The 144179-nt window shown below is 36.0% G+C and overlaps 5 protein-coding genes and 1 long non-coding RNA gene across 11 annotated transcripts in view; 2 read left to right on the top strand and 4 right to left on the bottom strand.

The window, feature by feature from the left end:
- Positions 1-1053: 1053 nt before the first annotated feature.
- On the bottom strand, positions 1054-18749 carry LOC126815505 (uncharacterized). Of its 4 annotated transcripts, none has more exons than XM_050541182.2 (11): positions 17669-17824; positions 12796-12973; positions 11977-12132; positions 10975-11111; positions 9222-9370; positions 8240-8428; positions 7158-7247; positions 6454-6672; positions 5719-5850; positions 4776-4892; positions 1054-3123 (listed from the first exon to the last, which is right to left on the bottom strand). In XM_050541182.2, the coding sequence occupies exons 1-11, from the start codon at positions 17814-17816 to the stop codon at positions 3007-3009; spliced, it is 1632 nt and encodes a 543-aa protein (XP_050397139.2). In that variant the 5' UTR covers positions 17817-17824; the 3' UTR covers positions 1054-3006. The 4 variants fall into 4 exon arrangements, with proteins under 4 accessions (XP_050397139.2, XP_050397141.2, XP_050397142.1 ...); XM_050541184.2 differs by lacking the exon at positions 17669-17824 and adding an exon at positions 18518-18749 and having other exon boundaries at positions 1055-3123; XM_050541185.2 differs by lacking the exon at positions 17669-17824 and adding an exon at positions 13840-13937 and having other exon boundaries at positions 1055-3123.
- A 13971-nt stretch (positions 18750-32720) lies between these two features.
- LOC126814882 (MMS19 nucleotide excision repair protein homolog) lies at positions 32721-58726 on the bottom strand. 2 transcript variants are annotated; one of them, XM_050540317.2, is made up of 26 exons: positions 58637-58726; positions 53856-53904; positions 53193-53296; positions 52884-52969; positions 51931-52075; positions 49824-49949; positions 49426-49487; positions 48606-48767; positions 48396-48473; positions 47915-48004; positions 47587-47635; positions 46007-46161; positions 45530-45605; positions 44242-44449; positions 43902-43999; positions 41125-41259; positions 40495-40705; positions 39601-39670; positions 39258-39326; positions 38561-38687; positions 38056-38222; positions 37544-37730; positions 37032-37117; positions 36226-36399; positions 35129-35289; positions 32721-33270 (listed from the first exon to the last, which is right to left on the bottom strand). In XM_050540317.2, the coding sequence occupies exons 1-26, from the start codon at positions 58716-58718 to the stop codon at positions 33243-33245; spliced, it is 2985 nt and encodes a 994-aa protein (XP_050396274.2). In that variant the 5' UTR covers positions 58719-58726; the 3' UTR covers positions 32721-33242. The 2 variants fall into 2 exon arrangements, with proteins under 2 accessions (XP_050396274.2, XP_050396275.2); XM_050540318.2 differs by lacking the exon at positions 58637-58726 and adding an exon at positions 54999-55360.
- Positions 58727-59154: 428 nt separating this feature from the next.
- On the top strand, positions 59155-69184 carry LOC126814881 (ubiquitin domain-containing protein 2). The gene is made up of 3 exons (XM_050540316.2): positions 59155-59330; positions 62094-62330; positions 62659-69184. The coding sequence occupies exons 1-3, from the start codon at positions 59264-59266 to the stop codon at positions 63042-63044; spliced, it is 690 nt and encodes a 229-aa protein (XP_050396273.2). The 5' UTR covers positions 59155-59263; the 3' UTR covers positions 63045-69184.
- A 6859-nt stretch (positions 69185-76043) lies between these two features.
- On the top strand, positions 76044-97428 carry LOC126815726 (uncharacterized). Its single transcript, XR_007678044.2, has 4 exons — positions 76044-76217; positions 92022-92160; positions 96177-96354; positions 96652-97428. It is a non-coding gene; the product is annotated as an uncharacterized LOC126815726 (long non-coding RNA).
- Positions 97429-98323: 895 nt separating this feature from the next.
- On the bottom strand, positions 98324-118158 carry LOC126814956 (lysosomal alpha-glucosidase). The gene is made up of 20 exons (XM_050540430.2): positions 117956-118158; positions 115900-116297; positions 115140-115288; positions 114508-114676; positions 112366-112462; positions 111632-111876; positions 111101-111232; positions 108495-108599; positions 107904-108017; positions 107187-107271; positions 105350-105467; positions 105104-105237; positions 104647-104798; positions 103407-103561; positions 102070-102154; positions 101523-101704; positions 100838-100926; positions 100095-100144; positions 99449-99595; positions 98324-98433 (listed from the first exon to the last, which is right to left on the bottom strand). The coding sequence occupies exons 1-20, from the start codon at positions 118125-118127 to the stop codon at positions 98371-98373; spliced, it is 2841 nt and encodes a 946-aa protein (XP_050396387.1). The 5' UTR covers positions 118128-118158; the 3' UTR covers positions 98324-98370.
- A 4069-nt stretch (positions 118159-122227) lies between these two features.
- LOC126815190 (sialin) overlaps positions 122228-144179 on the bottom strand; it is a 24302-nt gene continuing 2350 nt past the window's right edge. The window contains exons 2-10 of one of the 2 annotated variants that reach the window (XM_050540747.2): positions 142977-143191; positions 138070-138303; positions 136424-136511; positions 131438-131533; positions 130559-130692; positions 129876-130025; positions 127348-127480; positions 126896-127137; positions 122228-125685 (exon numbers count right to left, since the gene is read on the bottom strand). In XM_050540747.2, coding sequence (XP_050396704.1) covers positions 125494-125685; positions 126896-127137; positions 127348-127480; positions 129876-130025; positions 130559-130692; positions 131438-131533; positions 136424-136511; positions 138070-138303; positions 142977-143191 — 1484 coding nt within the window. In that variant the 3' untranslated portion in view covers positions 122228-125493. The remainder of the gene's footprint in view (positions 125686-126895; positions 127138-127347; positions 127481-129875; positions 130026-130558; positions 130693-131437; positions 131534-136423; positions 136512-138069; positions 138304-142976; positions 143192-144179) is intronic. The other variant, XM_050540748.2, reaches the window with a different exon arrangement.

A 144179-nucleotide genomic window follows, 5' to 3' on the forward strand; every position in this document is an offset into this window, starting at 1 on the left:
ATATCTAAACGGTTTTTAAAATCAGAAAAAAAATTGTGACCTCTAGAGAATACACAAGCTAAAAATGTGATTTTTCGACCAATCAGGGGCCATAATTTAGGAAGTTACGATCTGATATGCGCAAATATCGAAAGGTTCCAAGATCTTTGTGTAATAAACATGCATATCAAGTTTCATCAAAATCAGATGAAAGTTGTGACCTCTAGAGTATCCACAAGCTACTCAATGACAGACTTTATGGTACAGCGCGCACGTGCTAACCATTCAGCCACCCCCCCCCCCCCCCCCCCCCGATTTTTCGTACAATCAGGGGCCATAATCCATGAAGTTATGGTCCGATACATATATCAAGTTTCATCAAAATCGGATAAAAATTGTGACCTGAAGAGTGTCCACAAACAAATTGTGAACAGAAGGACAGGAGTGATGGCATAATACTATGTATTATGAAAATGTGAGTGTATAAAATAAATTTGATCAAGAACTAGTCCTGTATTGTTTTCAATAGTCCAAATGTATATGGAGAGATAACTCCAAAAATTCCAATCACAAGATTTGAAATTTTGGTTGTTGTTTTTCCTAATGCCAGAATAAGCAATATATAATGAATTTGAAAATGTGAAGAAACCAACTGCCAGACGACAACATACAAGCATTATAATATGGGTGTATAAAAATCTGACAAGAACTAAAGTGTATAATGCTTCACAAGAAATATTGGACAGATGGACGAACACATTAAATATAGAAATTACATCTATGGCTGGAAGTACTATGTTCATCTTCATCAACCTGAATCGCATGCAGATCTATTTAATTAGATGCTTCACAGACAATACAAAGATTTGTTAATTGACAATAAGCCTACTGTAGATTGCAAAATGATAGAAAGTTCAATGCAGAAATATTGATGGTGTTGTTGACAGATTATTTTAAGAAAAAGAAAAGAGAGCAATAGGAAAATTAAAAGTATACCATTTACAAAGGGGGCAGCATAAGTCTTTGTATGTAGTATAAAAAAAAAACTTTGTAATTTACCATATGGTGATAATTTTATTCATAGTATAAAATTACTGTAACATAACAAAAATATTACTTTTTTCCCCCTGGAATTCACAATTCAACAAAATAACAATACTGTATTGTAACATTTGTATTTATAATTTACAATATGGTAATAATTCTATTCATAGTTTAAAATCAATATAAAAAAACATATCCCTTTTTTCCTGGAATTCACAATTTAACAAACATCTGTATTTATAACAACAAGTATATTGTTAAGTAAAATATGTAATTTAAATCTAGATAGATTTATATACGACATTTTTGATAACACGATTTTTAAAAAACTTTTTATTCCAAATAAAAACCATAGATAAATCGATGAATATTTGTTTTAACAGAGTATATCGAGTATTATATGAGGTATCACATGTTCTGCCTTGTTAACATTTTCTAACTGCAGGCAGCATCCAACTGTAAGAAAGGGGGATATGCTTGTTTACAATCATCTTCCCTTTTTCTGCTTCATTTATATTCTGTATATTTTTAAATTCTCTTTCAAATGACCTAACCAATTTATTTATCTTTCCTCTGTTGTCAAAGTAGGCCTATTGGAAAACGGCAAGTTTGGCGAGATTACGAGTAGTTCTATGATTAAAAGGTATTTCCTTTTGAATTTGGAGTGTGCAGTCTGTAAATCAAGTATATATTGTTGTAATATTTGTGGATGTTGCATGAAATGACACTGTGTTCAAAATATATGATTTAATTTTCTGAAGGGCAAAAAACCTTTAGGAAGCAAATTAAATAGGATATAATATTTTGTACTATGAAATTATTTTTCTGCAAATAGAATTTGAAAGAACAACTATTCAGTTTGAAATATTAGCAGATACATATTATATATCTGTTGTAGGCCTTATCATTTAAATATTAATCTACAAAAATAATAATACATCTTCAAAAACAATAAACCGTCATTGTCATGATATAAGATAATACAATCAACCATCATTCTCCTTCATATAACATAATACAATTTGACAGAATATCAATACATCTCAGTGTAATGACAGTTTTCTGTGCAACTATTTTATGTCTATAACTCTGGTTGATAAAAGAGTTTCAATACTAACTATAAGATGTCTTTACCAACACATCAAAATATGATAAAGGCAAACTGCATCTTTGCTGTTACACTTTAAGCATTTTTACAAATAATTGTCAACAAAAACACAATTTGAAGTGTTAACTGGTGTACATCAGTAGTGAGGCAATACACAAGCACATTCAAATATTGTTTTACTAAGCTTCCTGGTCTCTTAGCTATTTTTCTTTCTTAAAAATAATAAAATTTCTTATTCTGGTAAATCCATTCTTCAATTATAAGAGGAAATTTTACAGTAAGTATGAGATCATTAAATTTCTCAAAAATATTTTCCAGCGATATTCAATTTCACAAAGATACAAAGAAAGCAAAATTAAGCCAAATACAAGAAAGCATAAGTAATTTAGCTTGGTAGCTTAATTATTGTTGATTAATTACAGGTTTATACACAAAAACAAGAATACCCATACACTGTAAATGACTTCATCTTCATTTTGATTGATTAAAAGTTAGTCAATTAGCACTTCTGCATTTTCTACAACCACGCTTTAAATTAATGAATAATGCCAAATTCATTTATCATAATTGAAATACTGGAACTAAAACATTGATCAGGATAAATAAACAATATAGCCAATGATTTCAATATATTTTAGGAATAAATCATTGTACAGCTATATTATAGAATTTAGCAGAGAATGTTTAAGAATAATTCTATATATATTAGGCCAAAATGGTTTGGTTAAAGAAGACCTAATGATGCATATGAATTTATCTCAACATTCTTACAATAAATTTTGCATGAAAGACACTGGCTAAAGAAATAAAACATACAACGCAGTTATTGGTTAAAATATAAGAATTAAAGACATTGCACCATGATTTGACTGGTTTTATAAGGCTGGTTTTTCAGCATAGAATAAGCCCCATCTTTGATCACCTTGTCTAACTCTTACTAACTTATCTTTCCAACCATTAACAATATAATCATAATCCTCTTCTGAAAATTCCTAAAAAAAATACATAGTCCAATTGATTCATGCTCGAAAGGAATACTTTTGGGGAATGGAATTCTTATACACCCACATATTATTGTACTTCTGTCTATTCACTATACAGGTTAGAGTTTTTGATGGGGTTTTTTCTTCAAAATTTAACTGGACTGTTCAGTTAAGTCATTATTAATTTTATGTGGAGTAATTGTTACTAAAAGCATGTAAATGCTCAAGTCAGAGTATATATTAGATATCCAAACTTACTGGGATTGTTTGGCTAGTCATATGGAATTTTTTTTATTAAAGTTCAGTTTATTAGCTACAGATCAATTTTATACAGAGTTACCTCCCCTACCACAAAACCGTGTAAATGCTCTTATACTGCAATTTTCAGGTTTTTCTTTTTATAAAAACTTGTTGGGATTGTTTGGCATGTCATTTGCAAAGAATCTATCGAAATTTAGACTTGTGCAACAATTATATATTATTGATGGGGCAGATCTACTATAAAAATTAAGCATCAGGAAGACCTCTTAACCCCACAGAGCTCAAATGCAGTAGGATAGTATAAAAAAATGAAGTAGAAACCATGATTTGGCAGTAGATTTCCAAAAACAGTAAATTCGCACTTCCAAGGGTACACTGAACTGCAGGTCAAACAATACAAAAATTGCATTAAATGGGTAATAAATAAAATATACACAAACAATGGTAACCATATCTAAAATTGAATATGTAGCCTACAGAAAGAAATAATTAGTAACGTAAAAAATAATTAAAATTACCAGTCCAGTAGTACTGGCAGTATCACTTTTTTTTTGTTTTAACTTAGCATGATTTTAAAAATATCCTTGTGACATGTGTTCCCCATTCCGAGAGTTTTTGTCAATACTGTTTCATGTAAGATAATTGGTGTGCTTATGGTGTGATTCTATAGTATTTTTACATTAGGAATAGAGAGGGGGGGGGCATAAAAAAATTAGTTTTGCATAACGACTAGTAAATATTGGTATCGATTTAATCATGGCGATTATCCTATCAATGTACGGGATTTTTTTCTCCTGTGATTCTATAAATCTGCTTTTACATTTATCCAAGAGTGTTCCATGTAAGTCAGAATCGGCGAGGCGTATTCCCATCTTGAAATGAAAGTTCCAGGTTGTGTTGCATTCAAAGTATTGTATTAGATGCTGTACATACGTGCACAAACGAAAATGTCAGCCATTGCTGCCTTAAATTAGACGCTATTTGTTTAGTTTATCCATAATGGTTTATTTATTGCTACACATTTTAAGAGTATTTGGAACATGTGCCAATAATTATATCCACTTTATTAACTCTAAAATAGATTAAAAAGAATTTGAGAATAAATCTCTTAGCTAAATTACACCTTACAATATCCCAAATCGATGTTGATAACCAAAAATCGCGATCTTTATTGTTTACATGCAAAGAGTTGCTTCCCTTAGTTCCATAGTTTGGGCGAGAAAATTAAAAAAACTCTTTGTTTGAAAATGCGGTAGAAATCTATTACTGCGCAGTAGAGCGGTACATGAGGCGTTTTCGTGGCAGTTTACCGTGTGATGCGGTAGAGTTGACAGGTCTGCCATCAGGGCACAAAATCAGTTATGGGCACCAAAAGTGACTTTAGCTAGTGAAGAGCTAACCTTAATGAATTCTTCTCTCATCTTCTCTGTTTTTTGCAGTTCTCCCTCTAAAACTTGTGTAAATAATTCTGATTTATCTTCAGCTCTTACATTTACCAGACCAGCTTCTTTTAATACCTGATAAAAATCAAATAATTTAACAATTAAAATAAGACATCTTCCAGCATTGAATTAACAAATAGAGCAATGTATAAATAGATTGATCTATCAACAATATGTTAAAGATACATTATGGGAGACTAGATAAAGAGCTGGCAGTTCTCACTATAATAGTTAAAAACTAGATAATGTAAAGGGAATTTGATGAAAATTTCAGTCAAATTGATCCACTCTGAACCAAGATTTTAAAGATTGAATTTCAGCCTGGCCTTGATCATCATTACTAAAGTCGGTACAATAAAAAACATAGTCTCGATTATCCATTTCATGATTAAATCATGAATGGAAGTCGAGCAGCAAATCCAATCCTAATTCAATAAATATCGCAGGCTAGCGATAGTTGATTATGGTCTGGATAAGTTAATTAATGTCTAATTAATAATCTAGATAACATTTCAGGCCTAAAGAAAGACCTGCAATAGGCAGATGTAGTTCTTGCATAATGTATGTTTAAGAATACGCCTCATAAAATACCCTGACTGGGAACATGCATATCTGATTCTGAATTCATCCTTTGACAGTTATTCTTTCTGATCAATAGCTCAACCCAACTAATCAATGGAATAGAATGCAATTCAACATCACATCAACACAATAATTCAGTTATTTTGAGATTAACATACAGTGATTTAACTGTAACCTGTGAAATGAAAAGGGGGGAATTTTGGACTAGAACCTTCCACACAACATTCACAACTAATGAGCCATCCTGTCATAGAAGCAGAGTTATTGTATCCCAAAACATGTTAAAAAGTCAGACTGATGGATGAATCCCCTATATTACCTCTCCATATTGTTGTGGACTAAGTAAGTTGTATCCACGTTGTTTAACGTATAATTTAAATGCGTCAGAATGTTCACCAGCTTTACAACAATAGTCAGTAATCAAAACCTTTCCTCCTGGTTTCAACCATTTCTGTTACAATACAAAATTATAAGATTTTATGTGAATGAAATAAATATTGTTTGTCATTCTTTACAACATTTTAGGATTATAAATAATATTAATTAAAAGATGATAACACAAAAAGAAAAATTAGGTTGCCAGCCAACGAAAGATACACTCACATTGTATAATATCATTGGAATAATCATGGCCAATGATTTTATAAGTAGGCTAATTATCTGAAACTGTTGCGAAGTTATCTATCACAATAATCAAAACAAAGACCAGAACTCTAAAGTAGTTAAATGTATTGAAGTTCAACTTGAATAATGAACATAATTTTCAAACAGACTGGATGATAACTTTGGTCATCATTGTAAAAAGTGAAACTAGTACCATAACTCTAGTAGAAATGACCGAAATAGGCTTCTTGGTTTCACTAATTTGAATAATCCATATAAATTTCATACAGATCAGTGAAATTTACCTGTGGCAGGTAACATTGACATTCGGGATCGTGTTATACTTATGGAATTGACATAATTCCTTGCATTATTTTAAAAATTTATGAAGCTTTTCCTGTGACCTTTAATTTATTGATTTTTTCATATGTATCTATTGTAATGTACTTACAAAGAATCTCTTGAAGAGACTTAATTTATCATTAATGTGCAAGATTGTATCACGACTATAAATAACATCAAAACTTTCTGCAGCATAATCTCTCTTTGTTGCGTCTGCTATTTCAAACACCACCTGGTCAGGTGTTATGCCTTCTTCTTGCGCACGATCTAATCCAATTGACACCATGTTAGAAGACAAGTCATTAGCAATGACCCTCACATTGAAATTCTAAAGAAAAAAAGGCATTAAAATAGTTTTAACCAAGAATATCTTATATAATTAGCAAGATAGAAAAGAAAAAATATGTCACTCTCAAAAATGCCTAGCCAAAATAAAATATTTCGCATTGATTTTGTTGCATTTTGACTTTATGTAACTATTAATAATTCCAATATTTTAATGTTCAATATTAATGTGCGCATATAAAAAATAAATGTTGTTTCCTGAAAACAAACAGACATCACAAAGTCACGACAGACATGCCATAACTTCTACTCCATACCTGTCATGTATGTTACCTAGTAGCTTGTCACATGGCTTAACAATTCATTCGTTACTTGCCGAACTGATAAAAGAAAGAAAAATCTAAAAATACATTTTGGTGTGTACCAAATTATTAATATTAGGTAGAAATTTATCAAATCTTATTCAGCTAATTTTTGGAAAAAGTTTACTACTGTTTTTACTTTACATAACTGTATGCATACAATTACCTTAGCCATATAGAAAGCACTACCACCAATACCAGCACCAACATCTAGAACTTGTTGACCAGCTTGTAAATTTAACATATCAACAAACTCCTGTAATATAAATATCATATTGCAATAACTCCACAAAAGTCAACAAGGGGTGTCTTTATGACCAATTGAACAGTTATGGCAAGTTTTGTTTTTTTTAAATCTAAAACAATATGACCTGTAGGTTTTAATGATGGTGATAGTAATAGCACAGAACTAATACAGATGTACCTGAGATGAGGTTTTACATCCACTTGACACAAACTAGGTCATTGCGGGACAAAAATATGGTTCAATCTTATTTCAATAATTCGCTAGCACTTTGGAGTCTTTAGATGTGTGTGGGTGGAAACTGGAGGCTGGACCGGGAGAAAACCCACAAGGTTGGATAGGTGACCCTACTCCTTGTCACATACAAGCGGGGTATCGAAACCACGCCACTTGACTCAATGACATAACTTACGATCAAACGTGCATATGTTAAACCATTCGCCCCCGCCCAAAATAAAGAGAAAGATCTCTAAAAACAATTTTCTTTCCATATTCACAATAGACCAAATTCTTCAGACATACATTTGACCATTTAGTACTACTTTTCTGGTTCTATATGCATCTTAACATTCATGTTAAAATACCTATTTAATACAGACATACCTGAATAGTGCTTCGTTTCATGAATTTTATCTAAACCTTAATTATGGTCTTCTGTATATTTCATTATCTTTACATTTTAATGTATGTACATGTATAACTGTGTGACAATTTCAATATCAATAGGTATTTTTACACTTCTGTCTGTTGACCATTTTATTAGACTGCATGCAGACAGAATAGGCATCAATAATTTGGTTCATTTTATGTGAAAACTTTAAATTTATTGATATCCATTTCAGAGATAATGACAATCATTAATTGAAATGAATAAGCAAAAATTGAAACTTTGAAAATAAATTGCTATTCAATGATCTTATCATCTTATCTAAATTCAACCCTGCAGGCACCATTAAATTTTGTGCACACTAAAAGAAGATCTACCTGTAGAAATATGAACATACTTTTGTGGTTTCATAACCTCCAGTACTGACATAAGTACGACCAAACACTTTCTCATAACGTAGAATACCATTTTTAGAATACTGTTGATTGTCCAAGAAATCTTGGAAGTTTTTATATCCAAAGTTAGATGTATTTGAACGTTTTACTTTCTGTAAGAGCCACACCATTTGATCTTTGTTACTCTTGTGCTGAAAAATTTTAATTAATTATAAATTGAAGCAGGCAACAAAACAGGTGTCTAAAGCAGCTAAGTAATCTAAGCAGTTTTTAAATGTTAAAGGCTCAATACCACTCTTGTTGTAACTGAATAATATGTCCCAATCTTTATTCTGGTCAACAAATTGAACTATTTTACAATAATCCAGTTAATTGATGATACAAATTTCATCTTAACACACCTAATTTAAAAAATTTGGAAAAATTCAACTAAATGATTTAAAAAGCCTGACGTAAAGCTTTTCAAATGTGACTTAGATTTCAAAATATTTTTGAACCCTCTGGACAAGTAAAATAGGATTTGATGGATAATTCACACAACAGGTAGGACACTAACACATCTAGTACTTAGAATAAGGCTATTTTTTTATTTTCTGGGGCTGTCAAGCCAGCAAGAGTGTTATTGTCCCTTTAATAAGAAGCTAAATCTCTATACCGGTACTATAAAATATGATTGGTGCTATTCAAACATGATATTTATGCATAACTGAATCTAGATATATAAAATTGATTAGTTAGTCTGAATTTCAATTGGGTTCCTCTTTAGAATTAGTCTGACAATCCCATTAAGTTAGATAAAATAAAATTACCTATACAGCCATTACAAGGTTCGGTGCCAGTGTCAAAAACTCAACTAAAAAACAGTGGGTGACTCTGAGTTTCGTAAGGATTTAAACAAGTTTAAAAAAATCAACATCTCACAAAAACTTTTATAGCTCTGACAACAGAAAAAGGACAAAATAAATTAGTAATCTTATAATATACCTTAATATAAGCATCAACAGCTTTAGAAAGAACCAAATCAAAACCATAAGAATGATTTTCATCACATGGGATACTAACAGAAGAATAAAAAGCTTCATACATATCTGTATCTCTATAATTTGTAGGATTAGATTTTCTGGGTATGTTCCCTAAAATAAATCAGAAAGCAGTCTATTGCATTTCAATGTGTATTATTATTGATAAAAAGATTTATAACAATGCACATCATGTCATGGTGTAACAGCTGAGGTGATATCCTAGAAAAACGTTATGAAACTTCAATGTATGTAACAATCAAAAAAATAAACCAGCGGCTGCCAGGCAGGATATGCCCACATTTTCGATAGATGGATAGAGAACAAGCTAAGAAGAAAGTGATTTTTCCTACAATCAAGGGCCATAATTCAGGAAATTACAATTCGATATGCGCAAATATCGAAAGGAACCAAGATCTTTGTGTTATAAACTTACATTTCAAGTTTCAACAAAATCGGATAAAAATTGTGACTTCTATAGGGTCCACAACTTTGATATACCCTATTTTTAATACAATCAGGGGCCATAATTCAGGAAGTAACGGTCCGATAGGCGCGAATATCGAAAGGAACCAAGATCTTTGGGTTATAAACTTACATTTCAAGTTTCAACAAAATCGGATTAAAATTGTGACCTCCATAGGGTCCGCAACCTTGACATACCATATTTTTACGCTATTTGAGAACGAACGGCGGCCATTTTGTCTGTCAATTTTGGGCCGATTTTCACGAAATTCGAACTCAACCTTCCTTAGGGTGTAACGGTGATATAATAATAAGTTTTTTTAAATCGGATAAAAATTATGACCTCTATAGGGTCCACAAGCTAAAAACACGATTTTTCGTACAATCAGGGGCCATAATTCAGGAAGTTACGGTCCGATATGCGCAAATATCGAAAGGAACCAAGATCTTTGGGTTATAAATTTACATTTCAAGTTTCAACAAAATCGGATAAAAATTGTGACCTCTATAGGGTCCACAACCTTGATATACCATATTTTTACGCTATTTGAGAACGAACAGTGGCCATTTTGTCTGTCAATTTTGGGCCGATTTTCACGAAATTCGAACTCAGCCGTCCTTAGGGTGTAACGGTGATATAATAAAAGGGTTTTTAAATCGGATAAAAATTATGACCTCTATAGGGTCCACAAGCTAAAAACACGATTTTTGGTACAATCAGGGGCCAAAATTCAGGAAGTTACGGTTCGATATGCGTTAATATCGAAAGGAACCGAGATCTTTGGATTATCAACTCAGATATCAAGTTTCAACAAAATCGGATAAAAATTGTGAGCTCTATAGTGTCCACAAGCTAAAAACGTGATTTTTCGTACAAACAGGGGCCATAATCCATGAAGTTTCGATCCAATACATGCCAATATCGAAAGGAACCGAGATATTTTGGAGATAAACCTATATTTCAAGTTTCGTCAAAATCAGATAAGAATTGTGACCTGTAGAGTGTCCACAAACAAATTGTGGACAGACGGACAGGGGCGACGGCATAATATGTCCACATGAAAATGTGGGCGTATAAAAAAACAAGACCCAACAAAGCATTCAAATTCAACAGGAGCACCCTATCCTAATTCAAGCAAGATCAGAATGGTTCATAAAGAACAGTGACTTCCATAGCATTCAAGAGCAATTAGTCTAACTAAAAAAAAAACTTTCTTCAATATCGAATGTAGTTCAGGAGAATTATGACTCACCGGAGGGACGATTACATGATTCCCGAATAAACAAATATCCTCCTTCTTTCAACCACCCCAACATTTTATAAAAGACCTTTTGAACTTCAGCATCTTCTAAATACATAAACAACCAGTTAGAAAAAACTAAATCACTCCTGAAACAGTAGAAACAATAATTAAGGTAGCAGTTAAGAGCTATATGTAAATCTGACTACTGCAGATCTTTAATTTGGCTTCAAATATTATATAAATTATTACCTAGACATTTATTCACATGGCAAGCCTATAATCAACTCTTTTAGACCATTGGATGGTGGAGATTCAAATGGATTAGAACTTCTGATTTAGAAGTAATTAAAACACCCGCAAGATTTAAAAATTTAATTATAAAATGAAATTCCAGACTTAGCTTGTGCATAGGGGTCTTTAGCAGTGGGAAGAAACCGGAGGAGCCGCAGAAAACCCACGAGGATGGACAGGCGACCCTACTCCTTGTCACGTACAACCGGGGAATCGAAACATCGCCAGTTGACTAAATGGCAGACCTTATGATACAACACACATGTGCTAACCATTCGGCCATCCAACCCGCCCTCGAGACTTAAGATTCATTTGTCATTTTGCTATGGTCTTTGATGATTTGAACGCAAAACTCTGATTTTCTAAAATGCAAACAGTTCAATATTTTTAGCTGAAATTTTCAGACTACTTCTTTAAATTACATCTTGGCAAACAGTACCAAATAGTCGCATTTACCAGGTAAGTTGATAAAATAGACAAGCGCTTTAAAATAGTTATGTAACCCATATAAACTGTTTTTGATCATCCGTATTTTTATCTGAAATTTCCACATTTTTCCATTTGATTTGCAGATTTAAAGAGACATTTTCGATTGGACTTCCCCTTAAAATTTATCAGTTATTCAACTACCTAATAAATAGTGTAAAAGAATTCTAAACTGTTTTATCAGTGCTTGATACAGTACACTTTATTGAGGTCCAGTGTAAATATGATACATACTGAGCTTCAGGCTGTTCCATCTTTGTTACATCCTCAACCATGTAATCTATATTTTTAAGATGAGCATTAGCTATTTTATTCTTCTCAATAAACTCGGCCATAAAATCAACTGCAATAACATGTTTTGCCTTTTCTGCCAAAATTGTTGTAAATCGCCTGAAAAACAATGTAGAGATATAGGCTCCTAATTGGTGTATGAAAATATACCTGGTGTAAGAAATTGGTGTCTGAAATATGACTTTTGCTGGGCATTCGATACGATCATATTCACATTAAAATTGTTATTCACAAATCTCATATGGAGAGAGAGAGAGAGAGAGAGAAATGGGGTTTAACGTCCGCTCGACACAAACTAGGTCATTTCGGGACTAACATATGGTTTAATTTTATTTCAATAATTTGCTTGCGCGAGGGGTCATTAGCAGTTGGAGTAAACCGGAGAACCTGGAGAAAACCCACGAGGTTGGTCAGGCGACCCTACTCCTTGTCACGTACAACCGGGGATTCGAAACCACACCAGTTGACTCAATGACAGGCCTTATGATACAGCACGCACGTTCTAACCATTCGACCATCAAACCCCCACCAAATTTCATGGAAGTCCAACCCCTGTGTTGTTCAATGCCATAACATCCAGTTGTCTGCCAGTTGCAGTGTTGGTACACACACATAGATACAAGGGATGCGGGCTGGAACTCTTCCGATAAAGCCTATATATTCAGTATTCACTGCATTTTATGGGTAGGGGTGGTGTGGGCCCTGGGACCTGTGTCAATCAGGAACAATGCAATTTACTAGTAATATGGAAATCATACCTACCCAATTCCTGCACCAAGTTCTATAACAGTTTTGCCTGAAATATCAGGCAAGTAAGACAGAATCTCTGGTTTTTCATCTTTTGATAATTCTTCAGCATTTGAATCCAACATCATTGTTTGTATGGATGAAGATTTCTGTGCATGATCTTTCCAATATTCTGACATGATTTCACGAACATCTGAAGAAGAAAAGTACACATTTTAATGGCTAATGTACACTGATAACTTATCAACATTTTGACCTGCAGATTTAAGGGAAACATAGATAGTCCTACAAGGAAAATTTTATAGGCTATCGACAGGCTTGTTTAATACTTTAGTAACATAGCAGAGCCGATACAATATAGGCCTACGTTACTTAAAGGGACAATAACACTCTTGCTGGCTAAACAGCTCCAGAAAATAAAAAATAGCCTTATTCTAAGTACTAGATGTGTTAGTGTCCTACCTGTTGTGTAAATTATCCATTAAATCCTATTTTACTTGTCCAAAGGGTTCAAAAATATTTTTAAATCCAAGTCACATTTGAAAAGCTTTATGTCAGGCTTTTCAAATCATTTAGTTGAATTTTTCCAAATTTTTAAATTAGGTGTGTTAAGATGAAATTTGTATCATCAACTGGAATATTGTAAAATAGTAGGCCTACAATTTTTTGACCAGAATGAAGATTGGGACCATATTATTCAGTTACAACAAGAGTGGTTTGAGCCTTTAAGTAACCACAGAAATCTGACCTTTTATCCGTATATATTATAGGCCCCCTATGCAGGCCTACATACACCATACTCATTAACTAGACATTATCACTATATTATTGTCTTGTTTATGTTTGTGTTGAGTGGACGTTAAACACCATTTCTCTCTCTCTCTCTCTCTCTGTTCGGTATATGACTGGTGTATGCATATAATACGGATAGAAGGCCAGATTCCTGTGAAGTAACTATATATCGGCAGGCCTATACTCAATGATTAATTTCTTTTCAAATCTACAGTACAGGTCAAATTTATAAATGCCGTTATTCAAATTTTCTATGAACTTGCTTACTCATTCACTATCAGTAACGCACACCGGTATGACAAATTATAACCGCTCGCCTGCTAACCCCACTCGGCAAACATCGGCAGAGTCCGTTACTACTGGAATCTACTGAGGTTTGCCGAGTGCTACTAACTCGTATTTCAGGGCTCCAAATCGAGATGAAGTTAGCCAACACATTCGTAGGGCGTTTTATAGATAATTTCACAGAATCAATAATGACGTCATTTGTGGCGCCTTTTCGGGTTTGGCATCAGTAACGCAGCTAGTGGAGCGTTGAATCTGGGGAGAATGAGTGTTAGAAAATGAATCCGAATTAGGAGTTGCCATCTCATGTTTTTCCACATTATTGTTACAAAGTGTATAAATTTCAAAATTGTAGGCTACCAGTGTAGCGGTTTGGTCGGTAACGTTTATTTTTGTAAGGTAGAAGACAACGACTTTAGCCCTGACATTTTTGCGGGGTTCTACATACAAAAGACCTATCTAGTATAATTATATATAATAAAGTAAAAAATAGCTTCCATGCGAAAACCGTGGACCAAACGTCCCACCATGGTCCCACGCACAAGGAACCTAGACAAATGGGATACGGAAGTCAAATTGCGACACCTGTACTTTAAAGGAAAATCAGATAACAGGATAAAAGTAAATGTTGTAATTAAAACTGATATGTCGATAGATGAACAATGCATAATTAAACAATATAACAAATCAACAAAAACAATAGATGGGATTAACAATAACATCGTTACCCAATGACGTCTTGAAAAGTGATGACAGGTTCACGACTTATACAAGCCATTTGATCTTAAAGTGGTTAATTTAAAGTAGCTAAGTCTCTAACTCAATATCATCCAAAGTCTTTGACATTGAAAACACGAATTATTTGTCACTTTAAAACAACATTGATGTTGTGATCTTACCGGGAAAAGATGGGCTTCTGATATATCCAATATTTAAGACAAAATAAACAATTTACCATTGGTACACGAATCGTGTACCATAATGCGTTTCAGCGTCATTTGTAACAAGGGACCCGAAGAACTAGGCTAGACACATTCCACACGTCATGTCAAACGGTGACGGCATAATCTTAGCTGGAGAGCATGCGCAATAAATACTATTAGTGTAGACTGGAATACACAGACGCTAGAGATTGCCAGTGGATTGAGACTGCTGGTGTATTACGCCGAACATAAAATTACAGTAAAAACAGACACGATTGAATGTAAATCAGATTATATACATTCATACTAAATTATTATATACTTGCGACCCATTTGTGTCAATATCTAGGTCTCAAATATTAGCGATTTAGCTCCTTTAAGAATGTGTTAGTTAGTTGTATTTTACGTCCGTTTCAACCGAGGTGATATCGCAGACAAAAATTTAAGAAATGTTAATTAACTTATATATAAGCGATTGGCAGATTATCACACCATTATACTATCACATAAACACGATTGAAAAGCGTGAGATTTCTCAATCTCATATGTTCAATTTTTAGTTGTAAAACAGAATCCCCCTACCCACAATTTTTGTGTGTTAATTATACATTCACTGTGAACACGATACAGACTTGAGTTTGAAATGGAATAATTTAAAGGAGCTAAATCGCTAACATTTGGGACCTAGAAATTGACAAAAGTGGGTCGCAACACATATAATACTGTAGTATGAATGTATATAAACTGATTTACATTCAATGGTTTCCGTTTTTACTCCAATTTCAAATCAGTTATGTTCGGCAAAATAAGCCAGCAGTCTCAAGCGAGTGCAAATTTCTAGCGTCTGGTTATTCCAGTCCACATACGCCGTTTGATTTGGTGCAATGTGTCTAGCCTCGTCCATCCAGTCTCTTCATACAACTAGGACTGAAGCGCATTATGGTACACGATTCGTGTACCAATGGTAAAATGTTTATTTTGTCTTAAATATTGGATATCAAAAGCCCATCTTTTTCCGGTAAGATCACAACATGAATGTTGATTTAATTTGACAAATAAATCGTGTTTTCAATGTTGAAGATTTTGGATGATATTGAGTTAGAGACTTAGCTACTTTAAAAATTCGGTGGGATTGTTCATACAATTTAAATTCAAAATAATTTTGCTGTTGTCGCCCACTTACTGTGAAATTAATGAAATCTTGATACAGGACCTATAGTTATCAATGGATTTGTTTTTAAAACTAGGTGGGATTTTGCATTGATCTATATGAAAGAAACATATACCGGTCCATAAATTTCAAATGTGTTACGCGAAATTATATTTCCGTTCACATTTTTATTCATAAAGCTCAGTATTAAACATACATTATGCAAGAGCTAAATTTGCCAACAGCAGGTCTTTCCTTGGGCCTGGAATGTTATCTAAATTATTAATTAACTTATCCAGACCATAATCAACTCTCGGTGTCAACGCTAGCCCGCGATATTTTTCTGGATTAGAATCATATCTGCTGCTTAACACTCATTGATAATTAAATAAAAAAATGAATATTCAAGACTATGTTTTTTATTGTACCGACTTTAGTAATGATGATCGAGGCTAGACCCAAAATTCAATCGCTAAAATATCGGTTAATTCTTAATTCTTGGTTCATAGTGGATCAAATTGACTGAAATTTTCAGCAAATTGCCTTTACCTTATAGATTAAACCTACAGTTTGGGCCATGTCTGTTATTCATATGTGTAAATTGGTCTATTATATCTCCAAAATAAACACTCACATAGCTAGCTACGAGAATGTAACTAAAAACGCTGAGATATACTAATGTGTTGTTTTTAGCTACAATTGGATGCCTTTAGTTCCATGTGGCAAACTCAATTTCTTTATTAATGTATGTACCATCTTAAAAATAAGTTAATTTTATACTATTAGTACTTATTACACATACGCAGTCCAATCTACTGAAACAACATTCATTTATCAGCAAATATTGACAATAAAGTAAATCAAGCGTTGTTTTTATCATAATTGATTCAGACGTTCATAATTACGCCGTAATACCTACTGCGCAACTCTGATCAGATGGGTACTTTGATTGGCTATTGCACACGAGGCCCCGCCTTTATGTGTGTACAGACGTAAATTTAAAATGTCGGGGAAAGCGATCTACTGTCGCTTTGATTTAAAAAAGAGGGGATTTGTACCCATTTCAGGTAAGATTATATGCTTAATTGTAGTTGGGCGTGGTAGAAATATTATAAATAACAATAACCAATCGTTGTTTTGATTAAAAATATTGTCAATTTTGTTTACAAATGCCGGGTGCAATGGCCTCATCTCTTATCGCGAAACACGGAGGGTTGAGAGATTAAGGTTTGTTATCTATCACATAGCGTGTTCGTGGAAATTTCGGCCCAAGAAGAACGTAATAACAAAATTAATTGAAGTGAGCGAATCCAATATTTCGCATCTCGACCATTCCGTCATGTCGGTATAGACTGGGATCTCTTACAGGAATAATTACCGCGGTTTATGAATAAATATTAAGTACGCATACCGTCGTTTGTGTATTAATTACCTCTGCATTGTCTTGTAGCATATTATGTTTTTCTGTTTTCATTGCAAATGGCACCCGTACGCATTGTACAATGTCCATTGTGTCTTAAATATTTGATACTTAGATCCCATATTTTCACGGCAAGATAATAACACCAATACTGATTGAAATGGAACAGTATTGAATTCTAATCCGTGTTTATAATGTCGAATATTATGGAAAATATTGAGTTAGAGGTTTAGCTCCTTAAATATATCTCCAAGACCCAATTAATCCACTGGCGGCACCACCGTGCTTCCATACTTTTATGTTTATCAAGAAACTAACCTTCAGACGAAATTTCTGTATCTGGATCCTTATCACGAAGCGTGTTTTTACTGTCTAGATCATTATCAGTATTCGTATTATTGACATACAAGAAAATAGCCAAAACTACAATGAAAGTTGGAGTTAGAAAAAATACTATCGTCTTCATATTGCGTCTTACTGTGTAAACATTTGAAGAGTTTGCCTATACAGGATATGAATAGGCTGACATTTTATTCCAATCAATTAATAACACGTCTATATTACTTATATAGGCCCTACGTCATATCAAATAATGGAAGTCCAGTTATCAGCTGTCAGACCTAGGATATTATAGTTTGGGGCTGAAGAGGGTCTGAGAAATCTAGACCTGAATAAAACAATCAATTTTATCAGCTGCGACCGCGCTTACTGCTGTGTGTTTTGTTGAATTGAGTTTGTGGGTATGATGCAATTCGAAAGGCTATATTTGGACTTGATCAACGGAGCTTGACATTGACGTGGGAGAATCCTTTTTTTTATTAATGGTTTAGCTAAATCATTTAACATTTCGTCATAGGCGTAGGAGCCGTAAGATGGGGGGGGGGGGCTGCATCTGTTTATAGTAATATGTGATAATTAAAAGCGCTCTTTCAAAGAAAAAATATAAATAAATAAATAAATAAAAATAACAAATGGAGAGGAACTTTTTAAAGTTTTTTAAGTTAATCCGATCTATATTCTAAATGCATATTCACTCATCTGAAAAACTGGTCAAATCCCGGTGACTTATCACCAACTTTCTAATGAATGAATGAATGAATGAATGAATGAATTGAATGAATGAATGAATGAATGAATGAATAAATAAATAAATAAATAAATACGAACCGCTTCTATCACTCATGATGTTTTTAAAAATTTATTCTAATGAGTTTATCGTCTACTCTTGGTATGCCGTTTATTGGGCCTAAAATTCACAGGCTTATCGAAGAAGTGTCAATCGTATACTAAATCAATTTCAGATAATATGAACTGAATCTTCGACCAGTGAGTAAAGAGTTCAACACTAAATAGCCTTTAACTGCCAGCCTGTACAACGCGTGTTGGCTTGATAAACCATATGGTGTGATTTTCCAATACTAAAGCAAAGATGATGTAACTGATTTAAAAAGCAGTGGGTCATTCCAGGTCAACATAGGCGTTCGCGCCAGGGGGCAGGGGGGCGGAGAGCAGCTGCCCCCCAACTTTCGGGCAATCTGACTTTTCGGGTAGAGTGAAAACAAAAATTATTTCATCTGGCAACATAAAGTGTCCGAAATCGAATAAAACACTAATTTTACTCTTTTTTTTAATTGAATACCACGAATTTGTACTGAATTGACTCTGGAACCACTCTGCTTTGTGCTACATTTTTCGGGCATCGATTATTATTTGTGAATGCTGCTGCAACAGTCCGATTGGATGGTTGGAATTCAGGTCGGTTGCAAAACGATTGAAAACTTTGAAATTACTTCAACATGCATTATGCAAGAGCTAAATCTGCCTATTGCAGGTCTTTCTTTAGGCCTGAAATGTTATCTAAATTATTAATTAAACATTAATTAACTTTTCCAGACCATAATCAACTCTCGATGTCAACGCTGGCCTGCGATATTTACTGGATTAGGATCCCATTTGCTGCTCAACTTTCATTCATGATTTAATCATGAAATGGATAATCGAGACTGTTTTTTATCGTACCGACTTTAATTAATAATGATGAACGAGGCTAGGCCGAAAATTCAATCGCTGAAATTTCGGTTCAGAGTGGAGCAATTGGACTGAAATTTTTCAGAAAATTCCCTTTACATTATCTAGTTTTTCACGGGCTAGAATAGCAGATAAACGCATTGGCGGCGGTTAAACTTTTAAAATTCTCTCGGGGGAATTGCTTGGTTGTTTGGGATTCAGGTCACCTAAGGTAGGCTATATTGGACCACATTGAAGTTGTTGTATTCACGGGCTGGAATAGCAGGAAGACGCGTTTGCAGCAGTAACAGTCTCCGTGGACTGTAAACGATTGATTCGAGTCGGCTATCTAAGTTATAGGGCTATATTAGACCACTTGCTGTATTCACGGCTGGAATAGCAGGAGAACACGTCAAACTTTCCAATTATTTTTTATTATTATTTGGGGGGAGGGGGCTAGATCGTAAACTCCGTCTGTCACCCGTCAGGTTTTTCCCCTCTAACGTACATCGAGCCCGTACTCCTATGCATGTCAAATCATTGTATCCCCTTTGATTTTGCTGAAATTTTGTTAATATTATACTTATATTATCAAGATGGTATTCCAAATTACAGCTTGATCGGAGTAGAGGTCCCTGGGATATGACCCACTGAAATTTGGCAATTTTGGTTAAAGAGCAATTCCACAATGATTCTTAATTAGACATTGTTTTAAAGGGTGATAACTTTATGATCTTTACTATGATCTTGGCCTTGACTCGACATGAACTTGTGATTACCAACAGTCGAAGGTAAATAAAGACACCATCATTTAAACGCGATAGAAGAAGCTAAACCTCGAACTCAATATTTTCATTAAGATTCGAGATTAACAACACAAATTAAAATTTAATTTGGGTCCATTTCAATCAATATTGATGTTGTTAAATTATCTTGCTGTGAAAATATGGGATCCTAATATCCAATATTAAAGACATAATGAACCTTTACAAATAAGGACACTAGTCGTGTTTTAAAAGGTGATGGCCTTATCACTAAACTTTAATTTGACATTTAATATGACCTTGCGGCGGGTTTTTACCAATCATCCATACATGTTTTCTACCCAATATAAGGGTAGGCCTATAATATTAAAATCAGTGTCTTTCCCATTTAAGATGGTTTATGTAGAGGTACATAATACGACTTAAAAGGGCAAAGACACCGCTTTTTGGCATCCGATGTTTGACTTGATTTTACAAACAAATAAAAAATATGATAGACACCCCCAATTTATGTTTATTTGGCTCAATTTTGAAATGCCCGAAAAAAATTTGGGTTACAGTGAGAGCGGAGCTTATCGTGTAGGGAACCCAAAACAAAATATTGTAAAATTTGATGGCCGCAAACGCATTTCCTGCTATTCTAGCCCGTGAATACCGCAATTTCAAAGTGGTCTAATATAGACTAATTAAGATGGCTGACTGCAATTCCAGTCAACCAATCAATCGTTTACAGTCCACGGAGACGGTACCGTCGGGAAAACATTTTGAAAATTTAACTGCCGCACTTGCTTTTTCTGCTATTGCAGCAACTTCATTGTGGTCAAATATTATAGCCTATGTGGCTGACATGAATCCCAGTAAGTCAATCGCCGTGGGGCATGGGGGCCTCGCCCTCTCGAAGAAATTTTGAAATTGTAACAGCCGCAGATGCGTTTTTCTGCTATTTTAGGCCGTTAAGTTAAGCAACTCCAAGGTTGCCCAATGGTTTTGTAACCGAAATCCCACTCTATGCCGACGTGAATTCCAACCATCCAACCAGACTGTTGCAGCTGCATTCATAATTAATAATCGATACCCCAAAAATGTTGCACAAAGTAGAACGGCTCCAGACAAACTGTTTTAATCCATAGTCAATTCAGTACGAATTCGTGATATTCAATTAAAAGTAAAGTAAAATTAGTGTTTTATTAGATTTTAGCACTTTATTTTGCATCTAGATGAAATAATATATATATTTTTTCACTTTACCTGTCTGCCCGAAAGTTAGGGGGGGGGGGGCGCCCCCCTGGCTCGTTCGCCTATGTAAACACGGAGGACGCTAACCCCCCATTTCATGTTTTAGAATTTAATTTGACGGAAGAAAAAAGTTATCAGTGATTGTAGTGGCCTAGCGAAAATTCACTGCTGATCAGTGTGTCATTCACCTTAACGAAGAAGTTATCGATGTCAGTGTGGCCTAATTGAATGTGTCACCGCCTGCTTTAAGTGTTTAAGAAAAATGTTTACCACAGCTTGTGTTTGAAGGGAAAATTTACTAATGGAAATTCCCCAAATAAAATCATGTGTCGTATTTATTTTGAGATATCAGCAGATTTCTCTGATACTAATCTAGCACTCTCTTGAGTTCATGGGCACAATCCTACAAGTGATAAGAGAGAAAGAGAGAGAAAAATATTTATACCTCAGTGACACAGCTAAACTATAAAAGTACAGCTCACGTGTATGGAAGGATAACGTTGCCAATATTATTTCAATGTTCACTGTACAAACTGCATATAGACCGGGAGTCCAGGTGGTTAGCCAAGCTGAAAAGTGTACCAATTTTCGCATATATGGTATCAAAGCATGCATATCTGGTATCATCAAAATGTAAGTCTGCCGGGTATCTGGTGGTGGGTGTGTCTGTGAGGGCTTCGATACTGGGTATGGATTCTTGAGCTAGATTAGCTCAAAAGTGTACCACATGAAAATGGTACAGCAGTGTACCGTACATCTTCAAGTATTACAAAAACACTCTAACAGACATTTCTAGTGGTGGAGTACCCCCGACAGAGTTATGTAATTGTCAGACCACAGCTAGGCTAGATTAGCTGAAATCTGTACCACTTAAAACTGCTTGGAAGTTGTTCAGCATCACCACAGGAATCAAGAATGATCACTGCCAGACAATTTGTGCGGTGGGTTACCCCTAACAGAACACCCAATATGCCACGCCTCCCAGCTAGTCTAGATTAGCTTAAATCCGTACCGCCTAAAACTGATTGGAAGTCATTCAGCATAGTGAATCATAATGTATGCTTAACAATTCGCTCTATGAATTCGGCGAATCAGAAAACTTATAGTTTAAAACATTACTAACATCGCTATGTTTCGCGAAAATTGGCCGCCACTTTGAATATGACCTCAACCTGGAATACTTTTTGGTCGGAATATGTTTTTATGTTTATATCTGAAGTAACTGCCACTGAAAACCTATAATTTAATAAACTACACACCTTTGTTAGGGGGCGATATGGGTTTCCCTCCAAAATAAGCCTCCATTTTGAATTTGCCCCCCCCCCCCCCTTAGCGGAATTAGCCATCACTTTTAGGAGGAATAGCAAAATCCATTGGATTCAGCGGGTCAAATTACGATAGAAACCAGCTTCATACCGAGGTCCGAGGGAATCTGTCCCGACTTTTACCCAACTAAATTAAAGTAAGTAACCAGAAAATGTCTCATGTCGGCCATCTTGAATATTTAAATTTTCCGAAGGGTGCCAGGGTGGCATTACCCAGATTCTGAATCTACACATATTAAAGACATATAATTCACTCAAAACCTACATTTCAATATATTGCACATCTTTTTAGTGAACTTTATGAGTTTCCCTCTAAAATGAGCATCCATTTTGAATTTGGCCCTCTAGCGGAATTAACCATCACTTTTGCAGGAGGAATATCCTAGCTCATTGGATTCAGCGGGTCGAATTATTCTAGAAACATATTCAAACCGAGGTCCGAGAGCAGCTGCCACATATTTTACCCCACTAAATAACCAGAAACCGCCTCATGTCGGCCATCTTTAATATATAAATTTCCCCAATTCTGAATCTACACATATAGAAGATATATAATCCACCAATAAACATTAGGTGGGCTGTATTTCCATGCCAAGGCTTAAAATGGGATTTGGCAACTGGACTTTATGGTTCGTATGTCAGTGGTCACTGAGTTGAACCACTACTTATTATTCTTCATACGATTACTTAATCTTTAATAGATATTACATACTCATGAAAATATGTAATACCTAGAATTCTCAATAAGTTGATAAAGCTGATAAAGCCAGATTTTTGGGAGGGGGGGGGGCGCTTGGCTGTCGTGTCACTTGGGAGAACCCCACCAAACAAACTCTCTAGCAATGGGCAGTGTGATCCCTGGGGTGCTGAACAATTTCCAAGCAGTTTTAAGTGGTACACACTTCAGCCACTCTAGCCTAATTGCGAGGCGTGTCATTTTGGGCGTGTCTGTTAGGGGTTACCCACCGTACAATCTGTTTGGCAGTGATCATTCATGATTCCTTTGGTGGTGCTGAACAACACCAAAGCACTTATAAGTGGTACATATTTCAGCTAATCTAGCCTAGATACGGGGCGGGGCATTTTGGGCGTTTCTTTCAGGAGTACCCCACCGCAATATCTGTCTGGCAGTGGTAATTCATGATCCCTGTGGTTGTGCTGAACAACTTTTAGGTGGTACGGACTTCAGCTAATCTAGTCTAGTTGGGGGGGGGGGGCTGGTATTTTCGTCGTGTCTGTCGGGGTAACCCATCGCACAAATTGTCTGGCAGTGATCATTCTTGATTCCTGTGGTGATGCTGAACAACTTCCAAGCAGTTTTAAGTGGTACAGATTTCAGCTAATCTAGCCTAGCTGTGGTCTGGCAATTACATAACTCTGTCGGGGGTACCCCACCACTAGAAATGTCTGTCAGTGTCAGAGTGTTTTTGTAATACTTGAAGATGTACGGTACACTGCTGTATCATTTTCATGTGGTACACTTTTGAGCTAATCTAGCTCAAGAATCCATACCCAGTATCGAAGCCCTCACAGCGACACCCACCACCAGATACCCGGCAGACTTACATTTTGATGATACCAGATATGTATGCTTTGATACCATATATGCGAAAATTGGTACAATTTTCAGCTAGGTTGACCCCCTGGGCTCCTGCTCTATGTCAGCAGTTCAAAGTAGGCCTTCGTATTTTAGTTTTACAATTTGTAATTTCCATTGCTCCTCAATACTAATGTCACAGTGTTAAAATATATAATACACTTTTCAATAATACAAAATGCAGAAAAAAGTCCTGAATAGGACGGAAATTAATAATTAATATTTAATAATTTCCGCGATTGATGTATAACAAGGTCAACATCAAGGGGCATGCAGAGATCAAGCTGGCATACAATACAATACGAATAAGGCGGCTTACCATGCAATAAGGGAGAATCAAGCTAGCATGCAATAAGGAATTCGCTGGATGATCATGCGCTAGATATGGCTAATCCTAGCCTTCGATAAGCCCCACCTTTTTACTTACTACCCCCCCCCCCCTCCCAACCAACACTTCAACATTAATCTTTTTTTTTCAAAGTGTATGGAGCCACGGTCGCTATGTGGTTAAGACAATACCACCTTAGTATGGGGAAAAAATTGTCCAGGAGTCCACCCAATGTGTACAAAACATGATTTATTTATTTTTTTTATAAGCAATATTTTATTCAGATTTGTATCTGAATAGGGATTGGGGAACAGGCATAGCCTATATTAAACCCCTCTCCCTACTGATTTATACAGGACGTAAACTAGATTATATCTAAAGTTGATACAGTAATAAAACGTCCTTACCCCACCTGCTAGCCTGGATGTCGCTTGTTCGAGCCCTGCATTGGCCGAGAAAAGTTCATCAGGATTTTCCGATGTGGTGTCATCTTGTCAGTGGTGCGCAGATAGTCGATCGGAGGGCACCGAGGGAGAGAGAGGAATGGGGTTTAACGCCCACTCGACACAAACTAGGTCATATCGGGACTAACATGTTCAATAATTCGCTTGCATGTAGGGGTCTTTAGCAGTGGGAGGAAACCGGAGGACCCAGAGAAAACCCACAAGGTTGGACAGGCGACCCTACTCCTTGTCACGTACAATCGCTGAATCGAAACCACGTCAGTTGACTCAATGACAGACCTTATGATGCAGCGCACACACGCTATAACCATTCAGCCTTCCAACTCCCCGTTCGGATGGGACGAATAACCGAGGTCCCGTGTATACATTGGCTTGCGTGTATAAAATCCCTTGGCAGTTGGAATTCAATATGAGAGTAGGCCATTGTGTCGCTTCCCGGGCAAAATTTCTCTCATAGCACACTGCATGGCGTATGCCCGTCTTCATTTGCCCGGTCGAAGCAGAGAACAGTAGGACGTTAAACCCCATTTCGTTTTTTCAAAGTATGTAAATATAAATGTGCCAGAAAATTATTTAAATATTTGAAAAGAGAAATGAACACACTTTTAGTGATATGTAACATATCTGGAATTCGTATAAAACGGGCATGTTTACTTTAAATACTCCCAACTCCCTCATTTAATAGAGTTTCGTACCACCCGACGATGGTCGTTTTTCTTTCCCCATGTCAGTGATGCAGGAGGTCCCGACAAGGACAACTGTCTAATCGTTCGGATGGGACGAAACACTGCATGGCGTATGCCGGTTTTCATTAGCCCAGTCGGAGCAGAACAGTATGACGTTTTTGAACTGCTGACATATGCCTTTTGCACGGTGAACATTGAAATAATATTGGCAGAGAGAGAGAGAACCAGCAAGCCAGCCAGCCATATATAGCGGGTTCATGGAGATGTATGGTTTGGGTCATTCCATGTCAATTATTACCCAATGAGTTAAACCATACCCACTTCGATTTATGGTTTGCTGAAATATGGTTTATATGCTTATTAGGACTGAAAAGGCTAATATTCCAAATTTTAGCTTGACATGACTATACCGGTTCCTGAAATACGACCGCTCAATTTGGGGGATTTCGACCAAAATGGGCGTGGCCACCATTACTCAAAAGACCATAACCCAGTAACCGATAGGTCAAAATTGCTGGAATAAGTATTTCTGGAATGGGAAAGATGGTGTCCTGCTTTAAGTGCAAAGACACTGATTTTTACCTTCAAGTGTGAATATATAAGTTGATTTTGCATATTTATAAAATATATTGTACCTCCAATTGTTTGACATTGTGTAGAAAACATGTTAAGCTAAATATTCATGGAAATTCATCTCAAAGTCACATGGAGAGAGAGAGAGAGAAATGGGGTTTAACGTCCACTCAAAGTCACATGGTCTACAAGGTCAATTCCAACTGCCAAAGGATCTTTTACATGCACGCCAATATGTACACGGGACTTCGGTTTTTCGTCCCATCCGAACGACTAGACAGCTGTCCTTATCAGGCCCTCCGTCTTGCATCACTGACAAGTGGAAACTACACCGGAAAATCTGGATGAACTTTCTCGGCCAATGCAGGGATCGAACACCCGACCTCCAGGCTAGCTCAAAATTCAAAGTCAAAAGGTCCCAGAAATACTTATTCCAGCAATTTTGACTTATTTTGAAAAACTCGAAAAAATATCTAGACAGCATGGGACAAGAATGTTTTTAACATGTGTTGGAGACATTAGTACAAACTATAATCACACAAAGTTTCAGATTTTTAGGTGCTGATCTACCGGGTTCTATCAGCGCGAAAACACGAGGCAATTTTCGAAAATTTGTGTCTAAAACCATATTCGAGGGCAATTGTCTGGGAATCTAATGAAGACTGGTGCGTTTTCATATGTTTTTTATGTAATTTTTGCCGGCCATTTTGAATTTCTACCATCAAGAATTCTCGAAATTAAATATTTGAGATTATCGCTGCCCTTTTATTACCAAATTAATGTTAATAGACGTCATAAAAACTAAAATTGGCTTTGGGCGCGACTGTTAAATTAGAAATGAAATGAAATGGGGTTTAACGTCCTACTGTTCTGCTCCTAACCTGGGCTAATGAAGACGGGCATACGCCATACAGTGCTATGAGGGAAATTTTGCTCGGGCAGCGGCACTACGGCCTACTCTTTATCGAATTCCAACTGCCAAGGGATTTTTTACGTGCACGCCAATGTGTAAACGGGACCTCGGTTTTTCGTCCCATCCGAACGACTAGACAGCTGTCCTTGTCAGGCCCTGCATCCTGCATCACTGACAAAGGGGAAACCACGCCGGAAAATCTGAATGAACTTTCTCGGCCAATGCAGGGATCGAACACAGGGATCGAACACCCGACCTCTAGGCTAGCGAGCCAGCGTCTTACCCACTTAGCCACGTGATCCCCCTGTTAAATTAGAAGTGGTTTTGGGAACTTTTGCAGGCCCTTGTGCGCCAGTTCCTTAACTCAAGAATCGCCTTTTCGGAGATATGGATGAAACACCTACACATTGAGTCATCAAACCTTACGGGCGCAACTTTTGAATTAAACAATATCTAGCGTGTAAATTAGAAAGAATGGTTGCCAGGCAACGAGACATACGGCCACAGCAGCTAAGTCATCCGGGCAGTCAAGGGTGTCGCATATTTTTTCTTTTGTCGGTAATGAAAACATTTACACTACACAAAATCTGATTAAGAGTAACAACCATTAAGTAATTATCAGAAATCATCAGAATTTGTTTGGCTTCTAGTTCTGGCACATGCTAACATTTAGCAAACAAAACATTTAATATCATGAATTTAGCAGTTCGGAAGTGATATTGTCGTCTTGTTGCCTTCGGGCTTAAGCACCGTGTACAAATTTAAAGTCGGATGACAATATTGGTCTTACCGGTAGTTGCATCCACAACATTTTTCAAAGGCATCAAGGGTTATAATTCTAGTAATAATTATCATAAATTGTTTTTAAAAAAATCAAGAAGGTTCATCGCCTCAGGACCATAATCACCATTTATAAATTTAAAGTCAATCGGATGATACATTGTAGAGTGTAAATAAGAATATTCAGAGGTCATGGGTCTATAACTCTGACAGTAATTCTCTGATAATGACATCTTCGTATAGTAACATTAGACAGTGTATAAATTTAATGTCAATCGGACAATAAATTTGGCCTGTAGAGAATCCACAAGATTTCTCAAAGGGGCTAAGGACCATAACCCCAGTAGTAATTATTGGAAATTGTTGAAAATCAATAGGCTTCTTTTTCTTATGCCCATAAACACTGTGTATAAATTTACCGTCAGATATTAACTTTAGCCTTTAGATAGAGGGTCCACAAGACTTTTCAAAGAGGTCAAGAGCCATAACTATGGCTATGGACGCCGGACCAATGACAATATACGACCACAATTCAATGTGGGCATATTAAACCCAGTATTTGCTTCTATATACCTAATTAGTTTGTGTGTAAATTTTTGTAACCTGCATGTAGTTGTAATGCCTCGTCCAGACAATCATACATTAAATGATATTTATAAAATGTATAATCGTTTTAAAGCTCGGTTCATACTACATCCGTATTCATAAACGTATCCGCACCCGCATCCGTATCGGCGTTCTGCCGTTCAAATAGAAAATGCGTCCGGCTCACTAGCCGAAATGCCGGACGCACTTTACAAAAATACGCTCTGGGAGCAATCAATCCGGCTTAACGGACGCAGTTGTTTTTGTGCGCAATACGTGCCGGATTCTATTTCAACCCTTTCTCTAAAAATGACTAAAGTATACCAGTACGTATTCACGCACGTATTTACAGATACGGATTACGGATGTAGTATGAACGGACCTTTAGTGTAATTATACATTCATCGGATTGGGGTGTGTTAGGTTAACACCACTGGAAGCAAGGAGTAATACGAGTCACAGCTTGAGTTTTATTACCATGAACTTGACAGAATATACTATGCTTCTCAATATGTTCAGATTCTCTATGTAATTTGAATACATATCTGGTTTCTGTGTTTGCTTTTAAGTGTGTTCAAATTATCTGTCCGCATTTATAAACAATCACATTCCATTTGAAAATCAATATATATATATATATAAATAAAAGTAAGTCATGTAACTTGTTGCAAGCTGTCTCCATATATTGTTAAAACAAACAATATATTATTGTCAGTGTTTGTAAAACAAAACCATCCCAAACCCAAGTTATTCAAATAAAATGCATGATTTTAGGCTACAGAATCCCTGGCAAACTACAATTGAAAGTTGAATCTCTAATAGAAATATCAGTCCAAAGATAGGTTGCCAGACAATGAAACATATGCCCACAGCGGCTAAATCGTCCGAGCGGTTGACAAGGGTTGTCGCATATTTATTCCTTTGTAGGTAATTTGGGGGCCTTTACAAGACAGTTCCATACAGATCAGATTATAATTTTTGCCGTTTGAGGGTTCACAAGGTTCTACAAACTGAAACAAGGGTCTCAACTCTGGAAGTAATCTACAGAAATTGTTGAAATTTGACAGGCTTTTTCGTTATACTAATTTAAATAATGCATATAAATTTCATACATATCGGATGATAACTTTCATCAATCGAGCATTAACAAGGTTGAACAAAGTTAAAGAAGGGCAATAACTCTAGAAGTAATAAACAGAAATTGCTGAAATTCAATAGGATTCTTCTCTTTACTAATTTAAATGACGCATGTAAATTTCATACAGATCGGCAGATAACTTTTGATGTTAGAGAATTCACAAAGTTCAATAAAGTGAAACGAGGGCCATAACTCTAGACGTAATAAACAGAAATTGCTGAAATTCAATAAGCTTCTTCGTTTCCCCAATTTAAATATTGCATATAAATTTCACAAAGATCGGATGTTAACTTTTGGCATTAGAGCATTCACAAGGTTCAACAAAGTGAAACAAGGGCCATAACTCTAGAAGTAATAAACGGAAATTGCTGAAATTCAATAGGCTTCTTCGTTTCCCTAATTTAAATATTGCATATAAATTTCTGAAATTAAATAGTCTTCTTCATCTCACTAATGTAAACAACATATATCAATTTTAAAACAATTGAGCGTTCACAAGAAATTGTGGACGACAGACGTACAGACGTGGGCGACGCCAATATACGTCCACATTTCTGTGTGGGCGTATAAAAATGGTTCAATTCCTTTCTGTATTAATTACAAAGATATGACAAACTGAAAATTGCATTGATCTGTGCTGCTCCAAAAACAAGACGGTTGCTATATTTATTTGCCCTAATCCATATTGATGGGCCTGTTTTAAAACTGAATGAATCCAAGCCGGGAGATGATCTATTTTAGATCTAGTGCAATCAACTTGCTGCATATACTTTAAATAAGAGGGCATGACAAGCAATGATCTATGTACTAGTATCTATGCTATGTAGGAAAAATACCAGCGGCTGCGAGGCTGGATACGCCCACATTTTGCAAGAGATGGATAGAGAACAAGCTAAAAACAAACAGGCTTTTTTGTACAATCAGGGGCCATAATCCAGAAAGTTATGGTCTGAAATGCGCAAATATCAAAAGGGACTGAGATCTTTGGGATATAAAGATATGTTTTAAGTTTCATCAGAATCGGTTAAAAGTTGTGACCTCTAGAGGGTCGACAATCTTCGTATTGCATACTTTTACACAATTTGCTTACAAAGAGCGGCCATTTTGTTGGGCAGTTTCATTTAGATTTTCCCGAAATTCGAATTCAACCTTTATTATGATGAAATGGTGAAATATTTAAACGGTTTTTTTAAAATTGGAAAAAAAAATTGTGACTTCTAGAGAATCTGCAAGCTAAAAATGCCATTTTTCGAACAATCAGGGGCCATAATCCAGGAAGTTAAGTTCGGGTATCCGTGATTATCAAACGGATCCAAGATCTTAGTGTGTAATGGTGACATATTCACACATTTTTTTTAAATCAGATAGAAATTTGTGACCTCTACAGGGACCACATGCTAAAATCGTGATTTTTTGTTCAATCAAGGGTCATAATTCAGGAAGTTACGATCCGATATGCGCAAATATCGAAAGGAACCAAGATGTTATAAACTTACATTTCAAGTTTCATCAAAATCAGAAGAAAATTTTGACCTTTAGAGGGTCCACAAAATTGATCTCCCATATTTTTATGCTAATTGTGTACGAGGGGTGGCCATTTTGTACGGCAGTTTTGGTCTGATTTTCACGAAATTCGAACTCATCCAAAATTACGGTGTAACTGATATATTTGAACGTTTTTTTTAAATTGGATAATAATTGTGACATCTAGAGGGACCTCAAGCTAAAAACGCGATTTTTCGTACAATCAGGGGCCATAATTCAGGAAGTTACTATCCGATATGCGTGAATATCGAAAGGAATATAGATCTTTGGGTTGTAAACATGCATTTCAAGTTTCATCAAAATCGGATCAAAATTGTGTTTTGGTCTGATTTTTAATGAAATTCAAACTAAACCATGGTAATCGTGATATTTTTGTTTTTTTAAATTCAGATAAAATGTGTGACTTCTAGAAAGACCACAAGCGGATAAAACGTGTGACCTCTAGAAAGACCACAAGCTAGAAAACACAATTTTTTGGACAGTCAAGGGTCATAGTTCAAGATGTTACGATCCTAAAGGTGCGAATTTCTAAAGGAACCAAGATCTTTGGGTTATAAACACGCATTTCAGGTTTCATCAAAATCAAAAGAAAATTGTGACCTCTAGAGGGTCCACAACATTGATATAATTTGAGTACAAGGGGCGGCCATTTTGTCTGTCAGTTTTAGGCCGTTTTTACCAAATTCGAACTCAACCATCCTTAGGGTGTAACAGTGATATATTCAAACGTTTTTTTTTTAAAATCGGATTAAAATTATGACTGCTATAGGGCCCACAAGCTAAAAACGCGATTTTTCGTACAATCAGGGGCCATAATTCAGGAAGTTACGGTCCGATATGCATGAATATCAAAAGGAACCGAAATCTTTGGGTTATAAACTTATATTTCAAGTTTCATCAAAATCAGAAGAATATTGTGACCTCTAGAGAGTCCATAACATTGATATACCATATTTTTACGCTATTTGAGAACGACAAAAGCGCGGCCATTTTGTCTGTCAGTTATGGGCCGATTTTCACGAAATTCGAACTCAACCAGCCTTAGGGTGTAACGGTGATATACTAAAACTTTTTTTTTAATCGGATAAAAATTATGACCTCTATATGGTCCACAAGCTAAAAACGAGATTTTTCGTACAATCAGGGGCCATAATCCATGAAGTTTCGATCCGATACATGCCAATATCAAAAGCAACCGCGATCTGTTGGAGATAAACCTATATTTCAAGTTTCATCAAAATCGGATAAGAATTGTAACCTGTAGAGTGTCCACAAACAGATTGTGGACGGACGGACAGGGGTGATGACAATAGACATACACATGAAAATGTGGGTACATAAAAACTGTTAGATTCCCAAAAACATTTTCAAAACTTTTTTGTCAGTAGATTATGCAATCATACATTTATTTGAGAGACAAGTAACAGTATTTAACAATAACTTTTTATTTACAATTATAATTGTCTTTAATATATTACATAAGTGTGTATCATACAACAGCCTTACAGACTGAAATTATTCTCTTACATGTAATGCGGAACCATATAGTCGGTTGTATAGGTAATATCAAGTACTATTGTTATAATATAGTGATAGAGTTATTTGGTTATGGTTCAATGTATCTGCACATATGATAAGCTTAGTAAATTGGTTTAGTAACATAGCTTTTCACAAGAATTTTCTCAACAAACTCAACAGTCTAACCATACTATAATGCAAGAATGAAATCTCATGATGTTGAGTGGCAAATTGCTTTCGTTCACATTGGATGATTTACCCAATAATCAGGTAACAGTTCTAAAAATTATCCAAAACAGAGTCTGAACTTCAGAAACTCATTAACACACTGGATGGCACAACAACCCAGACCACAGACCTTATCTAGTTTTAAAATTAAAGAGCAATACATGTTGAACAGGACTCAGTCAGGACTATATAGAGCACTATAATATTATGAACCAGGCTCAGCAATTAAAAACCTAAAAAATAAAAATAACAGTTTGATTACCAAATGTTGTAGAAATAAGTTAAATAAACTAGACTAAGTAAGTGTTTTAGTACATAAAGTTCAATTTAAATTCCTTGGTATAAGCTAATATGACCGTTGTAATCTAAAGATTAGATCTATCCAAGTGGTAGACCGATTTCAGTTAGGTATATTTGAATAGTGGTGGCTCATCGTTTAAGGAGCTGGCTCACTAGGAGGTCCAGGGTTCGACGTTGGTTGTGAAAGTTTCTTGCGATTTTCCAGTGGTTACCCACTGTCAGTATGCAGGATTGGAAGGTCTGTCAAGGAATAGTGCCTAGCATTTTTTGGATGGAAAGGAAAGGTACTGTAAAATGTCCACATTGAAAACAAGCCACCGAAATCCCGAAATAAATAGATGACACATATTAATTAATCACACATTTTTCAAAAGTATCGCGCAATCAAACTGATTATCGACTATACACTAAGTTTCATCACTCTCTATCAGATAGAATCAAGATTATCTTGTCCCAAAGAATTGACCAAGGAAATTGATTAGCTCTGCTTAGCTTCAGCTCGAAATGTTAATCATTGAACTCAGTCAAGACATTCACCTAATGAACATCTACATCAAGTTTAAACATTCTACCTCAATTAAAAGCAGAGTTGTTATGTTCCAAAGTTTTGACCAATCAAATTGCTTATTGCTCCTTAGCCTAAGTAAAGGTAATGAAATAATGTATCTATACTCAAGAGTTTCATCGCCCTCACTTAATTATAACCAACGTTATCGTGCCCCAAAGCATCAACCAATCAGAATGCTTATCTCTGCTTACCGCAAGCAGACGATGTTCAACATCAAACTCCATCAGGGCATTCACCTAATGAACGCCTTCACCAAGTTTGGACATTCTACCTCAATTAGAAGGAGAGTTATTGTGTTCCAAAGTATCAACCAATCAAATTGATTATTGCTTTGCTTACCCTCAGCAGAAAATGTTCATTATCGAACTTAGTCAAGGTATTGATGTGACAAAACTATACACCAAGTGTAATCACTCTCACTTTATTAGAACTAAAGTTATCGTGTCCCAAAGCATCAACAAATCAAATTGCTTATTTCTGCTTACCCAAAGCAGAAAATTCTCATCTTCGAACTCCATCACAGCATTCACCTAATAAACACCTACACCAAGTGTCAACATTCTAGCTCAATTAGAAGGAGAGTTATTGTGTTCCAAAGTCTCGACCAATCCAATTGCTTATCGCTCTGCTTACCCTGAACAGAAAATGCTCATTATCAAACTTAGTCAAGGTATTGATGTAATGAAACTGTACAACAAGATTCATCACTCTCACTTAATTAGAACTAAAGTTATCGTGTCTCGAAGCATCAACCAATGAAATTGCTTATCTCTGCTTACCCAAAGCAGAAAATGCTCATCCTCGAACTCCATCAAAACATTGACCTAATAAACACCTACACCAAGTGTGAACATTCCAGCTCAATTAGGAGAGTTATTGTGTCCCAAAAAAGTGTGATGGACAGACAGACGAAAGGCGGGGGACAAAAATAATCCTTGTCAGTTTGAATACAACGAATAGTAAGCAGAAACACCGCTGTCCAAACAAATTTAACATCATAGCACACTCTATGGCATATGCTCATCTTCATTAGCAAGGTTCAGACACTTGAAACCATAGACCTCTTTGGTTGAAACCACTCTAGACATTGCCATACATATGCTTTTTAAAAGACAATATTATTATTATCTAAAATAATACTCCAGATTCCTTGTTTTTCTTTTTCAGTACTAATATAATTGTGGCACATCTACTGAGATTTATAAAATAAGAGAAATTTTTACCAAGCAGTTCTAGCTGTAACAGCTTCACCTCTTACTAATCGTTTTCGATCATCTAATACAGGCTGTAATGTACGTGTTACACTATTCCTGTACGGTAACAGAAAGTGTACGGGCAACTTGGTCAGCGATTTTAAACATTTTAGAGCTGACATTCGTATTTGCTGAAAATTAGAGTAAATTCCAAATATTTTGTAAGAATACAATTAGTTTAGGAGACGTCAGCATCAACTGGGATCAAATGTTAGTTTGATATCTAATTTTTCAGCATTGTACCACTGTATAATTCATATTTTGGAAGATATGTATATAATTAGTTAATTAGTTGAAATTATAAGGATTCAGTCATATTATTTGCATAGTAATTATTTTCTCCCTATTAATATAAAACTTTAAATACAGTAGTTACACATATACCATACACTTTAATCTTTAACAAACTATTGTAAGCTCAATAATATTTGTTTCATAAAACTTTGAAAAAAGTTTAACTGTTTAAAGTTACAATTTCATATTTTTAAGTTATATTTTTCAAATGTATTAAAATAAAGCCCTAAAATTGATGGTATGTATAAACAGTCCTACTTTGTTAAAGAATAATCCTATTAATCCTATAATTCACTATTGCCAGTTGAGAAATTGGCAAAAATATCATTTTCAACTTCAAATTCAAATGTTTGAAGATAGCTATTCCATGGTGGGGAATAGGAAAGCAAGGGAGGTAATTGGGTGGTAATTGTGTTATTTCCAGTGTGAAGATTTTTAAGTGTGAGAAAGATAACCTATGATCGTATAATAGTGAGTTGACAACCTATTGAGCAAAAGACATAGAAAAAATTATGTTTTGACTTTCTTAGAAAATATGAAATTGTAACTTTAAAATAAGAATAAAACCAAGCAAGATATAAAATGTAGTTTTTCATCATCTGACAGATCATGTTTGAAATATTTTCCCATTCAGAACAGTAAGCAAAAAGGATCTAGTGAGTACAGCATGATAAACATTATTTTTTTCCAAACGTCAAAATATTCGGACACAAATGTCTTTCCTCAACACAACCTGATTCGCTTATACACAGAATAAATAGAGAAATATTTACCATGTTTTTTTGATATTGTGATAATTTCAATAACTGAGGTATTATTGCTTGCAGTTGATTACATAGTATTACAGAACCAGAATCATCAGCACATAATGTTTGTATGGTTGCTAAGGTAAGTTGTAACAGATTTTCATCTTCATACACCAGAGAATTAATCAATAAGGGCAACAACTGAAAGACATAATACAGCAATGTAGAATACCAATCAATTCAAACACAGTAGGAGGATGGTTAAGTCAGCATGGTGAATGAGAGGACACAGTAGTAAAACATATATTGCAGAGAGCAATTAAAGACAATAGGGTTGGCTGAGTAAAACTGACTAACACCATACATGATAATCTTCATACACGAGTAACACGACTCTTATAAATGTGAAATGAAATGGAGTTTAATTTCCTACTCTTCTACACCAACCTGGTTAATAAAGACCAGTATACACCTTTTGAATAAAAGGACTTATTTAAAGGGGCAGTTCTCGCTATAATAGTTAAAAAATAGATAACATAAAGAGAACATGCTGAAAACAGTCAAATTGCTCCCCTCTGAACCCAGGTATTAGCGATTGAATTTAAGCCTAGCCCCGACCATAAGTCTCGATTATCCATTTTGACGTTAAATCATCCATCACAAAATGTATTCAAATCTAGTAAATATCGCAGGCTAGCGATGGCATCGAGGTTTGATTGTGGTTTTTATAAGCTAATTAATGTTTAATTAATAATTTAGATCACATTTAAGGCCTAAAGAAAGACCTGCAATAGGCAGATTTAGCTCTTAAACACTGTATGTTTAATACTTACAGGTGGCAATTCAGAAAGAAAGACATGTTTTGGTAATGGTTTAATTAAATGGGATAGAGCTATCAAAAAGTTCTTCTTCAGTTCACCTATAAAAATAAATAACGCATATAACTGTAGATTACATGACGTACAGAACTATAGAAATAACATTACACTTGTTATTGACATGTAAACGTCCGGTTGATTACCATTAGACGATAGTAAACCCAGTCATTTTTCAAATGCAAATAGTCTTGACCTACCAGAAAAAAAATACAAATTTGACTATAAATGAGTCTGTCTAGAATCTAGATTCTTATGCCAGTAGAGGTTTTATTTAGTGGACTAGTTTATCCAGACTAGAAAAAATTCAATTTTTCAATTCTAAAGATAATGTTTATATAGTCTATCAACACATGCCCCATATTATGTGTGAGATATGTGGATGGACAATTAATTGTCGTAAGAAATCAAATTCAAACCAACGGTCAAATATAGAGTTTTAGCATAAATTTTAGACATAAGGTTCTTACTATTATCTGACTGGTTATACCCATTTAATATCTGTCCACAGTGTTCTACAAATAATCGTTGTTGATAAAACATCTTAATATCAGCTTTCATTGTACGGTTTAAAATATCTTCATATTCACTCAGTATTATAATAAAACTGTCTGCTGCTATATGACCCACTGTAGAATTACTTAATAAACTTATTAACTGAAAATATACAGAAACAATTTTATGTTATTTTTTTTATCATATGACAAAATAAGAACATAGAACAAAGTTTCTCTGTTTAAACAATAAGTTCATTAATGTAACACATAAGAAGATCAATTCCGAAAAGATCAAAGTTGTGTAAGAAAATTACCCTGGCATAATGCTTCTTGCAGGCAAACTATATATGGAAGTCTGTGAGATGTTTTGAAAATAAAGAGGGAGAAACACCTGTCTATATCAGGAATATGTCTTCAATTAAGATTGCCTTTTGTTTATTACATAATATCTTAATTTTACAATAAAACAGTTGTTCTACATGTACCTTTTCAAAGTAGACTTTTCCAGTTGGATGATTTCTTAAAACTAGTGATTTTGTTACCCATGCTAATAATAAAATACATCTTTCATTTTGTTTACAGGTGGTATCTTGAGTAAACACTGGTTTAATATATTCTTCTACTTTACTTATAATGACATTTACATCAGATTCTAAAACAATATAAAATATGTTTAATTAATAAGCTTTGTACAAGTCTTCAATAGACGAAGAAATGCTTATTTTAATGAATGTTGTAATACAGTATTATTATTTCAATGTAAGATACAAATTACCACTAAATTTCACTGTGTTTGAACACTCAAATCTCATACATTTCCATGTAGGTAACCCATGAAAAATGTATGCAGCACATATATCCCATAAAAAGATTGGTTAATGCCGATTTTGACCAAAGCCTATATATTGGCTGGTAGCATCATCAATAATTGGCTCATTAGTAGGCCTACTGTGAATTTTGGTATGTGTTCAAGAGAATATTAATATATACCTGGTAATTTGTTGATTAAACCAGCTAAACATTTTATAGAGTTTTCATCTATAGCTTCATCATCATCATTATTAACAGCTAATGCTAAAATATCAGCTAATATGATCTCTTTATCTGGTAAACTTTCCTACAATATCAATAAATTATCATTTTCTATATAATACCCAATCAATTAAAGCCACTGATCATCATTTGCAATTTCTGGACAATATCAAATATTTCACCACTTAATCTGCTCTAAAATGAACTTAAATAGATTATTTAACATCTAGTTAAGAAAACAAAATCAAAATACCGTTAACTGCATTAGATATTCACCCGGTTGGGATTCAATTGGATTAGGGGGGTTGGATGGCCGAATGGTTAGCGCGTGCACACTGTTTCATAAGGTCTGTCATGGTTTCGATTCCCGGATGTAGGTGTCAAGGTGTAGGGTCGCCTGTCCAACCTAGTGAGTTTTTCTCCAAGTCCTCCGGTTTCCCCCCACTGCTAAAGACCCTTATGCGCAAGTGAATTATTGAAATAAAATTGAACCATGTTAGTCCCAAAATCTCTCTCTCTCCTTCCTCTCTCTCTCTCTCTCTCTCTCTCATACACACACACAAAAAGAAACCCAATAAAGGCAGATGGTGTTTTGGTTTTGGATTTATCCTACTTACTGTATAAAAAACAACCCAATAACAACTGAAAAACTTACAGATTTATGTAATGAGCATATTACAGCTGATAATATTGGTTGTAATCTTCTTTCTTGTACAGATGACTTCTAAAAATATAATAGATTACATACTTTATTATCAATTCTCGACAGTGATACTGCCAGCACATATTGATTTAATCTGTTAGCATGGTTCTGACTTGACATTTTATGTGTGTTCAGAAAGTTACAAGACAGTTGTTAAAATTATCATTATGAACATGATTTATTATTAAAACTTAACATTGATTATTCATATGCATAGATCACTTCCCTAGTTATAAGAAGGAGTTAATGTAGACATGTACACCAGAAATGATTGTCAGATTAGCTTAGGATTTACCTTTAATGGTTGAAAGTTACTGTTGTGTAAAAACACTTCTATTATTTGTTTTACTATATTAATTGATGCACTGAAAATCAAATACATGAGTATTATTAAACATTTTAATAACAAATAAAACAATATTATTATTAAATATTAATGTAGGAATAACATAATAATAACAGTATTATTAAAGTCCTGATGTACTATTGGAATTTCTCACGGCTTAATCCTGTTAATATATACTCAGATTGATTATTTAACATTAAATTAAGAAAACAAATTTGAAATACCAACACTAGAAAATGTCCTGGCATGGATTCAATCAGATTTAAAACAGGACTTTCATTAAATTTTCATGGACAACAAAATTGCGGGATTCTTGCATAAGATCAATGAAATTTCAATTCCATGAATACTAAACGGAATTGAACTATTTTTGAATGATATTCATCTTTCGCAATATTGTAGTTTGCAAGTGAGTCCTATTGCTTAAAATGGCACATCAGGACTTAAATGTAGGAAAAAATGTATTGTTAATGTAGAAATAACATTATAACAACAGTACATGTATGTAATATTGCCAGAAACGTATGTGTAGAGCACTTTATAAAATATTGAATGTATTGTCTCCCATGCATATTCTTACAATCAGTAAGTTATAATAAGCCAACAGAATTCATTGACTAAAATATGCGGGTGATTCTTCGTAGCTGAAGAATTGCTACAAAACCCGAAGAAAGATACAACAGAAGACTTGAAACAATTGATCATTGATTGGTGATCATTTTCAATCCCATGAATTAACCACAGACCTGACTAAGGTTTCAAAATACAACAGAAACTAAATCTGAAATCAGATTCATTGAAATAAAATACAATCCTGAAAGAATGTATTTATGTAGAGCTTACCTGTTATCTATGGTTGCCATAGTAATTCTGTAAATGCTAGCTAGATATTGTATATCAGTTGATGTTAGAGTAGTATAATGGTGTTGTATAAGTTGTAATATTCTAGGTAGTATAGAATCTATAGTAAACTGTATAACATCACTAGACAGCTTGTTATTATTAATCATTGTATAGAGACTCTGGGTTAAAACTGCATTACTACATAATTTATCTGTAAAAATTACATAGATTTAAAGAATGATCAGCATGTAAGTACTTCTCATAATAATTTCAAATAAGTGCCTTATGAAAGTAAATAAGAAAATTAGAGGCATGATACAATGAAAATAATTATGTGCAATTTATCAATTAAGGAACATAAGATTTCTATGATACCAACAAGAAAAATATTTTTCTTTGCTTTGTAAGGTGTAATTCTTGGTATCCCTTTTTTGATAAAAAGTATAAAATATTTCTTAACCATAAATAAACATAAAAATAATTCTTAGCGTCCCCTGTTTTTTTAAATAAACATTATCAAATATTTACTAATACCATAGATAAATATAAAAGTAATTCTTTCCGTCCCTTTTGTGATAAAAATGTATTAAAAATTTCCTAACCAGAAATAAATATCAATGTAGTTCCTACCATTATTATTTGTTAGTTGTAGAAATATCAAATCACAAACATCTTTCATTAAAGAAACCTGGTTAGATATATCAGCTATTATAGATAATAATTCTTCTGCTGGTAAATGATATTCTGCTTCAATATCCATCTTTTCTGAAATAGACAAAATACATTTCTCATCAAAATATAAAGGAGCTAATTTATTAATTAATTGTAAAGACAGTCTGAAAGCTTCAACCTTTTTGATTTAATAACATGGAAGTGAAAACCAATAACATTTTTTGATTAAACATTATTAGAATATTAACACATGGTACAATGTTATTGATATATACTATTCAAAAAAAGTAGGGGATATTTGATTTTGGGGGCATAATACTAAAATATGCAAATGACTACGAAAAAAGTCACTATAGAACCTAACAGAAGAAAAATTTCCAGTTACATGTGACGCCCAAACGCACCAATAGCTACCGCATGGAATGCAGGTGATGCTTGGGATCATCATGGGGGTCCAACCCAAGATTTGCACGACTCTGACTTTGAATGTTACAGTCATTGTGGCATTGAATTCCAGGGTGGAAACATCAGTTTAATTGTTTTAGTGACCAGAAAACAAATTTTGATATGCGTCGGCTTACCCAAAATGAAAGGTTACGTGCCCTTGGCATGCTACAGATCGGCACAACACAGGCGGTTGTGGCGCGGACGATGAATGTTTCTCAGTCTGTCATAAGCAGGCTATGGTCCAGATACCGTGATACACAATCTGTACAGGACAGACCACGCTCAGGTCGACCAAGGGCGAAAACTCAAGCCCAGGATCGATTTATCCGTACCTTGGCCTTGATAAATCGTGTCATCACAGCAAATCAGATCAGCGCTCGTCTTCAAACAGACACTGGTGTGAGAGTGAGTGGCCAGACGATTCGGAATCGACTGCATAGGGGTCACCTTCGCGCCCGACGTCCTCGCGTGATCCCTTGTTTGAGAGATCATCACATTCAGGCAAGACGTCGTTGGTGTAGGGATCGTCAACACTGGGATAATCGACGCTGGAGCAATGGGATGTTTTCAGATGAGTCAAGGTTCACTGTTGATTTTTTGGACAGACGTAGGAGGGTGTGGCGTCGTCGAAACGAGCGCTTCCAAGACGTTAACGTCATCAGACATGATCGATTTGGGGGTGGTTCTGTTATGGTGTGGGGAGGCATCACTGTTGCTGGAAGAACGGCTTTACATGTTGTTGCAGGGCGTGTTACAGGCCAGTACTACCGGCAGTCCATGTTGTGCCGTTCGCACGACGTCATGGCCGCCGTTTCATCTTCCAGGATGACAACGCAAGATGTCACAGGGCCAGGATCGTTACAGGTTACCTCCAACAACAGAACATCACCACATTACCTTGGCCAGCACTGAGTCCCGACCTCTCCCCCATCGAGCATGTCTGGGACATGCTTGGACAGAGGTTACGTCAACTTCAACAACGTCCTGCCAATGTCCAAGAACTTGCTGCTGCGTTGCAACAGGAATGGGACAATCTGGACCAAAATGACCTTAGACGTCTCATTAGGAGTATGCCACGTCGGATCAATGCTTGTTTGGCAAACAGAGGAGGATTTACCCGTTACTGACTTGGTTGTGATGCTGTGGTAACTTTGCTGTTTGACCCCGGGTATCATTTTACCCTTATAATGGTCAGTCTGTGCCTTACTTAGTCTAACGATCATTTGGAATAAATCGATGAATGTGAACTTCATTTCATTTTGTCATTTGTTTCTTCGTCAGTTTCATTAGGTGACTTTAATAACACTTAAAAATCAAATATCCCCTACTTTTTTTGAATAGTATATAATGAACTAATTTATTTTGATGAAGACATGCTAGACTTTATCAATCAAATGATACAAATAAATGGAAAGAAGACTATATATATACATAGAATATGCGATAAAAAAACCCAATGAAACACAAAACTTAACACATTTGATTTGGGGTCATTTACAACTGAAACCATACAAGAAATGAAATGGGGTTTAACGTCCTACTGTTCTGCTCCTAACTGGGCTAATGAAGATGAGGATATGCCCGGACAGTGCCACTACAGCCACTCTTATATCGAATTCCAACTGTCAAGGGATCTTTTACGCGCATGCTAATGTGTACACAGGACTGTGGCTTTTGTACCATCCGAACGACTAGACAGCTGTCCTTGTCAGGCCCTCCATCCTGCATCACCGACACGGGGGAACCACGCCGGAAAATCTGGGTGAACTTTCTCTGTCAATGCAGGGATCGAACACCCGACCTCCAGGCTAGCTAGCCAGCGTCTTACCCACTTAGCCACCATTACCCCCATACTAGAAAGAACATTTCTACGTAATTTCAAAGCGGTATACTAATGAAGATATAGAGAGAAAGAGAAATGGGGTTTAACATCCACTCGACACAAACTAGGTCATTTCGGGACTAACATGGTTTTAATTTTATTTCAATAATTCGCTTGCATGTAGGGGTCTTTAACAGTGGGAGGAAACCGGAGGACCCGGAGAAAACCCACAAGGTTGGACAGGCGATCCTACTCCTTGTCACGTACAACCGGGGATTCGAAACCACGGCAGTTGACTCAATGACAGGCCTTATGATATGATACAGCACGCACATGCTAACCATTCAGCCATCCAACCCCCCCCTAATGAAGATATAAATTAGCTATTTATTTATTGGAATATTATACAAATCGATACTGATTATCTTTATTAATGTTTTATATACACACCATAATTGCTACTTACCATACTTGAGAGAGTCAATCAAATTAGGTAAAATTGAAGTCTTGACCACATCGGTAAACTTCTGAGATAAAATTTTCAATGCTGATACAGTTTCACATCTAATAAATATTTTTAAAAATATTATTTTGTATCAATATTTATATTTAGACAGAATTTGTAGATTTATTTTGAAGAAGAGCAAAAAAAATTCCATATCATCATTCGATAATCTGTGTCTTCTATTCATTGATAAGAGAAGGATGTGATTTCTTACAATAATTTTCATTTTATCAAAACTCTATAATGGTCATTTGAAAAAAGCCCTACTGCTGTGAGAAAAAGCAAAATGAACCGCCTATACCTTATTGTCTTGTCTTTATTGTTGAGAAGTATTTTAACAAGATGGTGTCCAAGTTCGTCTGCTTCTTTCTCGGTTAAAACATTTCTACAATTAAAGATGGCTGCCACTCCTTGGATACCATGACAACTCATGTCTTTATCTCGTGTAGTAATAAGATCTGTATATGTTTTGAGTAAATCGGTTTTATGGGACTGTACTATGGATAACACTAGAAAATATTTTCAATAAAATATAATGAATAATGAGTAAAACAATTGCATCATTGCATTTTTCATTTCATTGAGGTAGAATTTTAGTCAAGGTGGGCGATATTGAAATTTTATAATGAAGACTAAATATAAATACCATTCCTCATTTCTCAATATATTCATGCTATTCTTGGAATGTGTGAATTTATTTCAGACATAATTCTGTTAGGACAGTTAACTCTTAACTGACCCAAGGCGACTTTTGTCGACACCTATAACGTTACCGTTAAGTACCCACGGCGACTTTTGTCGACAATACTGGTTAGCCGAATGCAACGTTCCTAGCATAATGAGAGTTATTTCCCTTATGAACAGACGACTTTATCTCATTTGTTTACTTCCTGTTTGACATTTTGACAGTTAAAAATCTTACTGTTTCTCCTTGGAAAATTATAATAAAACGGTGATATGTCTAGACCTATTCGGCAACGTTCTCCTAATGACGGATTACCATCCTTATTGAATGACAGTGATTCAGATTTTGTCTGTAGTGTAGATTTTTACAGTTTTGCGTTAGGCCTAGAACGTGATAGAAGTAGGCTTGCTTAATCAAGTTAATCAACAAATTTCTATAACGGTACTTAAATAAGCTTAAATTAAAAGAGATTCATGATGAATAATTTTTAGTTCACAACAGCCGAACAAAAAAAAAAAAGAAATAAACATTACATGCATGAATTTTGCATGAAATGTCTAAATTAATTTTTTGTATAAATTTATATTTATGAAAATGGCATTAAATTTAGATCATTTCATCCATTTACATTAAGGGTCTATCTACAGTTGTTTATTAATGATATGACTTTAAAATGCATATCTATATTTTAATACTATTGACCATTAGGACGTGGGTTTTTATGACGTTATGACGTCAAACCTCTGGGTCGTTTAAGAGTTAATCCAGTAAGTAAGACAGGCTTTTCCATTAAGATTTTGAATTGGATAATTTAATCACAGCTTTATGTGTAGGCTGTATCCAGTTCTCAATAAGTGACACTAATGTAACATATTTAGTGAAGACCGCAATGATTTAACTTTACCTGAATCTGTATTGTGACTAGATGCGCAGGTAATATATCTGTTTAAAATATCTATTAAACACCTTCTACATAATATCTGTAATACATAAAAAAAATATTCTCATTTCATTACCTTATAGCTTTTAATCCTTTTTATGTTCTCCATATATTTTTGATACTGTAATACAGAATCTGAGTTAAATATCTTGGCTATTTTTGCTACTCAGTGTTGGATTGGAAACATTATCTGATAATCTGTTCTGTCTCGGTTGTGGTTAATTCCATTTGACTGTATGGATTCCATTGCCAAGGCTGTGGCTTTGGTTACCAACAAGTGCAATATGCAGTCTTTTTGTGTCAATACAGGTTCCATTTTATAACGGCAAAAAAGAATCATTACATATAGTAGATTTTCATTACACAAAATTTGATTGGAACATATAAGATGTACCTGTGTTTGATTGTTATACTGTAATACTATAGATGATATAACCGTACCTGTGTTTGATTGTAATATTGTAATAATATAGCTGATATAACTGTAGTTAACACCATACAGCATGCTATAGAACTAGTTCTACATATACAATGTAATAATGAACTAGTACTATATAATATCTTTACATCAGACTTCAACAAATACACTCTATATTCTAAAAATAGAAGAAAAACAATAATATTATTAAAATGAATATAAAATCATAAAGTTAAATCAATAACACAAATGCAAAAGTGGGTGGTGATCTAGTTGGGATTATACGTAGAATAGGCAAATTATTCATGAATAAAAAAAACACAACACAGTTTATATGGAAATACAATCACTGGTTTATAAGTATAGCACGACGTTTCGACAATTATTCACTTATCGTCATCAAGCACAAATGATTTGTGCTTGATAACGATAAGAGAATACTTGTCGAAACGTCATGCTATGCCTATAAACCAGTGATTGTATTTCCATATAAACTGTGTTGTGTTTTTAATGTGTTCAATCACTAAATGCCACTCAAGGATTTTATTCATGAATAGTTTGATTGATTGTATTATTCACAGAATGTAAAGAAAAACCGCATACAAGGAACTCTTAAGGGCATTGAGCAGTCTAAAATGCACATTTTAAAGCTAGCACTGTAATTTTTGTTGATAAGATATGAGATTTTTTGTTATTTTGGGTGGTAAACTACATATTTATCACCAAAAAATACTAATTTTATTTACCAACTAGTTTTAAACTTGGCCCAAAAGCATGATAATAAAGGGTGCTGATGACAACAAAGTCTCAGTTATGCATGCACAGATTTTCTTTAAATTTTGACAATTTTTCGCTATAGGCTGTGGTTTGTCTGGTATCCATGGAAACGCAAAAAAAAGATTAGTTTTTTTTAGAAACTCTATTAGTACATGCTAAAAAGAGATATCAATAATCACTCCAGTAGATGGTAAGTAGAGGTTATAAGCAACATTTCCACACCATAAACATTGTAAAATATTAACTCAAAGTATTTTAAAATCGTTGTTCATTATTTACCTTCAAACGAGATTTTGTGATTTTGGAATTATTCTTTGAATACATCCACAACAAGTTTTAAAATACTACAATATCTACTTCAGTGCACTACTCGGCCGCTCTAAAAAATCATTTTAGTCATTCAAAAATGGCAGTCTTCGATCATCAAAAATTAATTCAGCCACGTTCCAGGATAGATGGTAGACCTGGATATTCGCTTCTTAGAGGGAACTCCTTCTGACGTCATATCTAGATAGTGGATAGTGGATGACGTGAACGGTGTACACAACGTCATAATTTATTCAAGAACTGATCTAGGTCGGGGAAACCTTCTCGTTTGCTATAAATAGTTTTTTTCTTTCCGCTGGTACCTCCATTATCACACAACAAAGAGTTCCACTGTTGTGTGTCCTCTGGGTTATTTTACACATGGAACAAGTGAGAAAAGTCTTAATAAGATTGGTGTTGAAAAGTTAGTGCGTATCTTAGACTACTCAACGCCCTTAAGATCTGTATTTAAATTGAATAGACAAAAACATAGTTAGACAAAAAATATCTAATGATTTACCTGCTAATATTTCTTCTATATAACTCTTTAAAACAGAGGGTGATTCAATCTGAAATATACGTAATAAAACATAAAAAGCTGTCAAAAAATCAAATGACAAAAAAAAAAAGTGACTTAATATGAAATATACACCACAAAACATAAAAAATAATAATTTTACAGAAAATGACAAATTCAAAGAATTAATGATATTTCTATTAAAAGAAATACCGGTAATCAAGATTCCAGTGAATATTGATGAACTTTAAACTAATATTGGCAAACAAAAGATAAAAGCTAATTTATACACTATCATGCAGATAAAAGACACAAAAATATTGATACTTACATCTGATATATCTGATGATAAAGTAGATATAATAGCTGATAAAGCGTTTAAACCTGCATATTTTACTTGTTCACTATCTTCTTCTACAACCTTTACAGATATAAAGTAATTGTTAATATATCTCAATATATCTTATACAAATCCATCTTAACATGGCAACTTTCAATTTATACAGTACAACTATCCTGTTCTGTGCATGCTCTATAAATTGGTAACGGGGCACATCAAAAAAGCTTTATACGGCTAAAAAAACAAAGCTCTTGACACACATTTCAGTTAGTATTGCCTTGTCAGGTACTACCATGTCAAGTTTATGTTTGATATATGCCAACATTCAGCAGATTCCCAGAAGATTGGTCAATAATATTCAGAATACCAGAAATAATATTTGGTCATACAATATGTACTGATATAAAAGATGTTATTTTCACTTAAATATAATCATCATATTTACCAGTGACTATTTCTTTAAAATATTTACCTCTTTTCTGATACAAGAATAGAAGGAACTAATATACTCTTTCAATGCACTGCTACCATATACACTAGCACACTCTGCCTAGAATCAGAACAGAACAAATAGTTATATCCAAGTAGAGCAACTGTAAAACTTACAATTGTATTTTATCACAGCCAACTGTATAAAAAAGACAGACAGTACAAGTAATAGAGATAAAAGTTTTATACTTACTAGTGTTTGTAATGAATCTATTTTAGCTGATTGTATATCTGAAGTGAGTTTTTCTAACAGTAAAGGTAAACAATATTCACCAAATAAAGGTGTAGAAGCTAGACAAGCTCTCAGAGATAAAACCAAATCTTCTTTAGTTATACCATGTGGGTTATCTGGTGGCTGATGAAAAAAAAAAGAAAATAATATTAATAATCACTGTAGTATTTTCATGAGTGTAGTTACACTCTTATCTTTACTAGCTGTGTTAAGCAAGTATTGCACAGCTAATGGTGGTAAATAAAAATATGAAGTTGGAAAAAAAAACTGTTCTACTAAATGAACACAGCTATTTAATTTTGTTTTCCTGTTACAATAAAAGATTTATTATAAACTTGTGTTACAATTAAAGAATTATTATAAACTTGTTGGTCTCAAGGGAGCTGGCATCCTATGCAAGGCAGATAACTTGCAATATTATTTTTCAATTTTAAGTGTTTGGTTTTCTTGTAGCAAATAAAAATTCTTTTTGAGACAAATAGAGAATTAAGGGAGTTGTATCATCTAAATCACTTTGTATTTCACTCTAGAACAAGTATTTGAAATGATGAAATCTGGGTATTTGTTGTTAAAATTCTATCAAAGCAACCCATATTAAACAGTTCCAACATGAATATAGACAGGCATCATGCTTGGAACCTTGCTACAAGTTCAACTTGGCATTTCGCACATGTACGGAGTAAGCACATCATTTTACTGACAGAACTGTGACAGACCTCTGTATCACGGGACTCGCCTTCGAGTGCCCTCTCAGATAATATGACAATAATTGAGTACCAACCGGTGTAAAACTAACAGGAAAATAACAAGAAATCACTTCAAACATTTCTTCAACAAAAACAACTGAAAAGAAAAAAACATTAACAACTGTGTATTATAGCTAGGGCTCCTGTCGCATGCTTGAAATTTTACTATTTATACAGAAATAATGTGCTCTGGTTCGGTTTAATGTAAACCTTTGTAATCACTATCAAATGATACAGATTCACCCTCCGTGGAAGCGTACATTAAGCCCCACATAGGATTCTAAGAACTAATTATGCAGAGATTATTTATGTTCTGGTTCAAATCCCTTTAAAATGCATTTACAAAAGAATTGAAATAAATTATAACAGGCTTTTTACATATGATGAGGTCAGTTTTCTAATCTAGTATACTTAAAATCAAACATTAAGTTACCTAAAGAGAAATTCAAGATAACTGTTTTAGATATCTGAAAGGCTAAGATCAAGTTCCGTGGATCCTTCTCTGCATCCATAGTTTGAATATATCCATGTACAAAATCACTCTTCATTGTCTGTAACTCTGAAAATTAACACTATCATATGACAATGATTTGGTCTGAGCATTAACATAACCAACCAGCGGTTGCCAGGCAAGATACGCTCACAAGCTGAACAAGCTGGAAAAAAAAAGCGATTTTTCGTACAATCATGGGCCATAATCCAGGAAGTTATGGCCTGAAATGCACGAATATCAAAAGGGACTGAGATATTTGGGATATAAAGATATATTTTAAGTTTCATCAAAATCAGACAAAAATTGTGACTTCTAGAGGGTTCACAACCTTGGTATTACATACTTTTACACTATTTGTGTACAAGGAGCACCGATTTTGTCAGGCAGTTTCGGGTCATAATTCAGGAAGTCAAGATCCGATCTGTGCGAATATCGACAGGCACCAAGATCTTTGGGTTATAAACATGTAATTTAAGATCAAAATTGTGACGTCTAGAGGGTCCATAACTATGGTGGCTGTTAGCGGCCATTCAAATGAATCTAAATCGTCGCCTTGGGAAGAAGGCGACAAGTCGACAAGTCGGTGGGTTGATTTCGTCGTGCGGCGACTTGTCGCCTTGTCGGGTTGTGAATAAGTCGAAGGCGACAAGTCGACTAAATCAACCCGCCGACACGACAAAATGAAGGCGACGATCGTCGGGTTATTTTGTCGTGTCGGCGGGTTGATTTCGTCGTGCGGCGACTTGTCGCCTTCGACTTATTCACAAACGACAAGGCGACAAGTCGACGAAATACAATTATTTCGACTTGTTGGGCGGCGACTTGTCGCCTCGGAAGTTAATCTGTGCGCATGCAAGTTATCCAATCAGCAAATGACCATGCTCGAGTTTGACAAGTCGCCGCACGACAAGTCGACGAAATCAACCCGCCGACACGACAAAATGAAGGCGACTTGTCACAAGGTGACGATTTAGATTCATTTGAATGGCCGCTAACAGCCACCATACATAACCGCGATATACCATATTTTTACACTATTTGCCTACGAGCGGCAGCCATTTTGTCCTGCAGTTTTGGTCTGATTTTCATGAAATTCGAACTCACCCATTATTATGGTGTAACGGTGACATAATAGAACATTTTTATAAATCGGATAAAAATTGTGGCCTCTAGAGGGTTCACAAAATAAAATCGAGATTTTTTGTACAATCAGTGGTCATAATCCAAGAAGCTACGTATCAATATGTGCGAATATCGAAAGGAATCGTGATCTTTGGGTAATAACCATACATTTTATGTTTTATCACAAATGGATCAAAATTGTGACCTCTAGAGTGTCGACAAGCTAAAAACATGATTTTCCGTACAATCAGGAGCCATAATCCACGAAGTTACAGTCCGATACATGCCAATAACGAAAGGAACCAAGATCTTTGGGATATAAACCTATATTTGGAGTTTTGTCAAAATCGGATGAAAATTGTGACCTGTGAGTGTAGATGAACTGGCGGACGGACAGGGGCGACGACAATATACGTCCACATGAAAATGTGGGCGTATAAAAAGTCAGATAACAACTTAGCAAATTGGGCATCCACAACATTTAATCTGAATGTAATTATTGGAAATCATTGAAAATCAATTGGATTATTGTCACATCAACATAAAAACTGTACATAAAGTCAGTTTAATGATAACTTTAGTGATTAAGGGAAATAACTAAGAAGTAATTACTGGATGTTTTCTATTCTTTGAATGGCATTTAGTAATTGGAACATAATCAAAAACACAATTGTTATCCATAAAAGTGTGTTTTTGATTTTAATTACTGGATGTTGTTGACATTCAATAGACTTTTTTGGGTCTCATGAACTTAAACTCTGTGTATAAATATCAGATAATTAATCAACTCCTGGGCATGCCTGATGGAATCACAACACTTTGTGGGCGGTTTGTGCTAGCAAAAGAGTTTACAGGTTGTGTTTGGTATTTTGTAATTTGATACTTATGAAAGCAGAAAAACATCCCTAAAAATCTGTGCATTTACCGGCAAGTTTTGTTGATAACAAACTATTGATAATATTATAGACACTCCTTCGATCCACTTGACTCAACGACTGGTTTTGGACTTCTCTAAATATTTGACGACAAATCTGTTCAGAACACCCATCAGGTAAATTATCAAACGTGACCTGAAATATACAAGGTGAATAGTCCTTGAAGATGGTAAAAACTTTTCTGAGGTGGGTCATCTCTCAATCTAGTTTCTCAGGTGTTGAAAATTTTTTTGCTCGTTTTACTAAGGATGATAAGTTGCTCTTTTAAATTTTGATACTGATTGGTTGGTTAGATTTGAAGTGTACGTACTGGTCTGTGTGCGTTAGTTTTCTATATACACTGGTTTTTAGGGTGACGTATTCTCTCTCTACTTTTACATCGTGCTAATGGAAAATTGTGTTTGAGGTTTCTTCAGATCTTGTCATAAAAGGGGAGATATTATTGCTCTCACTAAACATGTCCGAAAATAAAAAGTAGGAGACCAACCATCTACTTTCAAAAGACATGTTATAATCACACCGGGTGGCTCAGTGTGTAAGATGTTGGCTCATTATCCTGGAGGTGCCGTATTTGATCCCAATGTTCATCAGGATTTTCCGGCGTGGTTCGTCCTTGTCAGAAGTGTAGGACGCAGGGCCTGGCAAGGAACAACATTTAGTCGTTGGGAAAAGACTAAAAACCATTGGCATGCATGTAAAAGAACCTTTAACACTTGGAATTCAAAATAAAAGTAGGCTGTAGCGCTGATGCCTGGCATGTGCCCATCTTCATAAGCCCTGTCAGTGCAGAACGTCATGATCACACCTAAAACAGACTTCTTGTGCTGTACTGATCTCGCTTGGTGGGCAAGGATCAACAGAACATCTATTCACTTGAATGTTAAAATGATGGCTTCTATTTTATGAGGGTTGAAGATGCAATTCAAATCAAATTAATAATTACCAATGCTGCCAATGCATGAAGTGTTGGTGGCTGTATAGAATGATGGTCACATAACTTTTCACACAAAAATCTTGTTAAAACACCAACTAAAAACATAAGATTGAAAACATAAGAAACAAGATTTTTTGTTCAAATAAACAATATTTACTAACAAAATTTTTCAAAAGCTTATAATTGCTTAAATGTAAATTATGCTTGAAAATATAAGCATTTTTTTTAAAACATGGGCCACCCATTCTACAAAATTTTAAAATTTGGAATGAAAAATTTAAGACATAACAAAATGTATTAATAAAATATGATGTTTACCCTCTTGATTAGATAAACAACTAGATGAGATATTATGTAAGATATCTGCTATTAATTTAGTGGCACATCCTCGAATACTTGTGTCAGTATTAGTTAAAGAAGGTCTGGAATAAAAAAAAAATCAATAACTGACCATTACATAATGTAATTCATTTATTTTCCCATTCAATTATTATATGCCCACTAACTCAAAATGTGTAATGCTTACTTTAAAATACCATTACCCCGGATCTTTTGATCTATCTGAGTCAGGAATTGATTTGTACAGTCAAACTGTGCCTTTTTCAAATTATTATGTTAAAGTCCCAAAATACTATAAAGAAGATACAGACGTTCAGTACATATATATTAAAAAGCAATCTTGGTCCTAAAATCGATCAATCCTAACATAAATTATGGCAATCTAAAGTTGAAATTACTCTCTATTTCATGTCACACTGACAACTACATACCACCCAGTAGACGAGTGAAGGATAATGCATTTCTATCTATGAACATTACAGCCAACATGACCTCTAACCCTAATGGATTTTGTTTTAATCATCTAAATTACTATTTAAAGAACAGTTTCTAGCTCTCCCCTTTATTAAATTTAAGAAAACATGTACAATTATGTAGCTACATGTAGCAATAATTTTCAAAGTTCAAATTTGTTTACCATACCCCAAGTGTTCCATACACTCCAGTAGCTGTATGCTTCCATTCTGCAACCCTGAAAGTGAATTTAGAATGAAAAGAAATTTACCGTACATGTAACATGTAACTAAATGATCCTAAATGATCAAACTTTCAAGGGATTTTCTAAAGGTGGCAATTGATGGCCACATATCAAATCGGAATCACAGGTTCATAGATTTTAGGGGAGAGATTAATAGATTTTAGGACCATTAACTGTATATCAAAGATAGGGTTCCCGCGGCTTCGTCAAACATTTTTTCAAGGATATTCAAGGATAAATATACGTCAAATTCAAGGATTTTCAAGGACATTTTTTAGCCTAAAGTTACAATTTTTCATCTTAAAAATAACCAAAACATTACCAACTATCGTTATAATCTCATATTTAAAAGGAATTGAGGACATTTGAAACAAAATTAAGGATCTCAACTGAAATTCAAGGATATTTTCCTATTTCCGCGAAATTCAAGGATATTCAAGACCTTGAAAATGAAATTTTAAATTTAAGGATATTCAAGGATTTTCAAGGACCGCGGGAACCCTGCAAAGATATATATAACGTCAATGAAATCAAATCTCCACCCATATACAATTCACATTAAAAATTTGGAATTTCACATAAGACGAAATTATTTAACATTTTTTGCTGCACTTGAAAGGCCTACAGATGCCTTATGTCAAATTTAGATAAAGAGCTAGCCATTCTTGATATGATAGTTCAAAAATAGATAATGAAAAATCTATTGACAATTTCCTTCAAATTACTTTATTCTCAGCAAAGTTATGACATTTGAAGATGTAGCATAGGACTACATCTTGATTATCAATTTGAATTTAAATTTTTAAATCTCACAGGCTCATACAATTAGATAATGCATCTTTAATTGTGAAGGTTTTATATACAGTCAGCTTCGCTCTACTCAGCCAATGCCTGTTACATATTCAACAAAATTGGTTTGCAAGGTGTCTTTAAGGCAGCCATTCATAGCTAGAAACAAACACATCTGACATCTACATGTATTATCTATAAGTAATATTGTGGCAACGGTCTTGCAACAAGGACTACAAATTTGTAGCTGCTGTGCAATATATTTGGAATTGCTCTTTTGAAACCAAGCTGATTCTGACCATGGCTCATTCGGACCAAAATTCAAGGCTCATTCAGACCACCATACCATTCAACAGGTGCCAATTAACTCATCCACAAGCAAACTCATCCACAGTTAAGTTGTCCACAACCACTGGTAAAGTTGTCCACAAAGTATTGGTTATGTCATCCACAACTAATGGTTACATGTATGTCATCCACAACTATTTAATACTTGACTCGTACACATTTTAATTGTATGGAATAAATAAATTTTCTTTGTTTATTGTTTATAATTCTTTTATTTATCCAATAATCAACTAGATTGGTTGACCGATCACGGCCGAGATCAGTTCACCGATGTTTTTGTAATAAAGTATACTCGCGTTGTTTGACGTTATTTTAGATTTTGTTACTTGTTATTGTTTGTTGTTTGGTGTTATGATTTTAATGTTTAGAAAACATTTATTTGACTTTGTTATTGCTAAGTAACGGTAATATCCAACTTCAAATCAAAACAATATAAGAGTTACCATTCTAAAAATTTAGATCATGCACTTCTTTCACCCATTAGTCGATAAAAATTATCTCCCACAGCCAATGGTGTACATTGTTAATTTGATGACTTACGGTGAAATGAAATTAATGTCGCTATCCCTGTAAAGCGTGTGTATCGGAAAATGATATTAATGTTGTTATCCCCCTAAAAGGGTTAATATATAGCTAATAATGAATATAATATCGTATTTCTGTACCTGTAGAGAATAGTTTGGGATATCAGACGGTTCAGTATTATCCGATTAAAACAAAGAGTCTATTTCGTTTAGTTTTTTATAGTTGAAAATTTCGTTTTACTTGTCTTTATTACACTAGGATCTGGAAGAATTGTTATATAACTCACGTCCCACGTTCTGGTTGAATGTACATGTAAGGGAATAGCCAATGAAACGGTCTGTTGCAGCGAGTTCTTGATGTGCAATGCACAGAACTGGGGGTATTCTAGTAGAAACATCACATCAACGCTGATTAGTGATTAGTAAATCAAAAGCCTGATGTCTAGGGTCAAAAGCCGATCGTATGACCCCTGACACAACCTTCCACTACATCTGGTCAGATCTTCATGTAATTGTGGCTATCGAAAGCATAAAAAACGAAATGAAATATAGATCTGTATATTAATCAGATTGAATTACCAGTAAATGCACTAACTGTTTGGATTGTCTTCATTTGCCATGTGGTCTATTTTCAAAAAGGCAACTTACTAGATCTACTCCCTGTGAACAACCAGCTACTGTCTGAACCATGGTAAATTATAAACGGATTTCTTCGATTGTAAACAAACTACTGAACAATTGTTATTAAAAACTTGCCTAAGTGTTTGAAATCACCTCCAGTTGAATAAAATCCATTGCACAATTAAATGTCCCAATGGGAAAAAAGTTCTCTCTTGAAAAGTCAATATGTTTGCTTGTATTTTCGACCATCTCCATCACAACATTGTACATGTCACGTGATAAGCTGAACCATTGTAATATATTGAAGGGAGTTAAAGGTTGACAAATTTTGACATTCACGTGTGTTGCAATCAAGGCAGCGACAGCGCACAACCTTTTGGATCGTTTGAGTTTGGGCAACAAACAGCAACCGAAGACAGTAACATTAATTTGGAAACAATTGATTGTCAGTCTAAATTTAAGTCACAATGAATATATCAGCAATTACACGAATACTCGTAAATATAATATTGCTTTTCACATCATTATCACCCCAGAATTGTAAATACCCTGTATATTATATATATTTTTAAAAATGATATTACATTCCTGTCAATTATAGGCAACTTTGTGGCTAACATTTATAAATAAACACACTTTATTTCATAATTCTAATTGATCATATTTCATAATTGGGTCTAATCCCAATGCTCTGTGGTTATTAGTCCATTTTCAAAGTTTTATGATTACCACAAAAACTATGAAAAAAAGCCACCGCTTCTCAATAACTTCCACATTTAATTCACGTTCTGACTGTTCTTGTCAATAATATTCCTGATTAATAAATTATTTTTTTTTGTTCATTTAACAGTTCGGGATGTCTAAACATCGTTTATCATCTTTATAAAAATGTATTTAAAATAGAAAATCACTTATCAAAAGAGGCATTGCAGATTGCGTGTATTATTGGATCTTGTGTGTTAATTATGCAGATCGTGTGAAAAACTTGTGCAAGTTTTGCGTTAAATTTAACCATTTCCACTACATCTGTGTAGCATACAATAACTCATATGCCGTGGTACCTTTTACAGTAATTGAATTCAAAGCGTTGACTGGCTGAGGCATGATCGAGATCTACGAAATGCCATCAGAAAATTCCATTCTCCATGGATTTCAAAATGGAGTTTTACTTGTGATTAATATATAGTCAGTTGATAACTGAGAGTACATTGCACTGTGAATTTCAAACGAAGCCGTGATTTTCGGAAATTAATTGTGTTATCGAGATGCACGATTGTAAAATTCTGAACAGTTTTGCACGACAGAAATAATATTCGAAGAGAAATACCGGGTAGAAAGACATGGAACTATCTGCCGATAATTAAACCAATACGCGGTATTATTTGTTGATAATTTTTGGTATTTATAAAAAAAAATAACATTATATACCTATTCAGTGATTCAATGGCCTCGGCTATTAATTTTTCTGAGGCAAATGTAAAATACATTGGCATTTGCGCATTTACCTCGGCTACTGCAGATTGCCGAGGTTAAGTTCATCAGGAAATATTAAAGATATTTAAGGCCCGTAAAACGAATGCCGTTCTTTTTGTTCTCCACCTGTGTTCAAAAGAAAGAATCCAACCCAACTCTATAACCAAATAATTATTACAAGACGGAAACAAAATAATGGACTACTGGCGTATTTATGTTTGTAAACGCCCAAACTCATTACTGGTCCTAGAACAATAGCTTATTCATACACAAAATTTGAATTGTCGTAAAAGAGCCAAATGCTGCAACCCCCTTATATGAAATGATCTATCCCGATAAGTGACATAATTTGCTTCCATTTTGGAATCTCTCGATGTCCAAGTTTGTGATGAGTTCAATTTTACAAGAGAGAACTTTTTTATTTGCTGGGATATTTAGTTGTACAATGGCTTTTATTTAACTGGAGGTAATTTCAAACAAGTTTATAATCGAAGAAATCTGTTTAAAATTTACGACAGTTGTGACAGTAGTATAGTTACGGGATCATCAAATTATTATTAATGAAATTGTTATTGATTATTTATTGAATAAATGATTTATTTTGTTGTTTGTTATTCATGAACACGACCGCTCTAGCTTAAGGCAATAGTCTGCCAATTATTTGACGTAAAGAAAATTATACTCATATCAAACACTATGAAAACCACGTGGGTATGATGATAAAGCACAACTGAGTACACTAAATTATACTTCTTATGAATACCTTCGGTGTCCCTAAAATTAAACGAGTTTTGATATTTGTGAACGACTTATAACTAGACTTTTCGTGTGGACGAGACGTGACGAGTTTGCTTGTGGACGAGTTAACTGGCATTCGATTTAGCTCTTTTTTTATAAGATGATGACATCTTTAGTTATAAGCCTAGTTGGGAATCTCCTCGATTGTATTGTATGCTAATGTAATTTGGTACCTTCTGCAATTTTTGAAGGTGTTATATCGCTAGGTTCTTGTAAATAGTCTTCCACCAATTTCTTCCACATGGCGGCTGACATTTTGTAGTTTATTACAATTTGTGGAACGACAAAACGAACGGGTGAATTAAATTTTAAAAACAGAAATACTGATGAATTTGGATTAAAACATAAAATGATTTGGAGATTTAAATCTAAATATTAGTTGCAAGAAACGGTTTGCAAGATATTCTTGATAAATACAAACGTCATTTTGTATAAATTACTAATTTCGTTTCATTATAATATTACGATGCAAAGTTTTGAAAACAAGCACCTGTTTTGGTTTTCCGCAGGAAATATTTCGTAAAAATCTCAAAATATATTTTTGTTGGAAAATATCACAATTTATAAATGGGGAATCGAGTGAAAAATGTATCTATCAAAGAATGTTGATTTTAAGTTGTATGCCAAAAGGATATTTCATGCACAGTTAACCAATGAAATAAGTTACTTTTCGCAATGTGGGCCGTGACGTCATTTTAACCCAAAGGTGAATGAATACCATGAAAAATCTATTGTATGTAAAAACAAAATAAGGAAAATATAAATAACCACACGAAGCAGTCTCCCCCTCCCTTGACAATATGGGAGGGTGTATAGGGGCTCATAGAGATAATGGACCCCCATCGGGCGAATCTTCCGACATGACAGGTGGGTATTTAGTGTCGGTTTGTAAAGTCGACAGCATTGTTTACATATATTTTTTTTTATTATCCTTTTGTTATAGTCACTTCCAGTCTGTCTTAAATAAGCCTTGTAGCCTGCACAGAGACCAACAATCATTGATATGTCACGATTAATTGATGATGTCTTTCATTCATGGGTCAAATATTGAATGACAACTGAAATGAATGCATACTTAGAAAAATTATAAATGGCTAACAGCAATGACATGCACTAAATATAACTTGGTGAACTGTCAATATTAAATATAGTCATATCATATAATAGTCAGCCCAAAATAGTGGTACATTAAGCAGTGCCAGGCATTACAAGGTTATTTGCATCTGGTATATCCGATAAAGTTTTAACATTATGTACCCTGCATCGGCTGCATGTGATAGCACTGTTTAGATTAAAACCGGAACCTATCATCAATGAACCACAGTGCGCTAAACCTAGGTCTAGTGCATGTGATGTAAGTCACAATAAGCAATTCTGACGGGAAAACAGCACATTATTTTATATAGAGATCAGTACAAATAGACATGAGTATATTTCAACGACAGATTGTATTGTTTTGTTAAAACATGTTTGATAGTTGTTGTGGTATGTCATTTAATTTACATGTAGGAATTGCAATTGTAGAGACATTTTTTATAGTGGGTTCACAGTTACCCATGAAAGCTTTTAATGTTAGCTGAGTAAGCATAAGATCCAACTTAAATAAATCACAAAAAGAAAATTCCAAAGACATAAAATAAAAATTGATGAGATTTGCAAGTCAATCCTGTACATCCTCAGAAGACATCCAACCCTTTATATTAGATAGATGATATGATACCACATCTTAATGGTTTGGGAAGTGCACATAGTTTCGATTGTAAGTTTCATAGTTGATCACACCTAACTGAGCTTAGATTTGAATATTTTGGCCAATTTTCTTGTCTATTGTAACAATTTTCATTCTTGGTTTAAGCTATAGTTTATTATCGGATGTATTGTTCAAGAGATTTTTTGATTTACATACATGTAGGTAGGGTTACAAATAAACAAGTTCACCTCAGTTTCTTGCATCCAAACAACTACATGTAGATGCTCTTTCCTTGCCAGGCCCTCTGAGGAATTTTCTGAATCAACACTAGGACCTCCAGGTTAGGGAGACAGTGCAATACTCACTAAGCAACCATGGAACCCAATGTTGCCTTGCCTGCAAGATAGAATAGAACACATTTTAAGTGGATTTTGCTTTTTATGTTTTGATTAATAAATTTGGGTTATCTGTAGTTATAATGTACATGTAGTTATAAATTTATATTGAGAACAATTATCTTGCCTACAAGTGTATGTTGAAAAATATATTTGTTACAAGTTGTATTGTTTGTACATGTACATGTATGTGATATAAAATATTATATAAAGCAGGAAGTAGGATATTGATAATATCATATTTCCTCGAAAAATATCATACTTAACACATGTGTTATTGAGAGTCATGATCATTAAAATGTGTCTAGATTATTAATTATATTATTAGTAAGTATTAAAAAATACTTATATGTTAGCATAGAAATGAGTAAATTGTAATTTAATTCACAAATGAAAAAAACTTAAACTTACATTATGCAAGAGCTAAATATGCCAATTGCAGGTCTTTCATTAGGCTTGAAATGTTATCTAAGTTATTAATTAGACATTAATTGATTTACATGTATCCAGACCATAATCAACTCTTGATGGCATCACTAGCCTGCAATGTTTATTGGATTCGTTCCAATTTGCTGTTCAACGTCCATTCATAATTAAATCAAAAAATGGATAATCGAGACTATGTTTTTTATCCTACCGACTTTATTAATGTTGATCGAAGCTAGCCCCAATATTCAATCACTGAAATCTCAGTTCATAGTGGATCAATTTGACTGAAATTTTCAGCAAATTGCCTGTACGTTATCTAGTTTTTAACTATTATAGTGAGAATTGCCAGCTCTTTAACTAATCTCCCATAATGTATCTTAAATGGAAAAAGGAAGTTATAGACAAATATTGCAGAAATGTTACTACAAGTCACTGCAAAAGTACGATGTACATGTATTATTTTAATAAGAAATGTTAATGTATATACAAACATGTAAAATGAATAATTTTTTCTACACACATCTGGAATGTACATATACATTCTACGCATCAGAGTTCTTCACAGATTATTTGAAAAAATTTGCATAGATTGTTCAGTGAGTTACAGGAAATAAACATATTGAAATTTATAATTTTTCGATTACAAATCACAGAGCCACTTTTTACGCTCAAACTTAAATGATCTTACATGAAAGTTTGTGAACATGACACAGGACAAAGAGTCATTGTAAGTTTATTTTAAAACTTGGTGAGATTGTTCATTGGTGCTTAATTTAGATTATAAATTTCAATCGCAGTTTGAGTTTGTTATTGCGATACATATCTAATTTGTTGATGGATTTCGGACATACATGTAAGGTGGAATTTTATTAAAAACTATTCCAATTGTAAATCGTGGAATTTTGAATTAGTTTGAAAAAGTACACATGCATGTTGTTTCTTCCAAACTTTATAATTGTTTGTTAAACGATTGTCTCTTAAAAAGGATTGCTTTAAAACAAAAGTAAAGCCAATAATCAAGTGACCTTTTGCAACTTTGAATACTCTTTTGATTGAACATTTTTGATTTGTGTCAAATGTAAGCACTTGACTTGAATAATATGATTTCCATTCTAGTTTCCATTGGTCGAAATCAGCCTCTAAAACCAGAGAAACCTAAATGGAAGAGTGATGTTGCATTGACTGATGGCCAACTGAGAAGTAAGAGAGATGAATTTTGGGATACAGCACCAGCTTTTGAAGGCAGAAAAGAAATTTGGGATGCACTGAAAGCAGCAGCATATGCTCTGGAAACCGGAGATCATGCTATGGCTCAAGCTATAGTAGATGGGGCCAACATATCATTACCACACGGTAAGTATACATGTAACTAAAAAGAAAGGTACATGTAGTACAGTGGAAATCACACAATGATTTTATCTGGTCATTCTGATGAAAAAGACTTAGTGTCATATTCCTTTGCATAGAGGGCGGGGGTGGGTACTTGTGTTGCCTAACATGCACTTTAGATAATAAGGTCTGTCATTGAGTCAAGTGGCGTACTTTCAATGCCAAGCTTGTACATGATAAGGAGAATGGTTGTCTACCCAATCTTGTCGGTTTCCTCCCACTACTAAAAGACCCCTATGCGTAAGCGAATTATTGAAGTAAAAATTTCATTTCATTTCTATTCATCTTGTAGGTACATTAATGGATTGTTATGATGAGTTAGGTAATCGTTATCAGCTGCCTGTTTATGTGTTAAGTGCTCCAACAAATCTGATAGATGAAATGAGTGAAAGTGACACTGGACAGGAGACTGATGCCAATTCCTCACCAGGAGTAGAAATACCCTTAAAATTCAGACTTTCTAACACAAACAAAGATTTAAAACTTTATGTGCGGACAACTGATACTGTGTTGAAAATCAAAAAAAGGATTTTTGAAGAAGAAGGAATCGAAATGATTAAACAAAGATGGTACTTTGCCGGAAAGCTACTGAACGATAAGTTACGTTTGGAAGATGCCAAGATTCCCAAAGGAAATGTTGTTCAAGTGATAGTGACTCAAGCCGAAGCTTCAAGCTGAAATGTGATAAAATTTATTTATTTATTCCTTAACCAGTGTCTTTTCCTCCCTTCAATTTTTTCAAATATTCATGTTGTCAATAAATGTCTCATTGAAAGAATTGGTATTAGCTGTATGAAATGCAGTAGTTGATTCTTCACAATGGGAAGTTGATTTCCAATATGGGAATTCTGCTCATTGAACTTTTGATCATGAAATACATGCTGATGTCATTCCATAAAGCAGGTTCTCAGGACTGAAAAAAATTGAATCAGCATAGGATTCATGTTTATGCTCTATTAAGATACAGCTAGAGTTTGTTTGTGTGAAGCCTATCTGCATTTGGGTAAAAGTCAGCTGTGACTTGGTGATCAAGTTGTATTAAGCATTGTGCTGCTAAACTGCATGTAAGAACTGCTACCAATTCGGTTGTTTTCCCCCATTAAGTTCACATTCATATAACAAGTAAAGAAGTAAAAGTGACTCAACTAAACTTGTGTTTTTCTTTTCTGGTACTCTGGTCCTCCATCTGCTGAAGTACCCTGCACAAAATTGAATTATTGACTTAAAGAATGTGCTGTATAATGTATGTTAGTCCCGAAATTACCTGTTGTATTTAGTGTAAGTTTATAAACCCAATACCCTTCCTTCCTTTTTACCAGTACTCTTGAGATGCAATACTACATGGCCATAGCATTAAAAGTCTTCTAGGCACTGTAAAGACCTTTAGTTTGTTTATTGTAAGAATAGATACTGTGCAGTGATTATATTGTGTTTAATATACAGTGGACTCTGTCACATCCGACGTCGTACGGGATCGTTACAATAATTCGGATCACACAGTGTTTCGGAATACCGAGTTTTCTCCCAAACCGGAAATACTGTAACTTCGAAAACCGGGAGTATTTTTATATTGTAGCTTCGAATCACCAGAATGATATTCCCTTCATAAATGATAAACATTTATTATATTAAATAATTAACAATAACAATGCATGCGTACAATATATTCATAAAATCGTTTACATGTAATATCAATGCATGCGTACAATATATTTATAAATATCAATGCATGTAATCGTTTAAAGTAGTTTGCTTAAGATTACCGAAAGCATATCGTAAGGCGGAGTCCTGGGCAACATCTTCTAACAAATGAATTGTTGCGATCATCTTTTCGTCCTTAATCTGTGCGAAGTGTTTAATGTCGTTGAGCATGCGTAGGAATTTTGAATAGGTCAAGTCTGTCGTTAATGTATATTCTTCATCGTCCCCGTCTTCAGCCAATTGTCCACTCTGTTACGTGTTCATTTATAATCTGTCGTTCTATGTCCAGTTTTTCAAGCCAATCAAAGTAAATGGCACCTGTCATCCAAGCTTTGCGATTGGCCGACCAATTGACTGGCAGGTTGATCTTGTCCACTCCCCTAAAACATCTCGGGTTAACTGCTTTACCGATCAAAGTAATCAACACACCGATAATCTCACCGATAATTGATTGGTGATTACTTGTTAATCTTTTCTGGCTTCACACCCATTGAGTTTTAATCTCACCAATAATTGGATGCTTCACACCCACCGTTTCAAGTATGGATTATACGGTGTCGATTCAATGGAAATTATGTGACGGGACGGCTGATTGATTTCGGAATCCGGAACATACTGAATTCGGATTTACCAGCGATTTTTTGGCTGAAGTAATAAGGAAATAAATCGGGACATGAAAATCATACCGGATGTCACAGCAATCCGGAGTGATCAGAGATCGGATGTGACAAAGTCCACTGTAGTCTACTTAATCAAGTACATAATATAATTTGATGGATGCATTGCAATCATCTTGAAAATCCTAAAATATCTAAAATTAAAGATATACAGTTCTGTTATGCGAACAGATTATTATAAAATGAACATATTATATGCATGATTCTTGAATATTGGCTTTTCTTACATTGAAAAATAAAAAAAAATGACATATCTATACAGTGTGGGATGTTTTTTTAGTGTGAGGTTTTGAGATCATTAAATTAAGGGCTGTACACACTATAGACTACAGTTTTTTTACATGGAGTTTAGCTTACAAATTCCTAAATGCCTTTACTCAGGTGATTTCTAAGGATATTTTGAATATGTTATTACATTTAATTCCTGGATGAAAGTGATAACAGCTCTTTAAGATCAAAAGCCAAACATCACTCATTTTGTTAATAAAGTACAAATTGATTGCTGAACAATGTAAGCCGTTTGAAAATATTTATGCTTGATTATACTTGTAAATGCACAAATAAAAATTTCAGCCTAAGCTTCTCTTATTAGCATCTGTGTAAACACAATTTTCAGAAGCTGTGTTAAAATCCTGCATGCAAATTGTTATAATGTGAATTTTTATGACCAATTATTTTTGGCAATTTGTAAATTTCATTCAAAAATGCGTTTGTGTCCCTTATGTACATACATGTATTACTATTATTATGGACCAATTTTGTTCACTGTCATTAAGTGCTCAATGCTTAAAATGGCTATTGTGTGAACTTGAACAATGTTTATTGCTGTACCATTCTTATTCTCTAGCTTGTTATTATTGGAAGCCTCAATCAATCTCTATAGTTTAGTTGAAACAAAAAAAAATTTCATCTGATATCAGTAAATTATTTCTGTTGGCCTAATATCATTTTGTAATTTTATCATATGATTGCTTTACATGTATTTAAAGAACAGAAAAAATATGCTGTATTTAAAATATTTTTTTTTAAAAAAAAAAAAACTATTAATAATGGAGACATTATACTTACAACAACAACAACAATCCCACATTCTACAAGCCTCTGGACAGATCACTGAATCAAAAAACAGTATTTAAATACACATTGTAACAGACCTTGTTTTCTTTTATATGTGTATGCTCGTTCCAAAGGATCAGTTGATCACAAGGCTCAATCATAGGCACATAGAATGTGGGATTAATAGCATTTGATAATTTGTGTGTTCATATCTTTATAGATTTGGTTTAAACAACTTTATAAATATAATTAATATTGTGATATATGTCTTTTTGTTCTCAGAAATTATTATTCTGCTAATGATACACATGTAAATTGTTATTATTAAACCTTTGAATAAAGGACCAAATGTGCAATTAAAATGGTACATTTTACATTTGAATTAGAAAGGGTGTTCTTTCAATCAAGTTTAAAGATCAAAATACAAAGTTAGCTGTTTTCAATAGAGGCAACAATAGCTGTTTAATGAACATGGCTCAAGAGTGCTACATAATATAAACACTAAAATCTATTTATGAACTATTACATAGGATGGTAGTTATTGTGTGAGTCTTGCCATTTGGGAACAGATCCGGCAGTTTGTATCAATACCAATAGTTGTATTTATATTCACTTCAGATATTTTACCTAATAGTAAGTGCTTTGATAGTTAGTGCTCTGACAATTTGACCAACAATAGATAGAAAAGCTCACAGAAAAAAAAAGTTATTTCTCATGTATTCCAAGCTAAATTTAGCCAATTTCCCCAAGAGCTAACTTTCAGTACAGATGAAAAAGCATTAATTATTAAGTTACATCAAAACTCAAAATATGAATATAAAAACAGTTTTTGGTCAATAAAGATCACCAGATATATAGTTTACGAGTATTTATCGATTTTCGAAATCCAAAAAGCTGTAGCTCAAAAAATTAGATAACAGTTTTGTTTCATTTATTTTCTTTTTTCTGATTTTTATATGCCCACATTGAAATGTGTGGTTGTATGTTGTAGTTACTCCAGCCAGTTGGTGTTTGCAATTACTTGTGGGCGCTGTAGAGCAGGGATGACCAACCCCGCCGCATGCTCCAAATGTTTAGCATACCGGGGTAAGTGGTGCATTGCATCCCTGTGATAATAACGTAAGACAGTAAGCCTCCTCTTTATTTTAGCGATTTTATTATTTTGTGGACGTCCTTTTTAAATATCGTTTTTATATTTAATATATTTATCATGTAAAAATGCTTATTATGTCCATAAACATTTATTTACATGTATTTATACAAAGTTGACAGGAGTACAAGACTTGTATGGCACATCTGAATTTGTGTGTAAACAAATTGGCACATGGTATGTTAAAGGTCAGTCACCCCTGCTCATAGAGGCTAATGTTATCACTGACTTTAAATTTCTGATCAGTACTGTCAGAGTTGCCCTTAATCAATTTTGAAAATCTTGACTTGAAATTTATACACAGTTTTTATATTCATTGAGTTATTTATTTTCAACGATTTCCAATAACTGCTGTCTGAGTTATGGGCCCTTCATCAATTTGAAATATCTGGTGGACAAGGGACTAAAGTTGTTATTTGATTAACTTGTAATATATACAGTTTTCATGAAATGAAGAAGCCTATAAATGAGTTCTTATATAACTCTTAACGGCTAAAGTTGTCATCTGATCAACGGTACAGTTTAATATACTCCACATTGGACCTTAAAATTTAATAATTCACCACAAAATGAAGCCCTCTATTTCAGCATTGGCAATACGATTGGGCAATAGGTCCATGTGACATGAACACCATACCAAATTGTGAATGTAGTACAACATGAATAATAACCTGAAACATAACTGATATCTGATCTTAATGAGATTGGGATGATTTAATATGAATATCGAGCAACACAATGTTATATATGTCTGTTAGTTAAAGATTAATCTATATATGAAGTGTAAGATAACATCCCTTGTAACATGTCATACATCATGTATCTTTAAATAAATTGTCTGTTTGACACTGTAAATATTTTGATTTTATTCCAGAAACAAATGTTAAACACTGTATATTTTTACTATTATTATAATTATGTATCATGCTACATCTTTTGTTCATCATGTTACTAATCCTTTTTCTTGTGCATTATGCCATCTTGATCATAGTGTTCAATAGAAACATTTCCCCATCATCACTCTTACCATTGCATGTTGCATCCAAGGTTTTGATTACATACATTTGACTATGAGCATATAGGAGTAACAAATATTTTGATGTTAGTAGCGTTAGATTGATCAGAAAGTATCTATATGTGATTTTGTTATATCCTCACATTTGTTAACAAATCCATACATATTTTTAACTTAGTTTAATCTTATAGCCATGATTAACATTGGCATGTACGAAGGGAGGTGTGTATGTGGAGGTGGGGGGGGCAGCATCAGAAATAATTTAAAGGCAGGGCATCCAATCAAAGGTGAAATTTATAATAAAAAATTTTTTATTATTTGAAATTATCGATGTCAACTTTGTTATACAAGCTTCCCTTCCCTACATAATTTGAAAAAAAGGATATCTCATATGTTTTTACATAATTAAAAAGTCACCAAACCTCTGCATGCCACTGATGATGGACTCTTTATTTACAAAAACAGTATTGTCTTTTTTGGAAGATAACAAAATATTTGTTTGCTACATCAACTCACGTCAGATGTTATGTATCATCAACATTAGTGAAATGAATTTGACTTCTGACTTGTCCAGTGTTGACAGGTATATATTTTACATGTTATCATATCTTTTCTGCTGGAAAAAATGCTGATTGAAGTTCTCATCATCTTAAATAAATCTTTTACATGCACACTGTACCTCTGATAAAATGTACTTAATTTTATGTAAGCTTATTTGTTGCCTTTTGTTGTTTTCTATTCAATATAGCTTGTTATATCTATCTCAGATCACTCCTTTTATATAAAAAGGATTTTATGATTTTAAATGTCTGACATATGTAATATGTAATATAAAATGACTCATTTATATATAATATGAAGAATATAAAAACATTAAGAAAAAATGTTCAATGTTTGTGTGATAAAATTTATGCTTGTGTCATTTGACACTCTCTCCAAATTTTTGATATGAAATAGCTGATGGAGTATTGTTTAATGAAATCTGGTTGCACCAGGAGGTAACAAATGCACCACAGTAATTGAGTGTTTTGTGGTTACTCAATTTTTACCTAAGGGGGGGTAAATGTCATGACATATCTGTGAATTACGGTTGTACAAAATATTATAAGGCACAAAAAGGTAACTAGTATTGAGCCAAATGTCAGAATTTTAGCAGATTACATAACTTTACCCTTATGATAAAGGAAGCTAATAAGACAGTTCTATAATTTCATGTAAATAAGGCCTTATTTATTCATATTTCTATTTGAATATTAAATTTATTTTGTAGTGAATTAACCTGCTCTTTGCTGGATTGAAAATAGAAAAAGGGGTTCTAAAATGGTTTTTTTTTTAAAAGTCGGTTAGGAGAGCAAGTATAATTTAGTGAATATTGTTCTGTTTTGAAATTGCCAAAAATGTGCAGAAAGGATGGAAGAATTACTAGGTAAACTCTTCAGTACCAGAATTATTTAAACGTCACACTTTTTTGGACACAATAACTCTCCTTCTAATTGAGCTAGAATGTTCCAACTTGATGTAGGTGTTTATTGGTCAATGCCTTGATGGAGTTCGAAGATGAACATTTTCTGCTTAGGGTAAGCAAAGATAAGCAATTTGGGTGGTTAATGCTTCGGGACACGATAACTTTAGTTCTAATTAAGTGTGTGTGGGGGTGGGGGTGGGGGGTGGAAGGGTAAATGGTTAGCAGTGCGCACTGTATCATAAAGTCTGTCATTGAGCCAACTGGTGTGGTTTCGATTCCCCGGTTGTACAGGAGTAGGGTTGCCTGTCCAACCTCATGGGTTTTCTCCGGATTCTCTGGTTTCCTCCCACTGCTAAAGACCCCTACGCGCAAGCGAATTATGGAAATTAAATTGAACTATATATTAGACCTTAAACCCCATCTCTCTCTCTCTCTAATTAAGTGAGAGTTATGAAACTTGGTGTATAGTTTCATTACATCAATACCTTGACTAAGTTCGATAATGAGCATTTTCTGCTCGGGGTAAGCAGAGCGATAAGCAATTTGATTGGTTGAGACTTTGGAACACAATACTCTCCTTCTGTTGAGGTAGAATGTTCAAACTTGGTGTAGGCGTTCATCCGAGTATAGATTCATTATATTATTACCATGACAGTTTGATGACGAGAATTGTATGCTTGGGCTAAGGAGCGATAAGCAGTTTGATTGGTGAAGACTTAGGAACATAACAACTGTGCTTTTAATTGAGGTAGAATGTTCAAACTTGGTGTAGATGTTCATTAGGTGAATGTCTTGACTGAGTTCAATGATTAGCATTTCGAGCTAAAGTTAAGCAGAGCTAAGCAGTTTCATTGGTTGATGTTTGGGACAAGATAACTTTGATTCTATCTGATAGAGAGTGATGAAACTTAGTATATAGTTAATAATCAGTTTGATTGCTCGATGTTAAAAGTAGTATCCCGTTAAATACTACTAATGAAAAGCAGTTTATGTCGAATATTTAGCAACTATAGTTGTCTGCATTCAAATGGAAAAGTATGAGTAATCTCCCTTCAGTCTTTTCGAAATTTTGTATTTTTATGAAGCATATTATTATTAGAGAGCAATACTAAAAATGAAAAAAAAAACATTATTACGAAAATTAACTTACATTTAGCAAATGTAGTTTGCTTATGCAGTAATTGCATGAAAATCAATGTAAACAGTAAAAGGGGTGTGGAGGCAGACCACCATTAATTTCCCCATTTACTTCAATGTTAATTCTGGCCTCTTTGCCCACCTCCAACTTTTCCCCAAATTTTCGTTGGGCTGAATGCTTTTCACTACAGACAGAGGAACAAATGGTCATGTCTTTGTACTAAAATTTGTATGCGGTTGACCACCAAAATTTTGAGATACACAAACTTGAAGAAGCATACTAAAAACCACACTGATCCGCAGTGAATATTTGCTAGACCGCTACAATCACTGATAAGGATGACATCGATGCGGCTTAATGAGCCAGAAATATTAACTTTTTTCCTGCGACAAATTAAATTCTAAAACATTTTTTTATGTATTGGAAAAATAAAGGCGTTTGACGTATTTGTAGGTAAAAATTATTTCCTATTTAGTGTAAATAGTATTAAATTGACTAAAATGCAGCATTCTCTCCGAAGCAGTAACGTCTTATGTAAACAATGCACGCGCCATTCAGCCAATGATTGACGCCGCGTGCTGTGACAGCACGTGTTAAGGCAGTCATCTTTGACAGAGATATATCACTAGACTCGTAATTCTCTGTGAAACAGATTGACTAAAAACATGTAACTAGTTGCCGTACATATCGCCGTAGCGAACCTGATAACCCTGTTATCCTTCCGCCCCAAAATCATGAATATTTACCAAAACCTGGCAGAAAATGCTAACGAACTACAATTTGTCTTAAGGCCCGGTCCCAATGGCTGATGGACACAAAACGTATGCAAAAAGGACACGAGCAAACTTTCGGGGGTGGCTCCATCCGTTTTCATCCGCTCCAGAAATGGACAAAATTGACGAAAATTTGCGAAAACAGAACGGAAAAAAACGAACGTGGAAAGTATGTAGCGGGGATGTTAAATGGATGTTCATCGGAAGCCTAGCGGATGGAAGTGGATGACAACTCCCACATCCTTCAATATATTACCAGATACATCCCAGATACAAACGCTTTGTCCGTTTTGAAAACTTTATATTATACGAGATGCATACGCTTACATCCCTTCTATTTCCGTGCTACTAACGATGTATAGACGTTCCATGTACCTTAAATATTTTTCCTCCCTCTTTACGTTTTCAGCTGGAGCGGATGTGAGTTGCGAGGATGTCCAGAGGATGCAGAGAGGATACAGTGGCCGTTTAACGGATGATAACGGACATGGAACGTTTGGTGCTAGTATATGTCGCGCATTTACATCGTACACGGCAGAAAGTTCTTCCGTTATAAAAGTTTTGTGCAGCAAAGTGAACGGATGCTCGATGGATAGAGCGTATGAAACACGTTTTCAAACGGAGGGCACGTTTTTCCCCCGTTTTACATCCTCTTTGCATCCGTAAGTGCAGTGGGACCGGGCCTTTACCAAGTTCAACTTGTCATATGGTAGAAATGGTTCCACTACTGATGTCGTCCGTCTTGCCCCCACTACAGTAATGAATCGTTCTATGGCCTTCCTTTGAGCAGGTTTTGTCATGATTTGATGAAAAGAAAGTTACTGACCTATAACTCCCTTAATTTCCAATAAACCTGACCCCAAACTGTACATAGCTTAACATATAATAAACAAATTCCTACTGAAATCAAGGTGAAACCCAATTGCTATGCGAAATTGCTGTCCATTTTAAAATGGTCGCCGAATCAGAATTAGAATACTCACGTGATTTTACGTCATCTCGAAAATACAGAAAAACTGTTTGGTAAGATGAGATTAAGATTTCAGTGTTCCACTCATCACTATTTGTAACATAATTACTTATCTGTGTTACCTGGCCAAATTCATCGATGAAAATTGACTACCTACCTACTTAGGTAGCTAAACGCGGACGCCATCACCATTTTGTTATTTATGACAAGGTTTTATATTCGAACTTAGCACCTTATAACTTTTTTTTTGCGATGGCCAGTTTTAACAGTCATTCTTAGCAACCCTATTCTGCTCTTTCTAATGGTATTTATATTCTGGCTCTTGTCCTATGAATTTCCAAGTTTTCCTAATATTCGCCGTGTCCTAGTTTTTATATGACTAAATGTCAGTTATGTTCGGCAAAATACACGAAGAGTCCGAATTGAATGACAGTCTTTGGCGTCTGGTTATTCCAGTCTACACCGTTAGTATTCTCCTGTGGCTTATAATTAACCTCGTTCATCGAGTCGCTCATTACAAATGGCACTCGAAAGCATTCTGACACCCGATTCGTGTGCCAATCTTAAAATATTGGATATCAGAAGCCCATCTTTTCACGGTAAGACAACATCAATGTTGATTTAAATTGACCAATAAGTTTTGTTTGCAATGTCGAAGACTGTGGATGATATTGAGTTAAAGACTTGTCTCCTTTAAACCAATATGTTACACAGCAAAGAAATGAATTTTTAGTTCGTATGGATATTTTCAGTGAATTGAATTGACCTTTTTATACATGTATATCCTTTCTAATAAAAATAACCAAACTTTGTCATTAAAATCAGTTTTTCTTATAATTGGAAACTAAGTAAAACATATTTTCTTTAGATCTGTTGTAAAATAGGAATTACACTTTTCTATCTTTCTTTTTTTTTATTTCATTTTTTTTTTTTTTTTTTTTTTCTCTCATTGTCCCATAAGGTTTTCTGGAAAATGGGGGTAACTCCAAAACGTTATATCGATAGGGTTCGTCCTCTCATGACCCCAATGCATCACAAAAACTTTAAAATCAATCCGTCCATAACCGTATCCTCCATCATGTTCAGAAGGTATTATTTTACACTAAACTTGAAACATCTGTTAAAAATTGCAGATTATCGCGTTAACAATGTTTTCGACTAAGAAGGCATGACTCTGGAACGAAATGTCGCAGAAGGCTTTCACAAGGTTTTCGAAAAAAAAGGGGTAAGTCCGGAACATTAAGGCAACGGAATGCAGATTACCGATAGGGTTCGTCCCTGACGGACAGTCGGACCAACAAAGAAGATCCCTGCTCTGTTGTTGCAAATCCATTTTTGTCCAAAGGACAGGGACCATCGTCCCTCAAGTAACGGTCCGGTGCGCACCATAATCAAACATATCCAAGATCTTTTGATCCTTATATTGTAATTTACATCTATATCGAACAGAGAGTGTCCACAAACTTTGCGCTTATTTTACATTTTGCGTAAAAGGCAGGGACCAAAACCCAAGAAGTTGCGATCTGATGTGCATCAAAATTGAAATCATCCAAGTTTGGTTCATCATATTATATATTTTACGATTCGAACGTTTCCGGCCTCAAACTCGCACAAATCAATCTGTTTATGTTGCTAGAAAGGTATCCCAGCATGTTCTTGACACCTATATATACCTATAAATAGCACGGCCCTCTCATTTGCTCTCGAAATGAAGAAAACCGAATGCGGACACGTGATTACTCACCTGCATTTGAAAAAGTTGACACCAAAGTAAATTCGTGATTAAATGATACAAACAGGATGTGACAATGCTCCTTCAGCGGTGTGCTGAATTTACAGGGGGCTGGATCAGCACTGAAGACGAACCAAGGTCTGGTCGCACTTGTGAAGTGACCATCCAAGTTAAAATTGATGCTGTTCTCGACACAATGAAGATCTGTATGGGAAGGTAACTTGCAAACAATCCTGTACAATTGCACATGAACAGCCGAGAAAGTTCATCCAGATTATCCGGCGTGGTTCCCCCCCCCCCCCTTGTCAGTGATGCAGAGCGGAGGGCCTGACAAGAACAGCTGTCTAGTCGTTCGGATGGGACGAAAAACCGAGGTCCTGTGTACACATTGGCATGCACGTAAAAGATCCCTTGACAGTTGGAATTTGATATAAGAGTAGACCGTAGTGTCGCTATCCGGGCAAAATTATTGAAATAAAGTGAACCATATGTTAGTCCTGAAATGACCTAGTTTGTGTCGAGTGAATGTTAAACTCGCTCTCTCTCGCTCTCTCTCTCTCTCTCTCTCTCTCGAAGACAACTACACCCTTACACACAATAAATGTCATTCTTAAATGTGAATAAATCGAGAAATAAGTCTATTTATATTCTAAATCAACAAATAAATGACTGATTCCTGAAAATTGTGACGTTAATTATAGAACATGTATTTTCAGCCAGCTATATTAAAGTAGCTAAGTCTCTAACTCAGTATCATCCAAAGTCTTCGGCATTGAAAACACGAATTATTTGTAAATTTAAATCAATATTGATGTTGTGATCTTACCGGGAAAAGATGGGCTTCTGATATCCAATATTTAAGACAAAATAAACATTTTACCATTGGTACACGATTCGTGTACCATAACGCGTTTCAGTGCCATTTGTAACAAAGGACTCGAAGAACGGGGCTAGACATATTCCACAAGTCATGTCAAACGGTGACCCCATATTCTTATCTGGAGAGCATGCGCAGACTGGAATGACCAGACGCTATAGATTGCCATTCGACTGAGACTTCTGGCGAAGATAAATGATTTGATATTAGAGTAAAAACGGAAATGATCGAATGTAAATCAGTTTTTATGCATTCATAATACATTATTATATCCGTTGCGACCCATTTGTGTCAGTTTCCAGGTCACAAATATTAGCGACTTAGCTCCTTTAAATAACAAGTAGCTGTTATTTATGATAATAAAAATGCATGATAATAAAATGCATTTATTTTGTCATGTAATTCCTTCTTAGATTTATTTCGGGCATCTTTCCTGGGACGTCAATCAGGAAAGACGAAACTTCAAATACTTTTTTTTCTCGAAAAGTTAAAAACTCGATATTCGCCAGTTCGACAATGGCACGACGAAATATGTCAACAGTTATTTGAATCCGATACCAGTATAGGACCAGGGTCTGTATTTATGAAAAGTTTAATTAGAATATTAGCTCTGCGCCAAAGAAAATGTCGTTTTCCTAAAATATTGTAGTCTGTTTTCTGGAATAAGGCCCTACGTGTATTTATAATATAAATTGTCAAGAGTTTGACTTTTACACAAGCGCCCATAACCCCGTCCCCAAATTTAACCCCCAAAAAATAATAAAAATTATTCCTCGCCCGCCTAAGCTAATTAGTTTGTCATATTATGCTACAGCCATACAATATTTGTGACCCCGTCAGCTTAGTTTATTAAACGCGTATATCGAAAGTAGTTTAGCTAATTAAAAATGACACCCATCCACTGTTAATGGACTATAAAAAATTTGCCCTAACACTTACGGTGAATGTAACATGAAATTAATAACTTAAGCGGTGACACAAATGAAACATTTGACAAATGTCATCTGTGCACTTCACTATTATACTGTCGGATAGGCAGACACAATGATATTCCCATATATCATCCGACTTTTATATTTAATAACATACAAAATTTTATTTTATATTGTGTTCACGAAAATAATTGGTCATGATAAGACATTTAAGTTTATACCCAAGTATTGTCTGAATTAAAATAGGTCTGCTCCCACATTCGAACGATCAAACAGAGTCTGGTCGCACATTTTTGGATATGCAGACTTTCAATAAGTAGACGGCGTGACTAAAATAAAGTGAACAGCATACATAAAATATATAGGTGAGTTACTTAATGTCTTCACATTTATTAACGACACTGGACGCATATCTCAGAAATCAAAAAATATCTATATTGTGGACTGTCTTGTCCGCAAAAGATTTAATAATTATTACTTTATTTTTCTGACACATAAAGATGGCAAAATTTCTGATGTGATTGTGCGTGGCCTTAAACACAATATTTTATCCAAGACGGCTATTTTGTTTTATTCATTCCATTAGGCTGCTGGGTATACGATATACGGTATACGGGCACGGCGGTTTACACGGCATATACTATACGTGGGTATACTGGCCTGGTCAGTTATGTTTCCCACCGATTTCGGTACCCTCATCGCGGCTCATTCATATCTAAACAGAATGGATTCAGAAGAAGAGGAAACTCTGACTTGGTTTTTACTTGCGGAGGCGTAAAGTATGGTGGCGTGAAGGTCAGGCTTTGAATCGGCTCATTCCAATATTAAGGGGGGGGGGGGAATAACTGGAAATCACTGTTCATGATAATCTAGAATAGTCTACCGTGCCTAGAGATATGTCCATCAATATTCGGAACGTTTGATTCGAACTTTTTACAACACAAATGCCCATTTTCTACTCATCCCATGGAATTTACTCCTCCCTGAAGCAAGTATACGCTAAAAAAAAAACGCCCATGCACGATACCATGTATATGCGTATAGCGTGCCCCTATACGCGTATAGTCCGATGTAAACCGCTAAGCAAATTCCTGTTGTTCGAACACAAGTATTCGCGTATACCTCTAAACGTATACCGAATACCGTAACCCGTATACCCCTATATGTAATAGCAGCCTAAAAGTTTAACTCGATACATTAAAGGTTTTTTTTTTTACAAAAAGTAACTTCTGAAACATTTTTTTTTCTACGAATAGAATATAAATTTGATTGAGTATGAATATATAGTACTATATGCCTTATTGCAAAAAAAAAAAAAAAAAAATTGTAGTATAGTAGCGTAACCTATTCTCTATTAAAGGCATATTAATCCATCAATGTCTCGCGTTAATTGCATTTATTCACACTTTATTTTGATGTAAACTATTTTTGTTTATCATCATTATTATTAATATAGAAATTTTGCTTAAGAAAATGACATGTCGCCGAGTTATATTAATGTAATAGTACGCACGAACTTTGGGCACGTTAGGTTACAATAGATTTTTTTTAAATTTATAAATTTGCATTTTTTAAAAAAATATCGAAGACAACCACACCCTTACACACAATAAATGTCATTCTTAAATGTGAATAAATCGAGAAATAAAGTCTATTTATATTCTAAATCAACAAATAAATGACCGATTACTGAAAACTGACGTTAATTATAGAACATGTATTTTCAGCCAGCGATATTAAAGTAGCTAAGTCTCCAACTCAGTATCATCCCAAGTCTACGACGTTGTGATCTTACCGAGAAATGATGGGCTTCTGATATCCAATATTTAAGACAAAATAAATATTTTACTATTGGTACACGAATCGTGTATCATAATGCGTTTCAGCACCATTTGCAACAAGGGACTCGAATAACGAGGCTAGACATATTCCACAAGTCATGCCAAACAGTGACGGCATATTCTTATCTGGAGAGCATGCACAATAAATATTATCGGTGTAGACTGGAATAACCAGAAGCTAGAGATTGCCATTTGATTGAGACTTCTGGCGTATACCTGATTAGAAATTGAAGTAAAAACAGAAATGATGGAATGTAAATCAGTTTATATGCATTCATAATACATTATTATATGCGTTGTGAGCCATTTCAGTCAATTTATAGGTCCCACATATTAGCGATTTAGATCCTTTAAGAGAGAAATGAAATGGAATGGAATGAAATGAAATGGGGTTTAAAGGAGCTAAGTCTCTAACTCAATATTGATCAGTTTTAATCGATATTGATGCTGTTATATTGCCGTGAAACTATAGGATTCCAATATACAATATTGAAGACACAATTAACATTTTTATTATCGGTACGCGAGTTGCGTAATGAACAAATAACAACACAATGTGGAAGTAATTACATGTATTCACAAACGACAAAATAATTTAAAAACGTGTAGAATTACTAAGCAGGCGTAAACGACTGCCATTCAATTGTTCATGTATTTCACCGAACCTAATTAAATTTTTCCAAAATTGAATATAAATCACTTACATGCATTCATATACTATTCAAAAAAAGTAGGGGATATTTGATTTTGGGGGCATAATACTAAAATATGCAAATGACTACGAAAAAAGTCACTATAGAACCTAACAGAAGAAACATTTCCAGTTACATGTGACACCCAAACGCACCAATAGCTACCGCATGGAATGCAGGTGATGCTTGGGATCATCATGGGGGTCCAACCCAAGATTTGCACGACTCTGACTTTGAATGTTACAGTTATTGTGGCATTGAATTCCAGGGTGGAAACATCAGTTTAATTGTTTTAGTGACCAGAAAACAAATTTTGATATGCGTCGGCTTACCCAAAATGAAAGGTTACGTGCCCTTGGCATGCTACAGATCGGCACAACACAGGCGGTTGTGGCGCGGACGATGAATGTTTTTCAGTCTGTCATAAGCAGGCTATGGTCCAGATACCGTGATACACAATCTGTACAGGACAGACCACGCTCAGGTCGACCAAGGGCGACAACTCAAGCCCAGGATCGATTTATCCGTACCTTGGCCTTGAGAAATCGTGTCATCACAGCAAATCAGATCAGCGCTCGTCTTCAAACAGACACTGGTGTGAGAGTGAGTGGCCAGGCGATTCGGAATCGACTGCATAGGGGTCACCTTCGCGCCCGACGTCCTCGCGTGATCCCTTGTTTGAGAGATCATCACATTCAGGAAAGACGTCGTTGGTGTGGGGATCGTCAACACTGGGATAATCGACGCTGGAGCAATGTGATGTTTTCAGATGAGTCAAGGTTCACTGTTGATTTTTTGGACAGACGTAGGAGGGTGTGGCGTCGTCGAAACGAGCGCTTCCAAGACGTTAACGTCATCAGACATGATCGATTTGGGGGTGGTTCTGTTATGGTGTGGGGAGGCATCACTGTTGCTGGAAGAACGGCTTTACATGTTGTTGCAGGGCGTGTTACAGGCCAGTACTACCGGGACAACATCTTGGCAGTCCATATTGTGCCGTTCGCACGACGTCATGGCCGCCGTTTCATCTTCCAGGATGACAACGCAAGATGTCACTGGGCCAGGATCGTTACAGGTTACCTCCAACAACAGAACATCACCACATTACCTTGGCCAGCACTCGACCTCTCCCCCATCGAGCATGTCTGGGACATGCTTGGACAGAGGTTACGTCAACGTCAACAACGTCCTGCCAATGTCCAAGAACTTGCTGCTGCGTTGCAACAGGAATGGGACAATCTGGACCAAAATGACCTTAGACGTCTCATTAGGAGTATGCCACGTCGGATCAATACTTCTTTGGCAAACAGAGGAGGATTTACCCGTTACTGACTTGGTTGTGATGCTGTGGTAACTTTGCTGTTTGACCCCGGGTATCATTTTACCCTTATAATGGTCAGTCTGTGCCTTACTTAGTCTAACGATCATTTGGAATAAATCGATGAATGTGAACTTCATTTCATTTTGTCATTTGTTTCTTCGTCAGTTTCATTAGGTGACTTTAATAACACTTAAAAATCAAATATCCCCTACTTTTTTTGAATAGTATATTACATTAATATGTGCTTTTAGAACAATTTTTGTCTATTTCAAGGTTCCAAAAAATAGAGCCATACGCCCTTTAACGCTCTACTTTTATGCTCCGATGGGCCATTGAAGACGGGCATACGCCATACAGTGTCCTATGAGGGAAAATTTGTCCGGACAGCGACTGTACGGCCTACTCTTATATATCGAATTCCAACTGCCAAGGGAACTTTTAAGTGCACCCGTCCTCGATTTTTGATCCCATTCGAACGACTAGACAGCTGTCCTTGTCAGGCCCTCTGTCCCAATGAAATTTCTCGGCCTTCACTGACAAGGGGAAACCACGCCGCAAATATTAAGACGGGGGAGGGGGAGTAAATAGGCCATTTCGGGACTAACATATGGTTCAGATATATTTCAATAATTCGCTCTTGCGCGTAGTGGTCTTTAGCAGTGGAGAACCCGGAGAGAACTTATGAGGTTGGACATGCGACCCTAAAGCCCATTCGCTAGACGATTCGGCCACCCAATCCAACAGCTTTATCAAGAGTATTTTCTATGGCTTTAAAAACAATTGTAATCATGACCTTTTGAAATTTATGAAATGAAATGGGGATTAACGTCTTACTGTTCTGCCCCGGCTAGGCTGATGACGACGGGCATACGCCATGCAGTGTGCTATGAGGGAAATTTTGCCCGAATTCCAATTGCTAAGGGATCTTTTACGTGCTCGCCAGTGTGTACACATGATCTCGGTTTTTCGTCCTAACCGAACGATTACACAGCTGTCCTTGTCAGGCCCTTTGTCCCGATGAAATTTCTCGGCCGACACCGGGAGCGAACCCGCGACCTCAAGACTACCGAGCCAGCGCGTTACTCACTTAGCCACCGTGGCTCCTGAAATTTATGTCTATAATATATTTTCTTATGACCCAGTAAATATATGAAACATGTTTTCTACAAATATATCTTCAGTAAACAGTTTCAACTAGATGTGGTAGTAAACCAAACAAATCCATGTCCTTGTGAGAATAATAAAAACTATTTAATCCAAACATTTGTTATTTAACAATAAAAGTGTGTGTCGTTGTTGTTGTCTTTTAGTCAATCAAAAACTGATTAAAGATTACAATGATTTCTATTAATTTCGCTATCTTCACCTGTTTGGGATAAATAAAGTATTAATGATTATACTATCCTATTATGTGTTTAATTATAACATTAATTTCTATTCTCTCATATAAGAATAAGGCTGAAGACTAAGTTTGGGCGTTATAAGACTAATTTAACAAATTTGCAAGTGAAAATAGATTGATTACCCCTCGCCGATAAAATTCTCTCACTATTTAAAAGACATAAAATCAATGTTGAAAGAGGGGTAATCTTACAATGTTCCCCAAAAAACGCCCAAACCACTAACAAGCGGTGTTTATCAGAATGTCATTTTTCTAACCCGGTCGCCCAACGAAGTGGCTACCCGCGATCTCATGTCAAAGGAAGGATCCAAATAGCGTTGGTAAGCGTTACTCCTCCAGTCGCCCTGCATTTTTATTAGATCTACCGAAATGTTACAGCTGAAAGCGAACGTCGCCCCGCCACGTCTAAAGCTATGACCTGAATACTCCGTTTTGAGCCGCTTAATAAATTTGGAATAATTCATGGGTGTGACGGTACCCATGTGCAGGTATAAAAAGGCGGGACCGTTATGAGGAACACTATTCACTTCGAATGCCAGTTGGCAAGCTCTTCCGGGACACAGGGGGGAATTAGGAATGCACGGTATTGGTATCTTTAGGACCCTTTGCTGATATTGGATAGTTTTTGACCAACGCACAGTTATGCCTAAATTGGCTGTAAAACTAAAATCCGAACGCAAAAGGTATACATGCTCAGAATTGAAGGGTTGGTCGGGAACCAAGATGTTTGATTTCCGAAAAAATGAGAAAAATGCGACTAGACAAGCCGCCCAGAAGGCAAGATCAAACGGAGAAGTAAGATTTAAGACTTAGAATATCAAGCAAGATTTTGGGAGTAATAGGTAGTTTGGGCTTAACTCTGTCCCCTAACGTACGCCTTGTGCCTTGCAGAAGAGAGGTTACGTGCCAGTTATCTAGGGGATTCCTTAAATTAGCCTCCACATGCAACAACCTAACGCAATATAACGGAGTAGGTCGTTTAACCCAATTGGAACGGGATCAATATCAACCAGTGAACAATAATGTAGATATGATTTAAGGTGATTTGCGTAGGTTAGCTGGGTTGATTTAGAGAATATATTTCTCCAAAGGATATCCACCCTGGAATCAAGCCGATTTACAAGGTTTGGACTTGATTCTGCAAAAGAAAGGGAAGAGTTTTAGCGGATATGTGCATATGATAATCCGAAATAGATATAAAACTTTCATCAGGGGCGAATTCGTGTAACCGAGATATTTTATCGGCTACAGTATTAAGATCACCTCTAACATATCTTGCTGAAAGGTGAAAGTTGAACATAACCGAAAGCCAAAACATGTGCCTTAAAGCATGCATAACGATACCGTTATATTTGCAGGTTCCCTTATTTAAACATGCCACCGAAAATATAATAACGCGCTTGTTTTGCAGGTTATAGCACCATCGACATGCCAGCTATCACCGCCATCGTTTCCTTATAGTTTATATACATGGGGGCAATGTCAGGGAAATCATATTCCCAATTTACATAAAACCAATCATTCCGGAAGTAGCCGCCTCCACCAATGTTACATGCATCGGTAACGACGGACACTTCTGGAAGATTATCAAGCAACAAGGATCTGCCATTAAATGTTTTTAAACAGTGTTTCCACCATTGTAAATCCAGTAATATATCTTGGTTTAATAAAAGCCTGTGCCGCGAAGATGACATACTATTAATGCGATTCAAAATTCGTCGGATGAATACACGCCCGCCACGAACTACGCCTGATGCCCAATTTAACAACATGCCAGCCAGCGACTGCAATTGTTTCTTCGATAAGCGCTTTTTACTTAAACACGACTCAATTTCGTACTTTACAGATTCTAATTTTTCCGAAGGTAAGCATAGCGACATAGCATTTGAGTCAATTTCGATGCCAAGGAATGTAAGGCGTTGGCAAGGATCGGTTACCTTAGACCAGTTAATGGCAAATCCTACAAAGTAGATAACGTAAAACCTTAATAGGCTTAAGTAATGCTGCTGAGCATTGCTCCATGGTGGGATAACAGAGGAAGAAATCATCAAGATACACAACAGTATTTTCATAGCCTTGGCGCATCATCATCCGGCGAACGGCCTGTGTTAGTCGATGGAATATTCCGGGTGCGAGTTTAGAACCAAATGGGAGCTTTTTGTCAATAAGGTGCCTCCATACACCGTTAAAATTCCACCTTAAACCCGTTACAGTTTGACTATGTTTACTAATTGGTACAGACCGATACGCCGACTTCAGATCTACCTTGGCCATGAAGTAACCTCTCTTTACAAGTCTGGCGGCACCATCCACAGTCTGATAACGATGCTTATCTATATCACTTACATAGTCGTTTACAGCTTTGCCAGGAGGATAGCTACAGTCGTGAATTAGCCTAATGCCACCGTTTGGTTTTGGTATGATGCCGATGGGACTTGTAATTAGGGGTTTACAAGAAACTGGTAAATAATTCCCGTTAATTATTTCGTTTGTGATTTCTTTGGTGGCTTTATCGAAGTATTCACTACCCAAGCAGGCAGATTTATGATTATGACTTCAGAAAATTTAGGACTCGATTTTGAATCAATTATATCAAATCCATTTGAAATGCCCTTTAAAATAAAATCCCTGTCTTTGTCATTTTTTAAAAGGTGATCCCAAGCCGAATATTTTAAGCCCCCGATGTGCTGGGACCCTTTACTAGTTTTTTGGATATGAACCATGCTCTACTGCAGAATGTTTCCCACCACACCCCACTGTTGAACAAACGTGTTTGAATTTACAGTTGTAAAAATGACAACCGCGCGTGGAGTTGAACAATTTGCAGATGACCTGGCCGGTGCTTGTTGCCGGATACGGCGTCGATGGTTGAGTGGAGTTCCTATACGTTGATTGAGTGTATTGTCCTTGTCGATAGTATTTTGGTATAAGATGTATCGTTTGCAAGTGCGTCACAGACATGCCCCAAAGAAACCCGGACTGGCTCTGCAGAATGCGGCATTCCCTGTCATAATAGAGTACAGACACATGTTCGTATCGCGTGAAAAGTTCGAGTGTGCGAGTTGTATAGGCCAAATAATCTCTGATCTCGCTAATGGTCATCTTCCCCTTTTTCAAGAAAACAGTTAAGTATTGCGATATTGGCGAGGGACCACTGTACGAGGGATATTGACTCCAACTTTGGTTTTGAAACTCCTGATCTGAACACTATGTCCTGTGCTCTTCAGTGTCGTATATATTAGTTCTAGGTATAAAATCTACAATATCGAGATGCGACGATTTCTTACCGAGTGGACGTGACTTGAGGTGGATGTGAGGGTCTTGCCAGGAAACTTCACAACCTGGATTCATTTGACTGTTGAGATTGTGTGAGTGTCGCTTTATGGGCCGCCAATCCATCTAATAGGTGTTTGACTGTAGAAGATTTATCAGCAGACGATTGGATATATCAGACCTGTGATGCGAATCGTTCCAATCAAAGTTATTGGTAGACACCGTCGGGACCCGATCAGGATAACTTGCTATAGCCTCTTTAACAGCGTGAAGACATAACTTTAACTGCCCTCTTTTGATTTCAGTCTGGGCTAAATCCGCCTCTTCTAGCAAACAAAGAGCTTCAGTCGATGTGAACCCTTCCTCACGTAAGATCGACACCGTCTCTGGACTTAATTTATGAGAGTAAGCAAATACCTTTAAACTTTCGATATCTGTCTGATGTTGGTATGTATGGTCACAGTGATTAGGTTGTCGATCCATCTCTTCTTCATTCTCTGATGTATTCCTCTGTTTTCGGTTAGTTTTACGTTTAGGAGGCATTCTGGTCAAGAAAAACAAATAAAAAAGGCTGTTGTTATGAGGTAAGTCGCCAGCCAGCCACATCCGCCGCAGTATACTATAGATAAGGAAGCGCTTCAATGGCAATGCTAGATTACAAGGTGAACAACACCTACCATCCCGCGCACGTGCGGGAAGTTGAGCGAGTTCACGGATTGGCTAAAGGGGACGCACGCTAACTATTTGAAACCTATCACGATTTAAAGCGGCAATTCGACTACAAAATTAAAAATAAATTACCAGGTAATTTTATACATATATTATTAACACTGACATAGTGCCTTTCGATAACCGCGCATATCGGACCGTAATTCTCCTGGATGGCTCCTGATTCGACGAAAAATCACGCTTTTTGCTTGTGGTCCCTCTAGAGGTCATAACTTTTATCCGATTTAATAAACCTTTCGAATATATCACCGTTACACCAAGCTGATGGCTGAGTGCGAATTTGTGAAAATCAGACCGAAACTGCCACTCCCTGTACGCAAATAGTGTAAAAGTATGTAATATTAAAGTTGTGGACCCTCTAGAGGCTACAACTTTGATACGTTTATGACGAAACTTAAAATATATGTTTATATCCCAAAGAGCTCAGGGCCTTTCGATATTCGCGCATATCGGACTGTAACTCCATGGATTATGGCCCATAAAAACCGGTTAACTATACCACCGTTACACCCAAATGACGGTTGAGATCGAATTTCGTGAAAATCGGACAGAAACTGCCAAACAAAATGGTCGCTCCTTGTACGCAAATAGTGTAAACGAATGTTGTGGACCCTCCAGAGGTTGCAATTTGATCCGATTTTGATGAAACTTAAAATATATGTTTATATCCTCAAAGATATCGGTTCATTTCGATGTCTGCGCATATCGGACCGTAACTTCCTGGATTATGGCTCCTGATTGTGCTAAAAATCGCGTTTTTAATTTGTGGTTCTCTAGAGGTAACATTTTTCACCGTTACGCCGTAATGACATTTGAGTTCTAATTTTGTAAAAATAGGACCGAAACTTCCCGAAAAAATGGCCGTTCCCTGTACGCAAATAGTATAAAAGTACATAATACTAGCTAAGGTTGTGGACCCTCAAGAGAGATCACAATTTTTGCCCGATTTTTGATGAAGCTTAAAATATATCTTTATATCCTAAGGATCTAGCTTCCTTTCGATATTTGCGCGTATCGGACCCAAACTTCCTGGATTATGGCCCCTAATTTTACGAAAAATCGCTTTTATTTAGCCCTTTCTCTGTTTATATGATCTCTTATAAAATGTGAGCGTATCTTGCATGATAACCGCTTGTTCAAAGAGCCCTCAACACCAAAGAAGACTGACAGAATAACATATCAAGCTGCGTATCAAAATGACATAAAAGGCTTTTCTATAAATAAAATGTTTATATACGCTAATCATTAATCAACCTAATTTTAGAGTTTAGTCTGGTGTGGCCATTTGTTTGTTTTTTGTGCCCTTTTCGTATATAGAAGCTCTGTTTGTGCAGTCAAATTTAAGGTTTCCTTATTATTTCTATTCGTTTGATATTCCTGTCAGTTTCATAAGCTAACAAAACAAAACTGTTATGACTCCATGCAGGTGTTTAGACAGACGGCAGTCAAAATAACTGCCATTTTGTTGTAAATGTAGGTCATCTATTGAGGTGTCATTGCCGTAACAATAATTACGATCTTGCAAAAATTCAGTTTTTCTCCAATAAAAAATCTATTAATGTTGGACATCGTTTAAAATAAAATAGGACACCAGCCCACAAATATGATAAACTACACATCATTATACGTGCTGGATGATGCATACTAAGTGCCATAAATTGTAAGATAACATGATGCAAACAATAATATGCCTCGCCCCCCCCCCCCCAAAAAAAAACACCCTAGATAATGGGACTAACACCATAACGTGCTGATAATAGGACGCACAACACAACGTACTAGATTCTAGGATACACCCCATGACGTGCTATTTAAAGGACTCACGCCGCAACGTGCTAGATAATAGGACGCCTAGGGCACACATCATGACGCGCAACATAACGTGCTAGATAAGAGGACGTATACCATAGCGTGCTAGATAAGAGGACGTACACCATAACGTACTAGATAATAGAACGCGCGCCATATCGTACCGGAGAAGTGATTATGAAGTGCTAGATAATGGGACGCACAACATAACGTACTAGATACTAAAATGCACACCATAACGGGCTAGATAATTAATAGGACGCGCACCATAACGTTCTAGATAATTAATAGGACGCACAACATAACGTGTTAAATAATAGGGTGTATACCATAACGTACTAGATAATAGGACGTATACCATAACGTACTAGATAATAGGACGTACACCATAACGTACTAGATAATAGGACATGCACCATAACGAACCAGGGATGATTATGATACCATGAAGTGTAAGGTAATAATAGGACGTAAACCATAACGTACTAGTTAATAGAACGCGCGCCATAACGTACCGGAGATGATTATGATACCATGGAGTGCTAGTAGGCTAGCGGTTTAAGTCTATATTTTTTCCAATACCCCTACCTATGGTAGAACAAAGGTTATTTGGTATGGTTCGCACGATCGAGCCGTCCTTTTAGAAAAACAAGTCCTTAGTGCATTAAAGAAACCATAACCAATGGTAAAAGTGCAAAAAATATATTGGGTCATGTGGAAAATTTGCCCAAGAACCAGTTTTGAGATCTGTTCTACATCGGGTAGACTAGGACGCGCACCGTAACGTGTTAGATAATTAATATGACGCACAGCATAACGTACTAGATAGTAGAACGCACACCATAACGGGCTAGATAATTAATAGGACGCGCACCATAACGTTCTAGATAATTAATAGGACGCGCAACATAACGTGTTAAATAATAGGGTACTAGATAATAGGACGTACACCATAACGTACTAGATAATAGGATACCCACCATAATGAACTAGGGATGATTATGATACCATGAAGTGTAAAGTAATAATTTTAATTATTAAAATATGATGCACGGCAGTTGATAACATTAAGCGCTATATTAATGGGGCGCGCATCTGTACTAGAGGATATATACTGGATGAAAATAACACGTTGCATACAATATTATGTGAAATGAAAAAAAATGAGGTTTATGTCCAACTTTTCAGCACCGACTGGGCTAATGAAGACGGGCATACGCCGCCAAGCAATATACAATGTGCTCTGAGGGAAATTTTGCTACGGTCTACTCTTATTTCGAATTCTAGCACACCGATGTGTACGTCTGATCCGAAAAACTAGACACTCTACTTGCCAGGTCATCCTTAGATCCTTACATATAGATCGTCAGATCTATATCTGTATGGTACATAGAGATTCGATGGTAACGTAATCAACACAACTGTCTTACATTTAGATAATTGACTTGTCATTATACTTTTTAAAAACTAAAATCTATATATAACCTAATAGATCATAATTTTGACACAAAATAGCTAGAAATATTTTCTGTTTCTATATACGTCCTTTTCATCAAATTATTTATATATAAAACTGGAAGAAAAGTTTAATGAACGTTGATGGATTATAAAGTAACGTCGCTGTGATGTATTATCTACATAAATTATACTAAACCTACTTAACCCTTTAAGTGGGCGTTTTATGTACCTTTAATAGTAGAAAAATTTTATGAATGGTCATATCGACAGTAGGCTACCGTTACCCAGGTAAGATTATTTTTGGTTTAGAAAAGTTAATTCTACAGTGGAAGGCTTCCCACAGATTTGAGATCTAAAACGTAGACTTGAGATCTAGGTACCTTTTTATGTCGTACATTTCCTAACAAATAGATTTTTTTTTATTTGCCGAAACGAATGAATGAGCTATATTATTTCAACCGAAACAGCATAATGACGTTAAAATATATGGATATATTAATAGACTTCTTGGGAGGGAAGAGGATTAGGTGGGCGAAAAATCTACGCGTGCACTTTAGATCATTGCGTCAAGTGACATGGTTTTCATTCCTAGCATGTATGGGTCACCTTCCCAACCCTGTGAGTTTTTTCTACGTGCTTCCATTGCTAAAGTCTCCTTCGCGCAAGCGAATTATTGAAATAAAGTTGAATCATATGTTAGTTCCGAATTTTCCCAATTCGGGTCGAGTTGATGTAAATATCAATTCTCCCGTCGTGCAGGACAGGGGATCTGACAAGGGACACTTATAGTCGTTCGGATGAGACGAAAACCCAAGGTTCCGAGTACACATTGGCATACACGTAAAAGATACCTTGGCAGTTGGAATGGGATGGGACGAAAGATCGAGGTCCCGTGGCACGCTGGTGTACGTGTAAAATAACCCATGTCCGTCTTTTATTATCCCCAGTTGGTGCAGAAAAGTAGGACTTTAAACCCCATTTCTTTTCTTCTAACACCGATGTTAAGGATGTTACATTTTTTATTTAAAAAAACAACAACAGCCATTTGCCGAGTATTAAAATTAGATATTAATCCTAATTTCCCCTTGTCGGTATTCTTTTAAGGGAGATATCCTTAACCACTAACCAGTCGAGGCATCGAAGCTCATTTCGTCCTGTCGTAAACTGCAATCAAATTACGGAAATATCCAGGCCTCACTGATGCTTTAGCAGCTCTAAAAATGTATTTTATTACTATTGTGACTAAAACCATGAAGTTAGCCACCTAGTTAAATCGGATATCCATGTGAAGTAAACAAAATCGTGACCACTTCATTTTTGTTTACTAGCAGACTCACCAGACACAAATTGTTACCTTTAAAGATACAGTATGTAAGATTTAGATAAAGAACTAGCCAGTCTTGCTATAATAGTTCGAAAGTAGATGATGTAAAATGAATAATTTGAAAATTTCATTCAAATTACACTATTGCAAGCGAAGATATAGCCTTTAAAGGTTTGACAGACGTGTGCAATAATTTCAACCACCGTACTGGTTGATCGAATCTAAGTCTCGGTCCTCCATATTTGATTAAATCAAAGTATCGCTGAACCATTCTAATCTATTTAATATCGGAGAAATTTGATGCCATCGAGAGTTGATTAAGGCCTGGATCAGTTAATTAATGTCTAATTAATATTTTAGAAAACATTTTGGGCCTAAAGAAAGACCTGCAATAGGCAGATTTAGCTCTTGCATAATGCATGCTTAACTTAAGCCATAGTTCCGCTGCATGAGTTTCATATAAATATGGTTGATAAAAACTGTAGAATACATGGTTTCACCAAAAGTTTCTGTATTCTAATAATGAATGTTTGTGGACATTTATTTGAAATTTATTTTTGTTTCTGCACGATTTTAGTAAATTTATCAATAAAGCTGTCTATGCTTACAATATGGAGACAATAATTGTTATCACATATTAGTATATTCTCTCATGAAAGTCATTACTAATGTTTAGAAATATATAAATTTGAAAATATATTCTAGAAACCTACTTTAGTGACATAATGATACAGAAAACTTGGTATTCAGACAAATGATAACAATGTATTTTTACATATGAATTTCAGAATCGTTTTGAAAATTGACTTATCGCATGGATATATTGAGCAATTAGTACAGACATATCAGAATATTCGGAATTAGAAAGTAGGCAAGAGTGCTTTGTCGTTAATTTAGGTTGGTTAGGAATTACCCTGACTTCCAAGGTGCAGCTGAGACAGACCGCCCGTGAATACGGGCGGTCCTGAGTGGCACAAAAATGTAGGGCGCAATTGGAAACATAACAAAACTATACAGTTATATGGGACAACAATCACTGGTTTATTATACACAGGCACGACGTTTCGATAAGTATTCTCTTATCGTTATCAAGCACAATAACATTTAGTAAACTTGAGGGTCTATATATATGTACAATGCGAAACAATTCTTATTACTAATCATTAGAAGAGTTCAACCAATTAACAGACATATTTAACATCAAAGACCTGAAAAGCACCGTGTGATGACAAGGATATAGTTGTACATGAACCTTAAAACCACCCTGATATTGAAAAAGAAAAATGATTAGGGGGAAACCATACATTAAACAAACAGTATATAACAGATAGAGCTTATAAACACACGATCTTGTAAATAAAACCACATTCACAAAATGTTATGAAAACAAAGCATAATAGCACTAAGATAACACAATAAACTGATCCAAGGGTTTGAAGGATCTAATATAGGCTAATAATAATTTACTAAGTTAACATAGTAATCACGATTCAAGGTGTTAAAGTTCAGAGAATATATGTTATTAAAAGTTAATAACTGGGGGGGCGGGATAAAAAATATACATAATTAAAAGTGATAACTGGGGGGGGGGGAACCCATTAGACCACTTGTATGTAACTGATAAGGGCTTATAACACAGGATCTTGACTGAAGGCTAGCGCTAATCCCAACCCTAACCCTGGAACCTAGCCCCAATGCTTACCCTAACCTACAATCTCACCAACAATCACGTACCCTAGGCTTATTAACATCTCGGCGACCTTGACAAAAATTGAGCTAGCCTTAACAAATAGATTTAGCCCTAAAATAGGTCGTAATAGACGACTTCGACCATTTGAGGAAGTAGGCTATCCTATTACAATAGTGTAGTTCAAGCATGATGGATTATTGTTGTTACTTTGCCTCGTCATCAAATGACCGGTAAAACTGTCTAAAATCTTCTGTCATCGTTTTCATTGCTCGGGACTTATTGTCTATTGACAAGACAATCTTCTGAATATGTGAAAATTCCATAAGACTTCTGTTTATCTGTGTATGAATCATGTACTCCACCCCAGACATTCAGAAAACTCCTCAAATTTGGCCAACTATATTTTCCTTTCTAAATCTCTTCAACCTTTTTTTTCTTTGGCAAGATTCTATGCAAAATAAAATAAATTATGATAGTAAGTAGAGGCGCAAAAATTAAGATTGGCACAAATGATCAAGTGGCGCATGAGTATCTGTACTCGCAAACTCACTATCACCACGCCCCTGGCTTTTGGTTGAGTACAACTCCTTGGCAGATTTCATTTATTTAATATGTATGTTATATTTTCAGAATAGACAGAGAAAGATACAAGATCACAATTTAAAAATGAAGTTGGAAGTGATTCTAGTCGCATTTTTAGTTTGTCTGTATCAGGTGACCTGTGCTCCTTTACCACCAAATGCCGATACACCTGCAACGGAATTACAAGGTAAGATATCAGAACAGCGTTAAATTGGCTGTTTTCAATATGGCTGTTGGTTGACATTTGTCAACAAACGTGTAGCCATTTCAAATAATATTTCGTGAAGGTGAACCACACCTCCATGAACCATTATCCGGGCGATGCGTTAATGAGATTTCTAAGATTACGTGTTATGCCAGAAAGTAAATTGTGTCTAATGTCGCGGTTTGACTCGGTACAAAACAAAAAAGGCCCTAGCCATGACAATTCTGACAAAGCCAATGTCAAAACGCATATATACCACAGGTTTTCATATTCGAAAATAAAATATATGTTAATAAGTTTTAGGGAAGAATGTTATTTCGGAATAGTTGTCAACCATCAACTTCTGTCACACGAGTATAATTAATAGCACCATTAAACTAACTATAAAGTTCAAAACTAGCTAATCATATATATATATATATAATGGCGGCTATACATCAAGTTATTTAAAGAAGAAATTAAAGTCATCTATATCAATACAATGACAAAAATTGACATAAATGCATTAACGGATGATCGAGAACAAATCCCTATCTCCGTTTTTTCTCCAGGTCCTCCGGTTTCCTCTCACTGCTAAAGACCCCTACGCGCAAGCGAAATATTGAAATAAAAAATTTAACCATGTATTAGTCCCGGAATGACCTAATTTGTGTCAAGTGGACGTTAAAGGCATATTTTAGTAAGAATTAATTCTTTATTGCAAACAACACTGTAAGAGGAAACTGGAGACTTCTTTCATACACATAAATCAGCTTCTTCCTTGTATGATTTGTCTCCAAAATGACAGAAACTAATCAGCTTTGTGTGCGAGACTACAATTATGCCCGCTCATAAATAGTTTTTCATCTAGGATCTGTTCAGACTCAACTTAATTAATTCCATATTTTAATGTGACAGGAGAGTTTCACTCAGATATTACCTTTTGACCTTTTATAGGGTATAAACTGAATGGAGTTTCGTCATATCCGTCAGATTTCTGAAGTTATGTGTCTGACTTCTAGGTCGAGTTACTGTGCATAAATATGATTAATAAATATACACCCATAAATCTATGTCACTGTAACACGCTTAAATTTGTGGGAGCTGAGTCGAAGAAGATGAAATGAAATGGGGTTTAAAGTCCTACTGTTCTGCCCCGACTAATGAAGACGGGCATATGCCATACAATGTGCTATGAGGGACATTTTGCCCGGCAGCGCCACTATGGCCTACTCTTATATCGAATTCCAACTGCCAAGGGACTTTTTATGTGTACGCCACTGTGTACAATGGACCGCGGTTTTTCGTCCCATCCGAACAACTAGACAGCTGTTCTTGCCAGGCCACCGTCCCGCACCACTGACAAGTGGAAATCACGTCGGAAAATCCCGATGAACTTTCTCGGCCAATGCATGGATTGAACACGAGCCAGCGTCCTACCCACTTAGCCACCGTTGCTCCCCCGAGTCGAAGATATGAATAGGATGTTTTAAAAAAACTTTATCTTTAAAACATAGAAGGCAGCCAGTGGGGTCGTTTGTTGAGTTTTTATCCATTCCATACATTCTCTGTTTGGTTTCCGATTTAGTTAGAAAATTACCACGCCCACTTCGGTACAGGTTAACACAACATACAGATATTGTATAGTATTATTGTCGCCACTCTGTATGCCCGATGGTCCATCGCGTCGTCCCATGGTGTTTTTCTTCAGTCTGTTTATTCTTAGTCGATTCTAACGACAGTTGCCAAGGTGCCATGTTGTTTCACAAAAGTTTGACCATGTGATATCGGTTCAAGTTTAAGATTGTGTGTATATTATAATAATAATAATAATAATAATAATCATTTTTTTTTTTTTTTTGTATAGCGCTGAGTGCTCCAGCTAACAGCTGCTCCGCGGCGCTTTTCACAATTAAAATATTACATATAATATAAAACAAATAGTTCTAAAACATTAAAATGTCAACATGTTCATAGTTTAAAAGCACGTTTAAAAAGTTCGGTTTTAAGAATTTTTTTTTTTAAAAAACAGCAACGTTAGTAGAGTCTTTTACATGTCTAGGTAATTCATTCCACACGTTAGCAGAGGCGTAAACAAAAGCCCGTTCACCAGTTTTAGTTTTTACTGTAGGAACATGAAGTAAGTTTTTATCAGCAGAGCGTAGGTTCCTGCTTGGTTTATACGGGGTTAAAAGTTCATTAAGATATTGTGGGGAACAGTTATTATTTAGACAATTAAAAGTTAAAAGACCGATCTTAAAATTAATTCGTTGATAAACTGGTAGCCAATGAAGATTTTGGAGTACTGGAGTAATGTGTTCAGATTGTTTAGTTAGAGAAACGATACGCGCAGCTTTGTTCTGAATTTTCTGGAGTCTGTTTATATCTGATGCTGGTAATTGGTATAGAAGCGAATTGCAGTAATCTAGTTTGGAGAGAACGAAAGCGTTAGTTAACATTTTAGCGATATTTGACGTTATAAATGGTCGAAGTTTACCAATGTTGTAAAGATGAAGATTTAATGATTTGCAGGTAGTAGAGATGTGACTTTTCATTTTAAGATCGTGATCAAAGTAAACTCCAAGATTTTTAACTGATTGAGAGGATGTTATTGTTGAATCACCGATTTTAACGGATTGAGAAAGAGATTTTCTGCTGATTAAGATGACCTCTGTCTTATCATCATTTAATTTTAGGAAATTAAGATTCATCCAATTTTTTATGTCATCTATACAAGCCTCAAGTTTACAGATTTCGGTGGAGTCACTCGGTGGTTTCAAAGCAAGATACAGTTGTGTGTCGTCAGCATAAAGATGAAAGTTAATTCCATGTTTTCGGATGATATCGCCAATTGGTGTTGTGTAGGCAGTGAATAAAAGGGGACCAAGAACCGACCCCTGCGGAACTCCAAAGCGTAGGGTTTTGGGAGACGATGTTGCTTTCTCAATGACTACATACTGTGACCTGTCAGTTAGATAAGAGCGTATCCATTTTAGACATAGTTCATGGACGCCAAAACGTGTTTGTAACCGGTTTAATAGAATACGACAGACTGTTTATTATCTATGTTAGTAACAATATCGTTATATACTCTCAGCAGTGCTGTTTCAGTGCTGTGACCCTTCTTATATGCTGATTGAAATTGTTCGTCAAGATTGTTAATAACAAAATGGTGTTTTAGTCTCGTGGATATAACTTTCTCAATTAGTTTTGATATGTATGACAGATTAGACACAGGTCGAAAGTTCTTTAAGTTATTCGGGTCTAGATTTGGTTTCTTCAGTAGCGGTTTAACATGGGCGATTTTTGTGAACTGGCTTACATTACCATGCATAATTGATGTGTTAACAATATGTGTAATTATTGGTAGGAGTTCATTTATACACAGTTTAAGTAACCATGTTGGTATTGGATAAAATAAACTGGGTTCTGCAACGTACCACTACTTTCCTGCACCAAGACAGTGTACCTTGGATTTACCGACAACTCCAATTTACACGTTTTATAGAAATAGCATTATAATTGAATTTCTATACTGATATTAAGGATAGCTGGGCCCCCATCTCGATCCGCCACTGAGTGATAATACATTATGATATGGAAATATACTTTCAGTAAAATATCATTTCAAAGGATGTGATGACTCGACTTGTTGGAATGAACAGTCCCCAGTCGAATTTTAGTCCAATGGATCCCGTGGCTAGAAAAATCGAAAATTCTTTAAAATAATATGATCTCCGAATTTTCCCCTTTTATTCTTTTCCAACTGAAATCTGAAACATGTAAATTTTCTGGCAATGGACCCCGTTTGTTATTAATGGATTGTTGGGTCTACGTGCTTTACACATCAACTGGGAAACGAACTGTAAGAGGCAAGTCAGTCATTCATTCTATTTGGATATTTGCACTTGATCAGTATTCTCTAAGATAGTTTAACTAGAAAATGTAAATATATTTATATATAGTGACGATATAAATTCAAATATCTGACTAATGTTGCCTCTTTCGTCGTTTCCTAGGTGGAGCACTACCAAGGCTAGAGGTGGTAGAGGTGACAGAACCACCAACGATGGTACGAGCAACTCCTGCTGTAGAAAAACAACAGTTTGTGGTGCCCAATTCGAATGACTTTATTAAAGTTCCTATATATGTTGAAGTAGGGTTGGATGAGTTGAAACAAGGATTATAGTTATGTAGGTGTGTCATATTTCTAAAACCATGTTACTGATCCGTTTATAAAGTGTGAAGTACGGAAGGCCTGGCAAGACACAAAGCATAGAACCATTAACAGTTCGAATTCAAAATAAGAGAAGACTGTAGGGAACCCAAGCCCAGTCGGCCCCTGAAAATCAGATATAGGTTTTATTTACTTAACGCAAAATAAAATCTGATAAATAATGATCTTTTTAGTAAGAAATTTAAAAATAATTGTCGCATATTGTTACGAATTAACACAGTTCATAATAAATAAATGTCCTGCTTTCTTTCTTGCAGGTGTTCAAGAAACAACTGAAGGGCATCTTTCATTCCCGATGGTTTTTACATTGGAATTACCGCCATATTTGGAGTTATGTAACAAAAAATATAAATTAAGTATCAAAATTCCGTCAAGTGGACTAAGCATTTCCAAATGAGAAAGGAAAAAATATGATTAATTTTCATATCTTAGAATCACTTTAAATAATTTTTATTTGTGTGTAAGGTTAGGCCTATATCTTAAAAGTATAGATAAGTATGGTATTATTTTTGTGTGATCTATTGTCAACATAAATGAAATATTTTTATTCTAAAGTCAATCAAAAACTCTGCTAACTATGTTATTTTGGCGAAGGTGCACAGACATCTGGAATATATAGTTACAATATTGTTACTTTACTATATCTCTCCCGAATATTTTTACATTGCTTTATCTCTGTTGACTATTGTTACATCACTATATCTCGAATATTGTTACATCACTATAATATATCTCGAATATTGTTACATCACTATATCTGGAATATTGTTGCATCACTATTTCTCGAATATTGTTACATTTCATTATTTGAACATAGATCTTAACATAGATGATAGTAAGAATATATTTAGTATATTTATAAAATTAATGTATTCGATGTTGAAGATAATTATGGAACTTTATTGTTTCTAAATGGTTTTATGGAGGGGGCTATAATGGTTTTGATTCTCGGTATGTAAATAAATGGGAAATCACTGTATTTGAATTTAAATACGTAATTTTTGTTATGTCCATTTTGTTTGTAATAAACTGGAAAACACACCAAAGACAAAACAAAAGGAGTGGGGTTGTTAACATACACTTGTCTAATAGGATGGGGTGATGGTGCTCAGATTATAAGGTCTGTCATTGAGTCAAGTGGCGTGGTTTCGATCCCACAATTGTACGTGATAAGGAGTCGGTCGCGTATCCAACCTCGTGGTTTTTTCCGGATCCTTTGGTTTCATCCTACAGCTAAAGACCACGAAGCGCAAGCGAAATATTGAAATAAAGCTGAATCATTTGTTAGTCCCGAAATGTGTCGAGTGGACGTTAGACCCAATTCTTTGCTATGTTCAAATTACGAGAGATCAAACAGATGACTGGGCATAATTTATACAAACCCTTTGATTTACGTGAGGCCCCCACCCCCGTCCACACGCACATTGCATATTTACGGTTTATTGTGGTGACATGGTCACGAATGAAGTAAGAATGCTGGGAAACACAGGCCTGAGTTTATGAACAGACAATGGGCTAAATCTAATTGTGTAGACCAGTTCAATTTTTGGCATGGTCGTTGAAGTGTAAATAAGATTAGGGCATTTGATGGTTGGCGAGACTGTAGGTTAGAGTTAGGGTAAGAATTGGGGCTAGGTCGAGGATTAGGGCTAGGGTTGGGACCTATGACGAAAAAGTGCGCTGGTCTTGTCATGTAGCACTAGCCAAAGACAATGAAATTATAGGGGGTTTGATATCAAATCTATAGCGATTCAGGCCATAACCTAGAGAAAAGAAATCTGTTCTTCGAGAATGGGTTTTTGAAAATTGACGGGAGGGCTAGAATGGCCGCTAACAGCCACCATAGCAACTGTTTGGGTTTTTTTTTTATTTTAAATAGGAAATTACCAAATTTATGCAACCTGAAATGTGTCAGAAAAAAATAATGACCTTTATTTAATATAAATCTGAAAATTTAAACTGTGTTTGTGATGTGATCAAGACCAGGTGATAGTTAGTGGTTGTAATAGATCTGAATGAAGTCTTTCAATGTGTAATGCCTGAAATCAACATAAACATTACTTAATATAAATAAATTAAATTATAAATTGTAGGAAATGTTTATTATCTTCAGACAATTGTAGGCTTCAGTAAATTGTTAAAGGCTCAATACCACTCCTGTTGTAACTGAATAATATGTCCCAATCTTTATTCTGGTCAACAAATTGTACTATTTTAGAATATTTCAATTAATTGGTGATACAAATTTCATCTTAACACACCTTATTTAAAAAATTTGAAAAATTCAACATAATGGTTTGAAACGTCTAACGTAAACCTTTTCAAATGAAACTTCGATTTAAAAATATTTTCGAACCCTCTGGACAAGTAAAATAGGATGTAATGGATAATTTACACAACAGGTAGGACACTTAAACATCTAGTACTTAGATAGAGATATTATTTATTTTCTGGAGCTTTTAAGCCAGCAAGAGTGTTATTGTCCCTTTAACTAATGACCTCCATCGTGAACGCGTGACGCTACTATATGCGCATTTTGGGCTATGAGATCATGCACTTTTTTTCTCAAATGCATTCTGACATAAATTGTTTCTTGCCTGTGTTACAACTAAAATACTTATGCATACCAAAACCGTTATTTCTTTTCTTTTTAAATCATTTTGTCAACCTTTTAAAAAATCAACACAATTTATAAGGTTTCAATTTGGGTAAAAACTGAAAGCCGTTCTCAGATCAGGTTGGTGAGTCAACAATGGAGGCGAAAAGAAGGTTTTGCAATGAACAAAGAGAAAAAGTCTACGTTGCCTTTTAAAGACACGACATTTCTACTAGCTCATTTTTAGGAATAAATAAGGATTATCATGATGTGAATGTGATGCATGTTAATATATATTAATTCAAATATTTAACTTAAAGAGTTGCTACTTTTTGCTTGACTTACTGAATATTAAACACCCACTTCCTATGAAATAAAGGTTGAAATCACTTCGACTTAAACAGACATAAATTCAATACAAAGATGGCACAATCAGTTAAAAGAAAGAAAAGTTATACCTTCGTTTGCACGTTATAAGTATGAGCCATTTCAGCACCATTAACCATTACTCTAGCAGGGTTTGCTGCTATCCCATAAATATCAACTGATCCAAGTGTCATGGTGGTTTGGTAACCAGATTTAGTGGGGGTTGCAGTTAATTTACTCTGGTAATAAACATAACATATAACATAAATATAAATTAAATATTACCCATCTGGTACATATGCATGGTCTGGACCTGAAGTAATATATGTAGATCAAGAGACAAACGCGGGAATAATTTAATACGGTACATGGTTTCTGATCACAAAGATATGTTTACTTTCCACGAACCATGTCCTTTCAACGATTTGCATTTGTGCACCATCGTTTGTAATAAGATAAACAGTAATCGCACCAAGTAAGTGTTTGAAGTTATAAAATAGAAAAATAGGTTGATTTATTGTTGCGTCGTAGCTAATTAAGCCCCTGAAGTGTACAGCTACATAGGAAACAAACAGTGCACAGAAATAACATAAACTTCCTAATAAATACGAAACTGCTAGCTACGCAACCTTTAACAGGTGATCAGTCAAGTGCCCGATTGGTGCAGAGAAGTAGGATGTTAAACCCATTTGACAATTACTACCAAAGACAATAGATCCAGATGAAAATAGTACTTACTCCACTTAGCTTGAAGTCTATTATGTTATAATGACCTCCTGAGATAGAATCTGTAATTATTCAAATAATATTATAAAACTGACAAATTTATACGCCTTTAAGTTGTCAAGTTTCATACACGTCAAAGTTTTTACAACACATTATATTCATACATATCTCGGTGTCAATCTAAAAATAATCACATTTCAATTAGGCCCTACGTTTCATGCTGTTCTACATTAGCATATTTTCTTCGAAGATGGTATCCAGATCACGTGAACTTATTGAGAAATCAAATTATCTGTATTGGTATACATGTACGTACAGGGCTTCTTTTTGTTGTGAACTATTGACATTGTAACACTGTTATGTTTAGACCAAGGATTCTGCTTGTAAAACAATGACGATATGTTTTGTTTACAGACCAGCACAGTCAACGGCTGTCCGATTAATGTCAGCCAATGAACTCCCTCATGTGACTAAACAAGTTTAGTTAAAAAGTAAACTATTCTTGAATTACTTCGTCTGTGCATTAAAATCATTAAATTGGCAACTTTAGTCGAATGTTGATTTATTTGTATTTACATAAGTGATTGTTGAGTAAAGGTTACTGTTTGTTTATCTATTTATTTACTTATATATTTATTAAGAACGCATTTTTAGGTGAGAAAACACATTTCTTTTGTATATACATCAGTGTAATCTAATGTTTAACTATATGCACCGACATTGAACTATTTATTAATAATAGATTTATATTTTACCTAAAGAATCGCCGTCATCCCAGAATAGTGTTCCCTCAGCTGTCTGAGTTGTAGCTGGTGCTACAATCAAACCAAAGTTTTTCTTACGACTGAAATTTAAATATATACTGTAGGTTAGTTTACACGACTAGAAGAGATAGACAATGACATTACTATTTTTATTTCCAGAGTGGGAAATCACTAGTAAAATATATTAAAGTAACGATGCGTTATTTGCATTTCGCTTAAATATCAAACTGATGGAATATTTAACATTTGATTAAGAAAACAAAATCTGAATAGCATCCCTATAGGTAACATTCAGATGGATTTAATCGGATTTTTAATAGTCCTATAAATTATGTTCAGCCACAACAAAATGGCAGCGGTTTTATATTATAGCAAACAGCATATATCGGTGAAATTTCAATTGAACATAACTTTGTAAATATTGAACGGAATTCAGCCATTTTTGCCTTCATCTTTTACAATATTGTAGGTTTTTTTGTTGTTTTTTTAAGTGATGTTGTATTCGCTATAGATAAATGGGAGATCGCAAAACAGGTAAAATACCTGTGTCAGACTTGTATCCCTATATTGTAGTTTGCAAGGGATTCCTATTGCGCTAAAATAACGGCATGAGACTTCAAACAAATGACTCTTTAATCCAAAACCGAACATTGTAAGAGACTGAAATCTATATTACCTAGCAGTGGTAGTAACATCTGGTTCTTGAACAGGAATAATGGTTCCACCTCTAATATGAAGATTTATTTTATCTAACGGGGCTTGTAAAGTTACTTTCTTTCCAGTTGATGCGACTTCACCACCATCATAGAAATCAAACCATCGATCTTTCGGGAAATAAGCTTCTACTTGCTGACCACCCTTTTAATACAAAATCCACATAAAAATGTCATAGAAAGGAGTTTACAAGATGACTTCTAGCATATGTCCACCATGAATTGACCAAAGGTTTATCTATAAAACGTGGCCATCCTCATAAGCAATGTAAAATGCCAAAACATACACGGGGAACTAATTTCGATTTAGTTGACACCCTTCCAGCTTTGATACAATATCCGAATGCAACGACTACAATACTTTTGTGTAGCGATTACAGAATTCGTCCACCATTTCCCTAAGCCTAAGCATTACCCGTGTTAGCTTCACGTGAAGTACAGGTAATGCCACCAGTGAACATATTCTGTCAGCAAATCGTATGAAACGGAATCAGATTTGTTAATGCGTACCTGTGTGACTACAGGTGAAACCAAGAGACCATCTCTCCACATAAATTGATCATCAATGGTTAAGGCAGTCTGATCTGTCGGGTATCTGATGAAAAAAACCAAACAATATAAAAAACACACCGTGTAAAACATGTAGTCAGGGAGACAGAAAATATGGTGGATTAAAAAGGAGAGAAAGGCTCTAATGTAAGTGTGGCAGTGTACTTCCGGTGCTAAGTGAATTCTAGAACTACTGAGTGAGCTAAGGGATTTACCTTGACAAAGTCATTTGGGAGTATAGTTGAATTTGAAAGAACAGAGTTCGGATTGAGCTGAACAGTCAATAGCTAGAATCCACAGTTCGTGTTATATTATATGTCCCCTGCGCTTAATCTATTAAAAGGGCAGCTATTGGTCCTTTCAACAATGTGCAGAATATTCAAACAGTATTTTAGAGAAACCGGAGGTAAAGCTATATTAATACATGCTATATTAATGCTGTTCACTTACACCTGGATCGCTTGGCTATACCATCTTTGCGAAAGGAAACTATTAACTAAATCAATACATATTATGAAAACAAACGGATATGAATTAACAGTTTATCAGCATCACTTCTATTTAGGTTACGTCAGCAGCAAAACTTTATTAATGGCAAATATTTATTTCAGATGTTAGTTTAATATTTCATTTATCATAATTAATTAATATCAACCGGTGGTTATTTGATTTTATAAGTTGTCGATGAAACTAGATGGAAAATTGATATGCTAATTTTTGACTCCTACAACTACCAGAGTTGATCCTCTGTAATAATGTCTGCTGTGAGATTCCAATACGAATAGGGCTATCAAGAAATTGTGACATGATGCACCGGACAAAATACACTGTTATATAAGAATATCAGGCCTGCGTAATTTGTTAAGTTGAGCAATCCAGGTGAAAAACAGATGAATTTATAATTATAATTACTATTCGTGTGTATTTCTCGTCAATTACGTATATTGAAGTTATATAGAGGATATTTGTCGTTTTAGAGTGAATAATATATTTTATTTTATAGAGAAGCAAGAAAACTTATATTTTCACGAATGCGTAGCATGAGTGAAAATATAAACGTTTTCTTGCTTAGAGATGAAATAAAATATGTTATTCACGACAAAACGATAAATGTTCTATTTATTTTATGATTTTAGAACCATTTTAGGTAAAAACAACATTGACTACTGCTAGCCAGCGGAATAACACTTTTATTTCACTGATAAAACGCGGTTTTCCACTACTGATCATAAAAAAAATTGGCTTCTTTAGTTTTCTTGGAACACACGAGACTGGCCGTGAGCCTTGAATGGACTTACTTGAAGAATAACGGCCTGGCTACACCCTGTCCTGTAGTATGACTCAGATATAATGACGTATACAGGTATGGTAAGATGCGATATCTAAGTAATAAGGTTTTTTTAATACTCGCTTGAGTTGTACCACTAAAATCTGGTGACATGGGATCTTGATGCTGAAATAGAGACACATTCAAATATCTGGGGCTTAACGTCTGCTTCCACAAGTTGACACCCAAGACCCTGCTGCCAAAAACTATATAATATTTTGTTTTAATTAAGAACCGAATGAAAGTACGCACCAAAACGTCTCAAAGACTGATGAAAACCGTTCTGTACACGACTTGTTGCTCAGATATTAGCAGGTGGTTTAAATTTAGAATAGAATAGGGTCCTACAGTGTCAGTCTAATTAAATTATACCACATATTCTTTCGTTTGAACGGGCCTTTGTCTTTAGAAGCTATAGTACAATAAGGTCTAACAACATCTCAAAGATGTTCAGTTAACTCAAACTGGCCTCTCATCCGACCAATGAAGAGATTCCCTGATTTCACAAAAAGGTTCTTATCTATAATCACAGTAGCTTACTGTAAGCTTCAAAGATAATAGAAAATTTAATAGGAAATAGGAGATCATTACGGAGGTCAGTGCCGGACTGGGCCCACCTGTCCACCTGTCCGTGACAGGTGGGCCTAAGCTCATTAAAAAAAAGTGGGCCTGAGCCTATAAAGAAAAAAGAAAAAAGAGAAAGAAAAAAGAAAAGAGAAAGAAAGGAGAGGGGGAGGAAAGAAGGAAGGAGAGGAGAATTCTCAAATTCATCTTATGATAGTGCTCTTAGGTCATTCTGTTATCTAATTGTATCAGGAAATGAAAAAATTGCCTTCTTCTGCTTTGGTCTGAAATGCTTGGAAAATGGGTTTGCGTTTGCCAATTTTCAAAATTTTCATGGGGGCAGACCCCCCCCCCCCATCCCCAGACCCCCCTCGGACGCTCGTGCGCCTTCGGCGCGTACTTGTGTGGGCCTTGGTCAATGACGGCACTGACGGAGGTAGTAGACTCTTCGACACTACCACGAGAATTAACAGAACCCCCCTCGGACGCTCGTGCGCCTTCGGCGCGTACTTGTGTGGGCCTTGGTCAATGACGGCACTGACGGAGGTAGTAGACTCTTCGACACTACCACGAGAATTAACAGAACAGATGATGAACAGATTTATAAGCAGCTTTATTTTTTCCAAAAGAAACTAAAACGTATTTACCGGCCCTTTATTATCTCTGTGGTTTCTCATAAAAGGATAAAATGTAGCAAGCTGAAACCATCTTGTACATAATTCGTCTGTGGTTGTTCCAAAAAATCCACATACATCACATCCAACAAATGGTATACCGAACATATTAAAATTCAAAATTTCTGTAACAAGATAAAAGAACATCTCCAAGAAAAAGACTTTTTAGTTTTAGTTTTGTAATCCTTTTTCGGAATGGATTTCTTAGTTTTGACAAGTATAAGGTATATATTAGAGTAAATGGTTCATCCCATGGACAGGTGTGGCGGAAATTGAAATTTGAAACGGAAAGTGTTTATTTCTAAATTTGTAAGGACCTCTTAACTTGGATTCGTCCATTTCAGATTATGCAGAAATGACTAGCAACAGCATAAAAATTAAGTTACTACTCTATTAGTATAGCAAATACAAAATATTTAATAGGCGTTACCTGGAATAGAGATTTTAAGATCATACCAGTCTGAATTGTTATCACCTTCCCAATGAGCTACATATTTTCCACTACTCACAAACGTTGATCGTGACAATACAAAGGGTCGTTTCTTTCTGATGTTAGTCAAAAGTCTGTAAATATATAATATAGACCTGGTGAAAAATCCCAAAGGACAGTTTCTTCTTGAAGGTTTACTACTGAGTAATTCTAATTTGATTTTGTTCAATTGATTAAATAGCTTACTCATTAGTTGCTTTTCCTTCAAAATGGCCATACATATTATGAAGATCATAGTGCATTCCCATGTACTGTTTAGCAGAAGGGCAGATTGTTTTATCTCGAAGACTTCCACCTGCCATAACTGAAATAAGTTGTGAATATACATAATTAAGTGATATAAATTAATATTGACTCAACACGACAACAGAATAACATTTACCAACCCAATCTTGGGAATAAACAATAGAAAAGCCTAATAACGACTAGAGAATCGTAATCGTAACGTCGCTCAGTAATAAACCGTAATATTTTATTCCAGAGAACTGTTTCCTATGGCAAGCCAAAGCGGAATTAATTGCAAGACCGTTTTTCTGTATGGAAAGAGAAGAAATCGAGTATATAACATAAAAACCAAATATAATGGTAAAATATTTCCGTGAACAGTATAAATTGACTGGACTATAACAAAATACAAGAGCAGCAATGGAAAAAAATAATCTTTATTGAATCTTTATACGTCGTTTTGTACAGAAAAACATGCTTGGAAGGTGACGAAAAAATAGTTATATACTCGATTTTTTCTCTTTCCATGCAGAAAAACGGTCTTGCAATTAATTCCGCTTTGGCTTGCCATACTTTCCATCACTTTCTGCCATTGCACTATGTAGGCTATTCAATAGTCTTGTGGTAGTCCCTCGGGTAATAAATTTACTTACTGTAACAAACGTTGCTCATAACGTCAAGTATAATTGGATTATTGCTATTGGAGTTAAGAAATCGCTTTGTAGTTTGAGAACAGAAACATATACTGAGACGGAATGAAAACGCACCACTTATTTCACGCGAAATGCTGGAGAGACATAATGCAGCGAACAGTGGGGTTTTTCTGAACATTTACCGACACAATAAAATCAACAGCAACATGAACTTTACTACTTAGGCACAAGGAGTAAAAATCAAAAGTCAGTAACGTGTGCGTCCACTTCTAACCGCTATTACATGTCATGCAACGTTTCGACGTTGCCGCGCGAAGACGATAAGCCTCCGAATTGCTGTTTCCATTTGACGGACATTTTGCAGTTGGGGACTTCGTGAGTGACGACGTCCCAAAGATATGTGCCCGAGGATTACCATGCTGAAACGTTATATGTGACTAGCGAGGGGCAAGATATATGATTATCCTGTTTACTGTGTTCTGGATTCTTTAGAGTAGCGAAACAAGAAAGAAAAGATGGTAAATCGTCTAGTAAAATCAGTGCCGGACTTCGGCCCACCTGCCAGGTCATTGACCAAGGCCCACACAAGTACCCGCAAAAGGCAGTAGCGCAGCTAATGCGAGCGAGCTTCCGAGGGGGGTCAGGAAAATTTTGAAAATTGACAACCGCAACCCATTTTCCAAGCATTTCAGACCAAAGCAGAAGAGAGCAAATTTTTTCTTTCTCCTGTCCTGTGTCCTGTCCCCTGCTTCCTTCTTTCTTTTATTTCCTCCCCCTCTCCTTTCTTTCTCTTATCTTTTTTTCTTTTTTCTTTCTCTTTTTTCTTTTTCCTTTTTTCTTTATAGGCTTAGGACCACTTTTTTTTAATGAGCTTAGGCCCACCTGTCACGGACAGCTGGACAGGTGGGCCCAGTCCGGCACTGAGTAAAATATTACAGTAGTATATTCTGGAAAGAATCAAAGTGGACACCAGTATCCTAATTAATTTAGACTTCAAAATATTTCCAGACAGATTAAAGGCTCCTGTACGATAAATTGTCCAGTGTATAATACCAAATTTTCTTAATGCTGCCATGTCTCTCAGTACCCGTTTTCTCACACTGGTACCTTTTTCTATGTATCCAATAAAATACATGTTTATTTACCTGGTGTAAATGGAGGGTTATCGTATCTATTATCTGTACAACCTTTAGTAGAACCCACAACAAAATTAGATGGTTCATTCATATCCTGTAATATGGAGCAAGTATGGGTTAAAGTAGCCAAGTCTCTAACTCAATATCATCAAAAATCTTCGACATTGAAAAGACGAATTATTTGTCAATTCAAATCAACATTGGTCTTGTGATCTTACAGGGAAAAGATGGGCTTTTGATATCCAATATTCAAGACAAAATAAACATTTTACCATCGGAAAATCGTGTACCATAATGCGTTTCATCGCCATTTGGAACAAGGGACTCAAAGAACAGGGATAGACATATTCCACAATTCATGTCAAAGGGCGACGCTATATTCTTATCTGGAGAGCATGCGCAGTAAATACCATCGGTGTAGACTGGAAAAACCAAACGCTAAAGATTGCATTCACATGAGACTTCTGGCGTATTTCGCCGAACATAACTGATTGGAAATTACAGTAAAAACAGAAACGATTGAATGTAAATCAGTTTATATACATTCATATTACATTATTATATGCGTTGCGACCCATTTTTGTCAATTTCTAATCCCAAATATTAGCGATTTAGCTCCTTTAAAATAACATTTAAAGTGTGAAAATTAATTTTCACAAAGTAGATCAGTACTTGACAAAATTTGTTTTCTAGATGATTTTATATGATACAGAGCATAATACTTACAATCCAGATACCGTCATATGGAACTTGATCATGGAATCGTTTACCCTGTCTTTCCCACCAAACTTCTGCTTTAGGATTAGTGAAATCAGGATATGTTGTTTCACCTGGCCATACCTAAATTTAGAAATAACTAAATACACCCAAAAACCACCAAAATGTTTCTCGAGCTATTTTAAACACAAATGAATATTAAGATATATTGTCGTTTTGCTGTAAAATTTTACAAAATCTCAAGAACATCCTAAAATAAACATAAGAAAAGGAAATTGCCCACTGACCCAAAAATGCCATTTTTCAATTCCTTCCATTAAAAAAATAAAGGCATTTATGCCCGGGCGGCTTTCAATTTATAATTAATCAGAAGAATATCCCTTTAAAAACCCATTAAACTTTTGGGTATATATGCCGTGGAATAGGCTGGGGTTTAACGTCTGGTCATAAATATACTTCAGTCATGTGGAGACTAGCATATGGCCATTTCTATCCTGGCGGTTGCGTTTGAAATGCGCGAGGTGAACTTTGTTGGGCTAAAAAACCATGGCTTAAAAACATACTTCCTTTAATTCATTTAGAAAAACAAACAAAACTTACACTTCCAATTAAATTATTTCCATCAGCATCTTTAATAAATATATCATCTTTAACACCTTCATCATATGATGGATAGTTTGTGGCTGTAGAGCTTATACCAGGATCCTTTATTAAAAAATATAATTCTAAAAATTAAAGAATATCTCAAAAAGATGTATATTACTGCCATGGCTCGCTATTTTAGTCCTTAAACTTATACTATTTTACGACGGATACATTCATCATATAAAGATTTTTAAAAAGATTTATTTCAGAATTGTTTCTTGTTGAAGGAATAATTGATTAACTATACTTAAAGAACTTTTAAAATGTTGTTGGCTTATCTGTGTCAATTTCTGGGTCCCAAATATTAGCGATTTAGCTCTTGAAAAAAACTTTAAGAAGTATTGTTTGCTTCTATAAAACTAACTATATCGGTATTTATTTGCTTAGCTATCAATATCACTGAAAACAAAGATTTCCTTGTGTTTGTTTGCCCAACATGCTTCGTCGCCCCGATCCCCCGTCCCCCCACTTGGTATCAAATCAGCCAGCATGACCCTGTGAATGTTTAGGTCATTATTTAAGAAGGTCAAGGTTTCAGATCTTGGGCCCCTGGCGAAGCCAAGTATCCAGCTAGTATTAAATACTTTTTCAAGAACTCTTGTTTGCTCAAATAAAAACTTTAAGAATAGTTGTTTGCTTAGATAAAAAAAACACTTTAAGAACAGTTGTTTCCTTACATAAATCAGCGGTTGCCAGAAGATCAGGGCCGGCGGAGGCAATTTTTGATTGCGGGGGGAGGGGGGGCGCTACAGTTCTAGGTCTTTAGGTGAGGGTCCAGGGGCCGCCTGTTTACATCTCGTGATCTTGCTGGTGGCCTTAATATTTAGATCTGACCGTAATACTCATCTTGTGGACCATCTAGAGGTTCGATTTTTTTTTATCCAGTTTTGATGAAACTTTAAATATATATTTATATCCCAAAGATCTGGGTTCCTTTCGATATTGGCGCGTGTTGGACCGTAACTTTCTGGATTATGACCCCGTGATTGTACGAAATATCAGGTTTATAGCTTATAAAACTTAAACTATGCGCTATGTTCTTGGATGAGTTCGACTTTGGTACGCATTAGACCTTGCATTCTAGAGCTATAGTCCCTGCTTTTCACGCAAAATTTCAAATATGTATGAATTTTGTAGCCTCAAGGGGGGGGGGGGGGTAATTGTTGTCCCATTCAGATAAAATTTGACAAATATATATATTAAAGATCAAAAGATCTTGAATGAGGGGATGAGCCCTGTTGATTTTACCTCTTCCCCTTCCATTTCTTGCAAAATGTGGGCGTATCTTGCATGGCAACCGCTTGGTTGAACTGATAGCAGTGAATTATTTGATGGATAAGGGACACAAGGAAAGAGTATAAGAAAAAAAGATACAACGGACGTGAGATTGATTTGAAAGAAAGATAGACTGTTCAGTTATCTAACCGCGACTCTCACAACCCTGATTCTCGTAACCCAGGGATCAGTATATAGTATTAGGGTTTTCTTCTTCTGAAACTCTATGTTAAAATCACTCCTCTTTGTTTTTAATCAAATGGTTGATATACATGTATACCATATGTTTACACTATTTGCGTATAGGGGCGGCCATTTTGTCCGGCAGTTTTGGTCCGATTTTCGCGAAATTTGAACTCAACTAACATTACGGTATAACGGTGATATATTCGAACGTTTTTTTTTAAATCGGATAATAATTCTGAGCTAAAACCGCGATTTTTCGTACAATCAGGGGCCAAAATTCAGGAAGATACGATCCGATATGCGCGAATATCGAAAGGAACCAAGATATTACTATACAACAATTTAATATCAGGGATTTAGCTGTTCATGTCAACAATAATCATTGCAATATACTTGTTCGTCACAATACCTTAAAATCTGCGTATAAATTTAAGGTCAATCGAATAGTAACTTTGGTCTGTAGAGCATCAGCAAGAATTTTCAAAGTAATTATAAGGTCCATAGCTCTTGGCAGTAATTATGGGAATTCCTCGAAAATCGATAAACTTCTTCGTCTCATGACCTCAAACACTGTGTGTAATCAGATATCATCTCCAGCCTATAGAGTGTCCACGAGAGTTTTCAAAGTGATCAAGGGCCATAACTTTGGCAGTAATTATCGGGAATTTTTGAACACCAATCCCCGTCTGGGATACCGTGTATCGGATATTAACCTCTAGAGCGTCCACACGATTTTTCAAAGTAATCAGGGGTCATAACTCTGGCAATAATTATCGGAAACTGTTGAATACCAATGGGCTTCTTCGTCTCATGACCGCAAACATCGTGTATAAATTTGAATTAATCAGATATTAACTTTAGCCTCTACAGGGTCCACAAGATTTATCAAAGTGGTCAAGGGAAATAACTCTGCCAGTAATTATCGGAGATCGTTGAAAATCAATAGCATCATAACCGTAAACACCGATATTAACCTTAGCTTCTAGAGCGCCCATAAACAATTGTGGTCGCCGGACCGACGGACGGATGGACGGGGCGTTGACAATATAGGACCGCATTTCAATGTGGGTGTATAAAAAGTGAAATAAAACGGTTCTCACCAAAATAATAACATATTTCTGATCATGATCGTGAAGATCTTTAACAATAGCTGGTAGTTCTCCATATGTTTTAGTATCATATGACCAATCTCTATGTTCAATCATATAATCTATATCATTCCATTGTGTATCCTGAAATTATGTTATATCAACATTGCCAGGACATGGCTGTGTCGAAAGTATGTTAAGTTACAATATAGATTTGCCAGATTCGGTCAAATTCGACAGAATCAATCAATAGTAAGTGATCTAGCTTCATAAAAACGCCTCACTGCAAACTAAGACCCAATGGAAACGATATTCACACCCTACTTTGTGCAAGACACTTATCACTACCGTCATCAATCAGTGGACACATTAACGAGGTCAGCATTGAAATCTGTAGATTATCATCAATCACACACTAAGTCATCAGTTACTCATTTATATTGTATAGGGTTCTGCACACAACTGATTTCCGAATCCAATCAGATTTTGAAACCGGTGGTTTGCAGGACTATTTATTTTGAGTGATATATTTAGTCAACTTACAAAGGGAATGCCGTTATCTCGTAATCTTTTAATAACTTCCCGCATGCCAGCACTACCACCATAACCCCAACGGCAGTTGTGGAATCCCAAAGACCAATATGGCGGCAACATTGGCTTACCAATAACTTCTAAATATTGTTCGATGACTTCATTTGGACTTGGACCAGTGAAGATGTAAAAATCTAAGATTCCTCCAATGGTTTTATAACGCAATGTAACGGGAGTAGTTGGTGACAATGCAACTTCTGTAAACACCAAAATTAAGGTATGTTATGAATTAATTTCATCTAAGATTTAATACAACATACATGAACATACCTAATCAAAGCTTTCATGTAAAATCAACAAGTATATAGTAGAATATATATCAAGATATGTTGCCTGTATATGTAAACCCCTAAGAGCCATTTATTCATCAGAGAGAGCAGAGACTTCGTGATATAGTTTCTATTTTGTATAAATTATAAAAACAATAACTTCGTTGTTATGTCCCGTCTGAAAATAATGTATCAAATCTCCAATCTATATGGATTACCATAGGGTTCCTCCTTAGGACTAGGCAAACAATCCCAGTAAAATTGAAATGCTCCTTTATAAAAATTCGGAGTAGGACCATAAAAATAAAATCTTTCCAGCACTCTTAAAATAATAAATAATGGAAAACTTGCCATACCATAACTAATGTTACACACAATTTTAACCTAATTCTAAAAAGAACACAACAAATTTCTTACCCATTGCGTTGCTGTTTAGTAAGAAAACTCCATAAGCGTTACCGTCATTTTCTATTCCCAAGAAAAATGGATGTGACCCATAAAGATTTACATTGTCCTGTTTGAATAAAAAAGTACATAATATGCTGATTGTTATAAAGTGCTTGTAAAATCTTAATTTAGCTCCTTTGAAACTCCAGGCGAGCCATTGCCGATTGTTTTACATATTTCATTCCAATTTTAGTAATCGCCTTAAATAAACAAACCACCAGCTGATATTAGTTTGATCAATGCAGAATTGGGATTTAATTAATGACGTTATGAGGGGAACCATGATCACAGTAAATAAACTATTAACCAGTTGCACTGAGATAAGATAATTTGCAGTTTATTAAATTTGCAATAAGACTTACAGAATTTAAACAGTGAGTCGGATGTTCCCCACATCAATCACGCAATGAGAACAAGAGACTCGACAAATCAAACTGATAAGCTCTGCCGAACCTTACCAGAAAATAATCATCACCGAACTAAGTCAACAGATTTTGACACCATTACATTTCTCTACATTTATATCTACTCTGTCGTTTTAAGGCATTGTCGTATTCTGTAATATACTATTCAAAAAAAGTAGGGGATATTTGATTTTTAAGTGTTATTAAAGTCACCTAATGAAACTGACGAAGAAACAAATGACAAAATGAAATGAAGTTCACATTCATCGATTTATTCCAAATGATTGTTAGACTAAGTAAGGCACAGACTGACCATTATAAGGGTAAAATGATACCCGGGGTCAAACAGCAAAGTTACCACAGCATCACAACCAAGTCAGTAACGGGTAAATCCTCCTCTGTTTGCCAAAAAAGCATTGATCCGACGTGGCATACTCCTAATGAGACGTCTAAGGTCATTTTGGTCCAGATTGTCCCATTCCTGTTGCAACGCAGCAGCAAGTTCTTGGACATCGGCAGGACGTTGTTGACGTTGACGTAACCTCTGTCCAAGCATGTCCCAGACATGCTCGATGGGGGAGAGGTCGGGACTCAGTGCTGGCCAAGGTAATGTGGTGATGTTCTGTTGTTGGAGGTAACCTGTAACGATCCTGGCCATGTGACATCTTGCGTTGTCATCCTGGAAGATGAAATGGCGGCCATGACGTCGTGCGAACGGCACAACATGGACTGCCAAGATGTTGTCCCGGTAGTACTGGCCTGTAACACGCCCTGCAACAACATGTAAAGCCGTTCTTCCAGCAACAGTGATGCCTCCCCACACCATAACAGAACCACCCCCAAATCGATCATGTCTGATGACGTTAACGTCTTGGAAGCGCTCGTTTCGACGACGCCACACCCTCCTACGTCTGTCCAAAAAAATCAACAGTGAACCTTGACTCATCTGAAAACATCACATTGCTCCAGCGTCGATTATCCCAGTGTTGACGATCCCTACACCAACGACGTCTTGCCTGAATGTGATGATCTCTCAAACAAGGGATCACGCGAGGACGTCGGGCGCGAAGGTGACCCCTATGCAGTCGATTCCGAATCGTCTGGCCACTCACTCTCACACCAGTGTCTGTTTGAAGACGAGCGCTGATCTGATTTGCTGTGATGACACGATTTCTCAAGGCCAAGGTACGGATAAATCGATCCTGGGCTTGAGTTGTCGCCCTTGGTCGACCTGAGCGTGGTCTGTCCTGTACAGATTGTGTATCACGGTATCTGGACCATAGCCTGCTTATGACAGACTGAGAAACATTCATCGTCCGCGCCACAACCGCCTGTGTTGTGCCGATCTGTAGCATGCCAAGGGCACGTAACCTTTCATTTTGGGTAAGCCGACGCATATCAAAATTTGTTTTCTGGTCAGTAAAACAATTAAACTGATGTTTCCACCCTGGAATTCAATGCCAAAATGACTGTAACATTCAAAGTCAGAGTCGTGCAAATCTTGGGTTGGACCCTCATGATGATCCCAAGCATCACCTGCATTCCATGCGGTAGCTATTGGTGCGTTTGGGCGTCACATGTAACTGGAAATGTTTCTTCTGTTAGGTTCTATAGTGACTTTTTTCGTAGTCATTTGCATATTTTAGTATTATGCCCCCAAAATCAAATATCCCCTACTTTTTTTGAATAGTATATATATTGTATTTACCGATGGTGGTATATCACGCGCCCACATGCTAAGTTTTCTATGTTGTTTAGGATCCAGCCAAAATTGTCCACGATGTTCACCCAATCCATAGATATATGATGTCGGTAGTGATGTAGCTATTTCTATAAACTGGTCAGCATAAGTCAGTGGTCCAATACTCGTATCAAATCTGTAGAACGATAACAATATAAACAATTATTTGGGGCCCAGTTCCTGGACCAAAATTAAAAGAAGAGAAATGTCTGTCGTCAGTATTGAAAACGGTTTTATTTTTGGAAAACGATCATACCTAACTGCCCTATTATGTTATTGTGACGCGCTTTGCCACTCACTTTGGTATTTGGGGATTTTTTGTGTTCATGTTGGAAAATTGGTGCTGCACTGTCTATACATTCCCACCGCCTCTGTGATTATGAATATAACATAGAATTGCCAGCAACCAAAACACCAACAACAGCTCTACCAATTGTATATAGATTCTAACCAATTCTAACCGGAAATTTCAATGTGTTGTATATCGGTAGGTACCATTTTCTTGGATTCAAGGTGTAAATGTTCCACGTAGTTACCACTGATAGTTCATCGTATGTTTAAACCGCCATTATAACCATATTATATGTAATTTTACTTACAAAATGGCCCCTGATGATTTCCGCTTGACCACAACCCCGAACTGTTTCTCCACAATTTGGATATCATACTCAGCCGTGTCACCTGCATCGTTACTTGGTACCGGTGTAGTTATAGGGACTTCAAATCTTTTATTATTAGGATCGGTGATCTTAAAAAAAATAGATAAATAAAACTTAGAAACAATTTACAATTAATTAGTAAATGAAATCATTTTCTTTGTATACCATGCGTTCCTCGAAATAGGCAATCCATGATCAATTAACTTAAATGAAATGGATGGGATTTAACGTCCTACGTTTCTGCACCAACTGTTCCCTTTCGCCCCTCACCACCCATCCCCACGCACTTTAAAATACCGACAAAGAGGATCAAAGCCATGACACTCATGAAGGCTAAAAATCACTTCCTTATTTAAAGTCAACAAAAATAATTCATATAGACCAATGAAACAAACATAGGTTAGATGATATTCTGGCGTCAGTGGTTATGGATCGAAATGAATTCTTGTCGTCATTTTATAACAGAAAGCAATTACAACCTCAGTCAAATTGATTGATTTGAATAATCTTTGGAACTTTATAAGATGGTCGTAAATGCATTTAGGACTTGATTATTTTAATAATATTCTATTTGGTTAGAGACTAGTGTCATTCTAGAAAATTGTGCTTTTGATTAATTACATCCATATGTGATTAAACGATAATTCAAGCTTTACAATGTTGAACTTATAATTTAGTTCGTTTATAGATGCAAAAGTACCTTAAAATGCAGTCTTTTCGGTGTCTCTCTGTAAATATCCAACTTCAAATTATTAACTGGATTAGCCCAATGACCTGCTTTGATGATGCTTATTGTAGCTGAAGATTTATCGGCAGATATGCTATCAACCTGGTAACCGATGTCTTTATCTTCAACGTAATAACAGTAGGGTACGCCAGGTGTAGACGAGGCTTGCCAACAGCAACCCCTACTCTCGCAACCACCCTGTGTTGATCCGGGCTCTGGATAACAATCCGCCCGACGGTCTTCAGGTGTAGAAGCACACTTAGGGTCCACATTTATTGGAGCCCGAGTTATCTGCCCAGTTGCTCCCCCAGATGGCTTGAAACACCATGGTATATTGTGAACTCCACCAGGTGGTTCGAGCCAACAACATCCTGAAATTAAAGATATTATTCTCTTCTCTACTAACGTTTAAACAACAATTGTGTCAATGTCCAACAATTTTACATATCACGTGGCTAAGTGGGTAAGACGCTGGCTCGCTAGCCTGGAGGTCGGGTGTTCGATCCCTGCATTGGCCGAGAAAGTTCATCCAGATTTGCCGGCGTGGTTTCCCCTTGTCAGTGATGCAGGACGGAGGGCCTGACAAGGACAGCTGTCTAATCGTTCGGATGGGACGAAAAACCGAGGTAAGAGTGGGCCGTAGCGCCGCTGCCCGGGCAAAATTTCCCTCATAGCACACTGTAAGGCGTATGCCCGTCTTCATTAGCCCAGGTTAGGAGCAGAACAGTAGGACGTTAAACCCCATTTTATTTCATTTCATTTCATTTTGCAATACATAACAATTATAGATCTTTGCTACCGATGATGCAGAAAAACGATTTGGATAGTCCGGATATGAAGCAAATAAAAGAAATCAATTTTTGAGAAACACAGATGATGTTCAGCTCACTGGTCATCTAGATGAACACAAATAGCTGTTATATATGAGACTGTGGGGGGATATCAGTTCAGAATCAACTATTTATAAAAAGAATTGACTGTCACAAGATACAGATAGTTACATTTAACCGATAGTTATAGTTTATTGTAATAGCCCAATGAAAGTAACTAAAGGTATATCATTATTTTTCAAAAGTTATTATATGCTGCTATATACCGCCTACTGGATGTCGTTGTTCTATAACTGAGTCTAATGCTATTTTAAATATGTGATGTTATTAAAAATTAATAAAGTCAGAAATGCTACAGAGAAGGCCATTACAATTTACACACATATCACACGTGAAAATCCTCGAACTTATGTACGAAAAATTACATTAGTCAACATGTAGTCTTATTGGTTAACATCCCAAAAAGACCACAAAACTCTCTAAATCATTTACTAATTGCATTATTTTTGTTAATCTAGTATCGTGTAAGTGTCCCCACTACCTAAAAAAGAATAAATATTGGACAACCTTTGTCGACTGCCAGAACGACATAGCTGTAGTGGTTTATCTTTTGTTGCATGGAAACCTATCTCTATAATGGATCTCACCAAGATAGACCCTAAAACATGTCTGACTAAATATATTATCAATTACATTTTAAATTAGGGATACAATAGTTTCATACGAAAATGGGTTCGTTGATAACCTAATTTTGCAATATAATTGGTCACAAACGAGACATTATGCGATATGTAGAGAAAGGGCTGTCTATTCTTGTTAGAATAGTTCAAAATTAGATATGAAAAATGAAAATGTTGAGAATTTCAGCCAAATAACTTTATTCTGAGCAAAATTATGAATGGTTATTTCATCGGGTTTCGGACAGCGGGTGCAATTACATTAATTGTGTTAAATTTTGTACTATTTTTAATCTAAATATATACTTTTAATCTAAATAATACTTTTAATCTAAATAATACTTTTAATATAAATAATACTTTTTAGACAGATGTGTGTAATATATATTTGATTTTGTTTTTATATATAAATTAGCGTTATATCAATTGTCATATTTGTGATGAATCCTGTGATTCGGTTTGTTCATACTTGCGCAACCAAATGATGAAGAATCATTTTTGATCCTGATTAAATTGACTCACCTCTATCTAGACAACCTTGATGACTGGAACCACTTTCCGGATAACAATCTATTCGCTGGTTTTGGTCTATTTGACATGCATCATCTCTTCGGTTGCGTGTTAAGTCTAAACTGCTAACACCGTTCATTAACGGTACCAGAAATACTAATATTATGAAGCCACGACTTTCCATTTTGGATAGACGACTCTGTGTTCTTTATGGCCGTTTACCTCTTATCAGAACTCTTTATATATGTAACTTACATCCGGTGTGGTGTCTTATCAGCTTCAATGATAATCATCGCAAGCAAATTCTTTCAATTCAATCGGTTGCCAAACAGATATACCATTGCTGTCATAGCGGGCAACTTTTAAAGTGGTGGACCCTGAGTGAAAAGTGTACCGGGGAGGGGGAGGGAACTTTCTCAGTAGTCTAACCCCGGTCGTTCTATAACCACAGAGACCGACACAGAACAACGGACGACCAACGCTGTGTGAACCTACCAACCCTTCTGGATGACACGATACGTTGTCATGGCTCTCTGGTCACAGGATCCCCACAAAGAGGTGTGTAAACACAACAAGATTAGCTTGCGATACGTACTTCAAATTACAGCAACTATCTTGCAGAACTTAAACGTTAAACACATTTAAAACAGAAGATGTCTACCCCAGTTATTATAACCATATGTGTAACCGTTTGAATCCAGCCACCTACAGCCCTCTATCACATGATCTGAGACCTTTGACCGGACGTCCACCAAATGAGGTAACAGTTTGTAATTTTTTAAAGGAAATCAGATCACCAATTTTCAGAAATAGCTGAGGGCTGGAACTGTGAGTAACGCATTCTAAGAAAGTGGTATAGAATTGTGCAAGGACACCCAAATTCAGTAACAAAAACGTAACTGTCAACTGCATAGTATCACAGCTGTAAGAATAGTTTGTTATTTTATCAAAAAAAAAGACTATTTTTTCTTTATTAAAATAATATGTTACGGTGGGGGTTGGGGGGGGAGTATTCATACATGATTTAGTCGATGAAGATCATTTCGGTAGCCTGTTTTCTTGGTGGAAAGTTGATGTTCCATGGTATGGATAATCCCTAAAATGTTGGCCCACCAGTTGTTAATGGTTTGGGTAAACTGGTGAGTCAAGTAGTCCACCAGTAAATGTGTAAAACAATGCTCTGTTATCAACAAAAAGAAGCACATATCAAATTTATTTTAAATACAGTTCTCTGTTAGGTATTATGGTGAGTCTGTCCGGGAGGATTAAGATCAATTTATAAAAGTCCGTGTTTGCAACATAGATCCGCGATAATAATGACATGTTTTTATTCATGATTACCTTTACCCTATGAACATTGGTGTCTGGCGGACATTGTATCTTGAGTCCAATAATTTCTTTTATGAAACATTTCAGTGGGGACAATTGTGGTCCGTATGGAATTAACCAAGCTTGTGTCCCCCACACTCGTTGCAATGTTAATTCATATCAACCCATCGGCGCGTTCACTGTCTTCAGATGTCAACCACAACCATGGCTCAGAACTGTAGACGTTGTACTGAAAGTGGGGGGGGGGGGTTAAAGTCCACTCGACACAAAATAAGTCATTTCGTTCAATTTTTTTTCAGTAATTCGCTAGCGCGTAGGTGTCTTAAGAAGTGGGAGAAAACCCACGAGGTTAGACAGGCGACCCTACTCCTTGTCACGTACACGCGGAGAATCGAAACCACGCCACTTGACTCAATGATATGACCTCATGATTCAACGCGCACACGTTAACCATTCGCCTCCTTCCACGCAAAATGTGAAATATGTACAAAGTTTGTTAGTCCGATTTAGAATTTATATACATGATCAAAAGAACTAAGGTGAGTATTCTGGAGTTAAGCCCCCTGTTTCGAAAACCTTGTGAATGTTCTAAAGGCTATATTTTTAAAAAGATCTTTCTTAAAATATGGTTCCAAGAATTGGGGTCATAAGATAACGAATCCTGTCGATAATCAGTGTTCCGCTAACTGTCGTTCATTTGAAATTTATATTTCAAATTTAGCATGTAGCATTTCGTTCATGAGCGGACAAATCCTATCCGTGACATTCCGTCCCGTCCATGTACATGCCCCCTGAATGTTCCTACCCGTATTTTTACCCAAGAATTCTGTTTTTGGTGTAAATTCCCCTAAAAATACACCGACGGGGCCTTGCATAGGGTCTTGTTACATGGTTTTAATGAGTCTGATTATTGACTTTTATTAGTTTTGACAATCCAATATGGCGGCAAATATGGCTCCAGAGAGAGTGGAAGCAGTGGGAGGAAACAGGAGGACCGGGAGAAAAATAGGCGATGGAATCCGTCTCACGTGCAAGTGTAGGATCGAAACCACGCCACGAGGTTGGACAGGCGACCCTACACCTTGTCACGTACAACCGGGGAATCGAAATCACTCAATGATGAACCTTATGATGCAGCGCGCACGCGCCTACCATTCGGCCATCCAACCCCCAAATATGGCTCCAATTATGTGTGAACTCTATACTTATATTGCATATCTGGCCTGTAGTATGTCTGAACATAAAAACTACTTTTGGCCATCAGATATGGCGGAAACATGACCACCATTCAAGTACTTTTTATGATTTGTAATATGACTTTTCATACCGATGACACAACATCAACATTTTGATGTCATGTAATGGTAATGTCTGTACTCTGTATGTGTCATGGCTGAGTTTGTTCTGTACTCAGATTAACCCAGATGTACGCACTGCAGATGTTTGATCCCATGCACTTTACCTACATTAAAATTGGCGTAACGTGTGTACTTTCATGTTTAACCTCAAACAATGTGCAGCTTTTCAAAAACGTCAAGGTCTTTCCAAAGTATAGTTTTAGTTCCATGGGCCTGGAACTTAGACTAACTTCTGAAACGATCTGTGGTGTCTATCTTATGATGTGTCGAAGAACTCTGAATGATGTCTCTTAATGATGCCTGAGAAATGTAAGCGCCTAACGCCCACAAATGAATATTCTAATAAGAAATTGCATGCCCATGGACCATTTAATTCCATATATGATACATAATTAACCCAGGATACTATTTGCAATACAGGCGGACCTCCCAAATGAATGAAGGCAATTGTCTTAAGCAATTACAATAATCTATCAACATACTCTAATACAATATCACAATACAAGTCCGACGTCGTCGTTCTGACATCTACATGTATTAACTCCAAATTCATGACTCCATTACAATAAGCAGAACATAGACGTTCGAATGGTACGGAAACCGAAGTCACGTGTACACATTGGCGTGCGCGTAAAAGAACCCTTGACAGTTGGAATTCGATTTAAGAGTAGGCTGTAGCGCCGCTGTCAGGGCATGGCGTATGCCCGGCTTCATTAGCCCAGTCGAGCAGAACAGCGAGACGGTAAACCCCATTTCATTTCATACTAAGCAGAACATTGGATTCTTAGTAGACACTGCATTTCCATAAAGCGAATCTACCCATAATATCAGAGAGAGAGAGAGAGATGGGGTTTAATGTCCACTCGACACAAACTAGGTCATTTCGGGACTAACGTATGGTTTAATTTTATTTCAACAATTCGCTTGCGCGTAGGGGTCTTTAGCAGTGAGAGGAAACCGGAGGACCAGGAGAAAGCCCACGAGGTTGGACAGGCGACCGTACTCCTTGTCACGTACAACCCGGGAATCGAAACCACGCCAGTTGACTCAATGATAGACTTTTTGATACAGCGCGCACACGATAACCATTCAGCCACCCAACCCCCTCCCATAATATCAAGTTAAATTGGTACTTTCCTTTTGGAAAGGGAGCCACGGTGGCTAAGTGAGTAAAACGCTAGCTCGCGAGCCTGGAAGTCGCCTGTTCGATCCCTGCATTGGCTGAGAAAGTTCATCGGGATTTACCCGCGTGGTTTCCCCTTGTCAGTGATACAGGACGGAGGGCCTGAAAAGGACAGCTGTTTAGTCGTTCGGATGGGACGAAAAACCAAGGACTGGCGTGTACGTAAAAGATTCCATGGCAATTGGAATTCGATATAAGGGTAGGCCATAGTGCCACTGAACGGGCTAAATTTCTCTCATAGCACACTGTATGGCGTATGCCTGTCTTCATTAGCTCAGTAGGACGTTAAACCTCATTTCATTTCATTTCATTCCTTTTGGACAAAATAAAAGAGATCTGGTCATTTTAAGAATCAGAATGCAAGCTGTGGAAGATCTTGATAAACAATGACCATGTAGAATAATAAGATAAATAGAGAAAAAAAATTTTTTTATTAGATTGCTTCAAAATACATTTGTTTCATATCTGTAAACAATAAAATATACTCTAAAAACAAGCACTCCACACCAACATTACAAATTACTATAACATGATAAAATATACTAAAATGTCTTTTGTGAATGAATAACATATTTAGGTACAAAATTGTCATCGACTACACAGTTATTATTTTTATAAACAAAAACAAATAAGACTAAATATTAACAGACGGGTGTTTTCAGTTTCCCATTAAAAGCTGTTTGCTTTATTTATATTATCTGTTGCCGCTAGCAGAAATGAACGCAATTTATTGACATTAAATTAAGTGAGATAATAAATGCAGTCTGTTGAGTGTTCACAAAAAAATGTGGACGACGGACGGACAAATGGGGCGGCGGTAATATACGACACCATTTCCAACGTGATGGACATTCGTTTTTATCAAATTGAAACAAATTGAGCGATTGAGCAAAAAATTATATGGAAAACAATCATTGGTTTGTACACATTATGTGTTTGTTATATTTAAGATAGTTTCACCACAGACAATAATTACCATTTGTAAATAGTTTTACAAATACAATATATAAGCAGGTACAGCCCCAGAGAAATTCATTTGAAAATGAACACAGTTTTGTTGTGAATACATAGCTTTGTCCGGTGAAATGAAACCAGGTTTAACAATTTTCAAACCATCTAATCGAGAGAGTAATTTTGTCCGAACAGTGGAGTTACGGCCTATTTTAATTAGATTCCCAACCGTCAGCGAAGCTTTCTCGGCAAAAACATGGTCGAAACTGGGGCCTTCTTTATGCCCGAGGAACAAATATGTAGTGGCTTGTTTATAAAATGACGTTATTATATTTTGTCTAGGGATTCTAGTCCTGTCAATGTGTCAGCCATGGCGACCTTCGGTTATCGTGATTTCTTGACTATGGTCGAACTAACTGAATCCGAATTTCATTTAGTCCGGACCATAGTCCGAAAATACTGAACCATGGCAGTGTCGATGAAACGAAATGTGTACAATATGTAGAATTTCTACAGTAGAAAGAATCTATTTTTGTTAAGTATATGATTTTAAGAAAGCTTGAATGAATTTTAAATGGTTGCTACTTCTATGAGCAGATATTTTTTGTCTCGTATGTTATGTCTGAAGCTATGTAAGTCTAAAAATTACACATTATTTCAATATTTGAGCTATGCAAATTTAACTTCATGAAAGTATTATTTGTTTATTAAACTATGTAACACAGTGATTCATTATCCTCCATGGAGAGATGTATAGACCTTCCTTGGGGTTAAGTAGTTTTTTTTCAGGTTTTTTTTTTCAGGGTTATGCTCGAGGTCTAAAGCAGAGTAAAATGACATCACCATGTCCCTGGGGGCAGCCATCTTTGAACAGACGATGGTCCGGACCATTTGCGTTTGGTTTCTAGTTCCGACCACTAGTCGTGAAAAAATTATAACCGAAGGTCGCCCAAATAGTCGACACTGTAATGTAAACATATAAAATGAAGCCTCCACATATTTACGGGATCCCGCCTTAGCTAAAAAAATAAGTAAACTTAGTATAATGGCAATAATCAAAATAATATATTCATGGAATAAAAGAAAATATAAACAATGACAGCATATTCAAAATTCATCTGGACTAGTATCTAAATATTGAATCTGAAGTAAATATTTGATTTAATTTTGAAGAGTTCTATTAAATGAATGGATGACAAATTAGTGCTGTTGAAGACAAAGCATACGGTTACAAAAGGTTCGCATAACGGATTAAAATGAATGCGGAAATAAATGTCTCTTGAAATGAGTCACGAAAAGCCTAAATTTTGACAGAACGCTGTTTGTAATTAATATCTATACCATAATTGAGATCCATTTAAACGGACAGAAGGGGTATAACGGGTCACCATACAGCTTTATATTAAATTTGACGCACAGTTGAGGGGTATCATTAATTTATGTAAACTGCATAAACAAATATAAGTTGATAAACTTGTAGACGTGTTACCAAATCCTTAAAATAGAAGACTCATTGCTGTTTAAATTCAATACCCAAACTCTCAACTTTCCCATGAACTAGAAGACATATTATGACAAGTACATTACATAAATCCTGGAACAGCCGTTGCTATCTGAGATATGACAGTAATTGCTCTAGTCTTCCCCTTTATGTAAACGTTAATATTGTAGAAAAATATAAATCAGGTCATATTTTCAACCTGTGGCGGTACTGGCATGTCTTCCCCTTTAAGAAAATCAGGCCGGCCATATCTTCAACCTAAATAGATATAGCATGTTTTGTTGCTATCCAAATCTTACTTGTCAGCAAGATAAAGGTTTAAAACTTGAAGGTGAACAAAATCTATGATTATTGCTTTAAATAGCCAATGCTTTTTGTGGGCGTGTTTGTCACGGATTTATTTAAAGTCAGTTATATCTAAAATAATATTGGTACCTATCTATACAGATGTACACAGAATAACATACGTGGTTTGTGTCAAATGGGGGCATTTCTAATGACAGGGAGAGATTACAAAGGGTATAGAGGTTCATAACAACAGTAAATTGCCCGAGGAACAATTGGAGAAAACTTGGTCATGTTTGGTAATGTAATTTATATCTCTGAGATTTTAAAAAGCGAAAAATCGACAAGCAACCTGAATATACGACTGATATTACAATCACACATGCGCAAAAATAGCGCGTCTATATCACGATAATATACCCTATTTGATGATAATCATTTTCACGAGATATGAGTCACAATTATGACTGTATTTTGGTTTAGGGCAAAAGTAAAATTGCTGACTTCACTTGGATTGAGATTTTCTTTCGAATAATGATACAAGCCCTATACTTTTAAATTTTAGTGTCGATAGATTAGCCGGCAGTCAGTCTGTTTACTAATTTAAGTTTCGTTCTTTTCTACTTAAACGGTCGACTGTTAAACATTGGCTCTACCTGCGGACTTGCAATTTTAAATATAGAAAAATACCCACTGCACAATGTCAATACAGATCAATACAAATCGACAGTTTTATGTTTTACCCAAATGAAAGAGGTCTAGTCACGGCTAATGAACATGACTGATGAGGACACTCTCAAAACTCTACGTTCATAACCGATGGTAGGGGTTGGAGATCTTCAAGCTATCCAAATGGGTCAGGTAATACTAAGATAACTATTGAAGAATTTGCCCACTCTGTCTACTAAAATAACCTGAATTAATAAGAACACGTGTTCAGTGTTCAGGCGTGGTCAACATCATTTTCATTCTTCTTTAACGGTTCTTTTAATTCTATATCGTTTTTACTGTCGTCTTCCACCTTAGCCCAATCCTGTAGTTCACCGGAAGCAAACAGTATGTAGAAAATGGCGCCGAATATATAGATGCCTGCTGCAACATAGAAGACAATCTGCCATTCAGCTCTTGATTGTCCCTAGAAAAAGATTTAAAAAAATTATGAGATTTTTACTAATAACCATATACATGCACCACACGTAAAACAAAAATCTACAAGATAAACTTGCGGACAAGACAGAAAATAGACATTGCACCAAATAAACAAATATCAAATTAAGTGAATGGATCCGGGGGCCAGCCGTGAACGTCCACTGCTCTGTACAGTCCCGGGCCTGTAGTGACACAGACTTCACTCAAATTTGAAAACAATCAGGAATACAAAAAAGACGTAACAGAAATAATGCGACCGATCTTGACAGTGGTCGTCTCCTCAATGGCGATAGTCTGCCAGTTGACGTCAAGAGTTAGAACGTCAAACAATTTTTAACAATAAGGGATATGTAGGAAACGAAGGATATATACAGATTCCGTACCAGTAATCAAGTAGATCCGCCTTGTTCGTTTGTTTTTGTTTTTTTGTCTGTGGTTCAAAAGATAGTATGTTCCAATGACGATCACAGCGGTGACTCATCGAGTAAGACGTTAGCTCACAAACCAGGAGGGCCCGAGTTCGATTTATTGGCGTGCACGTAAAATACCTCTTGGCATTTGGAAGAGGCGCAAACGCTGCTATCAGGGCAAGATGCCACTGCAATATCTAACAGAACAATTTAACTGTAAATAAAGGAGCTCAGATACCAATAAGTTCTAAGAAACACACTTAGTTACATGTTTGTTTGTATTGTGCTGTATGTGTGTTCTCCACTAGGGGCAACTCATGACAAGAACCAGGCTTGAAAACCCACGAAAGCTCTTCGGGCCCAACCACACATTTCGAATCTGAGGCAATTTTGTTGAAGGGGCAGTGCCCTACCGCACAAATACCACCGCCCCTAAATTTTTGCTGTAAAATGTCATTTAAATGCCCATGATCCAACGAAATGATAATACAGTAATAATAATGAAAAAAATGACCGTGGAAAAATGACGTCCAAGATATCAGACAATGATAGTACTGACTTTTGGTAAGTTATATAATACCCAAAACGGGATTCTAAATTCTAATGGCCTAGCAGTTCAATTTGGAGTGAAAATATAAGGAGTTTGTATATCCTAATAAATGGCATTTCGAAAACACATTTCTTAGCGCAATCAACTCAAACTATAAAAGATATAGTTTTTCAACATTCAGTTTAAAAATATGGCCATCCCTGAATCAAAATAAAATTAAAACTCTAGTTACCAACCTTACTAGTAATGGCACCACTGACAAGTGGAGACAAAAAACCTGATACTGATGCTACCGAATTTGAAAACCCATACAAGATCCCAGCAAAGGCTGGAGCTAAATCTACATGATTAACAGTAAAACCACTGTATTGGGGTCCCGTTAAGGCTACTGCTAAAACTAATAAAATAATGGCGACAGTTGGTTGTGTACAGTCAATATAACCTAAACCTATTAGCAACAGAGCTGGCACAACTTTTCCTGAAACAGACAAAACACAATTAAAAACATTCAATTTTGATTGCAATTTTATTTATTGAATGCACTGAAACATCGAAGTTCTAAAGTATTAAAACTAAAACTTAACAGTTCAATAATAGATCTGGTATTATTAACCCCAAAACGTGGGTCACTCACATGTGAAACAAGCGTTAGGTCAACGACCAGAATGTTAATTAGCTTACAACTTACCGCCAGCATCAAATAATCTCCTGGTCCATGTTGTACTAAGGATATTCCGCTTTCTAACAAAGTCAGCCATGAAACCAGATACATTAATACAAAACCAGAAACCTATATATGGCAGTGCTGAATACAAACCATTCTGAAACAAAGTTTTGAAGATGTTTAGCTGTTTCACCTTATTGTTAATCACGATCACTATCTCTTTGCTTTTCTGTATTATGTATTTTGACTGTTGGGAATGGTCGACCCAAAGCTTATAATATGATGTGACAAGAAGCATGGGCGTCAGACGTGGGGGGGGGGGGGTCTGAATATACTTGGACCTTCCCAAATTTACATAGTAGGCCCTAACTCCTATTTATTTACAACAATTATTAGGATTAGTTAAGATTTTATCTGTATAAAACGATGTACAAATTTAAACACAAACACTTATGTTTACGTTTTGAAATCCATTTATAATACACAAAATACTTTAAATATCTATACAACTTTCTTGTAAATGTCAATGTGTATATGATTGTAGTTAACAAGATGGTTGTCAAATATGCATCCTCATCAACTAAAGTTATGTGATCAAGTTTTGTTTCATTTGGATCCTCCTCATAAAAAATGCTCTACTAAACTCACTTTGTCGTGTTGTTCATAACTCTAGCGTAACATTCAATATGTAAAAGTCATGAAAAAATATGAATACGGCACCCCCTGACTTAAAACATGATAAACATTGTATTGGTGTGATGTTTTAGTTTAACCCCGTAAAATATGCCAAAACAGTGTTTACAGGAGATTGAAACTTTAAAAAAATTTTTATGGGAGGTTGACCCTCACACACTCCCTACCGCGCTACATCGGCTGCTGCGCAGCCTCGTGCCTCCGGCGTCACAGATTGTCAAAATTTTATATAATTTCATTTGCGGACCCCCTCCCCAATATATATTTCACGGCTACGCCTCTGACAAGAAGTAAGGGTTTGCCTGCGCAACTTCCAGTTCCCTCCCACTGATAATGACCCTTACGCCTAAGCGAATTATCGAAATAAAATTGAACCATAATGTTAGCCCAGCAATGGTCTAGTTTGTGTCAAGTGGCTGTTATATTTTCAACGTCAGGGGCAAAATGTAAGCATGAAATTGGTGGGAAGGTATGATTGGTGTATGTATATCTCGTTTCCAAGCAACCTATGATTTACTGCTTTGGTAGATTGCATTAAGATATAGGGTGATGTTATATATTTCTGGATTGGTGACAGCTGTTCGTTTCAGATGTTGTACCTATCGACCAAGTTATATATCTTTAGACTGTACGTGGTACATATATATTGGTCTTGGGTCAAGATATACATAATACTAGTTTAAAGTAAATACTGAAAATCAATAACACTGACTACATTAAGCACCGCTCACGTTACCTGCGCTTTTGTGACTGAAATGTGGATCAGCAAAAGCCTATTTTTGATGACAAAGTGATTAAACTAATTATTTCAGAATTTAAACAGGTCAATGAATAATTATTGTTGTTCAACAGTAAATATCATTTGGCCTCCCCATTCCTGATTCACAATTCATGTTAGCGCTCTACAAGTCAAAGCTTTTAATTATTTTTTGCAACGTTGTTTTAGCAGTCAATCTCGTCTACAAACTTTAGTGAAACCTTCTAATTTGGTTGAAACATAAAATACCCTTAGGGATCAAATAGTTATCGGATCCCCGTCTTCAATGTTACATTTGTGACGTTATCAGGTTAAAGACTACTTGGGGGATCACGGTGGCTAAGTGGGTAAGACGCTGGCTCGCTATCCTGTACGTCGGGTGTTCGATCCCTGCATTGGCCGAGAAAGTTCATCCAGATATTCCGGCGTGGTTCTCCCTTGTCAGTGGTGCAGGACGGAGGGACCGACAAGGACAGCTGTCTAGTGGTTCGGGTGGGATAAAAAACCGAGTCCCGTGTACACATTGGCGTGCACGTAAAAGATCCCTTGGCAGTTGAAATTCGATATAAGAGTAGGCCGTAGTGCCGCTGTCCGGGCAAAATTCCCCTCATAGCACACTGTATGGCGTATGCCCGTCTTCATTAGCCTAGTTCGGAGCAGAACAGTAGGGCGTTAAATCCCATTTCATTTCATTTCATTTAAGGGGGATCACGTGGCTAAGTGGGTAAGACGCTGGCTCGCTAGCCTGGAGGTCGGGTGTTCGATCCCTGCATTGGCCGAGAAAGTTCATCCCGATTTTCCGGCGTGGTTTCCCCTTGTCAGTGATGCAGGATGGAGGGCCTGACAAGGACAGCTGTCTAGTCGTTCGGATGGGACGCAAAACCGAGGTCCCGTGTACAAATTGGCGAGCACGTAAAAGACCCCTTGGCAGTTGGAATTCGATATAAGAGTAGGCCGTAGTGCCGCTGCCCGGGCAAAATTTCCCTCATAGCACACTGTATGGCGTATGCCCGTCTTCATTAGCCCAGTTTAGGAGCAAAACAGTAGGACGTTAAACCCCATTTCATTTCATTTCATTTCATTTCATTTAAAGACTACTTACCGACGCTATATCAAACTTTAATACTTCTTTCATATATGTAGGTATATTTATTAATAAAGTATATGCTCCCCAGTCAGAGGTGGTATTACTAACAACTATAGCGTATACAGGTAATGATGTAAATATAGCCTTCCATGGCACGGCTGGTTTCTAAAACAATAAAATAATATGTTGCAATATACATGTACTTAACAACATTGGTATAGATTTGATTAAATTTTTTATATCTCTATAAGATTTGCAAGCTGTCTGCCAGTATTAAGATTTAATAGACAATGTAAGACAAAGTACAACTGAATTATTTGCTTTGGTGTTTGCCTTATGATAAAAAAAGAGAGAATAAACATTGAAATTTACACGATGGCACATAAAATATAAATTATTTATGTTCGTTTGGTTTTGTTTACAGACCCCCCAAAAAATCTATTTGTTTCGTGACTTAATGGAAGGGTTAAAAAAAAAGTATCCTTCTCTTCCTTTTCTCCCTTTATTGTTTCAATATTCAAGAAACCACCACATCGGGTAAATAATAAAATGAGACGAATTATGGATGAGATTATCATCAGTTACCTACAGATTTGTTATTTAATTGCACGAGAACTTGTAATTGAGTAATCAGTATATCGAGAAGACAGTAGATAACATAATATTTAAAATCTAGATATTGAAATGTATACACTCACGCTTTCTTGATGTTTTGATTCTCTTAAACTATATTCTATATATTTTCTTTCTATAGCTGATATTCTTTTATGTTGTCCGGGTGTATCACTAACTAGAAACATCCATAATACAAACCATATTAAACCTAACGTACCTGAAATATAAACATCCATAACATATATATATAAACCAAATTAAACCTATGTACCTGAAATATAAACATCCATAAAAAATATAATCCGTACTAAACCCAATGTACCCCAAGTATAAACATCCATAACATATATTATAGGTTGCCAGGCAACGAAACATACGCCCTCAGTAGCTAAGTTGTCCGGGAAATCAACAAGGGTTGTCGCATATTTTTTTCTTTTGTCGGTAAGGAGAACGTTTACAACACATGAAAATCTACTACGAGTAATAACCCATTAAGTAAATAATCACAAATTGTTTCAATTGTTTGTCTCATGACCTTGAACAATTTATATTAACTTTAGCCTCTAGAGCTTCACAAGATTTTTCAAAGTGATCAAGGGCCAAAAGGCTGGAGGTAATTATCAGAAATCGCTGAAAATCAATAGGATTCTTTGTCCCATGACCTTAAATACTGTGTATAAATCTAAAGGCATTCGGATATTAGCCTCTAGAGTGTCAACAAGCAATTGTTGACGCCGGACCGATGGACGGACGGGGCGACGACAATGTACGACCATAATATCAACCATACTAAACCTACTTTACCTGAAATATAAAAATTCATAGCCACTTACCAGGCTAGAATATCGCGCCCACACCCGAACCACTGTGGTTGGTCTTATTTTAATACATTACCTTTGCATTATGCAGCTAAAGGTAGGCTTCGGAGCGTTTTTATTAAAATATAACTTTATTTGACTCACCAATGACATAAAATATAGACGGCCAGCCTGCAGCAAAACCATATTTACACAAAAATCCTGCTAATGGGAAAGTAACAGCATTTCCTAACTGTGTGCCTAGAAATAAAGAGGTAAATTTTTAATCAGAAGGACGTTTAACCCCATTTTTTCATTTCACTTCTGCATTTTGCATGCGAAGTGGGTTGCACAAGTTCTATAATCATCAGCCTCAGATAACTATATTTGAGCAATGTAGTTCTGGGCTAAAGAAAGAGGATCGAAGGATTTTGAATTCCTAAATTCCTAAACCGTTATATATTCGCTTGGTCGTTTTGAAATCCAAACAAACCATTCTTACGTCTATTGCTATTAGGGACATTTTGCCCAGGAAGCGGTGCTACGACCTACTCTTATTTCGAATTCTGCCAGCGTTGTTTTTTTGCGTGTATGCCAACGCGTACACGGGACCGCAGTTATCATACCATCCGAACGATTAGATACTGTAATGCCACACTAACACCCTGACGATTTTTGTCAACGTAATGCCGCACAATGCGTCGTTGCGAGGCGTGCCATTTCAGTGGTAGCCGTGTTTGCTCACTGTTTGCGCAAAAATGGGCCGCATTGGGGGCATTGAGACGCATTGGCACTACGTATGTTAAGATATTGTACTGTTTATGCCTGTCGCTCGTAGTAGATTCCCATGGCACGCACTGACACGCATTGATACGCACCGTCGGCAGTGTCCGTAGAGTACGCACAGTGTTCACGCATGATTCACGCGCATTGATGCGTGCTGAATTTCAAACTTCTCTCTACGACATGGTACGCACTCCAACACCCTTCACACACTCCCCACACTAATTGGTCATCAGCTAAAAAAATACTAATCACACAAACAATTTCAATTATCGATATACCACGACTGAATGCAACAGCTTGTTACGCATATAGTGTAACATCTTTGAAATGCACTGGTGTATATAATTATCTACTTACAGGAGTAAGCAATAATTGGCACATATTTAATTACTAACGCGCGCACGCTGCGCTATCAATATTACATTACATATTACAGACGCGTAGTTTGGATTATATGAACTACATATCCAAACTGATATGCAGTTTGGCGATTCTTAACACGAAGAACATAATACCGTGCTTACAGAATACTGAACAGTAAAAAATCAATCAAAGGAAATTCGTTAAGGCATGTCAAATATATACGGTGCTGATATTATTTTCACAGCCTGATTGTTTCCTCTGACATCACTGGTTTATTATGTGATTTTCAAAATATTGACCTTTGGGGTTTTTGGGGTGGGTAATGCGAGTCTGGGTTTGAAATCATAAAGTCTGGCAATGAATCAAATGCCGTGATTCCAATCCCATAGCTTGTACGTGACATGGGTTGCCTGAACGACGCTGTGATCTAAATCTCTAGCTTTAGACCACTCATACATCCCGGGGTTGGGCCGGGTGTCTAAACCCTACCCTGATCAGGGGCCTGGCAAACCCCTCTTGCAAAAATTCCTGGATCCGCCCCTGCTCCCTCCTCCATCCGCATTTGTTTAGAGGACGGGAGTTGCTTTATCGTTGGATTCGACGAAATAGAAATGAAATGAAGTGGGGTTTAAAGTTCTACCTTTCTACACCAACCGTGATAATGAAGATGCACTGTTAGAAATAAATGTTAATTTACCGTAAGAATGTGGTAAAATATTTACGTAGTTGTATGTTATTTTACAAATGTATGTTTTATTACACCAAACAGGAGTGATAGTACAAATAGTCGTAAAAAAAACATATTATACAGGTGATTTTACCGTGAAATAATTTATTTTTACATACGTAACGTCAAAATACAGTAATGTTCAGTGTATTCAAACTATATAGGAAGATGTACCGTAGCCCAAATTGGTTGTCGTAAAATGTTGAAATCACAGAAATGCTTTATTCAATAGTAATGAAAGCAAACCTTGAAATATTTTTGTTAACATTTCTCAACACACAACCAATTAACAGTGACCGTTGAAGTCCACAACCAAATAGCAAATGATGTTACGACAACCACCAGGTGAACTGTCAGAAATGTATGTAAAATTACAGTAGTACAAGGGTTTTTTGTACCTCAATTATCGGTATATTTTACAACATACTACTTTTACCAAGTCTAATGTATTTTTACAGAGTTTCAAGTATGTTTATCGAGTTTCATGTCTTTTTGACAATAAGTGGCGATCCAATGAAAGACATATTCAAAATCCTGTAAAAATACATATAATGTAATAAAACTGAACTGAAAGTAACGCAGCAAGCGTGTTACTTTACAGATTTTACGTTTGTTCACATTATTATGTAATTTACTTTTAGGTAAGAAATATAAGTAAAATTACAGCAGTTAAAGAATTTGTTTTTACCTTAAAATATTGAACGGAAAATAACATAGCCAGCATGTCATTTTACAGACTTACGTTTATTCACGTTATTTTGTAAATTTACTTATTCGGTAAATTTACTTATTCGGTAAATTTACTATCTCTTATTGTATTTTAGTATTCCATAGAAACGAAACATTCCTAATAATTATCTTCTTATGGTATTCATTTCAATTTATTAACCATAATATGGACAATCACATCTTGTAAATTTAGTATATTGCATGTCATGTATATCTAGTTTCCATTATTTATAAGATCTATAAAGTGTATTGATATTTAGCGCACGTTAATCAGTTTGTAAGTATTTTCTTAAATGCATAAAAAAAAAATGTTTTGACTTTCTGGCCGTAGGTTGTATTATCTCGTTTTCAAGTTCACTTGAAGACGGTAAATTAAACCGATTGGCCAGTGTTAGTGGGGCCGGACTGTCTGTAAAGTAGGGTTATAATGCCTGCAAATAGATAGTACCGCGAGCTTACATCTGAAAGCCTCGAACCATGCCCTCGTCTACCAAACAGGATTATCGATATTCAATATATATCGAAGTGATATTAATACGAAATAATTTACACCGGGGCTATTGCTCGAATCTTGCATGTAAAATTACCAATATTAGTATTTTTAACAAAAGTGTAATTTAACAGTGTGATGTATTTTTTACAAGAAATGTAAATTAACATTGTGATGTAGTTTTACAAGAAATGTAAATTAACAGATATGTCCTTCTACAGTAAATTGTTAAATAAATAATGGTGTAATTTTACCTATGATTTAGGGGCAACTTTTGCTGCCCGTAATTTTAGGGTAAAATAACCAAAATATTTTTAACAGTGTGAACATATGCCATACAGTGTGCAATAACGGATATTTTGCCAAGCTAGTGGCGTTTCCGCCTAGCCTTCATCGAATTCCAACTGCTAATGGTTCTTTTACTTGCATGCCAACGTTTTCGTAACATCTGAACGACTAGACAATTTTCCTTCTCAGGCCCTCCCTCCTGCACTACTGACAGGGGAAACTTTCCCAGTCAACAAGAGGCTCCCGTGACTAACGACTAAATACGTGATCGCGTAATGTGTCGTTACACTACGAAAACCAGCGGCTGCCAGGCAGGATACGCCCACATTTTCGAGAGATGGATAGAGAACAAGCTAAAAAGAAAGTGATTTTTCCTACAATCAAGGGCCATAATTCAGGCAATTACAATTCGATATGCGCAAATATCGAAAGGAACCAAGATCTTTGTGTTATAAACTTACATTTCAAGTTTCAACAAAATCGGATAAAAATTGTGACCTCTATAGGGTCCACAACCTTGATTTACCATATTTTTTACGCTATTTGAGAACGAACTGCAGCCATTTTGTCTCTCAATTTTGGGCCGATTTACACGAAATTCGAACTCAGCGATCCTTAGGGTGTAACGGTGATATAATAATACGGCTTTTTAAATCGGATAAAAATTATGACCTCTATAGGGTCCACAAGCTAAAAACGCGATTTTTGGTACAATCAGGGGCCATAATTCAGGAAGTTACAGTCCGATATGCGCGAATATCGAAAGGAACCGAGATCTTTGGTTTATAAACTTACATTTCAAGTTTCAACAAAATCGGATAAAAATTGTGACCTTTATAGGGTCCACAACCTTGATATACCATATTTTTACGCTATTTGAGAACGAAGGGCGGCCATTTTGTCTGTCAATTTGAGGTCGATTTTCACGAAATTCAAACTCAGCCGTCCTTAGGGTGTAACGGTGATATAATAATACGGTTTTTTAAATCGGATAAAAATTATGACCTCTATAGAGTCCACAAGCTAAAAACGCGATTTTTCGTACAATCAGGGGGCATAATTCAGGAAGTTACGGTCCGATATGCGCGAAGATCGAAATGAACCGAGATCTTTGGGTTGTAAACTTTTCACGAAATTCGAACTCGGCCATCCTTAAGGTGTAACGGTGATATAATAATACGTTTTTTTTAAATCGGATAAAAATTATGACCTCTATAGGGTCCACAAGCTAAAAACGTGATTTTTCGTACAATCAGGGGCCATAATTCAGGAAGTTACGGTCCGATATGCGCGAATATCGAAAGGAACCGAGATCTTTGGGTTATAAACTAACATTTCAAGTTTCAACAAAATCGGATAAAAATTGTGACCTCTATAGGTTCCACAAACTAAAAACGTGATATTTTGTACAAACAGGGGCCATAATCCATGAAGTTTCGATCCGATACATGCCAATATCGAAAGCAGCCGAGATCGTTTGGCGATAACCCTATATTTCAAGTTTCGTCAAAATCGGATAAGAATTGTGACCTGTAGAGTGTACACAAACAAATTGTGGACGGACGGACTGACGGACAGGGGCGACGACAATATACGTCCACATGAAAATGTGGGCGTATAAAAATTGTAGCCATGTTCAATTGCTGTTAACGTGATACAGAAGTGTATTCTGTAACAGTAGCTTGTACTTTATGATACAATATTTTTCAAGGTCATGTATTTAATCTATTCAAGAGTACAATGTGTTGTATTTATTAATGTTACCAACCTGCATAAGTAAATGAAGTTAATTTTGATCTCTCTAATGGCGGCGCCCAGTTTCCCCACATGGCATGCATAGCCGGAAAGGCAACGCCCTGAAATTGTCAATACTATATCAAATTTCGTGTACTTTATTAATGACAGAACCTTTCTAGTTCCAAATCATAAAACAATACCAATAACAATACAAATTCACTATTAGATAATACAACATTATATTATTTTGAAAAATCCGCTGATAACCCAACCCTATGCCGTATAATAAAAAAACTTTTAAAAGTCTACTGCACAATCCAGTGAAATGTATAAAAAATCATTCAGAAGTTGTTAAACTCATGTGTCTTGGTGCAATCAAGCGAAAGCAAATTTCGGCAAAAAAGTGACTCTAAATTTAAAACTATTAATGAATTTGTTTTATCCCTAAGTAATGACATTAATGGTAAGATTAATGGAATCAACGATCCCGTTCAAATAAAAAGCAGAGATGTTATGTTCCAAAGTCTTGACCAAATAGCTTATCGCTACTTAGCCTAGGCAGAAAATTCTCAACATCAAAATTGATATATTGAATCTATGCCCAGAGTTCTATCGCTCTCACCTAATTAAAACCAAAGTTATCGCCCCCCCCCCCCTGGGGTTTGGTATATGAATAAATGTATATATTTTCATGATTTATATAACATTTAAGGCCAAACGAAAGAGCTGCATTAGGCAGATTTAGCTCTTACATATAATGTAAGTCAAAATGGAAGCCAGGCGGTTTTGTCCCAGTTTTGATATCAGGCCCGTTGCTGGCGGGGGGTGGGGGCTGTACTGCGAAATAACAGCCTTTAATACAGCCTTTCGGTAACTACTTCACCTAATTAAAACCAAAGTTATCGGCCCCCCCCCCCCCCTGGGGTTTGGTATATGAATAAATGTATATATTTTCATGATTTATATAACATTTAAGGCCAAACGAAAGAGCTGCATTAGGCAGATTTAGCTCTTACATATAATGTAAGTCAAAATGGAAGCCAGGCGGTTTTGTCCCAGTTTTGATATCAGGCCCGTTGCTGGCGGGGGGTGGGGGCTGTACTGCGAAATAACAGCCTTTAATACAGCCTTTCGATAACTACTTCACTGATTTATACACCAATCTTAAACGGGACGCAACTCCACAATTTGTCATCGAATTATTCCTAACAGGTTGATAATTCTGTAGAGCGATAAGAGTAAATGTTCAAATTCTGCTTTGATCGTAAAAGAATCGGACCATTCGTGGGGGCATCTGTGGAGTTTCTCAGGGTCCGGCTGCACCTTCGTGCGAGCTGGCAAAAACTTTGGCCATACCCAAAAATTGCCGAAGGACCTTGCAACGGTAAAATTTCGTGTTCAATCCGTGTCCATTTTGACCCTCATATTAAGGCCATCGTGAGGGCATTCAGTTAAATCTGAATTAGTCATTATCATTTTGACCTATATTGAACAAACGAATTGGTAGACAAAATGGCGAATATATCCATAAGCTTCCATAAACAACATTCATACCTTCGTAACTTGAAATTGAAGACGGCTAACATGTGAGACTTGACTGGACAATCGTCAAACATTCAACTTTGTCGCTTGAAAAACAGATTGCAGAATCATTCAAATACAAATCAATATACTTACCGACGTAAGACCCAACAAAATTCGTATTACTATCAAGAAGATATAACTAACGTTAGCAGCGACTGGTGTCAAGAGAGTTAGAACTGCTCCAGCAAACATATTCCATCCTAGTACCCGTTTTCCACCTATTTTCGTTGCTAGCCAGCCAGCCGGTATCTGTGATACTAGGTATCCCCAGAAAAAAGCACCAAGTACCCAGCCCTGGATATTTTTATCCCAATCATTATCTCCGTCCTGAAGTAGAGAATTAATACACATATTATAATTTAGCTGCATCTATTAAAAAATATTATACGTTGATAGATGTCGACTTATATACTATTCAAAAAAAGTAGGGGATATTTGATTTTTAAGTGTTATTAAAGTCACCTAATGAAACTGACGAAGAAACAAATGACAAAATGAAATGAAGTTCACATTCATCGATTTATTCCAAATGATCGTTAGACTAAGTAAGGCACAGACTGACCATTATAAGGGTAAAATGATACCCGGGGTCAAACAGCAAAGTTACCACAGCATCACAACCAAGTCAGTAACGGCTAAATCCTCCTCTGTTTGCCAAACAAGCATTGATCCGACGTGGCATACTCCTAATGAGACGTCTAAGGTCATTTTGGTCCAGATTGTCCCATTCCTGTTGCAACGCAGCAGCAAGTTCTTGGACATTGGCAGGACGTTGTTGATGTTGACGTAACCTCTGTCCAAGCATGTCCGAGACATGCTCGATGGGGGAGAGGTCGGGACTCAGTGCTGGCCAAGGTAATGTGGTGATGTTCTGTTGTTGGAGGTAACCTGTAACGATCCTGGCCCTGTGACATCTTGCGTTGTCATCCTGGAAGATGAAACGGCGGCCATGACGTCGTGCGAACGGCACAACATGGACTGCCAAGATGTTGTCCCGGTAGTACTGGCCTGTAACACGCCCTGCAACAACATGTAAAGCCGTTCTTCCAGCAACAGTGATGCCTCCCCACACCATAACAGAACCACCCCCAAATCGATCATGTCTGATGACGTTAACGTCTTGGAAGCGCTCGTTTCGACAACGCCACACCCTCCTACGTCTGTCCAAAAAATCAACAGTGAACCTTGACTCATCTGAAAACATCACATTGCTCCAGCGTCGATTATCCCAGTGTTGACGATCCCTACACCAACGACGTCTTGCCTGAATGTGATGATCTCTCAAACAAGGGATCACGCGAGGACGTCGGGCGCGAAGGTGACCCCTATGCAGTCGATTCCGAATCGTCTGGCCACTCACTCTCACACCAGTGTCTGTTTGAAGACGAGCGCTGATCTGATTTGCTGTGATGACACGATTTCTCAAGGCCAAGGTACGGATAAATCGATCCTGGGCTTGAGTTGTCGCCCTTGGTCGACCTGAGCGTGGTCTGTCCTGTACAGATTGTGTATCACGGTATCTGGACCATAGCCTGCTTATGACAGACTGAGAAACATTCATCGTCCGCGCCACAACCGCCTGTGTTGTGCCGATCTGTAGCATGCCAAGGGCACGTAACCTTTCATTTTGGGTAAGCCGACGCATATCAAAATTTGTTTCCTGGTCACTAAAACAATTAAACTGATGTTTCCACCCTGGAATTCAATGCCACAATGACTGTAACATTCAAAGTCAGAGTCGTGCAAATCTTGGGTTGGACCCCCATGATGATCCCAAGCATCACCTGCATTCCATGCGGTAGCTATTGGTGCGTTTGGGCGTCACATGTAACTGGAAATGTTTCTTCTGTTAGGTTCTATAGTGACTTTTTTCGTAGTCATTTGCATATTTTAGTATTATGCCCCCAAAATCAAATATCCCCTACTTTTTTTGAATAGTATATATGCTTATAAAACTCCCAAGCCTAGAAAACACTAGTCCAATTGCCGTGTTTAGAATTGCATAAAAGGAGAAATCCAAGACATATTTCCGTGGAAAAATCAGGTAAAGTAGAGGGTTCATAGAAACGTTTATCGTTGTGAAATATACCAACGCCCAGTTGTCAAGTGGGGTCTCTTACTCAATATTTTCCATAATGTTTGAAATTAAAAACACAAATTAGAATTGAATATTGATCCCTTTTAATCAATATTGATGTTGTTATCTTGCCGTGAAACTATAGGATCCTAATATCCAATATTTAAGACACAATCAACATTTTATAATCAGTACACGAGGCAGATTCACAAACAACAAAACAATAATTTAACCAGCGGCTGCCAAGTAGTGTCCACAAACAAATTGTGGACGGATGGACAGGGGCGACGACAATATACGTCCACATGAAAATGTTGGCGTATAAAAATGTGTAGAATGCACTAAGTAGGCGTAAACGACTGCCGTTCAATTTGAATTGTTCACTTATTTCACTGAACATAACTGATTAGAAATTTCAATATTTTTTTTAAAAAAAAAATTGAATATAAATCACTTTACATACATTCATATTACATTAATATGTGCTTTTAGAAACATTTTTGTCTACTTCAAGGTTCCAGAAAATAGAGCCATACACCCTTTAAAGAGCATCTTGGCCAACAATGAACTTGTGCCTTGATCAACCTGGATCAAGTTTACAAATGGCACCGAATAATCGCGTTTATCAGCTGAATTAAAGAAACAGTTATATAAATCTGTTTTGTCGATCATTTTCAAATGGCTCAAATGAAAAATGAATACCGTTATATTGAAAATTTCATTCAAACCACTTTATTCTGAGGAAGATATATCAGTATTTGGAGTTGTAGCATAGATTGTTTATTGTCGTAGCAACAATACTTGACAAGCGAGACTAACAATCGATTATCTGTTTTTAAATTAAATTATTAAATGGTGATCGTGTATCAATTCAATTAAATCTCGGTCATCCATTGGTTTAGAGAGTTGGTAATGGATTTCATGCATTATGGGGCCAAATTGCAAAAAGTGTATGGGGGTGGGGGCTGTCTATTCTGTTTTTTTGATTTTTCAAAGCAAGTATAACTAAAAATTTGCGTTTGACATGATCAGTGTGCATCTTAAAGGACAACATAACTTTAAACATACATTATGCAAGAGCAAAATCTGATTATTGCAAGTCTTAATTTAGGCTTCAGATGTTATAGAAATTATAAATTAGATCTTAAACAAGCCCAAAATCAACTCTGTAGACCCACGGATGGCTCGGCTACAGCTCGGATTTAAATAGGATTTCACTTATTACTTCAGAATAAAGTAATTTGACTGAAATTTTCAATATATTCTTCTATCTTAATCTACTTTTGAACTGTTATAGCAAGAATGGCCAATTCTCTATAAAAATCTCCCATAATGTATCTTTAATTATCAATATTTAGTTATTTACGCTAACTGAAGGCTGCAATCGAGCAATTATATTCGGTCGCGCACACAACACATTAACAATGTTCTCCAATCCAGTTTCTATAAATAAATATTGTTTTTTGTTGTTTTTTTAAAATGTGAGAAATTGTTAAACGTACACGCACCCTTACTCTTTGTCTGGTAAAATAGTTAGGTCATGATCACGATGCATACAGGTGACATATAGTATATATACCATTAAGGCACTAACCCGTGCACCGTGTTTTGTAGTGAACTCTGTACCTATTGTGTTGACATTCTACACTATTATTGTATACCTAACCTAGATCGCATACCAGACGAAAACTGTGACATTAACACACAAGTGATATTCTAATGACATTAGATAGTAAGTACAAAAAGTCACTATTACCATAAATAAATGTATCGTGTATTATGTTGTTTATGTTTGTGCCAAATACATATTACATGTAGTCACGTGCAGAAAGACTGCACAGCAACTAAATGTACACGACCCATCACTACGAAACATAAACGGATAAACATGCGAGTCAAAAGAGTTTGTCAATTCGGAAGATACCACCCGTTGTATAATTTTGGCGGTGGTTTTATCATTTTTAGGTTGCTCCAGTTGCTGACTAAACGCTGATAATCTAAACGCTGAAGTTGGTGAAGCAACGACCGCGACTCCGCGAGTTTTACATCTTGATGTACGGAGTAAACGCGAGACCAAGCCTTCTATTGAAGATGGTGTATCCATAAAACAGAAAAATTTCACCAACGTTTTTCCCGATAAAATCGGGAAATTTCAATTTCATAAGGTTTCCAGCATTCCGATAGCGACTTGTTTTTTTAAAAAAATAAATAAAATAATCCTTAGTGAGAATCACATCTACATCATGCAGGATAGCATGTCGGCGACGAAACCAATTGAGAGAGAGAGAGAGAGAGAGAGAGATGGTTAAATGTTATTTCAATAATTCGCTTGCGCGTATGGGTTTTTAGCAGTGAGAAGAAACCGGAGAACCAGGAGAAAACCCACGAGGTTGGACTGGTGACCACTAATCCTTGTCACGTACAACCAAGGAATCGAAACCACGCCAGTTGACTCAATGATAAAGCGCGCACGTGCTAACCAATCGCCCCCCCCCCCTCGTGTAGGCGTATCATGCCGTCACCCATCTGCCGTCTGTTTATTGTGAAGCATTGTGGTCATCAGCGGTCGAACTCGGTCGATATTCAGCGTTACAGAATTATGCCCTCGATTCCGAAGAGGCTATATAGCTTTTAATGGGTCTTTTTGTGAAGGCTCCTTATGCTTTATCAAATGTGGTCAACCAACATCCTTTTGGATAAGTTATCGGGACAGCTAATGCGCGGGCATATTACTATGCTTTTCGTGGCTGTCTTTGTGTAATTTTTTTTTTAATCCTGATGACACGTGCCCCCTACGGACATAAAGAAAACGTTATTGAGCTTTCTTGCCGACATTTAATCGGTGTAGGTTTATCTTTATGTGACTCAACAAAGATTATTCATCGAAGCTGGCCTTAATAAGAATATAAAAAAATATTTGTACCGCTATATCTGACGTGGTGTTCGCTAATCTAGCTGCACACGAAGCTTCAACAGAATCCGATGACTGGTTTGTTTTCTCGGACATCAACTTCACGGCAGTGTGATTGACCATACACACTATGGCCACCGACATGTTTACTCTCAGGGCGTACAGCTGAACAAATCCAAAAAATCCCAAAACAGCTAAACCCAGCCGCGATGATGTCCAAAATGGAACTGAAAAGAAAGTCAAAATGGCGCGATCATATTACATTTATCGTAGATTCATGCTTTCTTGAAATTGTAAAAATCGTAGACTGAGCTCTCATTCACTACAGTGCATAAAAGAAATTTCAACAAAAAATAAATGTAATTTTAGTTCAAAATTTCATATAATATGATATAACAACCCCAGAGGCGGATTCAAGGAGGGGGGCGCCCCTCGCCCCCCCCCCCCTTATTTTCGACAGTGCCCTTTTTTACTGCTGAAAGTAACATTTCTCAGACCCGAATATGTCCGTTCCCAACCCGTTGCAGGGATCCCAAATGACTCAAACCATCGATTCAAACACACCAGTCTGGTCTAATTAATGCTTCCACTTTCAAACGAATTCTTGTTGTTTAGCTGACGGTGCCCATAGACAGACATCTTGTGGAATCGGCAGCGTATACACTCATGTCCATCAACGACGCGCATGAGTGCAACTTGATGTAGCATTGTTTCATGTTTTTTGTGTGGACAGCACAAAGTACAAGTTACAAGGCTTAAATAGTGAAGTGGCTAGGGAATAGATTCGTCTTTTTTCCCATCATAATGCCTCGCTCGCCCATGACAATTTTCGAGCCGCATGTTCAACTGGCTTTTTTGATCGATTTTAAGGCTCTTTTTCAACGATTTCCGAACGTTTACTTAGACGAAAATATCAGCCAAATAGCTCTTGGAATGGCTACAGATGCAAGGAAATGACGGATAATTTTCTTGCCCCCCCCCCCCCAAAAAAAATCCCCTCTCAGCGGCGTGCCCCGTCTCCGCGGTCAGTGCCCTCATTTTGCGGCGCCCCCCCCCCCTTTCAAAATTCCTCGATCCGCCCCTGAACCCTTGACTATTATCGAAAATGCAAAAACTAATCATTTAGAATAAAGAAGCATGCATTGTTCACGAGCGTCTGCTGAAGATTTGATGTCTCAATCTAATTTGAACATCGTGTAAATGTTTCACACTGAT

This window comes from Patella vulgata, chromosome 3 (assembly GCF_932274485.2).
Source record: "Patella vulgata chromosome 3, xgPatVulg1.2, whole genome shotgun sequence".
Classification (NCBI taxonomy): Eukaryota; Metazoa; Mollusca; class Gastropoda; family Patellidae; genus Patella; species Patella vulgata.

What these genes read in the sequence shown, in the direction of transcription:
- LOC126815505 (XM_050541182.2), bottom strand. Translation starts at nt 17,816, where the DNA reads ATGAAGACGATAGTATTTTTTCTAACTCCAACTTTCATTGTAGTTTTG. An exon ending in TACAGAAATTTCGTCTGAAG is followed by an intron (nt 12,974 to 17,668) that starts GTTAGTTTCTTG and finishes TTTCTTCTTCAG; the next exon opens with ATGTTCGTGAAATCATGTCA. An exon ending in ATCATGTAATCGTCCCTCCG is followed by an intron (nt 9,371 to 10,974) that starts GTGAGTCATAAT and finishes GATTTATTTTAG; the next exon opens with GGAACATACCCAGAAAATCT.
- LOC126814882 (XM_050540317.2), bottom strand. Translation starts at nt 58,718, where the DNA reads ATGTCAGCCGCCATGTGGAAGAAATTGGTGGAAGACTATTTACAAGAA. An exon ending in TATCTTGAATTTCTCTTTAG is followed by an intron (nt 49,488 to 49,823) that starts GTAACTTAATGT and finishes TTTTCTTTTCAG; the next exon opens with TTGTTTTTGTTGAAGAAATG. An exon ending in TTCCTGTTAGTTTTACACCG is followed by an intron (nt 48,768 to 49,425) that starts GTTGGTACTCAA and finishes TTTTTTCATCAG; the next exon opens with CCACCAGATAACCCACATGG.
- LOC126814881 (XM_050540316.2), top strand. Translation starts at nt 59,264, where the DNA reads ATGGGAGGGTGTATAGGGGCTCATAGAGATAATGGACCCCCATCGGGC. An exon ending in CGAATCTTCCGACATGACAG is followed by an intron (nt 59,331 to 62,093) that starts GTGGGTATTTAG and finishes TTTCCATTCTAG; the next exon opens with TTTCCATTGGTCGAAATCAG. An exon ending in CAACATATCATTACCACACG is followed by an intron (nt 62,331 to 62,658) that starts GTAAGTATACAT and finishes TTCATCTTGTAG; the next exon opens with GTACATTAATGGATTGTTAT.
- LOC126814956 (XM_050540430.2), bottom strand. Translation starts at nt 118,127, where the DNA reads ATGGAAAGTCGTGGCTTCATAATATTAGTATTTCTGGTACCGTTAATG. An exon ending in CGCGTGATATACCACCATCG is followed by an intron (nt 112,463 to 114,507) that starts GTAAATACAATA and finishes TTATTCAAACAG; the next exon opens with GACAATGTAAATCTTTATGG. An exon ending in GCCAGGCCGTTATTCTTCAA is followed by an intron (nt 102,155 to 103,406) that starts GTAAGTCCATTC and finishes TTTTTTCATCAG; the next exon opens with ATACCCGACAGATCAGACTG.